The sequence below is a fragment of the Anser cygnoides genome, chromosome 2 (assembly GCF_040182565.1).
Source record: "Anser cygnoides isolate HZ-2024a breed goose chromosome 2, Taihu_goose_T2T_genome, whole genome shotgun sequence".
In the NCBI taxonomy this organism is placed as follows: domain Eukaryota; kingdom Metazoa; phylum Chordata; class Aves; order Anseriformes; family Anatidae; genus Anser; species Anser cygnoides.
In genome coordinates, this window is record NC_089874.1 from 158,674,566 (window position 1) to 158,818,744 (window position 144,179).

Below are 144,179 nucleotides of genomic sequence, written 5' to 3' on the forward strand. Positions count from 1 at the left end.
GGGTTTGTACATTGTGATTCTTGTGTGTATGTATGAATATATATACATATCTATATATCTATCAATCTATAGATATTATATTAATACAATCATATATAAATCTGGACCTATATCATTTTATATATATACACATAGCACTAGATATGTGTGTGTGTGCATATACATATATACACATTATATATACACTATATGCACATATATGCACACACATACATATTGTATAATCATAAACATCTGTTGGTTGTCAAGGGACTTTTCTTTAACAAAATAGGTTCCATCAGTGGATTTTACTTCTGTAGTGCAATTTTACAGGAAGTTAACATTTCCACATTCAATATAAAAGAAACAATATACATTTGAAAACGTGCCATAGGATTTTTAATGAAAAAATTAGAAAAGTGCATTATTTTACAACACTACAGTAAATGATTCTTTTTTTTTTTTCTCTGTAAAGACATTGTAAAATATATACAGGGTTGCTTAGTGCATTCATTACAAAAGAAAGATGCAATCCCTTGCATAAATTACATATTGTACAGGGGTTCGCTGTCTACTTGGACTTGTAAACATTTGTGTGATACAGTTTTCATTCTTTATATAAGCTGCAATACATCTTATTTTCATTTGACTGTTGTTGCATTCTAACTCCAGTACGGCATTCTAAGGCCATGTGTGAAGGCATCCTCTCCCGTTATGGAGAAGGCCAGAAAAAGAAATGAAAACACAAAAACGTCTTTAATTTGGTTCTCTGTAATCAAGTTATCACTGATTTAACAAATCACATCTTGATGCTTATGACCTGCTCTTTCTCCTTTGCTAGGACCAGCTCAACAACTGTATTGAAGTTAGAGGTCTGAAATGAGCAGAGAAAACTGCTTCCAGGAGGTAAATTCTCAGTGCAGTCCACAGCCAAGCAGCCAAAGTGCTCCTCTTTCTAGAAGACCACGCTCCTAATGATCTGTGTGCTGCACAGAAAATGTATCAACCAGGACAGAAATTTGGAGTGTTTTGCTCTATCTCAGGCTGTTGAGGGCCTTTAGAATGCCGTCAATATACCATCGGTAAGTCCGCATATGCACATTCAAAGAAGTACAAAAATGCACCAAAAAGTGTCAAGAGATCCAAAAGAGACATAGCATCAACACACACTCACAAACACACACATACACACACGCTTCTGTCTGAGCAGGAAGGCTCAGTCTCCAAAGTAGGAATCACAATTTAATTTCAACATGTATGTGTGTTTGGAAGAAATCCAAGAATTTCCATATAAACTCCTTAGGTCCCAAATTGAACACTTTTGTCCCTGTTTCTCATAGATGAACAGTTTGTTGAAGAAATTGCACCTTGAAGAGACAGTATCCACATTCTTTTGGCCTACTGGAAACAACTTTTAAGCCCCCCTCCCATTCCCCATTGACCTATCCAGCTCCAAATAATTTCCTTTGCCATTATATCACTAGGATCAGAAGTTTTAGTCAATACTCCTCAATGGCAACAAACAGCCACACAAATCTTAACAAGTCAAGGGAAGAGGAAAAAGAAAACATTTTTTTCCTTCCACAGTTCACTCCTGACCTTGCAGAAAAGTAACAGCTGGATTATTGGTTGTATAGCATATTATAAGAAATTTACATTCTGTAAAAGAAATACAGATTAGGTTTGCATTGTAAAAAATGATACAGTCTCTCATCGTTTCTGCTTATTAGCTTGTTAAAAAGGTTAGTAGTAGACAGGACTCTTTCTGGAACGTATACTAGTTCTTTTTTCATACAGGGTTCAACCCAAGAGTACTGACACCCAAACTAACTTTGGGTGGACTAACCAAATTTGTTAATAGTAAAGACTAAAAGAGAGGTTCCCAGAGTGGTACCGAGGAAATGACTTAATAAAGCCTACTGCTAGAGCAGCCGAGTCTCAACCCTCTTGTAACTTGGACATTTGGATCTCCATCTTGTTATGCAGTCAGCGTACATATCCTCCAGTATCTGCATAATATTCCTGCACTGACAACTTACACAGAAATTATATGACACAATGTAAATGCAGCTGAACAGTCAAAAAGGAGGTAAACTGGCAAGAGGAGATCACTGAGTTGTGTTGAGCATACCAGCAAGTGGTGACCACACCAGACTCTGTAGCTCTAATCTTCATAGGAGAATAGAAACAGCACAGTATCAACAATGAAATTTCCCACTGCTGCCTCTGACTGCAGTATGGAAGTGAAAAGATATGCTAAGAAGGAGCAGTGTGATAACCATCTTTGCTAGAAAATATATGTGACAGGAATTCTACAACGAAAAGAGTAGGCACATGGAAAGAGATGTCACTAAAAAACAACTGGGGCTGAGATGCCGAAGAATGTGAAAGGAGTGTCCAGTGAAAACAAAAAAGAAATCACAACTAACTGGGCATTTTTAAAAGGATCTCACATATATGTCTTCAATCCTCTGTTCCCTTAGCGAATCCTTTGGCAAAACTGCAGCTTCCCAGGGCAACCAGAAGAACGTTCCAGTAGCCCTGATCACAATGAATAGCTGTAAGCTGCCCAACAGACCCATTTGGATGACTTGCAAAGAGAAGATATGAGATGTGCCCACGTCACTGTTCAGAAAGGGCTCTCGGAAGAACAAATCAGAGAGATTAAAGAAGTGTACTAAATCCCTTAGAGGAAACACTAGAAGAAATGGCTACGGAGCTATCTGAAAGCTCTGCCACCAACACAACAGAAACTCTGGCTTCTTAGTGACGTTGAGAAGATTTGATTTCATTTCCACTAACAGGTGTAGTGCCTCAAGAGAAGTCACATTATACCTATACAAATGACTGCTCTGAGTCATTTATTGAAATCCAAGCTCAAACGAGGAGGAAAAAAAAAAATGATTAAAAGATGCCTCCTCCTATTTTTCAAAGTACAGATTGCTTGAGTGTTATTTTTCCCCCCGTTTACAGAATGTTGCAACACATTTTTCTAAGTTGAACACAAAACAATGAAACCCACCATGCACTAGTTTCATGGTCCTAGACAGACCCTTGCTTATAAATCTTTGCAACTCACCTGTGAAGGGGGTAAGCAGTATTATTCATATTTTATAAAAGAAAGGCAGATGGCCCTAGTCTTGGTTTCCAAGAAGAATGCTGCTCTGAGCTCTTGCCCAGTGTGTAAGCTAGAAATGAATCCTGTCCTTCTTCACCCTCACCCAGCGAACAGGCAGAAATCGACTCTGTTACTCTGCTTTCTGTAACCTTGCTCAGACAGGGGTTGGGAGAAGGATATGCCATAGCATCAGCTCCCTCATCAATCCAGCTTGCGATGGAGAAGCTCAGCTGTACCTTCTCCATTCCGCTGGTGGTCCAGACGTGTTTGCACATACATCCAGAAACCCATCCCTGTGCTCTTCCCTGCCTTGCTGCCAACTTTGGGCTCTCTCTTCAAAGCATAATCCTTCCCAGACAGCACAGCCGAGACCCTTTGGCCGTGCTCCAAAGGGTACCAGAACCATGCTCCATCCTGAAATACAGCCCCTTACAGCCCACCTGGGTCATGCCATCTCTCTAAGACACACCACTGGTTCTTTTCTCTACAAGACAAAAATCAAGCTCAAAGACATTTAAGCACCTATTTAGTTCAGTGGGAACTGAGGGCCTAACTCCATATATTAGATCTGAGCTAAAATCCTTTTCCCAGATACTTCCAGTCAACATGCCAAGATGATGTTTGTCAGTAGGACAACGTGGCATGACCTCCGTGTCAGCAGTGCCACTACTAAGCAGGCCTTTTGGAAATCATTTTGTAGACTTCAGATTTCAGACTCTGGGAGGCCAAAATCCTTTACACACTGTACTTCAGCTAATCTAATTAAATAGTGTTATCAAATTAATTAGCGTCTTAACAATAATTATGATTAAGGAGCTGCATACCAGTGCTGTAGGGAGAGAAAGAGAGCAGTAAGGAATTACCATTATTTCTCTAAAGGTCAATTTTGATTATGTTTGGACACGAAGGAACTGTCCAAACACAGTCAACACAAAAAGGCTTCTTTGCTGTACCATGACCTCCCAAACCCAGCTGGAGCAGCTTAGCATTTCCCACACATTTCTACAAAACAGCTCTGGGATATAATATCACAGATGGGCAAGGAGACCCCAGTCCAAGCCTTTCTGAGCAGTACAGATTTGCCACAGGCAATAGGGAGGATGGTGCAATTGATCTCTTCCAGGAACAGGAGAGGGAAGAGGCTCTAGAAGACACAATTTTCACTGCTCCCTGTTCAACATCAACATCAGTAATGTGGTCTCACTAATGACAATCCACTCCACCATGACCCTGTTATGCTTCATCCTTCCCACATCTCCTGCGACTCCTGCCTGGGAGGATGATGGCAGATGGATAGCAAACAGGCTACACCCAGAAGACCCATGGCTTGTCCTTAATTTGAAACCACACCACAGACCTTACCAATGATCTACAGACAATGAGTAAACCACTGTGTCTCTTTGCATGCTCAAATCATCTGTGCTTTCTGCTAGTGCCCAGGCCTTCCCCCAGACAAATTCCCAAATTCTCCTCCCAGGCCAGTACGTTGCATCCCAGTTAGGGTACAAGTAGATTTCACCCATGCAGGTTTGTGCGCTTTACGTTTCCTATTTGATTCCCCACATATTGTTTTTAATCAATCTGTAGATTTCTTTTGTCAGTAGTAATTAGAGTGGAACATTTCCTTCCCCAGGGTGCAGTTCTGTAGCATAATGCTTTTCATTAATACATGATAGGGGAAAGTACAGAATGTGGTGATCTTGGGTTTGAGCATACGTTTACGAAATGGCAAGCTAATGAGTTAATGTCTGGGTAGAGAACGGGGAGGGCGTATGGAGAAAGCCGGAGGGCCACTGTCTGTGCAATGGATCTTTCTTCTAGCCTCAAGTGTAGTGCTCTGGATAGAGCAATTACTGCAAGCTGTTCCACAGACCAGATAAACGATGAATCAAAGCCAGGCTAGTGGTATCAGAACTCATGCATGAGGAAGATGCATTATAGAGCATAGTTTCAATTATTATATTTGCTAGCTTCACTTGTGAATTAGCCAGCTATGATAAATGTTATCATGCTGCTGTTTGCTCTGCATTTCTCAAAGTGAACTAAAACATGACAGAGCTTGGAACTGTGAATATTAATTACCAATAAAATTGCAGAATTAATCTCTCTTTTCTCTCTTTTTTCTTTTCTTTCCTTCTGATGTGTTGTATTAATATATGGCACCAATCCTTACATGGTCAGAAAGTAAGGTGAGGGAAGGCTCTGGGATATTTCTTAATTGCAATATTCACAAAAGGAGAGAAAATTGAAGGCTGAAGGCCCCAGAGATAATATTTCCAGCCTAAAATTAGCAGGCAGCTTTGGTTGCCTGGATTCCATAAAGGAAAACACAGTCACAGAAGTTATACATGTTGACTGCTGTCTTCAGGTCTTTCTACTCTCACCATTAAGTTTAGGAAAAATTGTTCACAGCAAGCACTAGTTGAAGATACATATATCATATCTTAAGAGTTAAATAAAGGCTCACATTCTAATTTCAGTGGTGTGTAAATCTGGACTCATTGTATTGCACCCAAATCAGCTAGGTTACCATACTGGAAAAGTGCATGAGAAAAAATTACCCCTAAGCACTTTGATTTCTCTGTAGTTTACCAATTCACGGCAATATAAAGCCACCAACTTCAGAGGATAGTCCAGCAAAGGTCAGGTCAGCAGCTACAACATCCACCAAGGACATGAGCAAACCCAACCATCATGCATTTACCATGTCTGCAATTTCCAGTGTGCACAAGGAGTAACTTTGTGGAGCTCCCAGTGTAAAGAAGATGCAAATGCTGAAAGCTCCTTAATTTAAAGCTTCGTGTTGGACTTTCCCCCAAAGGAATACCGCTGTGTACATGTACATGACTTGGAAATTTGTGCAAAGAACAATACTGTTTGACTGAGAATCAATCAGAAGGGTTGCAGAAGCCCCTTAGGGGAAAAGCAAAAACTGAGAACAATCACTGAAAATTTTCCAAAGAAATTAAAGACTTAGGGCCAGTCTGAATAAGTTTAGCTTTTGTACAGCTTCTGCTAGCTTCAGAGAAGGTTCTGCCACTACAGACTCTAGAGTAGCAAAGAGTCTGCTTACATCCCACTGAGCCCTTCTTGCGCTTAGGAGCACCAGTATAACAAAATAGCATCACTAGCAAAATATATCACAGGGATCAGCACTGCTCACGATGGGCTGGCTGAATAATATCTTGGTTTCAACAAAGACAGCAGCAAAAACTTAACTGGAGAATCAAGAGCACCATGAATCTCATCAGCAGTAACCACTGAAATACTGTCAGTGCAGGACTGCACAACACCTTTAAATCAAATATATCTCCAAGGGGTGTGCAGGAGTGAAGACACCTCCACAGAGCCCAATTTCATTGTCCTGAACACTTCTCTGTGATCACCCAAAGCAGCACATCAGCTCTCCAGTTCCTGACACGCTCAGATATGGGTAACAGGTGTGGTGAGGTGTCAATAAGATAATTGTTGACAGTTATCAACAGTTATCAGTTGTTGATAACTTGATAATGCTCAGGCTAATAAGGCTAAGCATAAACCATATCTGAGCAGAGAGCATCTCCCAGACTAATTCTACCCAGATAAAAGCTCTACAGTCTTCAGTATCACCTCACTGTGATTTCAACTGGAAATAACATTAAGTACTCTTCCTGTTGAGAACATTTTATTTTTTTTGCCTTGCTACTACTTGGGTGAAAGTTCTTCTGCCATGTTCATTATCTACATCTTAAATAATTGCAAACTGCATTTTGGCAAAGGCTCCCATCAGTTTTCATGGCTATAATTCAGTCTCTGAGCTCAGATTAACTAGCGTAAGAGTCCCAGAGTGCCTTCCATCTGTAATCAATTTCTCTGTGTCCAATGTCATTATTCTATTTATTTTGGTGCATCATTATGATGTCTAATCCTTTTCATACGGTTTATCTTGCTGAAGTTCCCAAAATAAAGTTTGATATTAAAGTTAGATGACAGGCAGGCTGGTTAGAAAGGCAATATTTCTTTTTGAATTCTGTGAGCATTATGCACTTCTAGTTGATGAAAGTAGTAGTGGTGTGATTCTCATTGTAATTTGTGCAATATTCCAGTCAATAATAGTGTCTTGTTGAAATATGCATTAAAAAGTCCATAACATTACTGTAATGGACACACTCCAACACGTCTCTCTGGTCTGGCTTCCTCATAAAGATTTTAAATGACTGTCTTAATTGGATCCTAATATTAACAGGAATATTACATAAAGCTAAATGAGGACATAAACTTCAACAGAAAGCTACTTCCACCCAAGCCCCTGCCCTCTGGTCGGCACACACCAAATCATTCCGGAACATTTCCCTTCTCCATCCTGGTTCCACTGACCGCTTTTTTTAAAGCTTTTAGCAACAAATGAGTCCTTTTTCCACATCAAAAACCTTCATATTTGTCAGAGAAAACATGAAATTACCTTGCTCAAGTTGAATTTGCAATAATCTTGATTATTTCCCTGGCATTTCTTCGATCAAAGCATAGGAAGCTAATGAAACCACCTACATTACAGTAGACATTACAGTAGATTAACTTAGTCACTTCCCTCTTTTTATTTTTTTAAATGTTGCTCATGTTGACCTAATAAGCTATTACAGAGGAGTCCAAACTGAGGTCTGTTGCTGAGGATCACTGTCCATCTTCTCCATTCATTAACAACCAGGAATTTATTTGGAATCCTTCATCCAGACATCATTATGTAACATCCAGACACCCCTTCCAAAGATGTCCCCTTCATTCTTGTAAAGCACAAATATGTACAAAGTTCTGGCAAAGCAGCCCCAGTTAGATCAGTGGTGATTTTCCTTATGCAGTAATGAAGAGCAAGAAGAGTTGTGCCTGTATGGCTCTATTGTTTCCTCTTTCATTTCCATATCACAGCATGCTCAGTCAAAGCTGTTTTGGTGCTTCACTGATCAAACTGATTTTTTCCTTTGATGATAATATGAAATATGATAGGATAATGGGGTTGTTATATAATCAAAGTCGACAGCAGGGAGCTAAATTTGTGTTGTTTTGATGAACAGCACATTAGTGTGACATAAATAGATTAATCTGATTTATTATTATTATTTCGAATGCTTAATAATAGGGGAAATGAGACTCTGGGGAATGAGAGTGCATCACAAAGTGATAGCAAAAGTCTCTGTGCTATGGAAACATAGGTTAGGTGTCTTGGATATTAGAATGTATTGTCATAAGTGGCACCACTACTACCTGCTTCAATCTCAATATTTCAAGAAAATAGCTGTATTTCGAAAGAGTCAGTAGAAAGCAAGAAAAGCCATTCTTAAAGAACTAATATCTTAAGTAGAATAAAATAGTAATGTACCAAAGAAAATATGCCGTGAAAAGTGGCATTGTAAGAAGAAAGTTGGTAGGGCAATAAGTAGCCAGAGATGGAGCAGATAAAAATCAGCTCAACTTTCACCTGCTGATTTTACATGTTTTAGTGAAAAGCTGAGGTTAACCTTGGAGAAAAGCTACTCTTTCAAGATACTGAACGTTCCAGTTACAAACAGCTCAAGTCAATATTCGTGCATCAGTCAAGAACCACAAAAACAACAAGAGAGAAGCATTTTCAGCATATTTTGCTTGGTTTACTGATATGTGCGCACAAGAGTTCTTGTATTTGTGGCTGCTCACAAACAAAAGTCCTGCAGGAGCTCATACAAGCATATGGAGGCCTGCAAAGGAAAAGGAAATGTCTTGCCAATTTAAAATCTTATGTGCACCAAAAATATAGATGGGACAGAATGTGAGTTCTACAGGCAGATGGTAAAAATAAATTAAATTAAAAATATTTCTAAATCCTAAGGAAGGCAGATATATTTTCCAAAATGCTTTCCAACATACAAAGTCCCTACATCCTTTAGACTCAGAAGTATCACTACAAACATTTACTCTGGCTCCATCATATCAACACATGTAGATTTCTTCAACCAAATCCATAAACTTTGACTAAGCTAAACTAGAGTTTTTAGAAAGCCATTGAGTTTTAATGCAAAGATTAAGTGGCAGACAACCTATGACCCCCTAGGTAAGTTGCTCCCCCAGTTAAAATACCCCCTGTGCTAAAATTTACCCTTTGTTTAACTTCATTTATGGTTCCAGAGGGGTAATTAAGTAACAAATCAACTAGAACATGTAACAGCTTTTAATTTCTGGAGTTCATCAAGATTTATAGAACATTCAAAATTATTTTATATGCAGCAGAAATAGAATTTTCCTCTTTTCTTAAAAAAAAAAAAAGCTAACCAATGCTTTTTAAAATGCAACTTTGTTTTTCACAAAACTGTTCAAAGTTTTGACTCAAAGTCCTGTTACAAAAGTTCATTTTTAACAGGCAGATAGAATTTCACCCTCCTGAAATCTGCAAAATCCCAGATTTTTTCTGCTTTACCCCCAGTGTCAAATATACTCAGCACTTGTACATGATACAGACATGTACATATTTTTTCTTATCTCCTTAGCAGGGAAAAAACCCTACAATTATTTGCAGTCCTGGGATGCCATCAGCAATAGCACTATGAAAGTGAATTTTGACACCACGGTGAACCCTATGGGCCACCCTCCAGAAATCAGTTTCTAGGTAGCTTTCACAGGGGTTGTTTAATACCTCCTGAAACTGCTTTTCTATGTATGCTTGCTTCAACAGTTTTGCCATCAGCATTTGCCTTAGGATATGGTAACAGCAGCACATCATTAATGCACCCAGCTTGCTCTCCAACTATGCTGAAGGATGTTATACCCACATATTAGGCTGGAAAAGTCCATCTCATCTATCCTCATTAAGAATTACAAGTTAATTTTTCACTCATTTTAACGGAGTTTTGCATGCCACAGCAATTTAAAATCCAAAAAGTTGTTGCATAGGGAAGTCAAAGTTATGGATCCTTGCTTTTCATTTACTCGTTGAAATAAAAATATCAAAACTAGGGAGAACATGAAGATATTTGATATAGCTAGTAATTTAAAGTCAGGGAGAACAGAGAAGGAAGGACATTCCTTCTTTCTCCCTATTAATGCTCTTAATAGATGCCTCTTTGATAGTATATCAACGTCCATCAGCACACAGAGCTTAGAGCTGGGGTTTATGTGAAAACAGACCATCTACTCAAAAATATACATTAAAAAAGGAGGATTATTGCTTTTACAATGAAAGCACAAAATGGTAGAATCAGCAGGAAGTGACTAGTGCCAAATAAAGATAGGTTTTGTATGGTGAATTAACATGGAAGGCAATTTAAAAGATAGGATTAAATCAGAGACAATGGTGCAGGTTTATAAAACTCCCAGTCCTACCCCCGTAAAATCAAAGATAAATCTCCCAAAGCACTAAATCTCATGTAATCATTGCAAATTCCTATTGTCTTAAAAGGGAGCTGGATTAGGCCTCTAATTTGGTTCTGTAAAGTCTGTTTGGTCCGGATGAACAACCGAGCAAAGGACAATTTCCAAGGAACAACTCTACAACTTGGTCTCAACATTGTCTACTACAGCTTGCCAATGCAATCACTCCCAATGTTACCCTCTAAACACTGGAGTAAAACTGCTTTTGACCATTACTGCGAAATGCATTTTGCCTTTCTGCCTAGCAAAAAAGCAATATCATCTAATCTCACAAGTTCCCAGTGAGCCAAACACAAGATACTGTCCCTTGAATTCTTCCTGAGACCAACAAAGGCTTTCCATTATTTACAAATCAAAAGCATTTAGAGACAATCATCTTTATTTTTTTTTATTTAAAACAAGGAATGCCCTGTCACTATTATATAAGAAAAAATATACATCCACCTATTTATACCCATCCTAATCCAAGCATTCAAAAAAAAATATAATTCCTATTCATGCAGATAATTGCTGCACAATAAAATAATAATAAAATAATAATAATATTTTTATAAATAAAATAAAAACAACAAAATACACTCTCTAGTTCCAACAATTCTCCCAATTGCTCTTAAAAAAAAATTCCACTTGCAAGTTGTTGGAACAGTTTCAAATGATGAAAGTAAATATAGTTAAATCAACAGGATTACTTGCTTTTGATTATTAATTCCATTGCTAGTTTTTCTTGTGTTTTTATTATGCATACCAGTTTTACAAAGTGCATGCTTTATTTTATTTTTTTTAAATTTTGAACTGGCAAGCTAAAATGATCCATCGTTTCCTGCCTTTTTGTAATGTTAATACAATCTAAAACCTAGCATTAAAAAAAGTTATCATGATACACCTGGTATATTGACTGCTTATGGCGCATGCTTGTCTTGGCAAAAAAGGAAACAAATTGGCTCCCCTCCCCACCTCCCCGTTCTTTTTGGAAGCAATCTAAAAAGTTAAAAGCAGGCTGGAACACAATTGCCTCAAGGGAAAAAAAAATAATACCTGATGCTTTAATTTTGTCACATGGCACTAGTTGTGGAATTGCACGCGCACACACCCACCCACACGCACCCAACACGCACGCAAGCACGCACGCTGCAACCTGCTCGTGAGGAAAATAGTTTATTAGGTCAGGAGTGCCAGTGGCACATGAAGGCTCCCAGCTGTGTGTGCAACTTTGGATTTGGTACCAACTTCACGTCACCTTGAATCCTCTGACATCCACCGAGGGGGTAATGTAAGGCATACTTTGCTGGAACAGTAATAATCCATGCTTCATGCTCAAGAGCTGAGTCTCAGAGGAGGACTGGCTTTCTCTACTCCCTTCGGCCTCGCTCCGTCTCACTCAAGGAAAACAACAAAACAAACAAAAAAAAACACAACAAAACAAAACAACAGAGAAGAACTGGGGAAAACAAGGAAAGCAAAAGAAGACAAATCACTTTAAATGGACTTTCGCCTTCTCATCAGCCTGTGGTTATCTGTAAAGCTGTGCAACCCAGGTGAGATGGAGCTGACAGGAGATGGGAAAAGGCTGTTTTTTAATGTGCTTGGCGAGATCTCCTCTATCTTGTAAGAGATGGAGTGAAAGTACTGGGGGTTCAGCTTCGAGCTGAACGAATTTTGGTGGGACACCACCCGGCTGGTGTACTCGTGGGACCTGTAACACATGCAGGAGCAAACTGACTGAAGGTCTGTTACTTCGGCCTTGTACCGCGGCCGACCATGCTGGGAGTCCTCTTGGATGTGGATAATCATGCTGTTGCGGTTCCCTGCCAGGGACGCCCGTTCCTCGGCATCCCGCCTCTCGTCCTCGCTGTTCATGGTTAAGAACCTGAGAACAACCAGATTTAGAAATGCCCCAATGACTGTCAACCCCACTAGAATGTACATAAAGCTAAAAGCCACGTAGAGAGGCTTCTTTTGAAGGGCCCCTTTGGTCTGCAGGGCCACATAGTCTCCAAAACCTATCGTAGTCAATGTTATAAAGCAGTAATAGTAAGCATGGAAAAAGCTCCATTCCTCATACTGGGAAAAGGCTGCTGCTCCAATGCAGAGTGTCCCCATGCAGGAGAAGAAACCCACAGTGACCATGTTTTCCATGGAGACCTCAGTGCTCCTCATCCCACAGCACTTTTTGATGCGTTTCAAGAGGTACTTGACGAAGGTGTTCATGCGCTCGCCCAAGCTCTGGAACATGACGAGTGTCAGTGGGATCCCCAGGACAGCGTAGAACATGCAAAAGGCCTTCCCTGCATCCGTTCCTGGGGCAGCATGTCCGTAACCTGGCAGGGGGAACGAAAAGACAGGAGAGTCAGCAAGGCAGGTGGTTACCACAGCTCCCTTTCCACACAGGCCACGTGAATCGCGGTGATTCCCAAGTTGCGGCCAGATCCAAGGCTCCAATAGCTACAAGGACATCGCAGTCACAGGATCTTCCAATCTCCTTGCTCACATCCTGTATTTGAAGGAAATATGACAAAACAACTGAGTTGTACACACAGGACTGAGAAAAACAAAAGAACGAGCAATCCATATTACTTCAAATAGCCGCAAACTCCTAAACATTGCTTTCATTTGCTGAAGAAATTTCATGTCCATCCTGCATCACTTGAGGTAGTGGAAACTTTAGAAATAGGTGGCCTCCTCCACAACATTTTTGAGAGGAGTTGGTGTAGCCCTGTCCCAAAACCAGAGTACACCAATGGCATCTAAATTCTGTGTCTGCTGGCAACAAGGAGTTAACAACGTCCACAGAAACACTGATGAATGGAAGTCTTTTTAAAATTGTCTTTTTTACAGAATAAACCTTTCCTATAGGCACCCTTCTGAAGGCCACTCACTGCTGAAACACCATGGGATTTTAGGGGTTTAATACCTGCTGTAACTTTAATAGCTGAAGAGTAAAGAACTTACCAGCTTCTCTTACAGTTTTACAGCTTTTTCAGCCAGTCTGGGAAAGACACTTTTGCCACGGTGCTAAACTAATCCAGGACAAAGGATGTAGCATGTTTCATAGCATAGCTTACAGAAGTAAAATCACAGCTAAACCTTCATTCTAAATCAAACAAGTGTAGGGGTTTCTATTTCAAAACGTTAATTTCAATTTTTCACATGACACTGCTTTAGAAATCTACATTTCTTACAGCTAAGATTGCAAGCGACAGTACCAAAGTCTCCAAAATAGGATGTCTGCAAGTCACCCGGCCATGATATGCATTCACCGTGTGGGTAGCACTATCTAGGCTCCCCTTAAAGTCGATGAATAGAAATCTTCACTTCCCAAGTGCAGTACACCTCATCTACACCTAGATATCTAAAACAGGTCACTAAGTTATTCTCAGGAGCCACATATTTCTCTGCAGTGATTATAACAGAAATCTCAGGACTGACCTCAGTTCAAGATTCATATGCATAAATCTAGGTATCTACGTGTGTGCTAGGTGTCCAAGCTCCCTTTATAGTCAACAAAGATTTAATGAAAACAGGCAGTAGTGAGTTATTTAACTGCCATTCCAGCATCTGTCTACCTTATGTTGAGCTGAAATGACAGTACTGACTGCTCCATTGACTATTTACTAGGTCCCCGTTAGACTGACGAGGTATCTGCTGACTACAGAAGAATTTAGACATCTACTGCACAGGTAGACAACTACATGGAAACAGCCAAATGTGGGCACCTTAGTCACGAGTAGAGCTTCACCTTCAGTGACCAGCATCAATTCAAGGTGCCTGCATTGTAGACACTGAAGGCTTAAATCCAGGTAGAGGCATCTAACTTCGTTTGAGACCCCTGAGTTCGCAGGATATTTATATAGGGCTAGTGAAGGAAACGCAGGACATACAGCAGTCCCACGCCACTATAGATCAGAAGCTGGAGGCCAGACTTCACCTGAGATACTGCTGTGCCAGACCAGGTGAGCTTGACCACTCTGTGAAGACCATTCCCCTCATGCTGCCCCAGCTCTGCACATCACTGCTAGGCTCAGGTTATGGACCTGCTGATCTGAAGCTGCCAAATCCTTTTTTTGCACCCCCTTGACACTACCTACCTCCCCGACCTCCTGCGGCAACAGATTCCAGAAGTGCACTCTCTTCTGTGTAAGAAAGTATTTTTAATTTTAAGCAGATCTCCTTGTTTCAGCTAGTGCTCCATTGCCCCAGGGCCTGACGACTTCAGCTAACCCCAGCTGTATCCCTGACCTCAGTTTTCGCCTGTCTGAAGATGAGGTGCAGAGACCAGAACTCCACAAAACCCTCAGGACATGGGCACACCACAAAGTCCGCAGTTTTGCTAGAACACCAGACAACCTTCACAAAGAAAAGCAACAACAAGACAAAGAAAATAAGATGAATGAACCAGCAAGAATGCCCTCCAAAAAACTCTACTTACTTCCTAAGCTCAGATGCTAGTTGTTGGCAAATGGATAGGATGTAAGCACTGGTTTGAAAAGGAAATACATAAATCAAAAAAGAAAGTTATTTTCAGCTTACAAAATAAATACATTCACCTGTTCTATTGAGGAAGGTACCCTGTTTATTACAAAAAAAAAAAAAAAAAAAGCAGTTTCCAAATAACCTGCAAGGGGAAGTGTCTTCCATAGACTGATGCTGGATTTGTTCCACCTGACTGTCCCTCAATAAAGGCTATAATTGCCTCTCATTACTAAGATCAGCTTTTGAACTACAGGGGTGTTAATTAAACCAGGGACATCTTCCCATTTTATAGCTTTAGTTACAGCTGATAAAGAGAAGGAAAGTTTCAGAAAATGTGATTTTCCAGATGGTTACAGAGATGGCAGTTGGTGGAAACAGCTTTCACTTTGGGTTCTAAAGAAAAGGGCTGGGGTGAAAAAAGACTTCTTTTGATATCATTATATCCCTCTTACTAAAGATATCCACAGAGACAGTTTAGGGAGATTATAAAACATTAATATTATATGCTTAGACACTATCTCACAATTGAATTTCTAAGATTCGTCACAGACTTTGTAATTAACTCAAACTCAGTTCTCATGAGATAGGACTATACTCATATCCCTGTTTTACAGATAGCAAAGCACAGACACAGGCAGGCTATAATTTTTCTCTAATTCACATAAGTAGACAAAAAATCCAGAAATTCAGATTTCTATTCTGCCCTGTGTCATACTCAGTTACCACAATATCAGGTACATGCCTTTTACCATATTTTGACCATGAAGCTGGGGAATAGAAAGAACTTTATTCATAAAGCTGGAATAAGACCTTGCAAATAGATTCCTGTATAGGGAACCAGACAAATACATCTCTCCAGTGCAATGCAGCTTTATGGAGTAGTCACCTTAGTCATTGCCTTCAGCAATCTAAAATGAAGGGTTTCAAAATACACAAAAGACAGAGTAAATTCTCCTTTAATTTAGCCATACAAAATCTGTCCAGTAATACACAGAACAATATATGAAAAGCAAGCTCCACCAGTGCATGCTCTCTGAAATTCAGTAAATCTCGAATTTAAAACAAAACACTGTCTTCTTAACATCAGAAAGGACCTCTGGGAAAAATGAGAAGGTCAATAATTGCCAGAGGAAGAGGGGCACAGAGAACTATTAAGCCTGGAAAATAGCCCTCCACAGTGCATAAGGTCAGCCTCCAAGTAGTTGGGTTTTACTTGTGTCAAGGAAAGGCAGAAGCAAAAGTAACTCCTTTGGTAGCAGACTTCAGCCTCCAAAATTCAGCCTAACTTCCTCCACACAAATGCCACTGCCCTTTGCCAGAGTATAAAAAGAAGGCTCCATATGAACCGTAACAAATGCAAGACTTAAAGAGAAGTACAGAGGTTAAACATGACATTGGTATTTCTCACTCTTTGGTGACTAAGAAGAAAGACCAAAGAGAAGTCCTTTAAAAGTAGGTAAAGAAAATGCATCCCCTAGCAAGCCAAGAGGTTGAGATAACAGGAAGAAATATATATGTAGAGCTTTAAATTGAGTCACCCCTAGGTAAACACTACCTATACTACTCTAGTACACTACCCAGTTTGCTCAGGTCCCACGATACACTGCTATGACCACAGCAGGCAGATTTGTCCAGTATTCAATGAGATATCATTTGAATGGTCAATGACAGTCTAAATAACTTTCACCTTGATTGGAAATGATGTCATGAATAGTCTCGTTCTCTTTTAATATCTCTCTCGGTTCCTTTGACTTTCAAGACAGAACTCATCTGGTTTGGCATGAAGGATAGTTTGGCATGAAGAAATGTCATGCCTCAGAGTGTTATTCCAATTCTGGAGTACAGAGCACCAGTCCACCAGTTATAGGAGAGCTGTGCTACAGACATCTAACAGAACTGCAGGAAGTTGTAGGCAAGAGAGTCGAAGGGTCAGAGCATGGAGGCTCTGCCTTCTTTTCCAGACCTTGAATGTTGCGAGTATATGTGACATTTCCCCCCAGTATTCAAGTACCCAGCTTCATCTTCAGGTGCTCAGGGACTTCCTAAGCCAGATACGGTTTCACTGGTTTTAGTAATGCATAATGGATTTCTCTCCCATGAGCTTGGGCATTCCCCCTTGAACCCGTATAAACTTTCAGCACCTGCAGCACCCTGTAGCAAGAAGGTCCATAGATTAACCATATCTTCTTTAAAAAATCACCATCACTTCTTTATTTTGAACTTCTCTCCCACTACTATCACTTGAAGCCCCATCTCCTCTATGGAAGAGACCAGGAACAGTCATTCCCCACTAACCTTTGTGCCACTCATGATTTTATGGACATTCTCAACACAAATGCCATGCCTTGCTAGCTTGTGCTCAGGCACTAAGCAAATATCTCTGGCACTGTACAGCCTCATGTGGGCTGACCAGCTTGCTAAGATCTACATCAGTGATCTTTGCACCACGCTCAGCTGCAGGGTATAGACAGGCCCCTAAAGTCTGTCTTGTCCTCCAACACAAATTCTCTTAAATAATACTTTTCTTCTAGAGCAAAAAGGGTCTGCATAAACAACGCCACGCTATTGCAGTGATCCGGACTAACTAGAATAAGGGAATATATAACAAAGATAAAGCATTACTGGGAAAAATCCTGAATATTTTCGGTGTGTTGCATTTACACAGTATCCATGTCTAAGACTGCAAAGCGATTCCTATGGTGGAAAATTAACTGGGAAAAGGGATGGATTCCAGTACCAACCCATGATTATCCACACTGTTAAATCAGCACAGTTCCCATCATGGCTTTAGCCTGGACCAACCATCACTGTCCAGGCAATGCCCATACCTGGTCTACCCATGGAGGTTAACTCTAAGCAGGGACCACCGCAGCCAAGTACCACTCTGAGGCTGTAGGGGTGTTCAGCTCTTCCTGGCATTCTCCATGCCATCAGGTCTATATGTCTTAAATCTTGAAGCAACACTGTGTTCTTCGTGAGGGACATTTTATTTCTTTTAGGAGTAGATTTCTCCGTTCGTTCATCTACACATCATTCATCCCCATGACAGACATTTGGGCCTGGTTGTCTTTGTCAACAGCCTCCAGAAAGAAATGAACTACTGCATCGTCATGACTCAATCCTTTCTTACTCATGCTGGCAGCAACTCTGGACGTGAGATAACAAAAAGAGGATAATGGCACCTGTTCCTCAGATGGGCAAGCACAATTCAGATGAAAACATCTTCCTGATGTCACACGTTCACTTCGTAAGTTCGTCTACATCAGGGAAACTACCGCAGAAAAGAGTCTGGCTCTTTACTGGATTTGGTGCTTGTGCTTTCAGTGGGGAGAAGAAGCAAGACTGTCTTCATGCTACGGTAGGGATTGGGGAGATAATTCATCTAACTAACTGGTACCTACCGGTATTTCATTTTCTAGGACAAAAACATTCTCCTGCAAGGAAATTGAGAGCAAATCACTGATGCTGGTGTACCTGGATGAAAGTTGCTGTGTTACAAACACCATCCTCCTGGCACATAATCACCGCTGTCTGCTCCCTCTTCTTTCTCCCACATGTCTGGGCTCTCCCTGAATCCTGCTGCATTTCTCCCTAAACATCTCCGGGATCCCCTTTCTCTCCCTTTTCAGTCAATGTCACTGCAGCACATCACCTACATAATCTCTTTTACTTTTGCACGGCATTCCCCTTCCATCCTGCCTAAAAGACCGTCTCTGAAGTTAGGTCAAAGCGTAATGCATGGCTCCCTACAGGTACACAGGCCAGCATGGGATGATATCATCCTATGCTGCAAAGATATGGACATCGTGTGGGAGGAGATAGGACGTGCTAGCCCCAGCTGCAACCTAAAATCTGAAATCCCTCGACAAGGCTGGCACAGCCTTTCACCTCGGCTCACCTCTGTTGTGTTATGACTGCTTCCACATCCTGACTGCAGAGCTAAGGCCATGCCACCTTGGAAGTTACACATACTATTTTACAGTGCATCAAGTCCTACAGAAGATCTATTCTGGGTATCCAAGGACTCAGTAGGTTTCTCTTGTTTTATTCTCCCCATCACAAGCACAGAGGTCTTTTCTTGTCAATCTTGGAAGCAAACTTTCAAAATGTTCAGGGAAGACAGCTTCAAAAGCAGGTCTGAGTGGATAGGCAGGCACACAACACGCACATGCAGTATCCAGCAAGGGAATGAGGAGGAGGAGAAATGTTTTTGCTGTGTGATCTGGTGCCTGGCAGGTCAGGGGGCAGCTGAAGCTGTTCTTTTTGTGGGTGGGAGGCCAGCCCTGACCCATGTACATCATGAGTCAGGACAGACAACTGCCTCAACATCCCTGAACTCTTGCAGATGTGATGGAGCAATAACTGAGGCCATCAGCTGCGACAGCTTTCTGTATAGTCCTTCTGTGGGTGTAGCTTAGGAGGCAACGTGTTTCTCAGACTACCTTAAATTATAGTGGTCCAAAAGCTGCAATTTAGTTGTGTGAAACACAGCCATGCACTGCCATGCTCACTTTGGATTCAGGGTAGGACTTGGGACTTCAGGGTTGGTGGGGTTGAGCTGGGGTTCACACGCTTTGCAGTCAGGCATGCCTTGTAAGAAGGTACCCCTGTTGAAAGTCATTCTCTTGGATTCTTAGGCAAATAATGCGTTCCAGTCTCAGTAAAGCTCTCAGTAAGGTCACATCCCTGGGACATGTTGGAGAACTGTGTGTCAGAGGTTCTCAGACTCCTTAGACTGGGGCTTCCTCCTCCTTTCTTGCCTGGACTCAACCACCAACATGTATATGGGATGACCTCTCCTCTGCCCTGCTGGATGCCTACCTGGGGCAAGGGGGGGAAAAAATCTATACACATTATTGGGGCAAAGTAGTTGGAAGTGCTGGTAATTCAGTTTTGTGCCCATCCGAGGTGGGTGACCAGGCCATTCCCACTGTCCCCACAGCTGGAGATTTCTGAGGGCTTCTTCGCTTACCCTGGGAAAGCTTTTGTACTCCTCCCAAACCTCATACCCCAAAAGAAGACAGCTCCACCCTCTTCAGAGCTTCTGCCTGCTGGGGAAGCACAGATTTGGTCACAACATTTGGCCCTCTCAAATACCCACTGTGAGAACAGACAAGCCGACAAGTTTAAACCAAGCCATAGGAAACTTTTATTTTTCTAAATAGTTCTGGTATAATTCTCATTGCTTGATAATGATGAGCTACCTATATCTACTTGTCTGCCCATCTGTCTTTCTTTCCCAATAGCTTTGAAGCTGCTCATCAATTTCCACCACTTACAAGAAGCTGTAATGTGAACTTGATAGTAATCTGTTCTGTTGGGCATGCCATCTGGCCTATCTGTGAATACACACAAAAGGCCCAAAAACCCAACACGCACATATGCAAACTCAGCTGCAATGTGATGAGCTCCTTGTCTGGCCAGTTACAGGAAAGAAGAAGGAGCCGGGGATCCTGTAAAGTGTTGTGAAAAGTAGGGGCACTGGAGAGATCTGGAGAAATTGGATGTCTCCACCATCTTATAAGATACCTTGTGATGGGATCGATACCTATCTGCCTGCAAGGATAAGGATATAGATAAGGGTTCAAAAAAATCAGGGAATTATATTAGAGTTCACAAGAAACCAGGCTTCACTAGTTCTGGTGCTCAGGAAAAGATAAAACTTGAAAAATGTTGCTTAAAAAAAATGACAAAGTGTTTGAGAGTTCTGCATTTGTTTGGGTTTGATGTTCTTCTTTTTCTTCTGCATGTAAAACTTTTCCTTTTGTATGTGTGTATAAAATTTATACTTTAAAGGGTTTCACTACAAAAAGTTCAGTGAATGAAAGTGGATATTTTCAATCAGCTACACAAAGCCAACAACAATCTTCCTGCTCATCTGTATGCTGTAGACACAGAAGACCTCATCATCTGAAACCTCCTCATGTTGAACTTGGACAATGTCTACTTTTACTACTTAGACAAGAGCAGAGTAGACTGGCACAGATTTGGCAGTGATTTGTGCCATGCTTCTGGTACACCGTTTCCCATCTCCTTCCAAAACCAACAGCAACTCTGTTCTAGATTTCCATCTTGTCAACAGTGGACAGTTCTTCAGACTGCAGCTAAACCTGGCCGGTTTTCTGAGGAAATCAATAGCAGTACATATTGGCAGCCACGCAGACCAGGAGGAGAGCATTCGTGCATCACAGGGACTCAGAAAGACCGATCAGCCAGTACACTGGATTCTCCTAACAGCAAGAAAAACAAACCTCCAAAGCCAAGGACAGGAAGGTTGACAGTGACTCTTTGGGTTCATATGTCTTGGGAGCTTTGTGGTGAGTACCAACTGATCAGGCACTCTAGAGTTTGCACAACACCAGCTCAGCATAAAACTTTTGTATCTGGACCAGAGTGTGTTTTATATCCATTTGGTGCTGAGATACGTGACTGCACAAAGCCCCGTAGCATTTCTGAGTCAACATTTTCCCACTCAACTCATGCTCTCTAATTCTGACTTCCCCTGCATGCCTTTTCTCCACATCCTTCTCTCCATTTTGTTCTCTGAAACAGTCTGAGCATTGACCTGAGGCTCACATCACATCTAGTCCCAAGACAAATCATGCCCAGAACAAGATCTCAATCCGAACAGAATCGTAGCAACGACTAGGAAGAGACTTATCAGGTCATGTTATCCATTCCCGAGGGCCAGCATATGATTGTTCCCTACAATATGTTCTCCAGGGCTTTGTCCAGTTTTGTTTAAATGATTGAAATAACAGGGTTTCTGCTCTCTCCCTTAGGAAATTATTCCCCTGTCTAACAGATCCAGCTATTAAGGTTGTTTTTTTTTTTTTTTTGATATACAGCCTGTATGTTTCTATGCCATCTTTTATCACAGCATTCTTTTATCGCCCTCATTCCAACACACCCCATTTCTTCCCGTCATTATTCACTCCTTTACGCTTCTTGGAGACAGTCACGGCTTCATCCCTTAGCCAATACTAGCTATAAACAGAGCTGTTTGGGGCAAGACAGACAACAGATGTTTTACAACATATACCTGGGTTCACATTTTGAACATCTCTTTAGAAGCAGCTCCTTATGTGGTCATTTTACACTTCTTTGAGATCCTTCCTGTTCTCCAGAAACTTTCAAGATCTCAGTGCCAGAGTTGTGTGCAGTCCTGATAGACATAGGACCACAGTAGCACATTTATCAGTTCCCTGGATTGCCAAATGTCCTCTTTGGGCTTGTAAGACTGGCCACTGTCACTGTAACATAATGAGCACCCAACATTGCAAACGTTTCCTGCTGCTGTCATTTCTTTAATCCCAAACCTTCCTTCTATTGCACATATGTGAGTGCAATACATACCATTTTTCCTTAGTCTCCTGTATAAATGACCTTATCGAGCAATTTTAATTGTTTTCTGTAATGGTGATTTTGGTTGTTCCCAGTTTGTTGGCAATGGTCTGTGAACTCTCCATGAGGGGAGATGGACAAAGGACTCACCACCTGCAGGTTTGGCAGGATGATCCAAACAGCACACGGGGTCTGGGAAAAAATACATCAGGAAGAAGCACAGGGGGTTATGTCTTAAGAACAGGCCAAAAATGAACAGGTTTCTTCTTCATTTTGTTCTGATGACAGAAAAAGGAGCACGAGAAATTTCTGATTTCTCTCTGTTTAGAGGATTAGTACCTTTCAACCTAAAAACATACCAAGTCTGAGCCTTCATGGGGTTAAAAGAGAAGTCTCCTTTCAGACCTGCTGAATGCCTGAGACCTCTCTCGGTCTGACATCGCCAGGGCTTCAGAAGCTGGATCTCAGCAAAAATATGCTGCTATATAAATGCTTCCCAAGGCCAGAAAGCAGCAGAGCAGCTCAAAACATCAGACACAAATCATCCCTGCCACAGTAATCACCTCCCCGGTACCTGTGATGTCATTATCCACTGCAGCCCACGGAGCTCTGTTTGCAGATCAGCGTGACATCAGTAGCTGTCAGAGCTGGTCTGGTAAAACACAGCGCATCCTGCGAGAGACACGGGGTGGCTCTTAGAGAAGCTGTTCGGCTGTGATTTCACTGCAGCAATTGCATTTTGTCTCTACGACTCTCTTCTCCTCTGTGCAATGAAGAGATGTAGAAGAGCACAGGCAGCCTGCCATGAGTTTGCCTGCCTGCTTTTTTTTTTTTCTGTTTTTTTGTTTGTTTTTGTTTTTATTTTGTGCCATGGCTGCTGCAGGTTGTTCCCACATGGGAGAATAACGGGATATTTTTCAAGCTTTTAGAAAATATTAATAGGCACATGGTACTTTGAGCAGACTGTCCTTTCTGCTATGAAAGAAAGCAGGGGTTCGCCCATGCAAAAGGGCAGCTAAAGGAAGGGTTAGGGATTCCCACCGTGCTCAACTTTGGTCTCCCCCTTGAAAAACATGACAACAAATCTGTTAGGAGACACTACTTCTACTAACATGGATAATGTGATGTAAGCTCTGATCTGGACAAAGTTATACAGATACAAAAGCATTTCTTCCAGGGTAGTTTCTATCCTGGCATAACAGTTGAGCTTGGTGGAACCACCAATTCTTCCCTCTTTGCTTTTCATTTTCTGTCCCTTTGTTCCTGGCCATGGTAAGGAACCAGCCGGATGGACACAAGCTTCCCTGCTTCTAGACCTTTGGAATGACAGAATTCTTTACATCACTTACAGCATTTATTGTACCCTTCTCTGAAAAAAAATAGCTCTCAAACACGTATTCTGACTCTGGCTGGCCGCACTTTTGGCCAAGGCTATTTTCCCTGCAGACACTCTAATTTTCCAGCAGCTTTAGTAGCTGAAAGTTGACTTCAGTGATCTGACAGCCAAAGCAAGTGAAGTCCATCATAATTTCGCCCATTACATCACATACAAAATAAGCAGTGATTCGACTGGATTTATAAACAGATTTCATCAAAGGGATACATGCATTTTTTTTAATGAAAAAAAAAAACAACAAACAAAAAAACACATTTTGTTCAAATGCTTTGGTTTGAGCTTATTGTAACCTATGTAAGGTTATTTGATTTTTTTTCTTATTCCCAAAACAGACTTCTGTTTGAGAATACAAGTAAAAAGAGATGTCTCAATTTTCTTCTACAAATTTTAAGTGTGTTCTTTTGACCAACTTTGAAAAGCTGCAATAACTCAGCCAAAACACTTCTGTGAAGGAAAAAGTAATTCTTATTGACAAAGTATTTTTGGAATATGATACCAAAAAAGTTAATGGTAATATACCTCCCAACTCTACCATCCTATTCTGTTTTCCACTGACCCAGTATTAACTTTGAGGTACATTTATCCTTGCACTTTGAAGATAGAAGGGCTGAGCTAAAACATGAAGGTCAAACTTCTGCAGCATTGTTTGGGTTTGCCTACATGAAGATCTTCTAGATTGCAGTATCAGGGTAATTACTCTGCTGCAGCTATACTGGTCTAACCTAACTTTCTAGGTTGGCACTTTTATATGAAGTCACCTCATCTTTTTTTTTCTTTTATTCTTTCTTTTTTTTTTTCTTTTTTTTTTTTTTTTCCTAATAGCAACATTTATCTCAACTAAGCAAGCACATACCAGGAGTGTAGACTGCTGGACCAAGATGAAAACAGAGCCATTTCTCATGGGATTCTGTCCCAGCCAGCAGAAACTAAGAGCAGTCAGGTGTTTTAGAAACTTGAGACCAAGAGATACCAAACCCAGAACTTGATTTCACATACAAAGAAAATCTCCTTCCTAAACAGATGGAGCTCCACCTCAATTAGGAGTGTTGACTCCAATAATCAAGCTGTAAGGCTGTCCCTAAACTCATTGCTCTTACAGATAAAAGTCTCCCTATTTCCAATCCAAATTTGTTTGTGGTTTGTTCTTGTAAAAATAAAGCCATTAACTTGAACAGCTCTCCTCCTAGCTTGTCTTCCCTACTCCCATAGATCAACAGCAGACATATCCCAACAGACTTTTTTCCCCCTAGAATGAGTAAACCAGCCTCTGCTAGTCTGTTGCATTAGACGGTTTCCCCTTCATAGCATTCTCAGTCTATTCAGCTTTAATTCAATTTTCCTGTACACCAAGAACCCGAATTTAGACACAGAAACACAGAAATTCTGTGCTCTGTTTGTGCAGACTTTGATTAGTATTTCATATAATTTTAGATAGATCTTGGAGATAGCACGGACATGAACTATGAAATTTGAAAATTGAAAAGTACTGAATCCTGAGCCTATCTGTCTTTGCATCTCAATACTAAAAAATCCATGAGATCTTATTTTGTCTCACAAAATAATATGAATAATATGATGAAAATAGACTGATCTTTCTTGGTGACCATGAAGTCACAGCACTGTAACTCGAGTACATGTGAGTTTTTTGTTTAACTAAAAACAAGCATTTGAGCTAAGCTCCATGTTAGCATTAAACAGAAGGATGCTAAGAAGAAACTTCCCATATACTGCAAGCAAGTCTCCAACAAACGACCCATGAAAAGCAGGATGGGGTTCATGTGCACTACGGAGTCCTGAAGCTGACAGGCATATAGCAATTAGTTATTCTAAAAGTGGCTCAGTTTAACCTCCTCAACACATTTCCAGTTCCCAGCAAACCTTTTTGCTGAGCTCAGTATTAGATCTTTCACCTCCCCTTTCATTTCTTTATTGTTTACAGACATCTACCTTTTCCATGTCAGCCCTGATAAGCACACTGAGCAGCAAGATTACAGGAGGCAGTAGACTGAGACACCATTTAATGCACCTGACTAAGCATGATCGGAGCAATCCATCACCTCAGTTTTCTACTCGCAGCCAACAGGAATAGTCAAACTGAGTGGCAAAAAATGCAAAGCCACTTCCATAAACTTCTTCAAATCTGTACCCCTCACCACTTCTCTTTTGCTGGGTTGAAAACAGTTTCCTACTACATTATTCTAGTATCATAACTATCTTTTATTTTATTTCATCCCTGAACTCCTGCATGCAATGTAGCTCAAGAAATTAGATTGACAAAGTACTTCATGTGATATTTCTGAGCAGTCACAGCCACCATTTGAATAGCTTTTATACCTGGGAACCTCCATTGTGGTCCAAGAACCCAGAGTGGCAGGGGCTATAAATGACACGGAATAACATGAGATGGTCCCTGACCCTTCACAATCCTCCTCCGACACTGGGAACTACTCTCTGCACCTCCAGTATGGGAATACCAGAAAGGAGAGGGCCTGGTCATGAAGAATACAGATCAGACCAAGAGTTTGACACCCCCCACAAAAAAGGCCATGTAATTAAACTGTTTATTAATTTAATTTAACTGTTATTAAACTGCTCAGCAAGTGAAAAATAAAAATAAAAAACATTAGGGGGATATTTTAAAACTGTTTTGGACAAAACTCTGGGTAGCATCCTCCAGTACCACTCCTGTGGGCATTTAAGTTTGGTTTCAGCTTCAGACCCAAGTTTTGGAGCTTGCAGAATTTACGGAGCAGCCCTACTGAAGGTTCACTAGAGTTCCTGTCTCTAAGACATAATGACTCCTCGTTGCACCAGCCATCCCATGCATGCCTTGCATTTTCAGTGCAGTACCAACTCCCATTCCTGTTTGTGAGTGGAGTTACAGACACACGCTCAAGTTTGGGCTCTCAGTAAGGATCTGAGCACGATTTTGTGGAAGTCGAGTTTCCCCAGCTGCACATTTCCTGGAATCAATATACATAATCAATATCTATTTTTTTATTTGCTTGCTTGGTTGCTTGTAAGTCTTGGAAGTAGCAATTGCACTTCCAGACTTGGGACCTCATTTGTTGCTGGGTCTCATTTGCTTTGCAAAACCGCAAGCAGTGTGATGGAGCTGTTGTCACCAGCCTCGAGTGCTCGCACTGAGGCTGAAGCTGTTTCTGGGTCCTGATGATCTCCTGACTCCTGGCTGTGTTGCAGCAGCAGAATTATAAACCTGGCGGTGTTTTATTTATCTTTGCAGAGGACCAGCTCTCAGCTTGAAAGAACCTGTCTCTGGGAGAAGACTCCACTAAGTATCGGCACATCTGATAGATAATGAAGTTGCTTTTCTTGCTACGCAGATAGGTGGTACATGGCCTAATGACAGAGAAGCTGAAAATACCCTTCAAAAGAAAAAAAAAATCTTTGGCTGCACTGCATCTCAGATACTTCTGTATTCACTGTCCTATTTTTCCCATCATATTCTTTCGACTTCTTTTCCACACCCTCTCCCTTCTTGTTGGCTGTATCCATCCTTCTTCTCAGTTAAGCCATTCTCTTGCCTTTCCTATACTTGTTTTCACTTGTTGTTGTCCCTTTCTTTTTCTTTCTCCTGTTTCCCTCCTCTCTCTTGCCCACTCTCCTCTCTTTCATTCCCATCTACCCCTTCCTCATTCTCATTTCTTGACTACTTCAAGCACCTGCTTGCTTAGGCAATGCTCAATAGTTAAGAGAACTTCATAGCCTATGCCGCCCTGCACAATAGTTGTTCTACGACCATTATTGCCAACTATAAGCCATCAGCCTTATCTTTGCAGGCAGGATTAATTCTGGCATGATGTATTATAAAATTAGCCATCCTTGGCAAAGCTACTGCCCTTTAGTTCTCACAAGAACACAATTAAATGGCATTTGCACAGTCAAGCTAGAGCAAAGCTAAGAGGAGACAGACATCATGAAGTTATTAGATTAGGAAGTTAAAACAACCACATCTCAGTTAGCTCAAGCGTTCGAACACATTATATAACATTTCAGAGGTAATACAGGCAAAATGAAGCTGCTTTTGGGCACTTCCCTCCCTCCCTAGCGAGCCGTGGAGAAACTCACGTAATAACAGCGAATGAAACTCGGAGGAAAATCACTACCAGATACCCAGACTTTGGGTTTGCTTAGAAGACAACTTCTACTGCACCAGCAGAAAGGTTAACTCCATGGGGACTCCAGAGCATGCACACAGCTTGCGGTCTTTGCTAATTAAACACATTCGCACACATCATAACAAGAGCTGCTCCCTCACCCCAGGGCTGGACCCCCAGCTCATGTAAGTCAGCAGAATGCCCCAGAGGAGCTACTTTGATTTACGTTGGCTAAAAATCCAGTCCCTGATCCTCTGTGCACGCAAGAGTGTGCTAGCATAACTGGTGAATATCTGGGCTTAAAGAAGCCTCGCTCACACAGATTTTCACTGTTTGAATAGGCACTTGTATATTCATCAATAGCAACTCAAGCTTCATCTTTTCTCCAAATCAGCTTTTTATCCATGGATAGTGCCCTGGAGCTGGTGTCCACAAGCTCCAGCCTGCTGGGGTGATCTCCCCCGCCACCCATTATATGATTTACAGGAAAGAAAATAAAGCAAATTTGCCAAGCATGCCCTACTTTGTCATCACAGAGGTCCCTCAGATCACTGAGTTTGACATGATTTTAGATGAAGTTTATGGAACAGAACAGTTCAACCCACCAGTTTTCACACAACCTGCAGCATGGTTTGCTCCTCTAAGCTGGAAAAATTAAACATTTGTCCAGCCCTCCCCAGATAAGCACCAATACTCCACTAGGAAACCAGGAATCCTACTGCAGTTGTCCTTCAGACAAAAGGAGTTACGAGATGGGTAAAGATGATTTTCTTTAAGGGTAAAATCTGTAGTCCCTTGGAGTTTGTGAAGGCCAAGTGTCCCAGGCATCCAAATCATTACAGAGTGATAACGCTCTCCGCAAACCGGATTCAACCTCTGATGACCCTCACAAGTTTTACGCATGAATCCTGTTCAGCACAGCTCTCCACCCACCCACAGCCAAAGGAGCAAAGCCCAGGAGCAGACCAGCTTAATTTACTGCTGTTTAAAAACAGACGCTGGCCCTCTATTTATCTCCATCAAGAGAAAAAAAAACCAAGCTCCTCAAATGAAAAGCCCTGCAGGATTTTGCCTGCTTGAATGTGGAATGGAGATTTGACAATAAAAAAGACATTTCATTTGTCTTATTAGTGGCTGACTACCGTGGAAGGTGTTCAATCAATTAGACTGATCTCGGACTCCTGAATTATTGATAGAGAGAGCTGGATTACACTCCCAAATGCTTTTAGCTTAATTGCCCAACCCATCATTGCTTCATTTTCCTTTTCTTATGTATATAATTTTTTGTTGTTGTTTCAGATTTTACCTATAGCAGCTTGCCAGTGGCTGACCCTGTTATTTTGCTGCTGTTGCGAGTGCTGCTGGTGCTGGTGCAGGGAGCGAGTGCCAAAGCCGTGCCCAGGCAGTGCTTGTAGGGTGCAGGCAGACGACATCAGGGTGGTGCTGGCATCCCCCAGGGACCAAATGGGACTGGGGTGAAGAACAACATCTTCCTGCTATGAAGACGAAGTGTGAGGGGTTCAGAGGTGCCCCACTTCCACCCTCCCTTCTTATTCTCTACTTTTTATCGCTCTCAGTCCCTTTCCAGGTCCTTCCCTTCATATTCATGCTCCCCTTCGCTTCGTGTCCCTTTTCTTCCCTCCCCTGACACCCAGAAATGCAATGCAGCACAGATCTGGAGCTCTTCTTGGCCAGCGTACCACCTCCAGCAGCAGCTGAGCGGTGCCCAAGTGGCCCTTCTCACCCCACCTCTGGCCATAGCGGCTCCTCCCAAACACTTTTAGTTTTCCTCTCCCCACACAACACTTCCCAGCCTCTTCTCATTTCCCACTCATCAGCATTTCTCCCCTCTGACACCCTCTCCCCCATTTCCCAGACTGGACGCATCCCTCCCTCCTCCACTTGCAGCAGTGGGCAGTTTGGTGTAAAAATCAGCAGGATTAAGGAACACGAGCAAAACAGTCAAAGAGGGCTGACAGAGATAACGAGCGTCATCGTGTACAGGGGCTTTGAGTAATCCAGTGTGCACGCAAGCCCCGAACTGCACTGACCTCGATTGTTTAACTCTCACTGACGTACCGGGACATTAGCAAAGACAGATTCACTGTATTTGAGTGCGCTCCGTATTTTATGGACTAAGAACATCTTAAATGCCTTTAAAGTGTGGTTCCCTGCGACTCTCTTGCAGGCTAACCTAAAGCAGAGAGACAAGCACAAGTGGATTTATAAGGACATGGGAGCTGTTTCTTAGTGAGAGAGGAGAGAGAAAGAAGGGGAAAAAGCAAAATGAGATGGGGAAGGGTATGAAAGAAAGTTGAAATGGGGAGGGGAAAAAAAAGAGAGAGCAAAATGAAATGGGAAAGGGTCTGAAAAACAGTTGAAATAAGCAGAGAGAAGAGTTGTAAAGGAAAAAGGAGGATACAAAAAAGCAGAAAGAGAGAAGAAGAGAAAGTGAGAAGAAAAGAAAAAGATGAGGAAAAACTTGCTTGTGGAAAATGACAGACAGACAATGTTTGGGAGGACTGGAACTGCTGGTGCCAGCTTTGAAACAGGTTATTTCTGTGATAACAGGAGCATGATACAATCAGCGTTCTGGCTAGAGCACAGTACCGGGGGATATGATCAGAGAGAAATAAAAGCTGTAACGGCAAAACTGCAGTGCAGGTGAATTACACGACAGCTTGCAAGGATTTAAAAAAAATAAACAATGGTTATTGCAGGATCCATCTGAATATTTTCTTATTTTCTGGGAAGTTGTTACAGAACTCTGCTGTTGGATTCAGACAAGAGGAGAGATCTCTGGGAAATTATTAGACAGATAAATAATACTGGGAAATGTGTCATTTTGCAATTTTCTAGATGGCAGTGGAGGATTACTGTTACCAGCAATACTTGTGCTCTGCCCTTCCTGGATGTAATAGGAAATAGATTTTTTTCCCCCTTGAAATAACATCAGAGCCAGCAAGAGGCAATTCTATTTTAGACTTGGTTGAGATGAACAGTGAGGACACTATAGAAAAGTGTTTGATCGAGTGTTGACTAGTAGTGTTTAAATTACAAAGAAGTATAAGCAACAGCAGGTAGCCAAGTCGTTAATTTCCAAAAGGCAATGGTGAAAAATTAAAGGGATTAGGGAGTGAGTCACTTGATATGAAGAGCACAGGGATTATAAAAAAGAAGCTTGAAATTTCTCCATGACAAGTGCACAAATACCAGGATTAGATTACAATAATGCTTATTGCTATCAATCTCGCCACGTGTTGCAAGATTACGTTAATACTCGGTGCAAGGGAAGGGTTGACAGGAGCATTTAAGAGGAATGGGAAAAGGACAAGCCAACAAATCCATGTCTGCTAAATTGCCACGTGGAGGGATGAGAACTGCCTAATTAACATTAAACAGGAAAGGGGTTGGGGAATGTATAAGGAAAAAAGGCAGCTAGGGTAAAAGGGAGGAACATTGCTTTGGTTTTCAGCAAAAAGGAGGTTACTTGATCCTCAGGCAATAGAGATCAGGAATGGGGATAGAGAACAGGTAACAACAACTCCCCACATCCTCAAATGTAGAAACTGAATATCCCTGTATCAGAATTCTTGTAACTAAATAGAGAAAGATTTAAGAAAGAGAGAAGGAAAGAAAGAGAAGGAAAGAAAATAATTAATTAATTGCAGGTCTGTTTCTTATTGCACTCCAGCTGGATAATAAGCCCCACATAGGGAATCGCTAGTGGAAATGAGCAAACTAAAGGATTAAACAGAAGTGCCAACACATTGTGTGGAGAGGCAGGTAACTGGCCCAGGAAGAGTTAATGGCCATCTTTTGTCACGGTGGTTAAAGAAATGTCTGTGTGGCAGCTTATGAGCAAGACAAGTCTTTAGTATGACAATGGGTAAGCGAACAAACGTCAGAGGCAGGAGCAGATGATGCAGGGGCAGCGATCCACGGATCTCAGCAGGCTGCAGGAACCAGGCTGGCCGGGCGACTGGCAAACTCCAAATCCAAAGCTTTGGGGGGGTGGATGCTCCTCGAGGTGGGTCTCCTCTTTGTGAGTATTTTCATCACTGGGACAGAAGCGGGATGCTAAATATGAGAAATGTCAGCTAGCAAGTCACAAACACATCTGCATCCATACCACCAAAATCTACAGTGGGAGCACTGGGAAGGTTTGCACCAAGTGCCCCAGACAACAGAAGAGGCAAGTGCCTTTCCTCTTGAAGCCCTTCCTGCTGCCAGACACAGCCTGAAGACTGCGAAAGAGCTGAAATGCGAGAAAAATGAGATGCTAGAAGGGTTTGCATCTCCCCAAACACAGGGCGCAGACCTGCCCCGCTCACCCATACCACTCCAGCCCCTTTCCTGCTCTCACGCTGCCCGAGCGAGGAGGCATAGCAGCATGTCCCTCTCCTGTCCTGCTGTCACAAAGTGGATCCAGAGCTGCCTTTCAACAGGCCAGAGCCAGCAGAGACAAACTGTATGGAAATAAGATGTTTTGCTCACACCAAGGCACCCCAGAGAATGATTTCATTCACAATAAATCTCCTTTCGTAACAGTGGCTATAGCGAGGGGCTAGGCTATTCGGCTATTCTCCCTCGCATTTAATTCCACTGATTGAAGTTATTCCCAATTTACGATGTTTAACTGCAGAACTGGGTCCAAATTTCCTGTTGCTGCTCCACTGCATCCTCCCGTTTAAATTTTTCACTGCCTGTGTCTGTCACGGCGCTAAGAAACGTCCTGAGAGGTCCAGTCTTGCACTGAACTTTCCTTGGCCATCACTCTGGGGCAGCTGCTGAGACCCTCTCCCACTCTCCAGGACGAGGTGCTACTGCACAGCCCCGGTGAGTTGGAGCTGCCGAAGCCATCGGGCTGGTCCCAGCCCAAGGCCACTCATGGATAAAGCCACGGGTCCACCCTGTGGCAGAACCACAAGATCTGGGCTGGCCTCAGTCCTTTGTGGCCTCCTTCCAGCCCAGGGGCTGGCAGGACGTTGGTGCATGCCCAGGTCTCATATCCCTGTGTGTTCCCGAGTCTATGCCTGGGACTTATTAGCTAGAGAGCAGAGGTGCTAATTGCCAAGTCCAGCTCCAAGGTTGAGAGCCCAGAAATGCATTTGAGGTGTTCAGACATAAATTCAGTGGGGGCACATCTGTGAGATTCAAGGCATTTGAAATTATTTTGGGATAGTATATTAAAATAGTGAATACAAGCACGTTTGGGTAACTTTTTTTTTTTTTTTGAGTGACCTTTAAAGAAAATGGACTGCTTTCCCCATAGTATCATTCAGAAGTATGGTTCCTTCTTTGCAGGTTTGGGGTTGAAGCATTTTGTATAACGTGCAAACCCACGCACAAACATCTCTGAAAGAAGGTGAAACCTTTAACATACAAACTGAGACTCTGATCTTGTCCCATGTCTCCAGGAGAGGCCAGTGACAGCTCCTCCTGCAACTAACAAAACCAGCTACGATGCAGCTTGGTGTCACCACATGGCAGTACAGCTCCTGACACTGCCAGACCTCCTTATGGATGCAGTATTAGCACCCCAAAACCTCTGTATTTGCTCACTTAGCCTCAGCATCCACAAAGACACAGCCTCACTGAGAGGCAAACTCATCAGCATTGTGCTCAAAATGTCAGTGCAGCCATGCAGGAGCAGTTTTCTTCCACAGAGCTACTGCCAAGCATTTTCCGACACATTTCTTCATATTACTTAAGCTATTATGACCATGACCCAAGGCATTTCCTGGGGACCAAAGAACAGCTGAAAGTACCAGGCACACAGACCATTAACCCCAGACTGTTGTTACCTGCCAGCTTGAGCATCACAGACTACAAGTCCCCCTGCATCCCCCGTCTGGGTCTCCTGCTGCTACCGCAGCATAGACAAAAACTACAAAAGCTCCTTTTGCACAGGCAAACCAGAGAAAATGAGAAAGGAAAAGAAATAAAAGGAGCTTCCTTTGGTCATTGTAAGGGAAAAGAGGAATGCTGGATAGATTGGGACAGAGGAAAAGGCTGCAAGGAGGCATCAGGAATCTGGGGAAGGTCCAGGTTTCCCTTCAAAAGCTCTCATCTCCCTTCTCACACACTTGTGCATCGCACTTCTGGGATGCTGGGGAAAGCAGGTTTGGGCCGTGAGAGTACAGAGAGAAGCCAGGGGATGGGGAGCCTCCTGGAACTGCTCTGTGCTGTGCTCCTACAGCTCGGCAGTCCCCGTGCTGCAGTGCCTGAGCCGAGTATGCCGAAGTCCCAAGGGCTGAGATGAGATCTCTACTGCCAGCCCTGGATTTTACACTCACCCCAAAACCAGGAGAGTGGAAATATTAGGCAGGCGAATCTATTACCTGCACTGCTCAATGAGGCTTTTTTGATATCCCCTGTCCCCCAAAGAGAGATGCTCAGTATACACTGGGGTGTTGAGATACCTTCATTTCCATTTCCAATTCCCTTTTATTCAGCAGCCAGCTCTCAGCAGCCATCCACACACGTTCCCATCTCTCCACACGCAAAGAGCCTTCCTCCCCAGCCCCTTCTCCACAAAATGCCTCCCACTGACCCCCAACCATCCTCTCTGACCTTTGTTCTCACACCTTGGGCAGGAGATTAGCTTTTCAGATTAGCCCTCCAGCTCCTCCATCACTTCAACCAACCTTGCCCCTACTTGTGCTGGAGCACCTAGTGTCACCAGAAAACACTGCTTTCAGCCCCCTTTTCAACAGAGACATGGTTTATTGTCCCCTAAGTAGCCCTTCACAGTTCCCCTTCTCAATCAGCACTGGGTAATGGTTTCCGAGGGACCATAATACTTAGCAGCACAGTAATTGAATGATATTATTAACAGCAGCAGCATCTGTGTTGTCTGTTTAATTAACTGGAGAGCAAATGAGGCCCTAAGAGTCATTAGTCTGATCCTTTATTGTTTTCCTAATGATCTGCAGCTTCTCTTATTTGATTATTGGCTAAGAATCCCCTTTACCAAAAAATGCACTTTTAATAAAATAATAACAAAACAACTCTCTATACTCCTGACTGACACATATTAGTTCTCTCAAGCTGCAGATTAGACAACTGTAAACTTCTACTCTAAATCCTCCAAATACACCATCTCCGCTACTCCTTGAGCAGCTGAAGGGCAATAGAAGACATCTCAAGGAAAGAAAGAACAAAGCTGCAATAAACGTCGTAATGGCGCACTGTTTGCAAGTGACAAAAGCCAGGCTCACCCTGCTGTCACTCATGGGAGCTCTGGAGGAGGCAAGACCACACTTGAAGACTGCAGGATGCCAAGGAAGAGGTACACTAACCCAGCACTGCTGATCATAGCATTTCATTCCACTTCTGTACAGAAAAAGGGATGGGGACCAAGTGATGAAGACTTCCTCCCCATCCTCAGTTGGGCTGAACCTATGGGAAGGAGTCATCACTGCCTCCACACCCATTTAGCAGCCGTCCTGGTCGGGTGTTTGGGCTGAGGTTCCTTGCTTGACAGCTGGTTATTGGCTTCTCGGCAAGGGGCATATGGAAATTTCCATGAAGATGATCCGAACTGCAGTTATTTAGCTTATCAAGAAGCACAGGCAATTGGCATTAACCAATTTAGAAAAAAAAAAAAAATGCCATCTCAGACAGGAAGGGGGTCTTGCTGTTTGCAGCCTAGGATATTTGCTCCTGGTAAGTCTGTAAGTTAAGCAGCAAAAGGTACTTACAGATATAGTCACATACAGACCTGGGGACATACCACTGTGTGTTACACATTCTCTCCCACAGCCGATCCTGGAAGTCCTACAATTGCACAGCATTTCTTTAGCCTAATTAAGCTGGTTTCTTTAGCCTAATTTAGCTGGTTAAGCCCCCAGCGCAACATCTATCAACCGTCACACTGCAGCAGGCACCTGGGCTGCCAACTGCATGCGTGGCAAACCCTGTCCTCACCCTAACATCACTCTAACGCCCTTGGACAATTGTGGACTTGGTGGCCCTGCTTCTCCAGGTCCTAATCTGGAGATCACTGTGCTCAAATACAGGCCTTAGGTAAGAGAGATGCCACCTCCTTCCTTGTCATCAGTCAATACTAAAGGCAGACTGAGATGAAGGGCATGGATCTATAGCTCTATGTAGGTTTAGTAATTTTTCACTGTGATCTGTGGGTCTGATTATCAATGGGATCTCTGAATAGTAAGTCCTTCCTGGCTGCTCTTTCCTAACTCCCAAATGCTCCTCACTGCATAACACTGTCGGTACCAAGAGGTCAAAGCATATGGATGTGACACATTAGGACCAAGTGATACACCAAGTGACAAGACAAGGGAAAATGGGCTCAAGTTTTGCCAGGGGAGGTTTAGGTTGGATATGAGGAGAAATTTCTATACTGAAAGGGTTGTGCAGCACTGGAATAGGCTGCCCAGGGCAGTGGTTGAGTCACCATCCCTGGAGGTCTTCAAGAGACGTGGAGATGTAGAACTCAGTAGCACGGTTTAGTGATGGACTTGTCAGTGCTAGGATAAAGGTTGGACCAGATGATCTTAGAGGGCTTTTCCAACCTGAATGATTCTATGATTCTATGAATCTAAGACCAAGGAAGAGGATTTGAGGGGAACTACAGAAGGAGAGCTGCCTGTATCTCCATGATCTCAGTGCAAAATCCTCATGGAGTGATTGACTACTTATCTGAATTGTCATTAAGGAGAAAAATAAACCCATTTTTTCCTGTGAGAGCCTCATTCAGTTCAGTTGTATGTTTCATCAAACAACTTCTCCTTGCACATACTAAATAAATACAGAATGAAGAATGAGCACAAGTGGATCCTGTGGCTAAAAAGTCTTAGAAGGGTTCTATTTTTTGGACATTTCTTTTTTGGCTCTTGAGACTGACACTTCACTAGACCAACTTCTTAGCTACAGACTGGCTCCCAGACAACTACAGATGTCTCTGTTTCTGACTTCTTCACCTGGAAATGTTGCTGCACTTCTAACTGGATGAGGGATTTATTTGTAATCCCCAATTTGCTGCTGTTCCCTCCCTCCCTGGATCCTGGTGCAACAGTTGTTGGCTGCTTCCTGCTCACTGCATAGATGAAAAATAAATGAATGAATACGTGAACTTTGTGGCTTCCCGTAAATTTAGAATAGAGCAGCTCCTTCACACTGGGTATAACAGCAGGTACAAAAAGAAGTCAAGAAAGTTGCTGTTCCCTGGATAACATTACCAGCATGATTGCTGAAAGGACCTCAGACATCATAGAATCATAGAATCCTTTTGGGTCTGGAGAACCGTTTATAAATTCAAATATTTTTTAAAAGGCATTTAAAAATGTCTCAGAAGTTGTGCTGATATCTGACAAGTACAATCTTTCTCATGATTCAGCTGGAGATTACCCCCCTCCAAGAAACAGCAGCAGCATTTTGGTACAGAAGGTTCCAGTACTGATTGGAAACGGGAAAAAAAAGGATATATGTGGTATGCTTCAGAGAAGAAACTAAATGATAAGAAATAAGAAGATTTTTCAGCTCAGCTGCTAACCAACTAAGTGACTACAAAGAGTCTTAGCCTTTCAAGTTTGCTTTTTACTGCCTCTGTAAACTGGGAGTAGTGGCGTCTGTCCATCAGTAAGTGAAAATGGCTGTGGGATTCCTGAACAGCAAGCACTGGGCACAAAAATGTTTCCAATAAACCCCACTGATCTGTGATTTTTTTCTTGTAAGAGTCAGCCTTGGGATAACTGCTTGGGAAGCCATCCCACTGGCTCCTCCCAGGCTCCCTTGTCCATGTTATTTACAGGTAAAATAGACATGAGACCTCATAAAAGAGCTTCACATGTGTTCATATGCCAATAGACCTGCTCCTACACCATTCCTGTCTCCAGATGCCCATTCGCCTTTACCCCTTTTGTGGTTTACCCAGTTACAAAATGCCAGCCAACTACCACACAACTCCACAGGAGATTATTCTCTAAACTAATACATCAGACTGCAAATCTGTACTGTACTCAACCTGGATTTTAACCTTCCATAATTTCTCCCCATTACTGCTAAGTGCTATGCCCTTTGACTAAGCCAAATCATTTCCCTCTTTCTTTGGTTTTTACACCCATTAAATTTTTGTAGCTAGGTAGCAAAAGCCCTTTTACTCATCCCTTGGACAACCTCTCCAGATTTAACCCTCCACTAGTATTTCACCCTGCCTTCCCACTGTTTTTCTGTGCATTTCCTCGTAGCACATATCTTTTTGGTTTCAGGGTTACAAAGTCTGAACATCTGCCCTTACGGAAGGTATGAGAAAGGGGACTCCCCCTTCTCAGCAGGATACACCACCTTCAGCCTCTTCCTTTTCCTTCCCAGTGGCCGTACTGGTGATTGCTTTTTCCCTCTGTGCTTGTGCTTGGAGGGAGTGTTGCACATACCATGGCATGATGCCATCTACTTATCTCCTAGCACCTACAGAATATCTGGAGGTCATGCCCAGAGTCCAGTGGGATTCACACACCAGCTGCAATCTCCAAGCTTGTCTACTTAACCTCTTTCCAGTTGCACTGGCATGCTGCAGCTTTAAAGACTGAAACATCTGAAGGAAACGAGAAGGGAATAAATAGGGAAGGATCCCAGCTCTGTGGGAGGCCCCTAGAAAGGTGCATTCGAAGGAAGCCCCAGCTTTCTACCAAATAATAGAGCAGGTGGCAACGTCACACGCTGCAGGAGCCCATCCAGTGCCAACAGGCAATGCAGGGAACTAGAAATCTTGGCTCCCGATCTCTGCTCTCCACGTGAAGCCACTGAGCAAAACTACATAATCCACTTAAGCATAAGTCTCATTTTCTGATCTCTAGATGTAACGAGGTGGCAGGATCAACGGCCTCTTTGACCATGTCTAAAAGGTGCATGGGGAAGAGCTGCCAGTCTTGGTTTCACAGGGCGTTTCTTGCTGCATTTTTTGAAAGTGGCCATAATTAAAACAAGGAGAAAGCAATCCCCACCAAGAGAAATCCATCAGGCGATGCAAACACTATACTGGAATCTGCAGGACCTTACCCAGCCAGAGGTTGAATTTCAGATAATTGATTTCCTGAAAACTTGGTCTTTGCCAGAACTGCTGTCTATTGCACTGGCTTTTGCAGTGAAACAGCTTACTCAGCTTATTCAGCAGATCTTTTCTGGTGTGACTGTGGGAGGGGTACCAGTGGGAAATAACTGCCCTGCTGATGTGCAGCAGGACTGAGCACATGCATACACAGTCCTCCTCTCACCTCAACGGTGGCTGTGCCATGGGGTGTCCCTTGCCGTTTCTCAACACCACCAGAGCTCCGGCTGTGACGTTAGGGACAGTGGTCCTCGCATTGTCTTGTGTTTCAGCTGGAGAGCCAGGTCACACTCATCTTTGCTCCTGGAGATATGGGACAAGGCTGTCATGGCATGTGGAGCTCCTGGCAGTCAGATCTTCACCGGTCCATCCAAGAGAGGAGCTCCAACTCAAGAGAGGGCAAGATCTGACTTAGGGTAGAGAAAGGACAGCCTACGGCATGCTGTGGCTGATGCTGATGGGCTAGTGACTCCCGGGACACGAGTTTGGTTAGTTTCCTGTTTTCTTTGTCCTGCCAGGCAGAAATGACTGGAAAGGCATACTGGGCATATTTTAATGGGTGATTACATGATCAGTTTTTGCTTTAGCTTGCTGGAGACCTCGGTGCAGCTCTCCTCAGCTGCTCCCCATGGCCAGCCAAGGGAAGACATCAGGAGCGTTAAGGTGGAGAAGGTGTGGGTACAGCTAGGCTCCTACCTCCCGTACCACCTCCTATACAGCATGCCCAAGTGTGTGACAGGCAGAAGCAAGAATGACAGCCTTACAGCTACACATAGCTATATAAATATGGATGCACACACATAAATATATATATACATAGCTACAGACACTGTACAAGCCAGCCTTACCACCAGCATCCCTCTCTCAACCGAGACCTGACCATTTCTGCAATGAGCTCAAAGTCTTTAGAGAAACATTTTGCTCCCCATATGGCCACTCCTGTACTGCGGCAGCTCTGAAGCAGAAACCAGGCCGTGCTGGGGACAGCACCAGTAGCAAACGAAGGTGGCTGCGAGCCTGCAGCAGAGTCAGGAGAAGAACCTGGATCCAACAGCTAAATCATGCCTATCTTTCTGCTCAGCCACAGCATAATTGTCTCCTAAGCTGGTTAGCCTGCTTTTTGTCCATGTCCTGACTCCGTAAGATCATTTCTTGCATAAAGCAATGTGTCCCATCTATTCAGTTTGCATTCAGATTGCCTCGTTTCTGGTGTTCTTAAGGCTGCTCTCAGCAAGGATCGCTGATCTCGTTCAGATTTACCAAATCGCTTTGTAATGATGAGCACTGTGCTTGGTAACCTTGCAGCCATCAGCTGGAACAGACTCAGGTCTTTAATCTGTGCCTATATGTGTCGTAAATATTCTTATAAACCAAATGTAACAAACCTCATTGCCCAGCACTAGCCACAGGGCTGATGGTTCAAAGAAGAGCTCTCTTTATGTAAAAATACTTCCAAAGTGGGTAATTGAATATCAAGGTAAAATATTTACCTGGCAAGGATGTCTTCTTTCTCGATCTATGCAGAAAACATTTTTTGCTCTGAAATTCATAACCAGATACGTTGTCACCGCCCTCAAAATTAGTCAGCTGCAACTCTAAAAAGCCAGCCTCACACTTCCAGCAACAAGCTGCTTTGCATGATCATCAGAAGAGGTAAGAGGAGGTAACAGGCTGATTTCAACACCTACCGTGACAGGAGAATAACATTTAATTTCCCTAGCCCCTGATGAGCCCAACTTCTTCCCCTGTCACATAATCTGCAATAAATAACCCATCAATCCTTTCACCAGGTGGCCTGCTACAGAGCTGTTTGGTGTAACATATGCACTTGACTGTCCCCATTGCATCATTTGACAGTAGTCCACATTTAAGACGCCTTTTTGGTTTAAATCTCACTCAGAAGAAAAGACACATGTATTAAAAAAGACACACATACATCAGCCACCATCACCAGTGACTTGCCCCTCTGCAGCAAACTGAAACAACTTCTCCTGGATAAGCCCATTTCATCTCATTTGTCTCTCTGTGGTCCCTTCTTGCTAACTATTGCACTACTGCCTCCACTGGGTTAACTGTCAGGGTATTAGACTGATTAGCTTCTGTGTACCCTTGAGTCAAAATAAGTCTAATTTGGGGACTTCAGGAGTTGAGAGGAACGTTACCATCATGTATTCACTGTAAAAAGGGAGAAGCTGGATTTCCGTGCTGCAGAAGCGTGGAAAGTACCACTTTATTATAACTTGCACTTAGCCATCTACACGTAGCAGCACCTTCAGTGGATCACTTTTCTCATGCTGCATTAAAGATGGGTTTGAGCAACCTGGTCTAGTGGGAGATGTACCTGCCCACGGAAGGGGAGCTGGAACTAGATGGTCTTTAAGGTCCCTTCCAACCCAAACCATTCGGTGATTCTGTGGAGAAAATATAGACCTGGACTGCAGTGAGGCCTTGGGCAAAACCTTGGGTGCTCCTGTCCTTCAGGTATGTGCTCACACTCACTGGCTGGATGGACTCGGGGTGGAGAACAATTCCTGCATGTGCTCCAAGTGTTCACGTTTCCCTGCAAACATCAGATGCCCCTCGAGCCCTTACAGGACAAAGCAACAAGTCTGGGGAGGACTGGGGAGAGGTGCTCCTTCCCTTGTTGTCAGAATGGGCATAAACTGGAAATAGGCACCCTGTAAAGGAGTACTTTAGTGAAGCACAACGTACCAAGCAGGAGAAATGCTTCACCGAGACAGATCTATTGCCTCCGAACACTCCCTAAGAGCAAAGGAGCCAGCTCCAGTAGCAGCTGTTCACACCAATATGTTTTCCACCTTTACCTCGCGTAACCTCTGGATTCTCGCTGAATCTTGCCGGGGCTTTGAGAGGAGAGAGGACGTCAGGGCCAGGACCAGTACATTGTGCTCTAAATGATTGATCAGAGACTTCCAGCTTGCTTAAAGTAGTAATTTGATGATAAAAATCCTAACAATATCCTGCTCCCTTCAACCTCAGTACGCTATAATCTTATTTAACACAATGAAAAAAAAAAGAAAAGAAATCTTGTAGTGAGCAGGCACCAGAGGGAATGTGGGCTAGAAAAGGATATTACAGTATCACTTCAGAGAGCGCCATAAATAAATCTTTACCCGAGATAGGTAGGCAGATTGGTGCAGCTCCACACAAAATTGCACTGCTCTACAAGACAGTGACTCATCAAATTCTCCACTTCTGATAATCAGCCCAACCAGGATTTCATTACAGCAAGGAAGAGAAGCCAGGGACAGGAACCATCTATGAGCCTGGCCAGAAAACATCTCACTGTCAAAGTGGGGAGTGGGGACACTTGGGTACAGTTCCTGCCCCCCTTGTTCGTTTTCGGACCAACAATGTGAAGACTCGCCAAAGGACAGTTTTGGAGCCAAGGGGCTCAGAGCTGGGCTCCCCAGTACAAGAAAGACAGGGGCATACTGGAGTGAGTCCAGCAAAGGGCCATGAAAATCATTAAGAGAGGGCATAATCCGTCATATGAGGAGAGGCTAAGAGAGCTGGGCCTGTTCAGCCTAGAGAAGAGAAGACTCAGAGGGAGATCTTATCCATGTGTACAAACATCTGATGGAGGGTGCAAAGAAAACGAAGCCAGCCTCTTCTTAATGATGCCCATTGACAGGGTAATGGGCACAAAGTGGCATACAGGAAATGCCATTTAAACTTAAGACACTTTTTTTACTGCAGGGTGGTCAAGCACTGGTATAGGTTGCCCAGAGAGGTTGTAGCATCTCCATCTTTGGAAATATTTGAACCTTGACTGGACATGACCCTGACCAACCTGCTTATGCTTAGAATGATAGAATGGTTTAGGTTGGAAGGGACCTTAAAGCCCATCCAGTTCCAACCCCCCTGCCATGGGCAGGGACACCTCCCACCAGCCCAGGTTGCCCAAAGCCCCATCCAGCCTGGCCTTGAGCACCTCCAGGGATGGGGCATCCACAGCTTCTCTGGGGAGCCTGTGCCAGTGCCTCACCACCCTCTCTAAGTGAAGAATTTCCTCCTAACACTAAATTAAATCTCCCCTCTTTTAGTTTAAGACCATTCCCCCTTGTCTTATCACTCCACTCCCTGACAAAGAGTCCCTCCCCAGCTCTCCTGTATCCCCTTTTAGGCACTGGCAGGCCGCTGTAAGATCTCCCCAGAGCCTTCTCTTCTCCAGGCTGAACAACCCCCACTCCCTCAGCCTGCCTTCATAGCAGAGGTGCTCCAGCCCTCTGAGCATCCTCATGGCCCTCCTCTGGACTCACTCCACCAGGTCTGTGTCTTATATTGGGGGCCCCAGAGCTGAACGCAGGGCTCTAGGTGGGGCCTCACAAGAGCAGAGCAGAGGGGGACAATCACCTCCCTCGACCTGCTGGCCATGCTGCTTTTGATGCAGCCCAGGACACGGTTGGCTTTCTGGGCTGCAAGTGCACATTGCCAGCTCACGTTGAGCTTTTCATCCACCAACACCCCCAGGTCCTTCTCCTCAAGGCTGCTCTCAGCCCATTCTCCGCCCAGCCTGCACTTGTACTTGGGAGTGCCCCGGCCCAGACGCAGGACCAGCATGGGGGTTGGACTAGACAATCTCCAAACCACGCAGCTCGGTGACTCTGTGAGTCTCACCCCAGTTTGCTGGCTGATCAAGGATATTATTATCACCTGCACCGTGGATTTGGCTGCTTAAAAGCAGACACACAAATACCTGATAGGCCTTACTAAGCTTAAAATTCATCATATTTACCCAGGTGCCCGTAAGCTTGTGACATAAAGTCTAGCCATGCCCCAGAAAAAACTCTCTAACTGCAAGGTCTCTTGTGTTCAGAGCTCATTTTATTTTTCTTAAAGAACAAAAATTCAATTTATCAGCAAAAGACCTTCCCCTTGGCCTAGGGTCTCCAAGGAAGACACCCTATTCCCGATATAGATATGCACTAGAGGCTGTCTGGCAAAGTCCCCATCTCAGACCACTCTCTCTCTGCTGGATTACAAACTGGCAAGGAATCCAGGAATCCATATGAGCACTTTCCATAGTCACCGGTGTAACCAGGCATTGCGCAGGTGCACATACGCAAAGCAACGCTCTCGGTGTGTCACAGACTACTCTGGTTTTCTATCTTAGTTATAAGATGCCCCATGCAGATGGCTGACGTGCACAACCAGGAGGATTCAAGACTCCCAAGAGAACCTGGATGTCCTCAATTTACTGCCAACTGAAGTCTATTCCCTCCTGTACACTAACCAACAGATCTTTTCAGCTCTTTGAGTAGGAACTTATCAGATGACTTTTATGTAGTCTTCTTTTTCTTCTGGCTAATTATGTCCATCATCTCCTTGTAGAACTTGAACTGATGCCTCTGCTCCATGAACTACCTTACATTGCTCCTAAACTCAGGTTTGGTCAGGAGTGCAACAGGCAAAACCAAGCCTTTAATTCTCATCCTTTGCAGACACGTCCATCCAATTCCACTGAACACATTATTTCCTGAAAATAGATAATTCCACCTCTGCATAGCCCAGGCCAAGTGAGCATTCTGCAGGTCAAAGGCCTGTTATTATTTTGTTTTCCTATTTCCATTACCTTCTCCTTGCTTAGAACAAAGAGACACCGAAGCCAGTTGGAGGCTTTTTGTTGACTTTTAAGGGCTAGGCCTCCTTTTCACGATAAACTCCAATCTCCAACTATTCACCTCCTCAAGCTGACAGCAGAATCTAATCATCCTTTCCCATTTGTCTTTTCCATTACTTCCCCCAAGCTGGGAACTTTCTGCAATGAGCCTTCCAATACATACAGCAGGCTCAAATCCAGAATTGTGGAAGAATTTGAACAGTGGTGAGTGAGTTTGGTATTATTTCTGCTTCCCCTGAAATTTTCCTTGAATGCAGCATTCTGTACTTGCCAACTCGAACCAATGTGTGGGGCATTTTATTGCAATCAAACAATAAACCAGAAATTGAGCTGGAATAAGTACATCAAGTGCTGCAGAATTCATGCAGGTATGCCACCCCATGCCAGCTGAAGATATGGCTTAGAAGATTTATGGATGCCGTTAAAAATAACTGATCTACTCCACACATGGGGAAAATGATACCCCTGTGCTGAGTTGGGAAGTCGTTACGATAACACTGATGATTACAGGAACATTATGATTTTACCCCTCAACCATCTTATCTGGACACCTCCAAATGATTACCACTGATTTTTATTAAAAAGATCTCCTATGCACCGTTTCCTTCTTTTTTTCCTCCAAGATGGTAGGTCTTCTCAAAAATGAGAAGGAAAATTCAACTAGACAGAAGTATGCAGTACAAAACTGCCACTCTGTGCCCTGGCCCATGCTCTGCAGCAGAAGAATAGGGAAATTCATACCCAGGGAAGGAAAGTTATGCACAGCAGCACATATCACTTGCTCCCAAATTAGGTAGTTGATTTCAAAGAAGCAGCATTTATATGTGCAGAGCAGCTACTTAAGGCTGTTCACAGAAGCTTTATGGTTGTCTCCAAGCTCCAGAGAGCTCAACCCATGATGAGTAAAGCACCTGGATTCCAGGTGGGAGGATGCTAATCTAAGACTAAATTTAATACATTACAGCTCTCTATAATGTTTGCAGAACAGTTTCTCTGTAAGAGAGCTTGTACAGAATAGACATTAGAGGACTGGATAGGAAGAATTTATCAGTATATGTTTGCTTCATACAGTTCTAGACTCCCATGCCTTACTTAAGCCACGACTCCCACAAACAGGGTAACTGTCTCTTCCATCCTACTGGGCCATTTTGAGTCTTGCATGACACTCAGATAAATTATTATTTCCAGTCAAATTATCCCATTAAATTTTCATAGTTAGAAGTCCTCCTCATAGTCTTCCTCATAGGCAGGGTGAGAGCAGAAAGACAGCAGACCCAGGTGGAGAACCCACATGAGTCCCTTTAACCATGGTGATAAGCATTTTTTTAGTATTTTTTACCAGTTTCCCACATTGTATTAATCAAAGACCACCAGATCCATGCAAGCACTAGAACCCAAATTCAACTAACAGTGGACAGAAAGGTCAGAAGTTTCCCCATTTGGCTCTTAGTTTAAATGTTTGCTTCCCTTGCTCACCTTGCCTTTGAAGGTCTGGGTCATCAGCTCCTCACACGAAGGACTTTTTCTTCACATCACCCTGAAACATGCTTAACTTTCAGCACGGACATAACGGGAAGCTCAAACTCTTATTTCTGGGTCTGTAAGGAGGCAATATCCTCCCTGTCTATACGTCCTTCATGCAAGAATGAACTATATAGTGACACAGAGCAAGAGTTCAGATCTAATGCTGCATTCCCATGTAGAGATCTCACTGCTGCCTGTGAGACAGCCTTGAAAACAGGATAAAACCAAGATGAGCCACTCATGGTACCTCTCCATTCCTAGTGAAATACATTTCTGAATGGAACAGAGGTTTTCTGTTGTTAGTTCCATGCCTTCTTACTTCTGGTTTACCAAAAATAAGTCGGTGTACCAACTACTGCACCAGGTGGTCAGGAGATCCTACGGGAGCAGTATGAATAAAAGTGACAGGAACTGCTGAGTATAATCCTGTTTTCCTGAAGTCTGTCTGAGCTGGGACTGATGGTTCACAACCTTGGGCACATCAGTGGGGAATGTCATGAAATGATGCCCCATGCAGCGGGGCAGCTGGCACATTGGTGTGAACAGGCATTTTGAACATGCAGTGACCACATCATCTCCAGGGCCACACGCCTTGACAGCTTTTCTGCACTTTCAGCCCTGATGACGTCCATTAAACTCTCCTCTCTTAGTCTTTCCTTGTCAGAGTTCTAAGGAAACAGGCTGTGCTTTTTTCATCTGGACGGGCAGGAGGAAAGAATAGGGCAGTAAGGACGGATAGTACTAGCCAAAAGCACTCCGTTCCTGACAGTGAGGGCATTTGCACGTGTTGCACGAGTGTGACTGCCCGTGTCCCTCCACCCCAGCACAGTGCATGTCCCCTCTCGGAGTCCAAGCACTTCCAGGCAGGCACCACCAGCCAGATGCCTCCTGGCATCCCTCCACCAGCTCCACACACCGCCTCCAGGACAGGCAATGCACAGGCTTCAGTGGCCCCAAAGCAGCTTTATTCCCAATTAACAAATACAATTGCAGGGCAATGTGGTTCAATACCTTCCCTGGCTTTCTGATTCTGTTTAACATTCTGCAGTTTCGAGTTGGTTTTCAGGCCTGTTCAAAGGCCAGGGGTATGATGAAAGTCATTGCCCAAGGTGTTCCTTCGGATGCTCTCTGACGGGTATAAAATCACTGCTTCTTGGCTAGTTCCTGTGGCTGCCCCAGAAACCCCCTGAAGGCAAAGCAACATGGATTGAAAGGTGCAGGATCAAAATGCCCCATTTCCTGGTGACCTGCTACCTGTGGATCGCTGACATGGCCATTAAGGACTATGAAGTCAGTACATGCCTAAGGAAGGGTCTGAGCCACCCATCCACACACGTGCATTAAATCTGCAGATGAAAACCATCTTGATGTGATTAAGGTTGAACAGCAGTGACTGTTTTTGACCCAGACCTTTCTTTTTTCTAAGGTTTTCAGATTAAGCAGAACGTATCCAAAGGGGATTTATTAAAAGGAGAAACCAATGCCTTCTAAAAAAGTATTGTAGGGACATTAGAAAGTCCTTATTATTGCTAAAGTTCAGCACTAACGAAATTATTTGTTGGAAAGAAAAGATTATGTTTGATTCATTTTAGAAATTACCCATGATTAAGGATTACTGTTTCTGGATCATTGTTATTATCAATTGGCATAGCAGCCCTGAAGCAAGGCTTATTCCCCACAGCTCACCCCTGAAAGACCTGCCCTGCCCATAGCACATGTGGGTGCTGATGCTGAACATGATGCAATGAACTGCAACAGACAGGCAGGAGGGGAGAAGGCAGCCTCGATGAAAGGAAGGTCAAGCTTTACACCAGGGCTGGGATCCAGGGATGCCATAGTCAGTTGCTGGCATTGAATTTCTTCCTGGTACGGCCAAGGCATTTTCTGTGCTCTCCGGTGACAACTAAAGGATGTGGCACTTCCCTGCCTTCATGAGCAAAGGGGAGATGTGATCCCTGTGTCACATTTCATCAGTGTCCTAATCGTTTGTTTAGCAACAGACTAGAGCATCCTTTGCACAAGGGGCCCTTCCTCCTTCCTTGCCCTGTTTGCTACCTTTTCAGCTAACAGCAACAGCAGCAGCACTGCAGGGAACGGAGGTGAGGCAGGAGGAGAGCAGATGACCTCTGAGCAGCAGCTGAAGAAGCCCAGTTTGCTAATGCCGAAGCAGCAAACAGCTACGGACAAAACAGACATATCAGATACCTCTGGTGGTCACATCTTAACACGCACATCAAGTGGCTTCAGAAAAAAAGGAAAATAATGACAAGGCATGCTCATTTCCCCAAGCAATCCATCCCTATCTCTGTCACAGGGGGCCGATGGCTTGCTCACAGGGTCAGTCCTCCCCATCAGCAAGCATCCTGCAGCTGCTTATAGACTGGTGTCCCTCCCGTGCAAGGGTGTGTGCGCACAGTGGCAGTGTCCCAGCCTGTGCCAGGAAACACCAGCACACACAGGAGCATCAGGTCACTGGCAGTTTCTCAAAGCACTCTTCAGTTTTGGATGGGTTTCACTTTGTACCTCTTCAGGAAAATTGAGCCGGTGCTTTGGTGCCCAAGTGCTGGGTTGAACCAAGCTGCCCATGTTTCATTATGGGGGTTCAAACGAGCTCAAAAAATGAGCCTGAGCCTGAATCAAGGCTGCTAGGTCTCTCCCAGCTGCAGTCATACACAGGCAAACCCCCCAACCCCTGCCCAATTAATTTCAGGTTGGTCCAAGACATCACACATTGGGTCCATGCAACTTCTAGAGAGCCTGAACTAGAGCCCAAAACAGCCCTCAAAATCTGAGCCATTTGCCCTTTGGAAGGAGGCAACCCATGCTGCGATGGCTGCCGGGCACAAGGGATTTTGCATATAGCAGCTCTCGTGAACAAGGTGACATTTCGAGAATGACATCCCTTCCCATTCCCAGTTCTACATCAGTTCACATCTTGAGTATTTACAGCCCATGAAATTTTCTTTCCTTTAACAATACTAGATCCTTCCCTAAAATATATACATACAGATTCCTGTATTCTTATATATATAAGCATACATTACAAAAATATACAGCTACCTCCAAGAAATGCTGTCCCCACCCAAGCCCACAAACTGAAACCTGCTGCCATGTAGCCTCTGAACACTTCTCCCCTCCAAAACCAACTGCCTTTAACTTTCTTTGTACTTCTCTGTGCTCACTGCTTCATGAAAAGGATTAAAAGACAAAAAGCAGCACAGGGGAGTGGCAGGTGAGCTGTTCCCTGGGAGTATTAACCCTGTTAAATACGTCAATCCTAACTCATTCATCTTCTTTCCATACGGATTAAACCCCATCGCTTTCCCTTCTCTACCATTCAGAAGAACCACACACTGCTCATCACTCTTTTTTTCCCCCTATTTGCGCTATCATTCCCCTTCTCAACAAAAGGGCGACCAGGACTGAATACAGCAGGTGGGAAAGATGAAGCACTGGTTCATCAGATTATTATTAGCCACATCATTATTATTAGCCACAGTTTCCTCCACCCGTTCTTTAACTCAGCCAAGTGGTCCTTTCACCGCTGCAAGTCCCCACTGCGTCCCGAGTAAATCCCTTCTTTCAGCTGTTGACAATGATGCCCTGAGGTCTGGAGGGTTAAAATGAGCACAGAAACCATCACTGCGTACAAGGCATTTAAATCAGTCCTTTTGAGCAGCATCGCCTTGTGCTTAGCTATATTGAAATTCACGCCGGCAGTTTTTGAGGTTTATTAGGCCTTTACAGAGTTGCTTTTATTCCTCAGTAGTCTTCACTAACCTGATTCGGGGCGGACCTTGTTATTAACCTCTTCCCATGCTGAGAACTGAACTCTTAACCCTCCTCTTTCCGTCTCTCCTCTTAAACACAGCTGAAGCTATGCCTCTGCTTCCCTTCTCCCTCTACACTCACCAAATCCCATTAATAGCTTCTTGTGCAGCGCTTTTTCAAAAACATCTTTAAAATCTGAATTAACTGTATTTACCAGTCCTCCGTTATCTGCTGTGCTGTTAATCTTTCTAAAGAAATTGAGGGGTTATTAATGTTAGACACAACTTACTATCTGTATTCAAGTGCTGCAGTGTTCAAAGACATCAGCAAAGATTAGGTGGCATCGTGCTAAGCTCAGTCTACACCAAGGCAAAGTCCTCACCCCTGTTTGTTCACAATCTTAGTCAACACAGAAAAGCCAGCAAAAGGAACAATTGTTTCCTCTACTATAGAAAACACAAACGAAAGCATGCAGAATTTTACCCTTAAAACCCATGGAGTTTTGTTGCTTTTAACTCACACTTACCCTGGTGTTTTATTGCCTGTTTTTAAATTAATTTCTCAGTTATTCTTACAGCAGCTGGAATAAGACTGAGAAGTCTATAATTCTTTGGATCACCCATAGTTCCTATTAAATAGATGGATACATTGGCGTCTCTCCAGTCCTCCCTAGTCAAATTATTCATCATAAATAGTATTTATTATGAATAAAGCCCCATTTTGGTTAGCAGAATGTTTGGGAACCATCCTGATTTTCTTTAAATGTATTGATTGTTTATAAGCACTTGGCAAATAGATTTTAAGTTATTTGCAAACAATTTTCATTGACTGTTCACTTTTAAGGGTCAGTTCCTGGTTGGTACTCCATGTCCATGATCTTTTATAACTCATCTATAAGAGAAGTCACACACTGCACTGGAAAATCATTGATCAATGATAAAATGGTTCACCATTGATAAAACATTGAATATTACTGTACTTTGGAGACTGGAAGATGCTTTCACACATCTTTTGGGGCTCTCAGTATACTTACGAAGAGAATGAAGTGAACTGAACAAAGTTAAATGACCTCAAGTGCTCAGTCACAAAACAACAAAACTGCATTTTAATTGCACGATTCTTCCATTTCTTCAGATGCTTATGGTGATAAACAGCGTGGCTATGAACCTCCAATATAAAGCTCTTTCAAGACATCTAGATTTTCCCCACTACCTGTATCAAGACATCTCTTTCGGGAGCTGCTCCTTAGGAAGAAGACCTTGTGCCCAGCCAACTTCAGCAGGGTACAACAGAGATGTGCCCATGATGTGCTCCTGATGAGACCGGAGCCTGACAATCTCCATTTTTTCCACTACCATCTTGACTTTGCTTTGCATTGCCCTCTCCTCACTACTTCTTCTGTGGGCAAAGCATGAGCAAAGAAGGAAAAATGCTACGAAATGGGACCCTGGATTACCTGCGACCCCAGAGTCAGGACTGTCTTTTAGTTGCTTTGATATGATGCCCTTACAGGGAGACTTTATGTCAGAAATCCTATGGCTTACAGGCAAAAAGCTTTGCTTGTGGGAATAGTTTGGTGGTACTCAGAAATTTAAACCCAGGAGAGGAAAGGGATTCCCTCCCACACATCTCTTCTCACTCTGTCACCCGAACCCTTCCCAATTCAACATGAACACAGCTTTCGAGTGAAGATTGATGCAAACAAGTAATTGAACTTCTCTGCAGTCAGTTTATTGCCCATGATTAGAATCATAGAATCATAGAAAAATTAAGGTTGGAAAAGACCTTCGTGATCATCTAGTCCAACCAGCCCCTTACCACCAATGTTACCCACTAAACCATGTTCCTAAGCACCACGTCCAACCTTGCCTTGAACACCCCCAGGGGCGGTGACTCCACCACTTCCCTGGGCAACCCATCCCAATGCCTGACCGCTCTTTGTGAGAAGAAATGTCTCCTAATTGTTTTCATTGTTGAAGAGTAGTGCTCTTTGTTCAATTCTTTGTTTTAATTGTTGAAGGGTAGGGGCATGATGTTTCCATTTTTCCAATCACCAGGGACATCGCCCAACTGCCAGGACTTTTCAGCTATGATGGAGAGAGGCTTGGCAACTCCATCAGCCAATTCCCTCAGGACTCTGGGATTCTTGTCATCAGGCCCCATAGACCTGTACCTGTTTAGATTCATCAGATGGTGTCGAACCTGCTCTTCACTTACAGTGGGTGGGACTTTGCTCCCCCAGCCTCCATCTACGGGTTCAGGGAAATGAAAGACTTGGGAAGCTTGTTTACCAGTGCAGACGGAGGCAAAGAAGTTGCTGAGTACCTCAGCCTTCTCCACATCTGTCATTACCTATTATTCAGCTAGAGAAACTCACTGCACGTATAAGAAATCAGCGACCTATAATTGCTTACACACCACTATTTTCACCCCTCAGTCTATGTTAATGAATGTTAAAGGTGCATGGTGGCCCTCGGGGACTCCTCCTGCCATCCCAACACAGCAGCCCGAAGGGAGCTGGATCGTCTCTTGTGCTCTTCCTCGAGGCTCTGTGCAGAAGGGCTGCCGCTTCTTGCACAAGGGCTCGCGGATGGGAAAGAAACACTCACACAACCCCTGAGAATCGGCAAGAGTTCTTTATTGCCAGGTGTTTGGTGGCTCCAAGCTAATGCCTGGGATGGAGCCTGAGCGACAACGAGTAGGGAGCTCGTCAGGCCCTGCTGCATAGCTGTCGGCGTTCTCTGATGGCACAGAGCAGAGACCTGCCGGGGTAGTCCCAGGTCTGATGTGGCTGAGGTGGGTCCACTTCCATGGGTTCCTCCGCCTCTTCTTGTGGACCCAGCTCCATGGGCTCCACAGTGTTAGGCAGGAGGACAAGCCAGTCCTTGCCTGGGACTGCCCACACGGGATGCCTCCCATCAGGTATGTTCTCCGGCCAGGGTGCTGAACCAGGGGGTCGCCCAATTCCACGTGTAGGTCCCATGCCGCTGTCCATTTCATTTCCAGGCATGGATTCAACGCTGCCGTTTGTTTTATGGCGACGGCTGGGTCCCACACTGCGTTCTGGCCGATAGGCACGCCTCTGCTCCCCACGGCTCTCTGCCTCACGCTCCCGCCTTCGCTCCACACCACCACTGCACCACTGGTTAGGCCCAGGCCCCCTGCTGCTGGATGTCTGAGGGGCCGGCCTGTTCCCCGCATCACTGCGGTGCCAGTGATATCTCCGATACGTGTCTGTTGGCCGGGCACCAGAAAACCCCCGGGCACTGGTGTCTTTTGTGCCGGAGGTGCTGTCCCTCTGCCCACGACACATCTTCCTCTTGTCAGCTGCCATCCTTCTCGGTGCTTCCTCAGACCGCTTCGCTGTCCTCACACCGAGGAGGGCTGCCGCTCGCCTTGCTCCTTTCTCTGGCCTTCTTCCTGCCGCGTGCGCTGGCTCTCAGAGGACCGAGTCGCTGAGCAAGTGGCGGGCCAGCTGCAGGGGGGCCTGTTTTATAGGGCCCGCAGCAAAGGCGGGGCGGTGGTGGCCACTGTGACCTCAGCGAGGCTCTGTGATGGAGTGGCCCGTGAGAGGCCAAAGGCGGCTACGTTGGGAGAGGCCTGGAAGATGCCCTCACGTGGACAAGGAGGAGGGTTGGGGATTTTTGCCCTTTTCTGGGGCTGGCTCCCCCCCAGGCCATTTGGCTTGCCAGAGAGAAAGGCTGTCCCATGCAATCCCGCCTCAACCCATTTTTTCTCCAGATCTCCAAAGGTTAGAATCTTTCATTAACAAAAGAAAATCCCACCGACGAAACCAAACCAGACCAATTCAAAAGGCTAAAGCAGTCAAAACTGAAGTATCCATTGTGACTGTTAATACCTTGCAAAAGTTTTTACTGCACATTTGGTAAAATTCTGCAACAGACACATGGTGTGGGGGGAATAGAAATTACATTCAGAGTCTGAGTCTGGAAATTTGTGCCTGAACAGGGAAAAGCAAGGGATGTGTTTAATCAACAGGCTCCAGCACTCTCTTCTTATAAAAAAGACAGCACTTAAACTTGATAACTCCTTACAAATAACAAATGAGGAATAAAGATAGGACATCAGTATTCCTCAAGAGAAGAAACATGAAATGGAGTTAGAATTAAACATTTCCTTTACACACACACATGCACTGTGTATTGTACAGTACAACGTGAGTGCACGTCTAGTGATTTCCCTACCTGCACTCCCAGTTGGATTACTGGTGTCTTATCTCTGTGCCCTGCAGTACACCCTTCTATAAATCATATGCTTGATTCACTGGGGGGGTTAGGAGCTTCAGCTGAGAGCAGGGTCCTCTGGTGGGAGTCGTTAGATGTTCCTCAATCTCTCAGTAACACAACAGCATTGAAATGAGTAAGAGGAAGGAGATTGAAGCACTAAAAGGGGGAAACATTTTTAAAAAAGGTTTTAGCAAAGCCAGAAACAGCAGTCAGGGTGTGTCTGATCAGCAGCCTTGTGTCCTCAGCAGGAGAGATCAAGCAAGCAAGGTTGGTCTTGTGTCCTAGCCTGCCAAGGCAACAAGAGCCACCGTGAAACACCCAACTGGATTTTATTTTAAATGGGAGCAAAAGGGGCAGGATAATGAGGAACTAAACTATTCTCTCCCTCCAGCTGGACATCAGAGTGGGACTGAACTCGTCCTGGAGAGCACCCCCACCTTGATCAGCCAAGAAACAAGCCACCAGCACCTTTCTGGGGCTCTCCCCAGCCTTGGGGACCAGGAGCCAGACTTTTTCACTGTGGTTTTCTATAAAGAGCTCATCCACCTGTCCTGCCACAGCTCCCAGGCAGCGCCAAACACTTTCCCAAGCTGATACCAGTCCTGTCACCAGTGGGTGTGGAGGAATAAAGGCATCCACCGACTAGGGCTTCTGGACAAAGGTGTTGGCCCACCTCCTTCATAACAGGCTTCACCAAACTGGATGTGTTCTTGTTTGCCCAGCAGAACCAACACAGCAAGATGTCCTGCCCATCCGGACCCCCTATGGCATGACAGGTTTAATCTTAGGCAAAATGATGAAAATTAAATTGATCCTCAACTGAGTTTTTATCAAGGGTAACAAGCAGGAAAGGTACATATGCTCCACAAACAGAGCACATTTCCAGCAGAGCCAGTAAGAAACTCAGGTTCAGAAGGTTACTGCATCATATCCATAGGGACTTTCCTAACTTAAAGCTCCAGCCAAGTGCTTGCATACTGTGCTGAAAGACGTTATTCCATAAGAACAGAGCACCTCACTTTCACCTTGACAGTCTAGTATTTAGAGTCACTGCAACTAGCTTGTAACTAGGAAGAAGGATATGAATCAACTGTTTATTAACCCAAGCAGGAAATGAATCTGAAACGATGCATCACTTGGAAGCCCACAAAGCTTTATGAGAAGCCCAATCACCTTCACATGAATGAGGCCAGAAGGAGGGGTCCCCACCTCGATGGAAAAAGACCTATGGTTTCTGGCAGCCTTGCTACTAAACTACAAGTCAGCAGTAGGAATACTGTACCTCACATTCGTTTTAATACAGGAACTCACCAATAAATCGGGGAGCATATTACAACCATCAATTTATAGTCTTAGCAAGTTTTATGTGCGCAGAATGGGAAAAAAAAATCAGTTGGTGACTTTATCTTAGGAAAAGTGATGTTGTGCAGCTTCCCTCAGTACTTCCTGATGGCAAGGCACAAAAGCTGAAAGGAGATGGGGGGAAAAGTGATATGGGAGAAGGGGAAATGCTTGGGCTTGTTTCCATGCTGTCCGCTGCCCCGCTAAATCCAAAAATCTTTCAGGCTCTGATTTATTACCGCTTTATGTACCCAAGTTTTCCCCTGACTTCAAGCAGTAAAATCTTTGAGGTCTGCAGTCACACAGTTTGATGGAAGCCATGCAATCTATGTTTTTATTAGCCGAAACCCAATCAGCATGTGTTAGGAGACTTTTTTTAGCTGGATCTCTCACATCTATCTGGTTGGTGTACTCTGCAAGTAGATACTCCAGCTTTCACAAGACAAACAGATGCCTGATCACTACCAGGGCTGGAGACTGCTAAGAAGACCCCAGATAGCTTGGGCTGTATCCTTCACATCCATTTACTCCTCTGCCAAGAATTATGGCCAAAAACTCCAGTGCTAGTGCCTTGCACACCAGCTAGAGACTAAAAATTATCAGGTAGAGGTGGTCTGGGGAGAATATGGGGAGAATATCTATGGGGAGAATAAAGAGCTCCCTAGGGACTAACCTCTGAAAACCCTCCTGAGACTTTTTTTATCAGGAAATCTTTAAATGGGAAATCTAAGTAGGTTTGTATGGAGCCAACTCTCCCCATCTCTCTCTCTGCTTTCCTATAAGCAAGTTTAAATCAGATTAGGCTTAAAATGAGTGACACGCCATTGTCGGTGGGGTGACCGCTCATGCAAGAGGGTGGGTTGTTATAAAAGTGAAATAGCACTCAGCCCTTCACTGGAGGATTTCCAACATTTCATAAACACGGGGCAATCAGACCTTCTGACATCGGTGAGACAGTTAGCTATCAGCTCTGGACAGGGAGGAGAGTGCTTACACAACTTTCATGGCAAGTCAGAATCACAACTCACAGGAGGACACAGCTAATTTTTAGCCTGGTCCTCCAACTCCCAGAGGGCAGGGTCCCTCTACTTGAAGGCTGAGATGGTGGGACTGAGATGGTGGGGGATTTCCCAGTTTTTTCATCAACCAGGTCACCCATAGCTTATAATAATATATAATGAGGTACCAGATTTTAGATTTCTATCCTCAGAACAACTTTTGAACACTTTAGGTTAGTTAGTATTTGTCTGGTCGAGCAGAGCTGGTGAGTCTTGCCTTCCTTCAGATAGAACTTTCCTTCAGATAGAGGGAAGCAGGACTGGCAAATTTATAAAGAAGAAAAAAAAAATCAGTGAAGAAAAAGAAATGATGCAATAATGAAGCTACAATGCCACTGCTGTGCCAAAGAGACCCCTGCGTGACATGGAACAGGAGATATTTAGGACCCTTAGGATTATACGTGGTCTTGCTGTTTCCAGTAAAGGTGGTGGTGGTCAAACTGCCCATGTGCAGTGGGTCCAGCACAGACTCCAGTTAACACACTGCATCCTGCCTACCCTCTAGCGAGGCCTTGGCACTGCATTTTCAAGGAAAACAGATCAGACATCCTGCTGTATTCGGGGTGACACTGAATGAGACACGGAGAGCGGCAGGTCTTAGAGCAACGCTGCAGGGAGAGCAGGCTCAGCATCTACTGCCTGGCAATGACATCACGGGCTCAGAGGATTGAGGTCAACGTTTTGCAGCCTGACACGGGCTCGAGATGTTAGCCTGTGAATTTTTCATGGCCTATCTGCACCTCTATCAGCAACGCTTCGCTGGCCTGGCCTGTATTAACCTCTTGATCTAGACGGGATTTTTGCCTTTACCGTTACCCTTCCTCCCATCAAAGCTCATTTCCTATTTTTCTGCCACACTACATGGTGCCAGAAGTTCAGAGCTCTCCGTGCGACATCAGTGGGCTTGCGGATATTATTTAACCCCAGCTGGGTCACCCGCAATGTTGCGTGGCATTTCAGTGGCACATGAGGTGAGTCAGAAATTGTGATGCTATTTTGGGTACGCTGCAAAGCTCCCAGCCAGCCCACTTGGGACGGAGGTTGAGAGTTTGCAGCTTCACCCCCTGGCTAAGGACACTGCCAGTACCCAAACCTGTGGTGCTGCCAGGTTCCCTTATTGCAAGAAACTCCCTCTGTCAAAGCAAATACATGAGAGCGAAGCGCAGTGAAATTTCACTTCCCAGAGCTACTACACCAACACCAGCCCACACACCCTTGTCACATAATTTGGTTCACGTTTTCAAGACGACCTCTAGGAACTCAGATAACCTCTACTAAATATTTGTCTTACAAGCATATTGGTGTGGTTGTACGGCCATGGTTGGAAGGTTGCATTTCCTTCTCTGAGGCTGGTGATGTCTACCTTTGCAAGGGCTGGTGGTGTGAAATACACTCTTTTTACCACTCTGGAATAGCCAGTATCTTTGTTTTGATGTGGTCCAACTCTAACCCAAGAAAGGACAGGACAGGCTGTGGCTCTTAACTAGCATGCAGGCTGAATGGTCTAAGACACCACTCAAATTTCAGAAATGAACCCAGGTGAGCCACAGCTTTCAGTAAATTGAAGCATTAGTTTTAAAAGAATCACAGGCTCACAAAATGATTGAGCTTGGAAGGGAACACTAGGAGTCATCTGGTCCAACCCCTCTGCTCAGCCTGTATACCTACAGCAGCTTGCCCAGGACCGTGTCCATACAACTGCTGAATATCTCCAAGAAGGGAGACTCCAGAACCTCCCAGAGCAACCTGTGCCAGTGCCCAGTCAGCACACAGAAGTGTTTCCTGATGTTCATGCAGAACCTCATGTCTCAGTTTGTGCCCATTGCCTCCTGTCCTGGGACTGGGCACCACCAAACAGAGCTGTGTCCTCTTTGCACCCTTCCTTCAGGTGCTGATATACCTTGATACAATCTCCCTGAGCCTTCTCTTCTCTTTTAGCCTTCTGGGCTTTCTTTCTCTTTTTAGCCTTCTGGGGCTAAAAAGCTCCAGGTCTCTCAGCCTTTCCTCACAGGGGAGATGCTGCAGTCCCTTCATCATCTTCATAGGTTTCACTGGGCTCTCTCCAGCACCTCCACGTCTCTCTTGTACTCAGGAGCCCAGAAACGGACACTGATCAGCCCCAAGAGATTACCCAGCAGAACCAAATGAGTAACCAGCCCTTGAGAAACCACCATCATTCCCACCGTAAACTATTCCTGAATCTTCCCATCCCCTCATCTCCTAGGTGCATCCCATGGCTTACAAGCTTTGCAGAACAATTTGGTATTTAAATCAGAGGACTACGAAAATCTGTCACCCCTATCCTTCAGTTTGGAGAGAAGGTGAAGTTTCCGAGGCAGATTCAGGCATGCTTGTGCTTTGTGTTTACTGGTTGGTTACAGTCACTTTCATTTTACTGTCTGAAACCTTGGCTTCGTTGTGGGTACCAATTCTTTCACAGACGCATCTTTTAAATAAAAGGGCACCCAAGGCATTGGCAAGGCTATAATTCTGTCACCTGACATTTAAATCACAATCAGTCTTTCCATCTCTTTCCTTGTTAAGCAAAACAAAACAGAAGAGAGAATTCCTCAGGTTCTCCAGGTGTCTAACCTAGGTGGGAGAAGGAAAAATCACGGATGACCTTGCTTTTATGAATATCAGCTAACATTTTCCCTCCAGTCCTGGCAAGCTTCCATCTACCCAAGGAGGCAGTGATACGACTCTAATATTGAACCTCTCCATGCCACTTCTGGAGCCACATGCAAGGCTGAACATATGGACTGGATTCTGTTTTCACACTTGCACATGAGGATTAACCTCACCAAGGTCACAGAGAGCCTGAGCTCCAGCCATAGGCTGACTGCACACAGCACTGCTCAGTGCAGTGTCTAAATCCTCAGGAAGAATTACAGCCCAGTGGGACCCTTGATCTCCTTCTGGAGAGGTAATCCCTTCCCAGTGCCATTTTAACATAAGAGGAGGTGAGGCATCTGCAAGCTTCGGTCACAGGCCAGTCTATTCATTTCTGCACTTGATTTGGTGCAAGTTTTGCTGTGGATGAGGCTATAGCTGTTTTAGAGTCCTTTCATTTTGTCATGTCAGAGGAATGTAAAAGAATTCAGACCCAGAGCTGTGTAATGAAATCCTACAGTCACAGGACAAAATTCTGTAAAGCTGCCTTGACTTTTGCTTTCACTTTTATCTGTCCAGAGGGCTGATAAAATGCTGCCGAAACAGATTTCCTCTGTGATTTACATCACCTTCTGTGCATGTGTAAATGATGGTACAGGATGAGAACCAGGTTAGCGTGCGCTGATTTAGAAAGAGTTCTCCCTCGACTGCACAAAAGATGGGAAGCTGCTCTCAAACCCTGCACTAATCAGCACCCCTCAGATTTATTAGGGTTGCTAAAGGGTCTCTAATTTTGGCTCACCTTCCATTTCACATTTCCCTCTTTCCTGGAATCACAAAGCCTCCAAGAATATTACCTATCTCTCACCTCACATCTGCTTTCCCATAATTCATACTTAGTTCTGCTTTCCTGTAACCCCCAGTAGTTCAAGGTTGAATTCTGTAATAACTATTTTCTAGTTTAAACAATTCTGACACCTTAGTGATGGTCTCAGGTCAGTTATATCTGAATGAAAACATTCTCAGGCATGTTAATAGTGAGGATCTCTGGGAAAGACAGAGAGAAAGCTTTTTAAAGGACTAGCAGTGTGGGACTATGCTAATGGTCTGATACCACAAGACCTCTCTGAATTCTTGTTAAATCCATGCAAAGACATCTTATGACTGCAAAAATATCTTCTGAGCAACCAACTGCCTGTAGCAAGCAACAAAAAAGCAATACCTGACAAATCCCCCAAAGTTTCATTCACGCCAGTATCCTGCAGTTCTGATCTTTATTCAGACATCTGAATTTAGCGGCAAGACTGGTTGTTCTAGCAGCAAGACCGGTTGTTCTCTGGATACCTGGTACCCTGAGCTGGTGGAAGGGGATGGGGAGCAGGATGTGGCCCTCGCTATCCATGAGGAAATGGCTGGCAACCTGCTACAGCACTTGGATGTACGCAAGTCGATGGGGCCAGATGGGATCCACCCGAGGGTACTGAGCGAACTGGCGGAGGAGCTGGCCAAGCCGCTTTCCATTATTTATCGGCAGTCCTGGCTATCAGGGGAGGTCCCAGTCGACTGGCGGCTAGCAAACGTGACGCCCATCTACAAGAAGGGTCGGAGGGTAGACTATAGGGGAACTATAGGCCTGTTAGCTTGACCTCAGTGCCAGGGAAGCTCATGGAGCAGATTATCTTGAGGGTCATCACGCGGCACTTGCAGGGCAACCAGGCGATCAAGCCCAGTCAGCATGGGTTTATGAAAGGTAGGTCCTGCTTGACGAACCTGATCTCCTTCTATGACCAAGTGACGCGCTCGGTGGATGAGGGGAAGGCTGTGGATGTGATCTACGTGACTTCAGTAAGGCTTTTGACACCGTTTCCCACAACATTCTCCTCAAGAAACTGGCTGCTCGTGGCTTGGACTGGCGTACGCTTTGTTGGGTTAAAAACTGGCTGGATGGCCGGGCCCAGAGAGTTGTGGTGAATGGAGTCAAATCCAGTTGGAGGCTGGTTACTAGTGGAGTCCCCCAGGGCTCAGTGCTGGGGCCGGTCCTCTAACATGTTTATCGATGACCTGGATGAGGGGATCGAGTGCACCCTCAGTAAGTTTGCAGATGACACCAAGTTAGGTGCGTGTGTCGATCTGCTCGAGGGCAGGAAGGCTCTGCAGGAGGATCTGGATAGGCTGGAGCGATGGGCTGAGGTCAGCTGCATGAAGTTCAACAAGGCCAAGTGCCGGGTCCTGCACCTGGGGCCTAACAACCCCAAGCAGCGCTACAGGCTGGGAGATGAGTGGTTGGAAAGCTGCCTGGCGGAGAAGGACCTGGGAGTACTGGTTGATAGGCAGCTGAATATGAGCCAGCAGTGTGCTCGGGTGGCCAAGAAGGCCAACAGCATCCTGGCTTGCATAAGAAGCAGTGTGGCCAGCAGGTCTAGGGAGGTGATTGTCCCCCTGTACTCAGCTCTGGTGAGGCCGCACCTCGAGTACCGTGTTCAGTTTTGGGCCCCTCGCTACAAGAAGGACATGGAGGTGCTTGAGAGAGTCCAGAGAAGGGCGACCAAGCTGGTGAGAAGTCTGGAGAAAGGGAGCTGGGGTTGTTTAGCCTGGATAAGAGGAGGCTCAGGGGCGACCTCATCGCTCTCTATAGGTACCTTAAAGGAGGCTGTAGAGAGGTGGGGGTTGGTCTGTTCTCCCACGTGCCTGGTGACAGGACGAGGGGGAATGGGCGAAAGTTGCGCCAGGGGAGGTTTAGGTTGGATGTTAGGAAGAACTTCTTTACTGAAAGGGTTGTTAGGCATTGGAATGGGCTGCCCAGGGAAGTGGTTGAGTCACCATCCCTGGAGGTCTTTAAAAGACATTTAGATGTAGCCCTTAGTGATATGGTTTAGTGTAGGACTTGTTAGTGTTAGGACAGAGGTTGGACTAGATGATCTTGGAGGTCTCTTCCAACCTAGACGATTCTGTGATTCTGTGATCTGATACCTTTGGTTTTGCCATAGAGCCCAAAAGAGGCAAACCTTTTAAAAAGATTTTTGGTATTTCTTTCTTAATTAAAAAAAAAAAAAAAAAAGTAAATAAATCCCAGGGGAAAAAAGAATATACATATATATATATATATATATATACACACACACAACCATACTGAGCCCTGGCAACATATGTAATCCATATGTATCCATCCCCTGATGTAGGGGAGGTTCAGGTTGGATATCAGGAAAAGGATCTTTACCGAGGGTTGTTGGGTATTAGAATGGGCTTCCCAGGGCAGTGGTCACGGCACTGAACCTGATGGAGTTCAAGAAGCATTTGGGCAACTCTCTCAGGCACATGGTCTGATTTTTGGGTGGTTCTGTGTGGACCCAGCTGTTGGACTCAATGATCCTTCTGGGTCCCTTCCAACTCCAGATACTCCATGATTCCATGATATCGTTTTGTAAAACAAAACAAATTCTCCTGCTCACAAAGCACAGGCAAAAATAAGTCAGCCAAAGACACTCAGCATGAAGATCCCCTTCCATGGAAGCATTTTTGGACATTTCCCTAAAGATGTCACAGGATTGCTGAGCCTCAGGGGTAAAGCCTTTGTCCATCTCCGGAAGATCCCCAACACCCATCTTCTAGCCATGGACTCTTGGCTGACGAGGATATTTTAGCCAAGTCTAGCAACAAGAACACAGGGCTAAAGGCATTTTTCAAAGTCACTTTAAGAGGTGTTTACCATGCAGATATCCAGGGCAATTAATTCCAAGTAACCAACATAAGATCTGTCCCTTAGAATCTCCAAATACAATCCTTACAGGGATGGACAAATTAGGTACCTTTGCTTGTAAGGAGGCTGAGAAATTGGCCTGGGAGTCAAAACACGGTAGAGTTTGAGTATTTATTTATTCAGGAGTAAAATTCAGAAGTAAAACCCACAAGGTTTTACTCTGACAAATCTCCACAGTCTGCTCTGAAATTAGTATGTCATCTTTATACTACTAAGGAACACGATCTCTAGCTATTAAAAACAGCTATTAAAAAATGGGAGTTCAATTACTCCAAGTGCTTTTGGAGCTGAAAAGAGCCTGAAATAGTTTATTTACTTGCAGAAGATAACTCCAGCAGGGAAAATGGCCCCTTTCTCAGCACAAACTCCATTCTGGATTGGGTCAGAGCCGGTCCTAGGTTTGCAGAGCCAACACGTGGGGAAAGCATGCATCAAGAGAATTTCTTTAGAGAAGACCTTGTTTTCCATCAGAAAAAGACTGAATTCAGCCTCAAGCCTTCTCTCAGAGCTCAATTAAACCTTCACAGCCTGGAGCAGCCAAAGTGCTCTATTCGCCTGTGAGTGTAGCTGTGACAGCATCCTTAAAATCTTTCCAGAATACCTGGAAGGATCATATGTGCTCCTAATCCCTCTTTTGTACCAGCAGCCAGAGGGCTAAGACAGCGGAAGACCCATCATACAGGTCATCTAACATTGGTTTGAAAAAGCTGATATGGACAAACCTGACTGTGTGGGTTTCTCTGCTCAGAAGCCCAGCAGGAGCTTTGAAGAAGTGAATGATGTGGGATGGAAGGAAAGGTGGGGGAGATGAGTACAGAGCAGGCTTGCTACTCTGACCCTACCCAAAGGACGGAGGTGGTAGGGTCAACAACGAGTGCTGCCAACCATGGCCAAGCCCCAACCTCAGCCATGCTCCAGAGAAACCCAAGTCACCCCTTGGCAGGACAGCAGCCTGGGATCACCAGGCCTTGGGAAGCAGGTGACAAGACCACTTTGCTGCCAAAGCCACCGTCTAATTTGCCCAGAGTCAACCATTCACTGCAAATTGTCATCATTATTTCCCCCTTTCACCCTGATGATACAGACTCAGCAACGATGCACTTCACACATCTCATCACGACAGTTTCCCTGTATAGTCAGTGGAGGGAGATCAGCATCTTCAAAGAGCAATTAATCCCCCCTCGAAGCCAAAACAACCTCTGAACATGCCCATCACTGCTTACAGCCATGTAGCACTGCCAGAGAAAAAGGAGCCGGGGACAGGATGGCAAAACCACTTAAAAGGAGTAAACGCCATTAATGTGCAATTGAAATGGTTGGCAGCGACCGAACATGAGAGGCATTCTCGCATGGTAATTGGCCTTGGCTGCAACTTACAGTATTACACCCATCCTGTCTTGCTAATAGAGACTTTGCCGATGCATATTTGATAGCTTCATTGTGTAATACGTAACAATATGCTAGGCCAATAATTCAAGGGTTGATAAACCCAGCTAAGCGGGACCTCGGAGTGAATTGTTTTGAACATTAGCTAATTTGCCACTAGCCAATTCATCCAGCAGAAAATGAATTATTGCGCACAACAGCGTTTCATCACTTGGGCTAACAATTAGCAATTTCAGAGGTATTTCTTCCCTCCCACAGATCTGCACCAATGTTAACTAAATAATCCTCACCAAGGATTGAGGAAAGAAGGCAATGAGTAGGAACTGTTACAGCTAGAGGAGGAAACTGAGGAAGCAGATTTAAGCCACTTGCTCAGAATGACCCAATAAAACAAAGGAGAGAAGGAAAAAACAGAGCCTCTACCCCAAATTTACCCATTACATCAGGCTTTCAAAGATAGATATGCACCTGTTTGAAAAGGCTTTTTTCCCTCTTCTCAAAAGGTCATCTTCATCCATGGGGTAGAAAAGGACTCCCATGGAGGTTTGAGTTTGTCTGTCCCACTCAATGCTTCCTGAAAGAAAGATAAAGCCAGGACAACACCAGTGTGGCTACATCAGTGGCTCTGATTTCTCACTTGGCTTCCAGGAGAAACCTCGTTATTCCAGCTTTTCAACACTAGTTTAATTTGGCTGTGGGTACAGGCTGCTCTTGTTGCATGCAGGAGAACATTTCCTGAATCACAGAGCAGCTTTAGTGAGCCCCCAGGCCCCTTCACTACTGCTATAGTCCCAGGAGAGGACTCCATGAGATGCAATCATAAGGCCTGGGACACTACTTGACCTAGGCACATGATGCCAAGAAATAAAGACAATAAATCAGTAACAAATTATTCACATTTCTATATTTCAAGCCGTGATGTCAGCACAAAGTACTTCTAGGACTACTGGTCCCACGTGTGTGACTGGCTCATTCAGGCTTTCCCTCCTTCCTCCTGTTCAGAAGTGAGTCCCACACTCTCAGGTGTTGCAGGAACCCAAATCCTTCTAAGAACATCATACACACAAATCCACCCTCCTCCTCACTGGATAACTGTCAACAGACAGTATTCAACAGATATTACAGCAGATGGAAGTCTGAAAGAACAACAAATGAGGGCTAAATGAGGGTTATGTGGATTTCAGTTGGAGAGCTTCATCCTGTTACCAAGTTGCGAGAGCTTGGAGGTAGTTCTAAAGGAGACCCACGATGCACCAGAGATGAGAAATGCTGAGAGTGTGGGGTGGAAGTTAGACTGTGACTGCTGCTCCTAATTGAAAAAAGAGATGGCAAGTATTGCTTCAATTTTAAATATTTCATAATTTTCACCTAACACTTTAGCAGCACCTTGAGTAGAAGAAAAAAAAAATCTTTTTGTTTGTCTTTGCTAGGATTCACAATTTTGTTTCCTCTTCCCACCAAATATCACTTTGCTGATACTAAAAATGGTTTCTTACGATTATGATAAAGTAGTGGCACTTCTGAATAGTCAAATCAAGGGAAAAAAAGAGGAATGAATCTGTTGATGAAAAGTTGAATGATTCAGACAAGAGAATTGATTATTTGAGTCAATTCCATCAGAATGTGGATGTCATTGTTGTTCTTCAGTTTCACTTTCTTTTATTGAAATCTCACTGTCTGGAAAGTAAAAATGAAAAATCATTACCTTAACAAAACATCAACAGAGACCTAATCCTGCATCATTCCTGTGGAATTCTTTGGTCATCTTGAACCTGTATTTGACTATATATTTAAAATAAATACATCAGTGTACATTTTCTAGTGACTTATGATATTAAAACCTTCTTGAGATAAAACACAGAATGTCCAAAAAAAAGTCTATTTTCCACAATGTTTTGTGCTCTCTTATAATCTTCCAAATGAAAAGTAAAGCAGCATTTACTTTGATTCTGAGTTTTATTAAATGTCTACTAACCAGATTGTAATAAGATTTGTATTTACTTACCAACACATTCAATGAGGTTTGCTTTTTTAATTTTATAGGCATTTCATAGTCAGTAAGCAGGTCAAATTTAACAAGTTACCAGCTAACAAACAGCACATTTTGAATGCAAAATTTTATTATGAATGACATCTGCACATACTGAAAAGGTTTTACATGGTACTGATGTCCCTTTAATCTAGCACACCATTATTGCTCATGGCATTCAGAGGTCAGAAGCATTCAGGGTATTACATTAGGCACCAGACATTTGATTTTTGTTTACGCATTCCTGCCTTAAAACCTGTTAATTCATTATCATTTACCAAAACTTTTGAAATTATACTAATTATACTTTAAAGAAGAAAAACAAAGGCTTTCCAATTCTGTCCCCTCCGAGTTTCACGGTTACGGAGAAAAGGGAAGGCTTGTTGGCAAGAAATGCCAGACTAGCAAATGTTAGGTTTGGCCTGCTCTGGCAGATATTTCACTGTAGCAGGTGCCAAAGCCTCTCTGATGTCCACTCTTATTATTCCGTTAACCAGTGGCTGCAGTGATCCTATGGTACAGATCCTTCAGGGAGCTGTACTGACATCAAATATAGTCACTGCAGAACATGCTCCAGTCTTCATCATTCAAGAAAATCCTAAATAAATCCCACTGACTAGAAAAACATAACACCTAAAACTGTACCTAATCCTCTCTCTTGCAGAAAGAGAACCTCCTGACGACAGCTTAGAGGTTTACCTTGGATGATGCCTACAGCATGGAGTGGTCTCTACCAAAAAACATCTTGCCCTGTAACAGATAAAATGGGAACCCCCAGGAGTTTTTCACTGGCAGGATTACTGAGGGTTTGAGCTCAGATTTCCCGTTGGCTTCCACCCTTCACCAAGTGTGGAGTAAAAATATTTGCTAACAAGTGAAGAAACTCCTCACAAGACAAGGAGAAACCACCTCAAACTCTACTCCCTGCCCAGTACATGCAGTTAAGCGTCTTGAATCATGCTGGCTGATTTGTAGCCTATGCTCAAGCACGACAGATACAGTGAAACAGCATAAAATGAGGAGGGAAATGCCAGCAAATGATCCTTAGTAAGTAAGGATCCCATTGTAAAAAATCTAGCCCAAGTGCCAAAAAGAAATCCAATAGAGTCTGTGCATGTCCCCGCTGAATACGTAATAAATTTCAAAGGGTGAATGAATGTGTATCTGGAGTGCCAGGCAAAACAAATACAAGCTGAGAAAGGATGGTCAAAAAGCCACCAACCTGACATGGGAACTCACTGCAAGCAGATTGACATCCCCGTAACTCCCCAAATGCACTTCACCTTCATTTCACTTATTCACTGGGTCTTGGCCAAGGCCTCACTGACAATGCAAAGATTTCTGCGTTCTCCTCCTTCATCTCGGAAAGGCTAATGGGATCATCCAAATGTCACCTTAATGTTAACCGACCACTGTAACACAAGCTTGGGAGATAAGTACTGCCAAAGCATTAGCATCTCCTTCTACAATCCCTTACATGAAACTCATGTAATTTAAAGACACCCTAAAAAATATCATTTTAATGCTGATATCTTCCCTCTCCACTGTGCTTGGCCGCACAGTCCCCACACTGCAGTCTACCTCATGCTGCTGTTCTCCGTGGCTCATTTTTCTTTATCGCCATAAGCCACCGTTGTGGGGAGGAAAGGAAGAGGAGTGGGATGGAAGGAGGAATGGATCCAAAATTCCCCAGCAAAATGGAACGAAAAACACAAGCTTAATCAAGCACATCCCCCAGACCTGCAGAAGTCCTAAGGACTCAGCCAGGAACGAGCGTTACCTAGAGACATGGGACTGAGCTCCCAAAAAAGTGGGAGTTCAGTTTGGCCAGGAACCCAGAGTCAACAGGATTATCCAATATGAGGACGCCCAAACACTGCAAGAGGCAAAACCCAAGTGCAACCACATCCCTCAAAGGACTAAGTGCAAGCATCCCTTCTGCCTCTGTACCCTCTCTTGTACTGGAACAGGCAGCCTAAATGAGAAGTGTTTGCACACTCTCATCCATCTGTGCATCTCTTTTAACCTGAAGCATCTCCTAAAAAGCAAAAGCCAAAAAATACAGCAGTTAAATTCTTTAAAACAAAATTTGGAGGGTTTTCTATTATTTTCTTTGCTTTTTTTTTTTTTTAAATCTTATCTCAGAATCCATAACTGGCTTAATGACTGGCCGATCAGTTTGGGAGGGTACTCCCAAGGGCCTGGGGGCTGGAGATCTTTTGCATTGCAGATGGTGACGGGAGCCTTATTCAACAAACAAAATCCATCCGTAAAGAAGGGAAATGGGGGGGGGGGGGGGAGGGGAGGGTCATTTTTGCTGAAGATCAGAAATGCTTCACTTATCTACGGCTTGTGGGGAGGAAGAGGGGAGAAGAAAAAGAAAAGAGGTTAAAAATAAGGAAAAAAAGCTTGTAAACCCTGCCGAGCCTGGCGGGGAGCAGGCGCGCCTCTGGGGGGAGCTCGGGAACCACAGTTCGCCCCCCCACGGGGCTGTTTCCATTTCGCTTTCTGTGCTGATAAATCAGGAGGGGGGGGGGAAGCAGCCGTCTCTCCCCTTTATCTGTCGTTTGAAAAATAAGCATCCTCTTCCCCTGGATGTTCAGTCTGGAGAGGCAGGTATCTGTTTTACAGCAGTTTGTTGGCTAGCTGAGAACAAACAGAATGACAGGGGCTGAGCAAAAGAGTATCGTGCCCTGAAACGTTAATCCCAATAATCATAGACTCATAGAATCATACAGGTTGGAAAAAGCCCTCCAAGATCATCTGGTCCAACCATCCCCCTACCACCAATGTCACCCACTAAACCATGTCCCTAAGCACCACGTCCAGCCTTGCCTTGAACACCCCCAGGGACGGTGATTCCACCACCTCCCTGGGTGGTGTCTCTTTGGGATGCTACCAGTTGTAGGGACACGGTTTAGTGGGTAATATTGGTGGCTGGGGGACGGTTGGACCAGATCTTGGAGGTCTTCTCCAACCTTAATGATTTTATGATTCTATGCATAGAGGATCATGCCCACAAGGGCCGGATCCCTGACCAAGCCATCCCAGGCACAACCGCGAGTACCAGCAGGGATGCTTGCTGAGGTTGCTTCACCCACTCCCCGGAGCCAAGTTTTCCAGCAGTTCCTGCACAATCTATCAGAGCCTCAGGCATTTTGATTGGCTTCTGAAATAATTAATCTCAGTGCGTGCCACTCTGGTCAGCCAGCTCCCATCTGCAGCCATTGCAGAGGCAGCACTTGCATGCTGCAGGGTTGGAGCAGGAAGGAGTTGTGATGCTTTCGTGAAGATCACAGCAGGGCTTGACCACAAAGCCTACCAGGGCTCTGTCAAACATCCCATCTCTCCGTGGGAAAAGTGAACCTATGACCCTGCTCTCCTCATCCCTCTCACAAGTCCGCCTTCGGGCTGTGACAGTCCTTGATGTTAGTTACACTTAGCCTGGGAAAAGGCATTTCCCCAGCAGAGGGAAATATGAAGGCAGACTGTTAGGATGTTCCTCCTTCTTTTCAACCTAAGCCATAGATGTGGTTTTCAGAAGTCTCAGCTTCAATGCAGTACTTACAGACTCTTGCATTAACACCTTCATCAGGGAAGGCAAAATTAAAAACCAAAATCTCTGATGAAATATAATTGAAGTGAACGTTCTGATGAAAAAAACACAAGGGGGGGAAAGCTCACCTCTGATTGCTTCTCTACAGTACTCCCAGGCCCAGAAAGAGAGGATAAATATTTGTACAAGATAAGGAAATCCAAAGACAGGCATAAGGAATTATGCCAGCATTGGAAAGAACTGATGAAGAAAGGGAGATTAAAACAGTCAAATAAACATTCAATTTGACCAAAAGTGATCTATAGTGAGGACTTAACAGCAGTAAGTAAACACTGGAAGGATGTAAACACTTTATTTGAGGCAGCAAAACTAGCAAGAATTGAAGGAAATTATGAAACACAAAATGAAGAAGGCTAAAAATTAGGAGCTCGTGCCAAACACGGGGCCTGTACGTCAGTGGAAGTGTCTTTCGAGGAAAGTGATCTTTCCTGGAAAAAAAAGAAAGATTTTATTTAATACAGACGTAGTCTCTCAGCATCGTCTGTCATCTAGGAGGATTCAGCAGAAATCAGTCGAGGAACTGCAGGCTCCAGTGTGCAGCCTCGCACTAACTGCTTAACATAGCATGTTTGCAAATCGTAACACCACTGTTACAACTGATACTGCACAAATTTTTAGCAGCTCTACACTACGAGAGGAAAAAAACATCGCTCCAGCTACAAAAGGAAGCAACTCTGCTCTGTCCCTCAGTGAGAGCTCTCAGGTTGAAGATCTCCCATCCTTTTTTTTTCTAATATTTATCCAGATGCATTCCCAGCCCTATTGCTCTTGCCCCTAGAAGTGCACGTGCTGGAAACAGTCACGAGGGGCCTGAAAATCAGGACTAGTTAGCAAGCAGCTTTGCAGAAAAAGCTCTGGGCATCCTGGTGCAGAACAAGTTGAGCAGGACTCAGTGGTGTGTCCCTGAAGCAATGGGGGCCAACCATACCAGGTTGCATGACAAAGAGCATAACAAGCAGGTCAAGAGAGATTATTCCCCTCTATTTGGCACAGAGAGCCGTACACCTGGAGGGGCACCGTGAAATGAGAAGCAATGGTCACAAATTGCAGAGAGAGAAATTGCAGTTTGGTATTAGGGAAAAAAAAAAAAAAAAACACCTCCCAGCACATGCTGGAGTAGAAGCAGAGAAGAGGTGCAATCTCCCACTGGCTTGGAGATGATCAAAACTCAACAGGACGAGGCTCTGACCTAACCCAGGACCAGGCCTGCTTGAGGGGAGGCGTGGACTGAAGACCATCAGAGGTCCCTTCCAACCTAAGCCTTTCTGTGGTTTTATGGAAGGAGTTAACTGAACCAAACCTGGAAGCGGGATTGGGATCGAGAGCCTCCAGAAGCACCAGATGGATTCAGAGCTGCATCAGAAACAGCTCACAGAAGTCAGTTCTCTTTCATCCCCTCCCCGTAACGCTGTTCAAGACCTAAACCAGCCCAGACATCCACCCAAAATCCCAAAGATACAAGTGGAAGTCTAATGCCCCATTTACATGCTCCCCTTTGGGGGGTCTCTCTGAGCACACCCCAACCTAGAGGTTCTAGTAGGGAATCCACATGACCCTCCAGAAAGAGGGAAAAGACATGCATATGTGGACATTTCTTCCTCCCCACTGCACAACAGGTACTGGTTCATCAGCTTCTCACCCCAGTGACTTTACATATGAATGTGGGAACTTAGAATAAAAGGTGGAAGTCTGCAGTCACCACTGTGTCAATGTAAGGAGCAGCCCCTTTTGTCCCAACATGGCACATCCATAAGTTAACTCTTCCTACTTTGTTTAGAGGATCAGGTTTTTTATATTCTTAACACCATAGGGTCACTATGGTGGGGAATGAACTGCTTCCTAAAAGGGCTCACATACCGCCATGTGCTGACTGCAGAATATTGCTGGAGATGGCAGTCAGGAGTGAGACAGCACTGCTTGATTTCCAGAACCCAGCTGAGTTCACATGTCTGGTCGTTGGAAAAAGAAATGTTGACTTGAAAATCGAGCAAACCGAGTCTAGAAGTCATTGAGGGGGGATAAACAGGGAGTCCCAAGAGGCCTTTTGTAGAAGCACTTCACCATGGATAACCACACTTTGGAATGAGGCATTTTTCCAACCCCGTCTTTTTTTTTTTGTGTTGATTTTAGGTTTTTACCACAAAGAAGCAGCTTCTTACAGTTTTTTTGTCAGTTCGATAAGAACCGGCTTTTGCTAAGTGCCCTCATCCTTACCTCACCGGGGACGTTTCTGAAGTCCTTATTGCTTGAAAGCCAGCTAAGAGTAAATGACTCTGTATCGTAGCCCAGTCCCAGCCCATCAGAGAGAAGAAGTGTCAGGCTTGTTCAGGTTGGCTGAGTCACAGCACCATTGCTTTCGTCTTTGTGATGAATGTCGGGGATAAAAGGAAAAGCACTACAGTTACATTATTCCTGCTCACAGGATATTGGAAAATGCATTAGATGGCTTTGAATTGGCTGAAGCACGATGCTGGGCTCCCTGAGGTTTTTTGTAATGAAATTTCTACATGGGCAGCCCAGGGAATGGTTTGGGGGAGCACTCATCGGTTGCCTCCCCCAACGTCCAGGATCCCTGTGGCTGCATCCACAGCTTTTAAAACACCGCAGGGTTTCCTCAGGCTCCTCTTGCAGTTGCCTGGATCACAAGTGTCCAAGAAAGCTGACCTCCTCGAGCAGCTGTAATGCTGTGGCAGACATTTAGGTTTCCCTCTGGGGCTGCCTAGCAGCAACAACTCTTCCAGAGCATTGGCAGCAGCCAGTCTCTGAACTGCAACACCAAAATCAAGCAAAGATGCAAGGACAGACCCGTCCCCATCACTTGCCGAACAAGTTGTTCGCTCTTCTCTCTTCCTCTCTGCTTCCTCAAGTTTTACTCAGGATGCAGCTCTCAGGGTGCACTTCTGGGATTCCCATCTCATTTGTAAGGACATATCAAGGAGCCCCCGCTCACCTCAGGAACAGAAGTGACTCTACTGGGATTGTGCTCAACTTTGGTGCTGTAGAGAGAGTTGCTGCTTCTCCTGGGAGACATACAGGAGACCCAATGTCCACAGACCAGCTGGATTCCCTTGCAGCAATTAGGACAGATACTGAATATACAGTAATTTTCTGGATTTTTTTATTAAAAGTGTCAATTCAACCCCTGGCCCTTTGCTTGGGAATATGCCACTTTCGGCACACAACGTTTCTTGGGAGTAGGATGAAATTTGAGGCTGAAAAGCATCATCATTAGAGTCAGGGAGGATCTGAAAGGATCACAAAGGATCTGAATCCTGGCCTCCCGCCACCTGGTTTCCAATAACACAATTTCTTCCCCTCTCCCTTGGACCTGTTCTTCTCTGTCTATCCTACTGAGCCATTAGTAGAGCGATAACAAGTCCCGAACAAGTCCCACCCAGTTCCAAAGGACTATCTTTACTACCAGACTAGTTTACCCGCCTCTTGAATGCTTGCTCTGGAGTAATGACAAGCACGAAGAAGCACAAAGACCATCCCAATAAAAGAGATTGATTTGAAAATCTGGGGAAACCCTCTCTGCCACAGCACTGTTACCAAACTGCTGTGGTCTTTACTCATAAATAAAGCCACGGGACAAGAAAAAACATCATCTTATGCAAGGATTAAATGCTGTCAGTTCCCACTGAAACCTGAAGCCCAGGTTCTTCTGGGAATATTATAAATGTCTCGGGCTAGTCGCCAGTTTTGTAGGCTATTGAGTAGTTCAAAAAAGCATTAATTGGCACTTTTTTATTTTATCCACCATTGTTCACCTACAAGCCACAGTTCTGACAACAGCTGCCTTCTCTATAACCCTTTGGCATCTGATCCTGGGTAGAAACCCTATGAACTAGAAATAACATGGGGAAGAAACAAAAAGGGAGCAAATGAGAGGTATAGCTTTAGATATAGTCAAAAAAGCAGAACAATGCAATGGTAGTGAGTGCAGCAAGAAAAGACAAGTAGGGGACAATGTGACTGCCTAGAAACCTGCAGAGCATGAGGTTATCTGTTTTTTACAAGAGTGGGATTGGATCTGTGATGTGCTTGAACCAAACGTCCATGCTCCCCTGCACAATCCCCCCAGCTAAGGTGAGCCAGGAGACTCTCTGCCTTCTGCACCCTGCGCAGTGGTGCTACAGCCCTCTTGCTGAATTTGGGGCTGCTCTGTCAGTGAAGGAGCCCGCAGCACTGGCTATGTTAATAACAAGGACATTTAGCTCACGCCAATTTATCTGTCACTCTGCGAACCACAGATTCTTTCCTTTTCCATTTGTCCCCTAGGATGATTCTTGCGCTGTTTTATTCCCACCATTCCCAGCCATCTTTGTGAGTATGCTGTACTATGAGTTATAGAAATACTGTTAATTAAATGAGATTTAGAGCCAGTTTGTAAGACAGCAGGCATTTCCCTGATATAGGAGAGCTACCACCATGCTCTCATACAGAAGACCACCACCACCACTTAGCATGCGATGGGGCATTTCTGATTCTACCTGGTACCAAACAGCTCCGCTATTACAAACTACGCTATTACAGCTGCTTCAGCACAGCTCAGAGCACCTTGTAGGATAAGCAGTAACACAGCTCAGCGATAACTTGAGGTGATAATTAAGGTTGCCGCTCTTTCCTAAGTGTCTGGATTTTTACGGGCTGCCTACCTTAATTCTGCCAGCCCATTAAAAACTCTTTGGGGAGAATGAGTACGGATTCATACAAGAAAAAAAAATAAAAAAATAAACAAGAATTTGGAGAACAGTAACAGGTGCATACACAAATGTAAATAATGCATTAGTTTATTGGATTTGCGCTGCGGTTTTGAAACCCCAAGCAAGCACCTATATTATATACTGTGCAAACATAATATGATAAGGATTCTTTTTCAGCATAGACTGCACAAGGAGGGGAAGAGGGAGACACTTGTTACACCTATTGCACTTGTAGGAAACTGAGACACAGTAAGATTAAAGTGTAGAAGCAGGAAGGCCCCTGGGCACCCACAACAGAGGTGCAGTAATGCCTATGCTGTAGGTGTCTAGTTCGCAGAGTAAAATTCAAAACCTTGTCTCAGGGACTTGGAAAATGGGGCTGTGATGACTGTTACAGTGTTTTATTCAAATAAAAAATCCAGAATCAGTGCAGGGAACTAAAACCAAGGTCAAAGACTTCCTCCTCATCTGATCACCATGCAGCAGCATCGCATGCTCCCTCCCTTGTACTCTCCCTCACTGAATCCTTTTCTGTCAAATGGCTCAGCTTTAACAGCACGAGTAGAAGAAAGTGTTCACTCCCTACCTCCTCTTGCTTCACGGTAACCTCTATTTGTGATCTCAAGCATGCCTAAATGTGTGTTAGGTGTTGAGATGTTAACAGAGGGGCGGTTCTGCCCACATGCAAAACTGGAACTGTTTAACTGGAAGAGTTCAAAAATAAAAGAAAAACAAAGCAGAACAAAAGACAACAGCAGAGGCACCAGAAAAGCAGAGGTTTCAGTACTTGGAACAGGGCACCTGAGCATGAAAAAGAGCAAGCCTGAGACATGAAGACACATCAGCTATATCTCAAACCACAAGCATCTGCAAGACCATGTTGATTTGGCCTTATGACAAATGGGAACTGAGAAAGGGAACCAGCTGGGACACCCTCGTATTTCTAGGGTCGTACGCCCTGGCTCTGGTCCCATGTTCCTGCAGAGCTGTCACCTTTTTCTGACCTATCTAATCCCCCAGGCTTGGATGCACATTGGATTTGATGGTTCTGATCCATCCACAGCACCTCTGCATCTAGGAGAAAACCAAGCACGCACCTTTCCCATGTCCTTCAAGACTCCTGTATCTAATCAATTCTCACAACAGTCTCTTTTTCTCTCTCCCCTTTGCATTTCCATTCCAGCTGGCCACTCGCCACAGAAGAAAAAAGCAGCACAAGCAGCACACTGAAGAAGCTCAGAGCCTGTGACAAAGCAGCACAGAAGTTAACACAGCCCTGAGATGCCAGTCAGTTCTGCCATCTCCAGACAAAAGCAACAAGAAAGCAAATCACCAAGGTATTTCCATTCCACTTCTGAATTTGCCCTGGGCACTACTGACTTTTCACAGACTTGCAGAGATTGCTCTCTCCCTTATCAGCACCAGGACTCATCTTTCCGAGCTAGGCTGCCCAGCATGCGTTTTTCAACAATAACACCACTAAAGCAATTAACATTTCCTTTTAAGTTGTCGAGTCAAGGTAAAAGCACTCAGCCTGCAGAGTGCCGCTTTCATCAGAAAGGGCCGTTGTGCTTTTCAAGAGGCACAGAAGGATCACTAAACAACTAAATACACCCAGGCACAGAGACAGATTTGTAAGAAATAACTCGCACAGCGAGGTTTGGAAGGCAGCACATAAACAAGACCAGATTGAGGGGCCTGGCAATGGACATCCTAAGAACAGATGAAGGAGGGCAGCAGCAAGCCATGGATTTTCCACCTAGGAATTGAGGAGGAAATTGTAACCTCCAGGCAGCACGAAATAACCTTCTAATGCTGGGCTGCTAAATTCACTGCACGTCCTGAAGCCTTTTGCCTGCAGAAAAACAGAGCCAGGGTATAGGAAAGGCTAAGTGTTGTCCTTCCACATCCCAGACAATACCCGTGCTCCTGATACATCTGGCACACGGGACCAGCACATCCACCCTATGATGGGGGATGCACCATGGTCCTAACACAAGAGAGCACCGTGCCATCCAGCTGGCATGCCGAAAAGATGCCACGTGCCAGGGAAAACTGGTCATGGGGCTGGATAAATGTGTCTCATGCAAGGGGATAGGGGTAGGATGAGAGCCCATGGCAGCTGGCATCCCACTTGTGAAGGACAGGCCATGCAGGGGGGAGAGCAAGAAGAGATGCACTTGTGTGAGCCTCTGGCTGCACACGTAGGGTTGACAGGCCATCGGCGTGTCTCAGCGCCAGCCCAGAAGGACCCCAACCAAAAATGAGAAACACGCCATCTGGACGGAAGGTGCTAAGGCAGGTGGCATCGTATGGGGAAGAGATGAAGAGCTTGGCACAAGCCCCGGCAGGGGGGCTGGGCGAGGGGGTGGCTTTGAGTGATGTGAAAACCTGGCTGCCAGAAGTTGGACTGAGATCCACCAACTCATTCCGCACAGCTCCCCAAACAGACACACTTCCTTTTCTTAGAAGCACAGATGCCTATATATATTTAAATCACTGCTCTAGTCAGGGGTTGTACTAGCTGTAATTTGGAAAACGGGGGGGGGGGGGGGGGGGGGGGAGGGGAGGGGGGAAGGCACTGAAGATTCCAATATGTAATTTTCTCTTTTTTGGCTTATTAGATTATACCCTTGTTTAAGAACTAACTGTTCTTTTACTTGGTGTCCTTTTGGCAACCATCTCTACCTAGCAATACGTGGGTGTGTGCACTCCCCCAAGTTCGCTTGTACTTGCATAGCAAGTTCAAATGAAATACAGCTCAGAAATTGTACTCCCGCAGTCCAGGAGCAGGAGTATTTAGAGCAATTAATCACTAAAATGAAGAAAAGGCAATGACTGGCACCGTAGAGGAAGAGAAAAAAAAACGTTAACTCAGAGCACTACTGAAACGTGCTCAAAATACACAATCGGGAGTGGAAGCGGCACGCCTGCCGCGGCGTTGCAATGACGGCAGAGGAGCATCACGACAGCCTGGAGTTGTGCTCACAGTCAAAATTCTTCTTCAGTGTGACGTTGTGATGTGGCTGGGAGAGGGGATTTGGCGGTTCCTTTTCTCCTGAGGTGATTTTGCTCTCCTCAATCACACGCATAACAGAAAAAACGTTTAGTACTCCCTGAGTGTGGTTTAACCGAGAGAACAGCTCCGGGGAGGTTGGAAGGGCTCGGCCCCACTTTTCAGACTGAAAACAGAAGCATTGGGGTATGTGCCACACACTTGCAACAGCAGCTTCCCTCCCTGGAGGTGTGTTTTCAAGACCCCAAACTGGAAGGTATCCACAAATCCTGCTGAAGTCATAAAGCAGTATTTGGGCTCGGAGAGTTAGGATTGCAATTTATTGATCGATGATCTGGCTTCGGTGCCATGAACTTTATGTCTAGCATTTTTACCCTGATGTTGTCTAATCCTGCTGAGGTAGGACTTTCCATAGCCAAGTACCTCCACAGATCAGAACAGTGGGAACAATTCAACTCTCTCACCAGTGCTTTAACCCCAAAGTTTGCTGAAAACTGTTGGTAGCCATTCAAAAGAGCTGTGCTACTAACAAGGCTGATGTTAAACCTAAGGCAGAGAGCACACAAAACCTGTGGGTTTGGGCAAGGCTGTGCTAGCATGCTTTAGCCCTGCTTATATTGCAGCTCTGTAAGCAGCATAAACCTCTTACGTTGTCCCGGACTATATTACACTGTTAGCTGTGCGGTGCAAATAGCCAGGGAACAGTTGTGGTAGTGCTTATCTCCGGAGGCTTAAAAAATCAAATGTGTAGCTTCAGACTCTTTCAGAATGGAAAACGCATCCTGCATCTAGATCCTTGTGACCAAGCAAAGCATAAAGAAAGCCCTCAGCCAAGTCTGATCCCCACTGGCACCCCAGGGCAGGTCAATCAAGTTGTAGTTGTCCACTGGGCCTGTTCAGCCTGGAGAAGAGGAGGCTGAGGGGAGACCTCATCACAGTCTATAACTTCCTCGTAAGGGGGTGTCGAGAGGCAGGAGACCTTTTCTCCATTAACACCAGTGACAGGACCTGCGGGAACGGGGTTAAGCTGAGGCAGGGGAAATTTAGGCTTGACATCAGGAGGGGGTTCTTCACAGAGAGGGTGGTTGCACACTGGAACAGGCTCCCCAGGGAAGTGGTCACTGCACCGAGCCTGTCTGAATTTAAGAAGAGATTGGACTGTGCACTTAGTCACATGGTCTGAACTTTTGGGTAGACCTGTGCGGTGTCAAGAGTTGGACTTGATGATCCTTAAGGGTCCCTTCCAACTCAGGATATTCTATGATTCTATGATTCTATGATTCTAAATGACACTCACACAAGCTGTGATGCTCTGTAGATGCGAGCCACCGCATTCAGGTGGGATATCCTCACCTATCTCAAAAAAAACATCAAAGGAAATCAATGTCAAGTGTTAATTGGAGCACCTCAATACCCCCAAGAACTTCACCCTTCCCTCTCTGCTGGCTTTTCCTTTTCCCAAAGCATCTTCAAGCTTTTCATGACCACACAGCCCCGCTCCATCTTTCCCAGCTCCCATTTCTCACCTCATCACCCACTTCCCCATCTGCAATGCCATTTGTGCCAGCTGTGACTAGCATTTTTTGGCTTCTCCAAAAAATGTCTCCAGGCATTGTTCCTCACAGCCTCTTGGACACAAAAGCTGTCCCCAAATTAATCCATGAGGCCAGTATTTTTCCTGGGATAAGCTCTTCAGGTAGGCAGTGATGGTGACAACTGACAGCTATTAGGAGAACTTGGCTTTATACACTGACCTCTTGAACAAAAGAAATCCAATATCTGGTAGTAAAGACACCTGGAAAACCACATAACTGTTATTACTATCACGGTATCTTCTCCTTTCATCCTATTACTTGTTGCCATCATTCACATCTTGTTTCAAAACGACAAAATTTCCCTAGGGCAATTACTTACTCCCATATTTTGCAGGTATTCACCACACTCCTGTGAATATCAACAGCAGTTTGCACCACATGAGTCAGCATGCAAAAAAAAAAAAAAGAAAAAGAAAAAAAAAAAAAAGCAGTTTCAACTTCTATATACAAGCAGACCAGCACCAACTGCAGCTTTCATTAATACTTCAGGTGGTGACTTGCTCCCTTGGGGATAACAGGATAGAAAAATCCTCCATGGAAAGTTTGTGTGCATGTAGCTGAGGAGGCAGATCGCCAGAGGACTCAGAGTTACCAAGCACCTGTATCCTTTCTTTAAGTTGTCCTGAAAGGCGTATTTTTCACACGTTCCTCAATGACTTCGCACCCCAACCAACCTGTTTTCCAAACCCGTATTTGGCAGGTATGAGCTTACTTGGCTTGAAAACGAGCCTCCTAAGTGCAAAAGCTACTTTTGAAAATGGAGCTTTAGTTCTGTGGTCTTCTAGACACTTTTTCAAAATCACCCTGAATTTCACGCTGGTACAGAGCCCGGTGCAGCAGGGCTTGAGTCCAAGGACAGGACCAATCATCATGACTAGCTCTAAGTTTCAGTGAGTGGCAAATTAGAAGAAAATGAACATCAAATCCAACTGCAGATATAGCGGTGCTGTTGTCACTGCCAAGTGACAGCACACAGCAACTCACCTTCTTGCTCAGTGGGTCCTATAATCTGTGCACAGCACCGCACCAGCAGCTCCCCAATTAGTAGGGCTAAAGCTAGCAGGGGTATAGCTGCAGTAGGTTGTGATTTTGGAGTGGATGCACCCTGGCATCTCAAAGGTTTCAGAAGATAACACACGGGCACAAAAGTTAGGGTTGCACACAAAGACAGGCACCTTTGTCTGGGTTCCCCATATCCATGGCCTCCAGTCTTTTTGGATGAACCCTCAATGATGCCATGTGTGGTGTCTCTCACCTCTCCCGTCCTATGCTGGACCCAAATCCATCGCACCACTGTTCCCCTACTGTCACCTGAAACTAGTGGTTCTTGTTACTTTGGCGGACCAAAGCAAGGCCATTGCTGCTTGCCACGGGAACAGTTCTGATGGTGAAGAGGTGCCACAGCTCAAGCCCTGCTCAAACAGGAGATGGGTGAGGCAGAGGTGGGACCATTCATGCAGCAGGTTAGGAGCTGCTGCCTACTCAGCTGGTACGTACACCTGCTAGTGTTTTCATGGTTGTGGTCACCAGCCAAACTGCAACATCAGGCCCCTGACTCCAATTCCTACTGCACTGGGACTGAAGGAGAACCGTCAGCCAGAGCAGCACCACGTCCACCTCCTCAATGCTGCCACCTCTCCATCGGGCCCTTGTGCCCAGCATGACCTCCAGACACTTGGAGGAGATAAGCCAGAGCCTTGTGACTACGCTCACCTCTGTTCATTCCAAACACATGCCCAGTCCCTCTTACACTGACCATTACCTCCTCCTCCCCAAATCTGGGGAACATCCTCAATGAAGTTTCCCAAACTGATGCTTTGTAGTTCCAGTGGACTGGTATCTTTTAACTAACACATTTCATCCACAGGCCTCCAACCAACTCTAAAGGAAAGGCTTTTCTGATCTCAAAATCCATGTACTGCCTTTCAGCTGTATATATAGAGCAAGTCCATGTTGGCACATGTGCTCCACCACTTTGCCCCCTGCTAAGACAGGTATTTGGGATTAGTAAGTGGACCGAGTCATTAATTCATTCTCCCTGCTCCCCACCTCGCTTTTTTATTTGTTTTAACTCCAAAAAAGGATGAAACTGGAAATTTTCCTAACTACCTGAGTGCCCAGCTCTGAGCTTGCTGGGGCTCTTCCTAGGGTGCGCTGAGGTTAATAAAGTTTGCACAGTGACACGAAGATTGGAGGACGGTTTGCAGCTGAATAGGGATCTCTGTTCAAGCAATGGTTGATCCTTCATTAGATCAGCCCACGGGTGAAATGAAAGTGTGGTAACATTAGTGAACACCCTAGTAGAAGCAAAGAAAAGACTGCAGACCCACAGATGAGTCACGAAATCTGTCTGTTCCCCTGCTCTAATTACATTGCTCATCCACGAAAAGCCTCTTTTGGAGCCATTAGGTCAGAATCTGTTCTCCCCCAGCTGTAAATCCCTCATAACCGAGTGAAGTCAATCGATTCATATTGGTGTAAGCAAAACCAAGCACCGTGCACCCGCACAGCCTTTGATCTTTCTGTCTCTCGCTGAGCACAAGCTCGCAGAACGCCATTAAAGAGACAGGAAACCCCGGCCCCCAGGTCTCGCTCATGCTGCAGGCACTCCGAGAAGCAAGGCTGACACCAAGCACTGCAGTTGGGAGGTGAAGGGGAAGCCAGAGGAGAGACAAAAGCCTTCAGCCTCCCCTTGAAGATGAAAGGCTGTGGACGTCCCAAAGGGCCTACGGACGCTTGTTGGTTGGAGCATGTCACATCAAAAGGTTATATATTTTAAAAAAATGTCTTTCTACCTACCTATATATGTATATTCAAATTTCGGGTAATTCTACTATTCTAAACAGAAAAAGAAATAGTGAAACACAGCTCCTGTGGGCTCTCGAGCAGTCTCAGTCACCATGCTCACGCATGAGTGATGTCCCTCCGGGGGCTGTACTGGGACCCTGTACTATTTAACTGTACTATTTAACACCTTTGTCAGTAACACGGGCAGTGGGACTGAGTGCATCCTTGTTAAAGTTTGCCGATGATATGCTGGAGGGGAGGGATGCCATCCATAGGGACCTTGACAGGCTTGAGAGGTAGGCCCGGGTGAACAACAAGGCCACATGCAAGGCCTTGCAGACGTATTGGGGCAATCCCAAGCACAAACACAGGCTGGGCGGAGAACAGATTGAGAGCAGCCCTGAGGAGAAGGGCCTGGGGGTACTGGTGGATGAAAACTGAACGTGAGCTGGCAATGTTCACTTGAGGCCTGGAAATGCAATCATATTCTGGCTGCATCAAAAGCAGTGTGGCCAGCAGGGTGAGGGAGGTGATTGTCCCTCTCCACTCTCCTATTGTGAGACCCAACCTGGAGCCCTGCATTCAGCTCTGGGGCCCCCACCACAATAAGGACATGGAAGTATTAGAGGGAGTCCAGAGGAGGGCCACAAAGAGAGTCAAGGGCATGGAGCACCTCTCCTATGAGGACAGGCTGAGGGAGTTGGGGTTGCTCAGCCTGGAAAAGAGAAAGCTCTGGGGAGATCTTACAGCGGCCTTTCAGTACCTAAAGCAGGCCTACAGGAAAGCTGGGGAGGGACTCTTTGTCAGGGATAGGACAAGGAGTAATGGCTTTAAACTAAAAGAGGGGAGATTTAATTTAGTGTTTGGAGGAAATTCTTCACTCAGAGAGGGTGGTGAGGCACTGGCACAGGCTGCCCAGAGAAGCTGTGGATGCCCCATCCCTGCAGGTGCTCAAGGCCAGGCTGGATGGGGCTTTGGGCAACCTGGGCTGGTGGGAGGTGTCCCTGCCCATGGCAGGGGGCTGGAATTAGATGATCTTTAAAGTCCCATCCAACCCAAATCATTCTGTGATGCTAAGCACACCTTTTCTAGTATACAGAACTAAAATGCTAGGATACTGCAGACCAACAAAGCCAGACATTTCTGTTTCAGGAAATCACCTGAATGAATGGTCCAAGCAATGGTCCATTTTGTCCTAACAGACGTTTTCAGCTTCTTCCTCTTCTTCAAAGTCTCTACCAATGTGCTGTGCAGGAAAACGTGCCAGCTTCTCCTTGGCAAAGAGCTCTGCACTGTGAATGGAAGCAGAAGTCACCAAAGGACATAGGATGTTCCCCCAATATTATGTACATTAGGCAAGCAACCAAAGAATGGTCCTGGGTCATAAGAGCACGATTTCTTCCTTTCAAATCTAACATCACATCTACTGAAACTGTTAATGACATGGTCTTCTGATTGGGAAGATCATTAACCACCTGCTTAGTCCACAGTCCTTGCTCTTACTTCCTAGATCAAAAGGGGCATCAGGTTCTCAAAGAGAAGAGGGAACGCCTTCAGCAGCCAAGAGTAGCTTGGCTTGAACAAATTCGATAGGGAAGCCTGCAAGAATAGCTTGAATATTACTGGGTGTGTTGGAAGATGTGAAGAGTAAAAGGAGAAGGTGATGAGACATAGACTGGAAAGCATAAGGACATTCCTCTGTCTAGGACACTCTCCAAGCAGAAGCACAACTGAATAATATAAAGCTTTCAGAATGCAGAAAGCTAAAAGGCTGTCCCCGTCTTGGACGTCCTGAAACTAATATTTGTTCTTGAAAAGTCATTTTTTCAGTCAATGGAGATGACTCAGGAAACGAGAGCTTTTGAGGAGTTGTTTCTAATAACATTGAAACAGCCATGAATATGTATCCATTTTGGATATATATTTACACTTGTTCTGTTCAGTTAATGTTCTTTCAGGGGAGAAAGGGGAAAACCTGTTACAAACATCAATCTCTGTCAGGCCTCCTGCCCAAGACCCTGCATTTAATATAGCAGCTCTAAGTTCTGAAATGAGGTCCCCTGGGTTATACATTTTCCACAGCTCTGAAATCTGTGTAGTGTGATGGAGACAACGACAGAGATATCTGTAATGGCTAATAAGGAACTGTATTGATTTTGTTGGTTATATGATGTTTATTTACTTTCTTAAGCCCTGTTTGAGAACATTTTCTATTTTTTTTCAGGCTGCTGCAACATTTTCCATTTGCTACAGGAGCTAATATTGACGCTGCATTGTGTGTGTGTGTGAATTTGTTGGATGAGTAGGAGGGGATACTTCCTTCAAAATACAGGCTCTCAAGACCAGATTCTGAACACGTTCATCTCTGTTTAAAGCCAATAACTCCACTGAAACAACCTGGTTCCACAGGATTTACAAAGAGCAACTGTGATCAGAATCTGTCCCAGTCTGTCAGGACCCACCATTTTTGTCTGTTGGGAAAGACGTAGGTGGTCTCTCCCACTCCCTGTTGATGGAAGGGGGTGGGAACACAATACCACATGGGAATAAAAAAGCAGCTTTATGGTGAACTGATACATGAACAGGAATTAACAAGGTGGTGGGAAGGGAATGAATCAGCCAGTCCCGGTGAAGACAAAGAAAATTTTCAGACACTGGATCTCACCCACTCAGCCACAGCACCTTTTCTTGGTCCCTGTGATATCTCATCTCTTCCTCTCATAAAAACATACTACGGCAGTATCAAGAAAACCTATAAAAATGACACTTCCAGAAGCAAATCAATTGGTTCTACACTCAACCGGTGATGTTACAGTCAGTCCATGCATGCCAAGCCAGTCCCAGACCTCCAGAATCATTTGTGTGGAAATGAAGCCTGTGCCAATACCGAAGTCTAGAAATTATGGAACCCAACCAACGTTTGGGCATCTGCACTTCCAGGTTTAGGGATAAATTCACCCAAGCCATGGAACATGATGAACTATATGGTCGTGATTCTGGGATTATTTCAAGAACAGCATGTATCTATCTAACTATTACAGTATAAAGACCCAAACTTAAGGCCATGGAAGGGAAAGCAAGTTGTGAAATACTTAAAAAAAATAATGGAAGCTTGTACAAAGGCTTAGAGGGTTCTTCCGGAAAAAAAGTACATTTGGGCTTAAAATCTGTGTAGTAAATTATCTGTTCTCCCCTTGGTACAGGCAAGTAATTCCTCTCACTTTAATGGACAATTTTATGGCTGCTAATAACATTTGTAGCTAAGATAATGACAAGGATAATCAAATCCCATGCTTGAGGGCATAAACTGATTGCTGCGGGGGTTAGCAACGAAATCACCATCGCCATATATTGCACAGGTGTATTATGGGATAGGTTTCTTTCCTCCAAAGTAGAAACGCATTGGTGTCTGCCAAGATAACAGATTGGATGATTGTCTGTGTTATGGAAATTGCTGGTTTGTATGCATGGGATCTAGGGAAAGAGGAGAAACCTCTTTGTTTCAACATGACAATTTGTAACCCAAAACGCAAAATGAGCAGGAGCTGCAAGATGCATTTTGATGCATGTTCTAGCAAAACAGTTCTCTTAAAGACAAGTTCAGCCTTGACTGCAATGAAGCCCACTGCCAGATAGCAAATGTTGCTGTGCATTTAGCGTGGTACTCAGCAACACCCATAGAGTATACAAGCCCAGCAGCTGAGGACTAGAAGGAACCTCATTCAACTATTTGACTTCTTTCAGGATGCTTAGACCTCAGTCCATCATTTGGGGGTTGTTCAAATTATCACTAGCTCCTGTATAGCAGTTATCAGCTTCCCACTCCTAGAACACATGGCTTGGAGGGACTTCAACAGGTAACCTAGTTCATTCAGCGGAGAGGAAGGCTGAAGTACACCAAGCCCACGCCTGCTGGACAGCTAACCTCTTCAGAAAAATATCCGACCACTGGCACGTGGGAGGCTCCCTGCAGATGATGTGACAGCTGTTTTCACTGCTGGCAGTGAGTCTACATCTGCCATGCTGTACTGCAAACACTGTGGGAAGATATGTGGAGAAACTTATCGCTGTCCTCTTTACAACAACAATATAAATATTTGAAGGCTGTCACTGTTCCTCCCTTCATTTTCCAGACTAAACAATCTCTATTCATTTCACACTGAAGACAGGCCATTCTCTTAGCATTTTGGTTGCTTCCCCTCCTGACACTGATTTTTCTGTCCCTTTCTCAAAACTCTGCACCCAAAACTGGACCCAATTTTCAAGCTGATGCCATGCCAATTCTAACGAAACAGAATAGCTGCTTCTGTAACTTGCATCCAACACATGCCTGATTTGGACATCTCACACCAAAGACCTGTATTTAGAATACAATCCACTTTATCACCGTGTTCTGGTTGCAGTACATGCATCTAGTCAGTTCACATCATTTTTCTCTGGGTGCATTTGATTCTTCCTTCTGCAGTGTAATACTTTGCACTTGTCTTTATTGAATTTCATCATATTGATTTCAGACCATCTCTCCAATTCATCAAAATCATTTTGTATTCTGCTCCTGCCCTCCCGAGTGCTAGCCACCCCTCTCACAGTTAATAATACGTGTACTCTCTGTTCTCTCAGCCAAGCCATTAATGGGAAAACTGAATAGTACCAACCACCAGACAGACCCTCGTAAGACCATACATGTTATGGCCATCCAATCTGACAAAAAACTACTAATAATTATTGTAGATTTTTTTTTATTCCTGTTGTGAAATTATCCAGTGGCAGATTTAGCAAAGGCCAACCAGGCTTGTGTTTTCTGCCCTATTTACCCACACCTGCGCAGAGTGTGCTCTTGTCAGACATGGGATAAGTGCTGCCACACTGCAACCTCTAGTCCACAGTGTGTATGCTTCCAGACCTTGCACCCCCCTGTACTAATTCAGTCCAGCCCATGTTTTTCTACTGTACTTATGAGAACTCAATGTTATTATAGTGCTATTATAATGTTATTTTATATATATATGCAATAAAAGTCAAGATCTACTGCATTCCCATTATCAACTAAACCAGCTACTCTATTGAAAAACAAACAAACAAGGAAACAAATAAAAACAATTCAGATAACTTTGACATAAGTTACTCAAGAAAAAACTGTGCTGGTTCCAGCTTGTCCCTTGTTATCCCCTAGGTACTTTCACACTGATTGTTTACCGGCTTGGTCAAATATCTTTCTGAGTATCAAATTTAGGTTGACTGAGCATTAACTCCCCATGTTGTCTCCTGTCCCTTTTTCAGAGATAGGCAGTGTGTTTGCTTTTCCCTGCAACAGCCACCAGTAGAACTGTTCAAACAGCAGCCATAAAAAAACTGGTGACAGAGCTGACAGTGAGCAGTTGCTGCTAAGAGAAGAGACGTTGATTCTTATCCAGATATTCAGCTGGAGACAAAATTGTAGGATGCGCCAATAATCCCCTAGGGAAGCAGGAACCTTTAGCAAAAAAAGGACAGGATAAACTTACATAGATCCCAAGCAAGATCTGAGACAAACTTCAAACAGCCTGTGTGCGTACAGAACCAGAGAAAATCAGGCAGGAGGAGACTAGTCAATGCTTTGCCGCGAGGTAGGACAGCATGCATAGGTCATTCTTGACAGATGCTTGTCTATCCTGTTCTTCAGGACCTAGCAAAAAAGAGCCCACACCCTCCCCAGGCAATGTATTTCAGTGTTTCACTAGTATCACTGCTAAAAAGATTTTCCCTCTGTAGCTAATCTAACTCTTCCTTGATGCTGTTTAATAGCTTTTTCTTATTCACTGTACCAAACTCAAGCTCTTCAGGAACAGGCTGTGGCTTTGGTCAGATCTGAAAAGCCCAGGCTGGATTCTTTCCAAAGAGATCACGGAAATATTTTTTAACTGCTTAGCACCCGACCTGCAAGCCAGGTTTCAACTAGTCATCCAAATCAGGACCACAAATGTTCGAGAGCCGGCAACTTTCCTCGTGATACCTATTGCTAAATACTCAGAGCCAAGCTTGCATGCCATGCTTCTATCTCTTCGGTATCACCAGCCTTTACTGTGGTTCATCTTGAGGAAAGAAAAAAACTGTTGAAATAAAAATACATAAATAAATAAATAAGCCAGAACTTACTCATCTTCCTAGCTTTGGAAGCAGCAATACAGAGGTAAACCACCGTCAAAGCCACGATTAAAAAATCAACACCAAATACCAAAGTGCCAGCAGCTGGTCTGCCTACGTTGTAAGGGCACTGACATCAAGCTTCATGCAGCAGAAGCGATGCAGGAAGACTGCGAGGCTTTGTGGAAAATTATCTCTGGTGCCAGTCCAACAGTTAAAGCAGAGCCGAATGCAGCCCATACAGATTAGGTTATCGCTTAATAGGATAGGACTGGTACAAAGGCTTCTAAATGAAAATATAATTGGGGGTGGATATTTGGGAAGAAAACAAAAATAAAGCCATGCTGAATCATATCAAGTGCTTCTCAAGTGTTAAAACAAACCACTTGGATGTGCAGTACATTCATGAACTGACTTGTAACACTGCTAATTTGCTTCTGTTGGCCTACATGAGTAGGTATCAGCTTATGTTGTTTCCTCTGACTGGCAGAGTGCACTCATTAAGGCAAACACATTGCTACTAAAGCCCTAATTGTTTTGAAAAGTGCCCTTTAAATAACAGGCCTTTTACTACTAGGCAGGATGTGTTTTAAGAGCAAATCATGAGCTTAAGCCTTTGCTGCCAAAAGACTGGATGCTCATTTATTTGTTTGTCAGGCAAAAATACCAAAAAATAATGCAAAACCCGACTGCACCAGTACAGACTGAACAGCTATCATCTGTGGGGCATTGAGCAACCTGGTCTGGTGGGACATGTGCCTGCCCACGGCAGCAGGGGTGGAATTAGATGGTCTTTAAGATCTTTTCCAACGCAAACCATTCTGTGATTCCATGATCTACATCCTCGTCTTGGGATATTCATTGCCACATGAAGTAGCAAAGGTGGTGAGAAACTCTGAAGGAGAGAGCTTGAGAAGATCACTGATTCTTAATATGTCAGTTAGAAGATCAACTGAAGAATTCAGTTAAATCTTTGGGATTTCCAGGTGCTTCCAATGATCAAGATCTAGTGTCACTGTTTTAACTATCAGTTGACTAGAATTAGTTTTATCTCATTTCTAACACACCTAAGTAATATTGCAGAAAAGACTGCAAAGATAGGTCATATTTGGTGTCCAGCAGCAAACCAGCAATAGATCAGGCACTTTTATGGAGGACATGGGGGAGTTATGGTGTGTAAATGCCTTACAAAGCTCAGACAGCCTCTCAATCCCCAAACACTGGTTGCCAGACTTCCATTTTTGCTGTTTTTCTCTTTAGGAGTCTAAGGCAATTCAGATTTTTTGACAGCCTCGTACACGTAACAATTCTGAATAATACTGAACAGGCATCCCTCTGCTGTTTCTAGTCCTCAGCAGAAAACACTAGATGCTTTATCATGAAAGGTACTCTTCTACAACTCCTGGTCTACCTCTGGAAACCCCAAAAAATTAACAAAGAACAGAACAACTGTGGAGGAGTGCTGAGACTTTTAGTCGCCTCTGCAGGTACAAGGTGCAAGATTATAATCAATCACCTTTATTACATCAAGAGTTTTAAAACATTTCTGATGCAGTGCCTTATACAATATAGCTGGGACACAGAGGCTTATAGAGAGGGCTCCTTGTGCTTCCTGCTGCTCAGTTCATATTATCGCAGGTCCCCTCACTTCCGGAACAGAGCCAATGTAAGTACGAAACTCCAGATTTTTAAAAATTATTGCTGCCAGTAGCTCTGTTTTCACTGAGTGGAGCCAGACCTGTTTCACCATATAGTCCAGACTATTAACAGCTAACAGCAACTGCTCATTAGTTCAAGTAATAGAGGCCTAGACCTCTGAAACAGGAGTATTTGACACCTTCTCCTACTGTGTCTGGTCCTGAAAAGATCCAGATGGGTGCGGGATGTAGGAAAGTGAAAACTCAAAACTCCAGGTGGTCACAGGTGTGTTACAACAGTTAATGTCTGATACAGTTCCCATAGCAATGGCCCGTGGTGGTTTAAACATAGGAGCAGGACATCCTCTCTACAGGACATCAAAAGAAAAGGTGGTGGAAGAAATAAAATATTCCATCTGCACTCAAATGTCTCCATAATGAGTTAATGGTAGCATACATCGGGAACTGCTGACAGTGCCAATTGCCATGGGAGCAGATCCCTTTTATTCCTACCTTTCCTTCAGCACATCAAGAATATCCCTAAATTGGGAGACTACGAATGTTTGCTTGCAGCTGATCTCCTGCACTACACAATTAGAGAGCTGCTGTAGGTCTCATTCATCAGCCCGTGTCCTAAAGCTCTCTGAAATTTTCCTGTTGGAGATGGCTCAAACAGTTAGCAAAGGGAGTGACCCCCTTGTGTGACAGCAGAGCAAGGAGACAATCAACTTCCCATCAGATACCTTTTAACCCCACTATTTGCCTGCTTTTCTCTGAAGCTCTTCTTTCTTGCTGGTGCAGGGAATTGAAAGGACAAGACAGCCTATTCCCTCCTAAGCGTCCTAACAAGTAACAAATACACGAGTCCTTAATAGAGATATGTCTTTCACTGACATGCCTGAATCATTTCTGTAATGAAAGCAGGTAAAAAGGATACTGAACCCCTTAACCAACTGACTCAACTGACTACTGCATAAGCCTCTTGTAGCAATTGGCCAGACATTAAAAAAAGGTCAGTTAACTCCTAAAAAAAAATTCAAAAAATGGAAAGATTTTCCCCCTGAAACAGTAAAGAAGTAGGCATTGAACTTTCAAAAAGAAACAAAAACAAAAGCAAAAACGAAAAGTCTCAGTGGATCAGAAGAGGTTGTTAATGTCAGGCAGCAATGAAAGAAAACAAAGTTAAAAAAAGTAAACCAACACCATCAAAACAAATAAAAAGAATAAAATCCATGAACATTCTTCCTTGAGATTTCTATTTCTTGAAAGTTAAGGTAAAGGTATTCAGGAGGTGTATGGTTGAGCCTTCCACTTTCAGTTAAATAAACTAAAAATCAGTAGAAATGTCAAATTCAGCACTCCACAAAATGTTTGCTTCGTTATTAAAAGAAAAATCTGAAAATTGTTATTACAGATATTTGGGGGGAAATGGTTTCCTACAGAATACAGCTCCCTGCACTGTAGAATTGATGTCTTATAATGGCCTGATCCAAATCTACTCTGAGTCCAAATAGTCTCTCCATTATTTACAGCAGACTTTGGATCAGGCCTTAATTTCCGTGTTGATTTTTGTTTGTTTGTTTTTCCTAAACTCCCTAATCCATAGATTCCCTTATCTGACTTTAAACAAAGAAACTGCCACAGGTGCATTTTCAACATCAACATTAGCTGGAAGGAGTCAAGCCACAGACACCTAGTAGGACGTAGGTAACCCATTGGAAGGCCACTATCCATACCTTTTAGCTTAGAGTCATTGGATCCCATGGATGCATTCAGAGAAGGCAACAGTTTAAAATTAATTTGCACTACACCACGTATGCACATATGCATCTACATATACGAAATTTCTGAAGTAGTCCATGGCTTTATTCAAAAACATCCCCAAACCAAAAGGAGATGACCATGCCAGCCACACGCAGCAAACATCTGTTGCAAGCCCGCAGTAAGCTGTAGTTCAACTCAGAAGCAGCAAGGTCTCTTACTGATTAGTTCTGCATCATCAGCAAGTGTCCTTGCTAGCATCTGTTACAGGGGAGGGGGATATTTCATGCAGCCACTATCCGAATCCCGTCAAGGATTGTCAGGAAAAATGCAAAGGAACCAGGTACCTAAAAAGTCTAAAAGGTCTTTGGCAAATAATTACCCAGAACTGTAAATGTTCCTTTACATAGTAAAGCTCCAGGTTCTGCTTTTATTGCACGTCAGAAGACCTGAGCTGCAGGAGTTTGCTAATATCACCTGGAATTCATTATGGAGCTGTGCCTTTGGTTCATCTTCACTGTTTAATCTGGCTATAAAGTAATGCCATGTGGTCTGAAAGAGAGAAGTGAGCTGCTAGGCAATTAGAAATAGTTCTCAACCTGAATCTTCAGAAAGTCATTTTATCTTCTTTTCTCTAAATTGAGGATAATTTTTACACAGAGGTGTTGTGAAGATGAATCACCTAATGTCAGAACAGCATTCTGAATATAAAGTGCTGTGTAACTCCAGCTCGAAGCCATGAGCATCATTTTCAGCATTCATGAAGGAATGTGCTCCAGCACCAAAGGAACTAAGCACCTCAGTTCAGGCTGCATTCAAGAGAAGATGACAGCATTCTGGTCCTTGCTTTGAGCCAGACCAACAGGGTCTGCCCCAAAACACATGTTGTGGAAAAGGAAAGCTTTCCATTAATCTGTTGTCCCATAGATTAAGCCTCATAGTTCTGATGCTGCTGCCAGAGAAAGCAAAGGGATTCCACTTCTTTTTAGTGAAGCAGGCTCAAGCCCAAAGCTAGCAGATAAATTTCTTCCCTTATTCTTCATCTAGAACACCTCCTCTCCCTCCCAATTTGGCCCTGAAAATTTCTGCTTGCCATCCTGAATCAGGGGGGATCATTTCCTTCTTCAGCTAATTTCTATCCCTAAAGACTCACTGACATCTCTAACTTACCGCCTTGTCAGGGTGCAAACAAAGATGTTTCTATGCTGACACCTGCAAAGGCACATAAACGATTTTACCGTATAGAAAAATAATCAATAAGCAAAGAATATATAGTGGAGAAAATGAAATGTAAAAGATCCCCGTTTTTCCTTTTCCAGAAAAAAACAACCAGTGTAGGAACTACAAGAGTTTGAGATGTGGAAAAAGAAAACTGTAGAACATACGGCTGATAAAGACTTCAAGAGGTCAGCCAGTCCATCTTCCACCCCAAAGGCAAAAGCAGCTATAAGTTAACCATTCCTGACAGATGTTTGTCTAAACTCTTTTCAAAACCCTCCAATGATGGAGATGCCACAGCCTCCTTAGGCAATCTCTTCCAGCACACACCTACCCTGACAGCTGGAAAGAGTTTGCTAGTGCCTAATCTAAATCTCACTTGCTTCAGTTCAAGAAAGAAGTGAAGAATAATAGTCAGCAAGAAAAGAAAGGGCACAAAATATTAAAAAATAAAAAAAAAAAAAAAACCAATACCAATTTCTCAACCCAGGTTATGCTAAGGACATCTGCTGACACCATCAGCCGTCAGAGTGGCTAGAGGTTTCTCGATGCTTCCCCATAACTGTTTTCAGACTATTACTAGGCATTCGCCCTGCCAGTAAGCCATACAGCTGGAAGTTGCACTTCAGCATCAGTCTGAGCTGTACTTTTGCCTTTCTTATCAGTGATTTTTAAAAAGCTTTTTTTAATGTGCCTCTGGCAGGAATGCGAGGTATCACTGCAAAACCAGTTTTCAAGAACTCAGGAACTGTTTCTGTGAGCAAGCAAGCAAAGAAGCCATACCAAGTCCCCTCTGTCTTAGCACAGCATTATTTGGATATTATTTTTTGTTTTGTTTTCTTTTGTTAATTCTCCACGAGACAAATCATATAGTATGAAAATATAATGCAGGATATGTTAAATATTCAGGGAGCAAACTCTACATAAACTTCATCTTCATGTGGCTCACAGAAGCTGACCTCCTCTTTGTCCAGGAGATGCCACAAGCAGATATTACAAGTTCTGATCATCCAGTAATCTCCACTGAAACTTCAGGTGGTGTGAATCAGAATAGATCCGTTGCTTCTGTGGATCTACAAGCCCTCGTATCACCAGAAAATCTTGCTCTCTACTTTCACCTGAGCTTATTAATAATAAAGTGGCTTTAATCTACTCTGTCTTGGTTGTTTTCTGGTTTGGTTTGTGGTTTTTTGTTTGTTTGTTTGTTTGTTTGTTTTCAATGAGGTATGACCTTCATGGCCCCAGCAACTCACAAGTGCAGCAGTTAACTGAACGAAATATTGGTCTCTTTGTTCTCTTTCTCCTTCTATGTCTTGTTGTCTTCCTTTCTTTTCTTTCTTTCCACTGCAAGTTGTCCATCTGACATGATTCCCTACTCACAGCTTTTCAATGGACTGCTTTTAAATATTGCCATCTATCAAAAACCAAAAGCAGACTCAAACCACAAGAGGCTGGCCTTAAAGAAGGAGCACGACTGACAAAACAATTCACACGTAACATCGTATCTTTTTCTAACCCAAATTAGAAACATCGCAACACTATCAGCTTGGCGAGTATTTTATACCCATTTTACAGAAGGGTAAAGTGATGTAGAGAAAGGATAAGGAGACAAAATAACTATTCTGATCTGGATTTAAGCATGTGCGTGCTTAGTTCATTAACACACGTTCAAATTCGCTGTGAGGCCACCATGTGCCAAAAGTAAGCCATCCCCTCCTCTGGATATAAACAGCTCCTGAATCTTTAGATATCAGTAGCCAAGCAGCTGTCAGTAGGTGCTTTCTCCATTCATCATTACAGACGTTGCACCACGTTCTCCAAAAATCTTTTGTCTCTGTTCACCAGGATACTTCATTCACTACTTACAGTAGGTTTGAGACTGAAAACAAAGGCCTAAAAGCTAGAAAAAGAGACTAGCAATTCACAGCACACACACTGTTTCAATTTTGTTCTCCTTACAGTCACTTCCTAGGAAAAAAAAATAAATAAATAAAAATCCTCAATCTGTTTGTTGTTTCAGTTCATTTTAGGGTGACATAAACAGCTTTCAGTTCTTTACATTCTACACAAGCCTCCAGAAATATTCAGTGTTTACTAGAGCTCAGTGGTGTTAAATCAAGTATGACTATCACCCTTTAAGGCCTAAATGATAGAGCGATAGCCATACCAACAACACATTTTGACAGTGTCGACACCTGCTAACACAGAAGCAGTTTAGCCACTCCTATAAACCTGTAGAAAAGGGCACCAAAACTTAGTAGGAACCCTAGGAGCTACTTTTTATTTTCAAAAGTTGGTGTTTTCATTCATCGTAGCCAGCCTCTTGATACTCAGTGGCATATTCTGCAGTGTTTCTCAGAAAAGACAAATAGCTGGATGGAGAACTGGATTAAATCACTCTCTGTCATCGTTTTGGCTGTGTAACTGTAAATGGATAGGAAATTATACTAGCTAACTCTGAAGTGAGAACGATCCCGAAATAAACTCAGCAACTGGCAACAGCCAAGAACAGCCTATTAGTTCGTTCTGATCACCTAAAAACTTTCACAGGATTCAAGCAGGACCCAAACTTCATGAAAGCGTGATATTTCCCTTCTGCTAGTGGATTTTAAGAGCAGAGCCATAAAAATGTGTAGCACCTGCAGTTCTTTCAAAAAAATACGAGAAAAAAAAAAAAAAAAGAAAAAACAGCATTGCACCTGGGGAGTAGGAAAAAAAAATGTTGCCACAGGTGGAAAATAAATAAATAAATAGATAGACAAATAAATAAATAAATAAATAATGGTTCCATTTACTCAATCAGCCTTGGCTTCTTTGTTTAGCAGTCGGACTGACAAGCGAGCAACAACCTCCCGCCCCCTACCCCAGGCGAAACGCTGAAGGTTCGAGGAAACGTGAGAGTTGGCCAACGCTCAGTGCTTCGCCTCGCGCGGGAGGCTTTCAGCTTTCTGTAGCCAACCCAACCTGGCCTTCAGCGCCCGGATCCCACCCGAACGAAGCCTCTCTCTGCGGAGGCTGCCCGCTGGGGAGGCCGGGGAGGAGGCGTGGAGGCTGCCGGAGCTGTCCCTTCAGCACCACGTCCAGCCGGGAGGATGAAGAGCCCGAAGGATGAAGAGCCCGGAGGAAGAAGAGATCGATCATATGTGGGCCATAGTCCATGGCCCACGAGAACCTTCCCGCATTAAATTAAAGCCGCCGGAGTTTCACGCAGGACGGTGAGGAGGGAATCGCTTCAGGCACGTTGCAATATCAAGGAGAGCAATTAGGTTAGACATAAATTAGTCTGCTATCATATGCATATCGCTAGACTTTGTGGTCCACTGATTCCTCTTGCACTCCTCCGAGGAGAAGTTCGTGGAGACAGATTTACCACTCTGGAATAGGCGACAGAGGGTTTTATTCACTCTGTTTTAAAAATCACCCTGAGATGGTTATTTAGAGGCACTTTTACAAGAGCACTTACTGCCTACAGCACGCTCACTAATGCATACACGGCATGTGCTTCTCGAAGTGTGTCTGGAAAGATTCAGAGGGAGAAGGAAATGTATGTGAGAGCACACACACAGTTAGATTAAAAATAAGAACCACCAAAAAAAAAAAAAAGATTAAGATGAACATTTAAGATCACTGTCCAGGGCAAGAAACAGAGAAGAAATCTTTTCTTATTTTCCTGAGAACTTTAAGACAAAAAGTCATGCTTTTCTCTTGTGAACCAATTTTTTTTAGGTTAAATTAAAAAATAAAGAAATACCATCCATGCTCACTTTTGCAGACTACCCGTAGATCAGATAACATCCTGAAGCTACTTCAGCACTGAAGAAATACACAAAACAGAAAAAAGTTTGGCAAGATACTGATAGTAACTATTAATAAACTTTTGCTAGAGGGATCACGTATCCTCCTGGAGCAGAGCTTCCCCAATGAACAATTGTCAAAGAATGTCCTTCAGCACCATACTTTATTATCCCTTTCCCTTCCTGTGGTTCCCCATTGCTATACATGCTTTAAATTTACACAATTCTGACACCCCAAAGCACCTCAGCCTACAGAAACATACACTACTATCCTCTGCACGCTGATGGGCTCCAAGCTTCCTAAATGAATCTCAGCTCTTTGCATGAGAAAATGCTACAGCCTCCCAAGCAAGTTGTACTTGTTTCCAGGTAAAATACAGTCAAACCAGCAAAATACTGTAAAAACAGCCTTTTCTACCTGTCACCAACTGAGCTTAAGAACACAGAAAGTATTGCAGCCACCACTCAGGCAGGAGTATGGGGCACCGTGAGTATACAGGCATGTGCGTGGAAGCCCTGTTGTAAACCAGAAGGGCACGATAGTCTAGTGTTCACTTAGCCCAAATAAATGACAAGACACAGATCGAGGAAGAGAGAATCTGTAAGCAAAGGAGGAGAGTTCGGACACCGTAATGAACAGAAGCAAATCGAAGTCATCTGCTAAAGTCACATTCTACTTTATATTCTATAGCCTACTTACATATGTTTATTTATGTATGTATATAATAACAGAAAAGGAGATTGCGACTTAAAATCTAATCTTTGAAAGGGCAAATAGGCTTCATGCTGTCAAATAGTCTTTCGAATGGACACGTTAATGCACCAGCTACAACATAGTCAAATACAAATGTAAGTAAACACAGCTCAAAGGACAGCGGACGGCGTACGCTGCTGAAAACTGCCACTATCTTCAGGTGGCAATGTGGTAATTGGTTGTAACAAGCCCTAACTGGTAAAAAAAAAGATCAAGTCTTCATGTATTAGCACGAGAGCTAGTTCTTTCGTGTTCGATACAACACACTGCCAAGCAGCCTCCGAGCTAGAGAGGTCTTTTCAGATCTCCCCAGATATTAGAGGGGAACATCTAGAAGTGCAGAGAGAAGGACGAGTCAACAGCCTCAGCAAATCCACCCTACTGAAAGCAAAACAAGGAAGAACACCACCTGCTAACCAAGCCAAAGCCCGAGCCGCAGCAGTTTTGCGTGCACACGGCAGCCTCTAGTTACCGTGGTATTTATTTTTATGGCAGGGAAGCAAACTTTATGCGAAATGCTCCGTTTGAGCTGAGCGAAGCAGAGAAGTACGAAATGACAGCCTGTGGCTGCGTCCGCTGACGGTCCCTCTGCTGTCCTGGGGAATGGCATGCCCGGGGAGCTAGGCAACACCGGCACGACAGCGGGCATTGTTCTGCCTGCTGGACTGTATGCCCACAAAGAGGAGATGCACTCTGTGACCTGTTGACACATCAGACGGTCCAGCTGCAAAGAAAACTTCGGGAACACGTTGGGAGGCCCTGCGACAGGACCGCAGCTGTGGGAACCCCACCACAGCCCTCGCCGATGCCAAGACAAAGTTTGGGAAAGCTGGGCTGCGCTCAGCCACGGCTGCAAACAGGGGGTTCCAGGCTGAGCCCGTTCACACACCCTCCTCATTTTGTCCTCATCCAGCTGCCTTTTGCCCAAGTTTTCCCCGTGTCTCTGAAGTGCAGGTGCACACACAGTTCCCAGGAGAAGCGTGGCAACAGGGCCTCGCTCCTCCTGCAGGGAACCCCCCGAGAGGTGCCATCCCACCCCTTCCCCACCTCCTCCTCACCACCCGAGCCACAGGACGGTGGTAGCCACTTGGTAGTCCCCAGTCCCCCACCAGCACAGCCCCACTCCTCTCCAGTCCCACCCAGGGGACAACAGGAATGTGTCTCCAGGGGAAAGAGATGCGGGACACCTCCGAGTCCAACAAGTTGCCCGCGGAGAGCCACGAATTACATAACACGGGAGGGAAGCCAAAAAACTCATCCAGCACTTAACACTTCGCATGCCACAGCCCCCTTGCCCCTCTCCCTTTCTTCCAAGCCGGGAGGGGGGGGGGGGCTTTTGTCCCGACCCCGAAGGGCCTCCCCAAAACGAAGCCACTCACCGATGGTCGTGATGACCGTGATGGCAAAGTAGAAGGAGCCGGCGAATTTCCACTGGACGCCGGCCCGGTGCGGCTCAGACTGCATGATCACCAACTCCAGCTGCCGGTAGTCCTCGCTGGTGATGTTGTACTTTCCTTTGAGCCGGATCTCCTCGGCTTTGAGTTTCTCCTCCTCCCGCATCTCGTTGTCGGACTCCAGCGCGTCGAAGACGGCGGCCCCGACCAGCAGGTAGGTGAACGTGCAGATGATGAGGGACAGGGTCCGCACGTTCTGCCGCTTCATGGCCGCCAGCAAGGGGCGAGTGAGGGGACCATGTCCCCCCCTGGCCGCCCGGGGATCCGACAGGCCGCAGCAGCCGCAGCAGCAGCAGCAGCAGCCGGGGGACAGCTGCCGGGGGAGGCGACGGCGCCCACCGCCACCGCTGCTGGGGGGCAGCTTGTGCTCGGGCTCCTGGCCGGAGGAGAGGCACAGGAGGCTGCTGGAGCGCCGGGACCAGGTGCCTTGGAGCCGGGAAACTCTGCGCAGGACCTGCCCAAACCAAGCCGTCCCAGTGCGCAGGGCCATCCAGGGCAACCCCCCCCCCCCCACCCCGCTCCTCCCCAGCACCGAGGCCAGGGGTTAGGGGGGGGCCCCCGCCGAGAGAAGGAAGGAGGGAGCCGGGACGGGGTCCTGCGGTGCCTTGAGGGTCCCCCCCCTCCGCCAAATTGCCCCGGGGAGGGTCCCCCTCAGCCCGGGCAGAGCTCGGCGGGGAGGCTGGGGCCGGCCCCGTCCCAAGTTTCTTCGGGGATGGAGGGGCCGAGGAGCGGGTGGGCTCCGGGGGCTGCTTGAGGAGGAAGGCGGGAGGGGAGGGGGGGATGGGGGGGGGAATCTCCGGCCGGGCGGCTCGGGACGGGCTGGGGGCGCTTTTATTCCTTCGGCCGCCGTGCGAGGCGGGCGGCGGGGAGCCGGCTTGCTGCAGGTGTCCGCGGTGCGGAGTCCGGGGAGGCGAAAAAAGAAGCGGCGGCGGCGGCGGCGGTGGTAGCGGTGGTGGTGGTATCAGGCGACGGGCGGGGAGTTGGGGGCAGCATCCCCGGGCGGGAGGCGGGGGCGGCGGGGAGCCAGCGCCCCGCAGGAGCCGAGCCGAGCCGAGCGGGAGGAGCGGCCCCGGAGCCGCCCCGGGCGGGCGGGGAGAGAGAGAAGAGGCCGGGAGGGCGGCGGGGAGGCGGCCGCCGCTGGAGCACCTGCCCGGGCTGGGACGGAGCCTTGCTCCCACCCCCCGGGAGCAGACACACACACACACACAAAATAAATAAAAATAAAGATGTGGGAGAAAAATAATAATAATAATAAAAAAAAAAAGGCTACTTTCGCGGCTGCTCCCCCTGGGCTGGTTTATTTAGGATGGGTTTTAGAACAAAGCCGTTAAGAAAAAGAGCAAGCGTCCTCCTCCTCCTCCTCCTCCTTCTCCCAAGCTCTTGACATCATCTCGGGGAAAATGAAGCCCGCGCCCCTCTGCCATCGCCCGCGCGCGCGTGTGTGTGTGTGTGCTCGGCGTGTGTGTGTGTGTGAGCGTGTGTGAGTGTGAGCGTGCCCGTGTGTGTGTGTGTGAGTGTGCCCGGGTGTGTGTCCGTGGCCGCCCCGCCGCCGGCTCGGGAGGCGGGAGCTCGCCCCGGCCCGCCGCGGGGAGCGGCTTAACCCCGTCGGCGCCGCCCTGTCAGGGAGAGGCCGCGGGGCTCCCCCGCCGCCGTTCGCTGCCCGCCTCCCCCCGGCATGGCCACGCCTTGGCCGCCACAAGCGGGGACGGGCGGTGGTGGCCGTGGTGATGGTGGTGGGGAGGTGACGGCCGGGACGGGCGGGCCGCCCCTCACGCCGGCCGTGCTCCGCGCCTCACGGCTATGGGCGCTGCAGCAGCTGTGGGGACATAGCCCCACAGGCACGCCGCAGCCCCGACCGCCACGGCTATACACACAGCCCCAGACGCTTACAGCCCCAAATAGCTCAGCTGCACACGCACAGCCTCAGGCACCGCAGTAATACACAGCCCCGAAGACACACGGCCCCAAACACCACAGCCCCAAACACCGCAGCTACACATGCACAGTGCCAGACACCACAGCGATACGCACAGCCCTGAATGCCACAGCTCCAGGCACCACAGCTACGCGCACACAGCCCTGAATACCACAGTCCCAAATAACACAGCCCCAGGCACCACAGCAATAACACACACAGCCCCAAATACCAAAACCTCGAACACCACAGCCCCAAATACCACAGCTACACACACAAAGCCCCAAACACCACAGCCCCAAAATACCGCAGTTACACAGTCCCAAATACCACAGCCCCAAATACCACAGCCACATATGCACATCCCCAGACACCACAGCTACACACAGACGGCCCCAGGCACCACAGCTACAATCAAACAGCACAGCCCCAAACACCACAGCCCCAAACACCACAGCTGCACATGCACGGTCCCAAACTCTACAACCCTAAATATCAGACACACAGCCCCAGGCACCTCAGCCCCAGACACCCCAGCTACACGCACAGCCCCGAATACCACAGCCCCAAACACCACAGCCCCAGGCACCACAGCCACATATGCACAGCCCCAAACACCGAAGCTACACACACACAGCCCCAAAACACCCCGGCCCCAAACACCCCAGCAGGCCTCCAGGCAGGGCGCCTCCTGGCAGCCTGCCCAGCTCCTCTCCCCCATGTCACCATCAGCTTTCCAGCAGTAGGTGCCACCAGGGGAAGCCTAGGGCCACTTCTGTATATGCTTCAAGACAAGGCTGTCCTTCTGGTGTCACTTTGCCCATGGTGACTGTAGGCCCCTAGATGGTAACTTCTGCCCTCCAGCTGGGATTTGCAGTCTTAGCCAATGAAGGCTGAGTTGCTCCTGACTGCTTTCGAGTATCATTTTAGGTCTTTCTGAAATCCTGGGACACCTGGGCTTGTTACTTATCCTCCCTCCCTTAAAGCATCTCTGTCTCGGTCCTAACTACGCGTTCTTTAAGGGCTTTGGGAACCTTTCCTTTAGCGTGCAACGGGAACCCAGTGCTTTGAAAATGGATCAAATCTGCATGCTGAGAAGTAAGTCTCTGAGACAGAAGCCCTCTAAAAGGAGCACCTCAGGCTGAGCAGCCAAAACAGGTCACAGAGCCCTTCGTGAAACCATTGGACACAGTGAGGAGTGAGGGATTCATTTTGTTAATTCAGCAAACGAAATTTTCATCCTCCAGGGCAAAGCCTGGATCGCGTCACCTGAGCATTACCAAAATCATTACAAGCGCCATGCAGAGTGGGAAGGTCTCACCTGATGAAAGACGCTTGTGCTAACAGCAACAGAGGGAAGGAGAAAAGAGGAAATATCTGCTTTCGATCAACTCCTTCTTAAAAATAGAAGTCTGATTACCGTTGCCCATTTCTGATTCCCCAAGGGAGAGCAGGAGAAGAAGAAGGATCTATAAATAGTTTGCAACACAGAGAATCCTATAGCAAAGTCGCTGGGAAAGATCAATAGCATGATTCAAGGAGGGCTCCAAATTACATCTCAGGGGATGGAGGTGCTGAATGGAATTGATAAATGAGTTGCAAATGCTGTGTGTGTTGTGTGTATCTAATTAACGGAGGGTGACTGGGATCAATAGCAACGAAGGAGCTGGTCTAAAAATAGCACTCATGAAGGGATTGCAACCTGCGGGCAACAGCTTGGATGGAAATGTCCCCCAGAGTAATTAACCTTTAGCTGGGAAATGGTGACTAGAGGGGGGTTGAGGTGGAGCCTGTGGGCAGCTGGGAAGGGACGAGGTCTCCGGGAGGCTTTGGGTCACAGAGCAGCGTGACAGTCATGGAGGGTACAGGCACAGCCACGGGGTTGCAGCCTTCCTCCTCTCGGGCTGCAGGGTCAAGCTGCAGATTGGCGTAGTGCGTAGTGGAGAAATATCCGAGTATTAGCATTTTGGTGGGGTTGTGGAGCAGGAAATATTTGTAGCTCTGTGTACTTGCAAACATTTCAGCTCTGCTTAGAGAGAAGTCGCAGTCACATCTATTTACATCTACAACAATTTAGGATTTTCTCCTTGTTTTCTGACCTTGTTGCTGAGAAAATATCCAACCTCTCTGAGGACCAGCCCCCGGCACTGCTCATCCGGCCTCCCCAAGCAAAACTCCGCATTTGGACCACGGTGCAAATACCATCCAAAGTGTCCCTCAAGCATTCCGTCTGCAGCGGAGCAGTCAGGCAAACTTCAGGGAGAAGGAGTGACGTTGGACAGGATGATCGATGGCTCAGCTCGCGGGCTCTGCTGGAGTGCCAAGCGGAGCTGGCATCGCCCGGGTGAGAGGCAGACACATACACCCTGGAACAGAAAGTTCACTGTCAGCCTGAGTGCGGGACTGGGACCCAGGGGTGTGCAGCATGGCTGAAAGAAAAGGAAGCCGTAAAGATGAAGAATCTAGAAAATATCTCTTGGCAAAGCTGGCATGGAAAGGATTAGAGCGATGAGGGATGAGCGAAGAGCTTTTCTCTCTTTAATATAAATGGAGGTGGCTAAAAAATCCCAGCCAAAATTTTTCTTTGTAAGGAAAAAAAAATAATCTTTGTGGAGAACTGCCTGACTGGGGATGTGGCCAGTTGTAACACAACTACTGAAGGAGCAAGACCTGATTATTCACCAAAAGGATGCCTAACTCAACGTGGCAACGTGTATCTTAGCTCCTCTCAGACTAGTCTGACTTGAGGGAGAACAAACAGGTTGGAAGACAGCCCCGAGCTATGCAGTGGTTGCACTGGCTGCTGTGAGCTCTGCTAACCCAATGTTTCACCTACTCCCTTGAGAAGAAGCTAGCGGGTGTGAGAAGTCTCCCACCTTCAAGGTAAGATGGTGTGGGTGCTGTGGTGTTAGAGCTGCTCTCCTCTTTCACCTTGAGTTTGCTCTGCAGCGAAGGCAAGAGCAAGCTGCAAGGGAACTCGCATCGGAGTTGCTTTTTGTGGACTTTTTGTGGACTGCTCTCCAGTTTCTACTGTTGACCTGTGAGAGATGCTGAGACAGGGAGAGATCTAGTGGCTCCCTCTGCAAGAACGGGCTGAGAGTTGCCAATCCACGAGCCATCTTCCACTTGAACCACTGGAATCACAACAAACCAGATATGAGGGAAAAAAAAAAAAAAAAAAAAAAAAAAGCCCCGAACCAGAAAAATGACTGAAAAACATGATCAAAACTGAAGGAAAAAAAAAAAAAAAAAAAAAAAAAAAAGAGCTAACCTATTTATTTTTCTCCACAGGTTGTCAAGAAGTTATTTTCTTTCTCTTGAAATGGCGGCACGAAGATGGTCAGAACAGTGGTTCTCCTTCAGGGCCAGGGCTCATTTAGCCCAGGAGTCTCTCTCCCACAGTGACACGTAGGGAGGAATGAAAACAGAACAAGTATATGTGATTCTTTTTCACCTCCTTCAATGCTCTCCCAACCTCAAGGCTATTTTCATTCAGGAGATTTTTGGAGCCTCACTTAGCTGCTCAGTTTAGTGACCCATAATGGATCTTTCTTCCAAGCACTTGTTCTTTCTTTTCCTGAATCCAGCTAAAATTCTTGCATGCTCAGCATCCGCTGAGAAGGAGTTTGACAGATCTGTCATTCAGACTGGGAAGAGCATTTGCTTTTGTTTGTTCAAACCAGCCTTCCTTCAATGGTCCCCAGCCCCTGTGCTGCAACAGAGTCTACTATACAATTTCTCCATGCCACTTACAGCTTGGTAGAGGTTTTGAAGTTCAAGCGAGGTAGCCCCAATTTAGCCACCATCCCCATGCAAGGGTGTAACATGACAGCTCTTTGTAGCTTCTCCACCTGTCTGCCATGGCAAGATGTTCTGTGCCTTATTCTTTGCCTGCAAGCAAGCAAGGCAGAGGTGTAGCCCTGTTTCACCCCAGAAAGTGTCTCTTGCCCTGCGGGGGATTTCTTTAAATTACTGCAGTACAGGTACTGGAGGAGGCATTGTCCTCTACAGCTCTGCATGCCCTAAGGAAGCTTAGATAATCAGGCAGGAGATACACATCAACACCTGATGGGTGCTGAAATTTGCTGTGAATGTTCTTTTGAGTGGCAATAGGCAGTTATTCGTGGAAGGTGGGCACACACAAGGAGGGGTTGTTGTCACACATTTTACCTGAGAGGAGGGCTTCAGACCTATAGGAAATCCAACATCCATGCAGGGTGGGGATGCGTAAGGAAAACTTTGCAATTTCAGCGATGAAGAATAGCTCACCAGAGGTCCTCAGTAAAAATTCTTCCCTGCAAGTTTAAGAAACTAGTTCAGGAAATGCTCCAACCGTGAGAGCGGCTGTCCTTCACAGTGCAGCTGCAGCACCGAGGTAAACATTGCGATTTTAAGAACTGGGAAGTGGCTCAGTTTAAAAATGCGATGCTTGCCTCAAAGCCTATCATAGCCAGAATCTTTCTATCTGGTGGCCTTTGGATCAGGTTATTATCGGGAATGCAGGGATTATCACGGCAAATATTAGAGGCTGGATTGTAAGAGCCATGCTTCCTTTTACCCTCACAAGCTCTCCTCTGGTTCGTTGCTTGCACCAGCTGCGTGCGTTTGCACAGTCACTGAAGTGTTCGTGGACCATGGACTTATTTGGCTGACTGCAGGAGGAAGCCGAGCTTGGGTTACCAGGTGAACGCACCTGTGTCCTTAGAGCAGCAGTTCAGGAAAATGATGGAGGAGGGAACCTTCCCTGTGCAGCTCTCGTTTTATTCTTTGTACCTTTTTCCCATTGATGTTCAAAAGGAGTGCAGCCTCTATCGGGTACACTCAGGCAGGTCTCGGATCATTCAGCAGTGTTCCCTTCCTCGAGCAGTGTTTATGCAGAAGGAGACAGAACAGGGGACTGGTGCTTTAATTCTTCTCTTCATCCCTCTGTGCCTGCAACATGACAACCCTCTCGAAAGTAATCAGCGGTGACAGAAAACATGCACGAAGAGTTTCATTGACTTAGGGAGAGGGTGCTCGTGTGAAGCAAGTTCACACGTGGGAGAAAAAAAGAACAGGATCAGACCTACGCTTCGTATTTTTCCCACACTTACTTCTTTTTACAGTGAATTCACTAATGCTAAATCAACCTAGGTGGCAGGAGTGTGAGCATCTGGTCCAACCTAAATAGTCTCTTCTGTTCTATTTTTATATTCATGTATCATTTTTATTCTGCAGAGCTCGTGCATGGCGGAAAGGGTGAGTCTGCTTCTCAGTACACAAGCCAAAGGTCTCTTCCAGCACTGCTGTGAAGGATTTGGAAGATGTTTCACTCAAACACAGAATTTATATATAGGCACAAAGCTTTCATTAAACATGAGCAGCTAAGCGGACAGCATCACTCACTGACAGTAATGTATGCCAGTCTTGTAGGCACACTGTAAGAGAAACAGGCTGCCTCGGAGAAATTAATACGGCAAAGGTGTTGATTATTGATCATTTGTTGCAGAATTGACTCCGTTTCCTGAGCCAATGTGACTTCCAGAGCTATTTGTAGCTTCCTGAACGCTCGCAGTGTGACTGGCACTTTTGCATTTGCTGCAGCTGATGCCTCAATATAGTATTTGATGCATACTTTAGATGACTGCCTTGCATACTGAAACTGCCGCTGAACAAGAACGAGTCTTTGAGGACAGCCCTGGAAAACTATAAAAAAAAAAAAGAAAAAAAAAAAGATCCCTGTACTGGTATGAGCTTGTCCATCACCACCAGCGACGCCTGAGCTGCGAAGAGCCAGAATGCTAGGAGAGACAGCAGCCTTCCTGTGGCAATGGCTACTATAATTTGATGCAGAAACTTCTGAATGAACTTGTGGAAGTGAGCACTGTGTTAAAGTCACAGCTGAAGGAGATGTAAATTGCTTAGGGGGCTTTCTGGCTGATGAAATAAGCTGCAACTATTACTATACCACCACAAAAGGAAAACTGGGACTCATTATCAGAAATAGTTGTTGTGGAATAGTCTTGTCCAGGAGAAAATACCCAATACTGCCTAAAATGTTTAAAATAAGGGTGAATAAAATGCTGATTTACCTTACTGGCTTCTCTGTGTTGACTGCTTGAGCTGCAGGATCTAACTCTTATCTCCTTTGAATAAATGGTAGATGTGTATACATCCTTTTTATTTAGAAGAGATTGAGTGGGCTCTTCCACACATCGTTCTATTTTTTTTTTCCTATTTTGAAGTCACATGAATACACTCACACTTCTGATACCTCCATACTTTTCAGAGTGCATTTTTTTCTAGTATTTTTTCAAGCCTCTTCCCATCATTTAGGACCTGACCACCACCTAGTAAACAAAAAGTGTTTTCCAGCCAACATTTTTCTCCTGCATATCCCATCTTTTTAGGCAGGGAACAGATAGACTTACTAAAAGAGAAAGCCTGTGGCAGGTAAGGTGTCCAGCTGCAGCTCTAGCCTTAGAGTTAACCTAGATCTTTCACAAAAGAAGATGGACATCCTTTGGGGTGCCCCTGCTGCCTCCACTATTGCATCTCTTGCAAACCTGTCTCAGTGGTCCAAGGCTTGAATATTCCTGTGTAATCCCTGAATACTCTGACTGTAGACACAATTTCAGAGTCCACCTAGGACAGACCAGGGCCAAGCAAGCCAATTTGCCACTGAACATGTGGAAAAACAGCATCCTTCCTCTTCTCCACTAACATGTTGGAAGTGTCAGCTTTATCTCACCAAACTCAGGCACTAGCTGGACCAACTAGTAATTAAGAATTTGGTGCTAAACATCGTTATTATTATATCTAAAGTGCTGAAATGGAACTAAGAGCATAGCAGTAGCCTAAACCTCTGCTAATTCAATTACATTTAGCTGTGCCAGAGTCTCTTACAGCTATTTTCCTAAATAAATTCCAACCTGCATATACACACAAGGCTAAACTGCTTCTTTGAAAGGAAGATTATAGTTTTACTTGTAGAGATCAAGCGGGATATATAGTATAGTGAAAACCTTCCCTGGGAAACTCAGAAAGTCAGGGCAAAGGCAGTACCATCTCATGGAGGGAATTTCCCACCACCTCATATTAGCGCTTATTTAGAAACTGGAGGAGGGAGGGAAAATGAACCTTTAATAACTGCCCAGCTCTAAAATCAATTTCAGTGCTCAAGACAGCTTGTAAATACATGATATGCTTTAAAAAAGGATTGATGCTGAGGAAAAGTGAGGGGCACATTTTCCTGCTGTTGAAGTCAAATAAGGCTTTTAAATAGCTTCCTTTTTCAAGGGTGTGTAAGTAGCTACAGTGTTAAGAGCCTTCCTCTGGCTGAAGACAAGGGACTGGATTCTCATCTCTGTTACACACATTTAAATCAGGAGTAACCCACTGAGAATTGACCCAAAGTACATTTGTTTTAAGAAAAAAAAAAATGGGATAAAGGCTTGTATAAAAAAATCCTAACAAGGACATAAATTACGAAGATTTACACTTTTGGGCCAGGAGCTGAGAGTCGTTTTAAAACCACAATTGATTGATGAAGCCTCACAACATCCCTGTGATTCAGTATTACAGTCAGGGTGCAGACGGTTGCTCTGAAGCACGTCATGGTTATAGGATTACAAGCCTAACAAAGGCAGAGCATGAACCAAATTCAGGTTGCCATATCCTAACTATCAAACAGCAGTGCTTTGGGACATCATTTCTTCCTTGTGGTTGCTTAATGCAGACCAGTCTGGCTGCACGAATAAGGCTGCAATAATAACTAAAGACTTCTGCAGTTTCTCCTCTTTTGGCTACCAAAAATAACGACTTAGCATTCTCACGGTGCTGGATGGTGTGACATCTCGTCACTCTGAGACCAATGGATCTGAGACCAATGGATTGCTTAGCAATCCACGCCCCAGCCAGCTCGCTGAGCTGAGGGTTATAAAAGGATGCATAGAGTAGGCTTGGAGATGCTGGCATCAGGATCAGTAAGTCCATTTTGAGGGACCAGCCAAGACTGATGGCTCACAATCTGCATGTGCAAGACACAAAACTAGTGGCAGGGATAGGCTGTGCAGAGTGAGTGAAGAGTACAGTAGTGTTGGTGGTCTGTAGGGTTTGTCAAGCAGGGAATCTAACCTAGATGGGGAAAAAAAAACAGAAGGGAAAGAAGGTGTGGGAGAGTGAGGAAGGCAGAGGATGGAGAAATGGTGCAGCTGCATACTGAAGCTGAGGGAGAGGGGCCGGGAGGGAGATGGTTGGTGCAATGAGCTATTTGGCACTGGACAGGCAAAAAATTGCTGTCAGAACTGCAGAAAATGTTTGTCAATGTCCACTTCAGCTGTGTCTGCAGCTTTTCCAGCTGTCTGGAGACTCTGGCTGAATACTCTTGGCATTTTTTCTTGAAGGCAACAAAGTAAAGGAGGAAACAGCTAGCACCCGAATTTCAGTTTTCCCAGAGGGCCAGATAGTCAAGCGGTGTTCAAAATCTGGGGGATTCTTGGGAAAGGCACATGATGTTCACTGAAGTTAGCACTGTACTGGCAGGGTAGAGTGGGCTCTCAGATACAAATTGTGTTTCCAAGAGGCATCGTGCCTTGAAGATTTCTGAGCACACATCTTGCTAAGGCTTCTTTCTTGCATGGATGTCACACCACAGAGACTTTTGCTTGTGCTTCTGTGTCAAGCTGATTGTTAGAGGGGAAAAAAAAGAGCCAGAATTCCTGCAACTCCTTGGTTTTCTGATCCCAGCCTCCCCAGGCACAGCTGGAGACTCCTTGTGTGTGCTGAGATAGCTGGGGGCCATTAGCCCTAATGCATCTCCCAAACAACCCTTCCCTCCTTTCTCCTGAGCAGACAGCTCAGGACACATTGTTCAGGAGGGAAATTTGCAGCTTAAATAGACTTTCTCCATGATTAAATTTATGTCTACAGTAGATGCATTTCCCTCCTGCTAAAGTACAGTAGCAAAGCATCTTTGCATATATACAGAGACTCCTGCCTACAAAGCAGAGCTTTGCACAAGCTTAGTAGCTTTTCCCCGTTAGCAAAACCAGCTGTCTGGCTACAGCTCTCAGCTTTATAATCGTGCCATTTTTAGGACTCTGTGCCAGCATGGGTAGGCAGTCGGGGTTCACACCTCCTCACACCCCCGGGCAATGTCACCAGGCCAGCAAAAGTTCGTGGTTAGCTCCGGCTGGGCAGCGAGGCTGGAGCTGGCGTGTGCTCTAGGGGCTGCTGAGCTCTTGCTCGCTGAACCTGGACTAAAGCCACATGAAATAACAGCCACGAGTCACAGGACAAAAGCCTAGGAGGAAATGGCAAACTGTGTTTCTGGCCTGCTGAATCAGCGACAGAGGTGAGGAAGGAGGAGACTGGGTCTTTTTTGATTTTCCCTGAAGATCATGTCTGGGCAAGGGTAATAATTTTTGGCAGATTGAAAAGTCCCGTTGGGAAAATTAGGAAGTCCTGAAAAGGCCAGTTTGGGGTAGATTGAACAGTCAGGAAGCTGAGCCCTGAATATGAAAGTGCTTGATAGCTTCATAAGACCACTTTCTATCAATCTCATCCTCTTAGTAACTGTACAAACAGCAGGGCACATGATTGAATGTGTTTCATATAAATATAGTGAAATAAACTGCACTCCATTTCCTGCTGCAGGCTTCCTTCAACTGTAAATGTCAGGTGTACAAGATAAAAGAGGGGCTGAGATCTGCTCCAGACCGTGGCATCTCCTGCATTTCAAATGCACGCAGAGCTGCATTTCCACAGGCTACAGAAGACTGAATTCATCGCACTTTCCAGCACGCTGCTAAGTAAAACAGAAGACTGATATACTACTAATAGTCGAGGCTTCTTATAGCAGCCTCATCTGTTATCACATCCTCCGCCATCGTCCAACTTGTACTCCCACCTCGCAGTTACTCTGGCCCTCGTGCTCTGTTTATCTTGTTCTTCCTCTCCTGACTCCGTACCTGTTTCCATGCCTCTCACGTTCACTTCAGTTCGCCTGCTGTCCCCCATGTGCCACCAGCTCATGCCAGTCCTCCCTAAAAATCACTTCTGCCATGATGCAAGCCCAAAGCTCCTGACACCCCCCATGGGATGCTGCCCTAGGTCTGCGTTCCTGGCTCTGCACAGGGTGGCAAAGAGGAACCTATAAGCTGATGCCATACCCAAAGCTCACATAGGGGAGATACTTGGTTCTCTGAGTGTTTTGAGATCTAGTAAATCAAAAGCTTGGGTTTGGTGGAAATGGCTGGTTTCACTGGGAGTCTGCGTGAGTGGAGCCTGAGACTGAATGAAAAGACGTTTAGAATTTAGTGCAAAGCATTTATTATGACGGTATCATTAAATCAGCCCTAGAAAACTTGTGTCCTTAAGGAACGGGATGGGAACTCCAGGGTGACCTGGAGCTGAGTCTGAGGGGCCTGAGGAGAGAGGGACAATTTAATCCTATACAAGATCACTATTAACTGGAATGCTGTCCTGATGCTTTAGAGCAAAGGAGAAGGGATGATTACAGAGGGAGAGCAGCAGCCACAAAACAGCACTTTTATTTTTCAAAATCTTCCCATATCCTAGCAGAGCAAATGACAAGAGAAGTTAAAACAGCACTTTTCAATTTTCTATCCTTTATTTTCACACGATTCTTCTCTGGAACTGCAATTAGAATATTTATTTCACCGCCTTGTGCTTTTTCAACACAGAACATCAAATGGTTTGGTAGCAGTTAGAAAAACATGTCTCTTATCTCCATATAAATATGAGTGCATCCCTCTGCAGGACTAGACCTAGGTATTTGCGATGCTCATAGCCACCATTACTCTATTACCTAAATGACTTGCATTAATGGATTTCTCCTTGCATGACTCGAGTGAGGAGAAATTCAATGCTGTATTACTATCCACATCTTACAGACAGAGAACTGCATCTTAGAGAAATTACAGCATTGACCGGGGGCACGGAGGAAATCGGTGCAGATCAGAAATGTCAATCAGAAGCAATGCAGAAACAAAGGCTACAAATAGGACCCAAATCTGTCTCCCCATCTACCTATGGGGATCAGATTTCCCGGGGACACACAAATGAGATTTCAAACCACTGTTTGCTGATCTCAGAGCCACACTGTCTGAAATCTGTAGCTGACAGAAACTGGAGGAAATGCACAGTTGCAAAGCTGCCAACGATGTCAATTTACACCTGCTGAGAATTTGGCCTAATCCATTCGCTGCATCCAATTACACAGACGATAAACCACGGAAATTGTCAGATATTATATATCTTTAATATAAGATCAAAGAAGGCTTCTAGCCTATAAGATCTTAGGGAATTTCTCTCTACTGAATTGGTAAGAAAAAAATTATGTGAGACAAAGATTCTTTTTTTACAGTATTGCTACTAAAGTTACTAGAAATGGGGAATTTCCAATGTGAAGAAACTTGTTCTCAGGAGAAATTACTTACGAAGAAACTTCCCCTGTGGCTCTGTATTCCCATCAGTTATCATTCAGGTTCTCCTGATGCTATTTAACAGCAGCTTTCCCAGGCCCATGTAAAGTCTGGCTGGGGAAAGACAGTAGGGAAAATCACCAGCCCCAAAGGTGATTTTGACTTCCCAGCTTTTGGGCAAAGGTGTTGACATAGCAAACTGCAATTATTCAGGTCATCGATTTTCTCCTTGATAAAGACAAAAAGGATTTCCAAAAAAAAGCTTGGAAAACCTAGCTCCAACATAGTGTCCATAAAGCAGGAGTTGATCAACCTTCACACATAGCCAGCCTTCCCATAGCACCACGTCCACCCAAGTGCAAAATGAGCACCAATTGGTGAGCGACTCAAGTCAGTAAATATTCTCACATTCCCTTCTCAAAACTATACACCAGGATTTTGGCCCCCAAGTGATAAAATCCTCGTCGATTCCAGCAATGCCACAAGTTCACGTAGGGACGTTACATGATTCATAGTCCACACACCCAGTCAACGGCTAAAGCAAAAGCAGAAGACAACCTCTGCAGCAGGAGGTGCTTTGGTGCTGGAATGGTTTGCAAATTGCAGTGCTTTGGTAATTCTGCTCCGCTTCTGGTATTGAAGTAATTGTGTAATCCCATTTTTCTTTCTGTCTTAGAAACCTGTTTTTTGTTAACATCGCTGTTAGCCTGTTGTAGCTGTTAGTCTCTTGCAATAAAAGTATGGTTTTATTTTAAGGGGGGTGGGGAGGTGGGGAAGAGTCTGTGTGCCTGTTTTTCTTCCTATGGGAATCTGATCAAATTTGGCTTTACAAATGCAGAAATAATTCCACTCTTAAGAGAATCCAGAGACATTATTGTGTGTGTGATATCCAAAGCTTTGATTCAGAGCTGCAGGAAACAGAGGCTCCATTTTCCAGCACTGAGACTCTTCCTCCCTAACTAAAGAAACACATGAAATCTTTTCACAAAACTTCTCATCTTGTCCCTGCCTGAAGGCTTTTCCAGCCTTCCCTGGCTCCAGGTCATGTCCTTCTAGTGTCTTGTCAGCTTTCAGATTGTCTCACCTTTTCATTCCTATTTTCCTTTTCACTTGCTCATTATCTCTCTCCTTCATTCTCAGCAATCTAGTCCTTGGTTTAAGTAAATGTCAAATTTCCTCTCTAATGGCACAAAATGATATTTTAACATTTATGCTCTTGTTTTGCCTCAGCTTATAATTAAAATGATCAAATTAGCTATTTCATTAGAGTCAATGGACATACTGCTAACAGAACCCCCCTTTTAGAATAATTTAACATCAGCATACAATACAATGAAGGTGTCCAGCACTTAACATATGCCAACATCGTTTGGGAAAGAAACAGGTTAGCTCTCAACCTAACTGAAATGATTTGGTACAATTGAGCTCTGAAATTAAGTTTTACACCAATTGCTGTGGTTTAAGTACCTTGGAGCAAGTATTCCAGTGCCTCCACTCAACAATATCACACATCTTGTTGTTTCTGTTCCAGACACCTGCATTCAGCGCAACAGCCATCTGCTATGAATCGAGATTGCTTTAACCCACCTTCATACCCTCCTGGTCCTAGTGATGGCCCTTCGTCCTTCTGCTCATGGTGTTGCTTAAAAGAGACTCAAGATTATCAATAGCCATCCCGCTGGCCACGAATAGCCAGCAAGCAGCACTGCTCTGCCCATGACCCTCTTCTTCTCCATGAGACCAATCGCCTGCCTCTAATAGGACAGCTGGATAGCCCAGTTCGTATAAAATTACTGTATTGACTCAGTGCCTCGGAGAGGTCCATGAGGGTTATGGGCAGGCACTAAAAACAGCTGTGCTGTAATGAGAATGGGTCTGGCTAGCGACACACATGCTGAAAATTTCCTTGAATGGCTAGGTTAGCACACACAGGAGAATAAGGGTTTTGGTATTTAACTGTTGTGTTTTTCTTTGCCTTTTCAAAAATGAACCGCTTGATACTGATATATTCTTTGCCTTTTCAGAAACGAACCACTCAGTTCTGATATTAGTAATGGAACCAAGCTTGTCATCCTTTTTTGATTTGATATCCTTTTATATCTAAGAGTGCCCCACAACGAGTAAAGCTAGGTTTACACAGACAAATCCAAAGATCATTGACCATACTGGGGTCTTGTTGTTCCCACTGTTGGATAGGGTTGCTGGGACAGAGAGCTGAGAAACCCCCTTGAAAGCCAAACATGGCGTTGACACTGCCTTCAGGGGATGGAAAACCACCACCCACATGCCCTAACCCCATCCTTAAGCCACATTAGCAAACCTTGTACCTCGGGGCTCCGGCATCAGAAGCACAGTGTGCAATAGTCAGGCGCTCTGTGCCACTGGTAATATTAAAGGCCACGATACTGAAACTGTATATCCCCAATGTCTATGCTGATCTGATCTGAAAAATCCTCCTTGGCAATTACAGCCATTTCAGTGACTAGTGTAAACCACTGGGAATTTACCCTGCCATTACACTGCATATACCTGTGGAGCTGATTTACTTCCCACAGAACGAACGCACTGCAGCTCCAATGGGTCGTGGTAGGATTTTTTCCTTTCCTGCCATGTTCTATATGGGACTCTTTTAATGCCATGAAAATACTGGAAAATTGCAGAGAGTCACACCTATTTGTGACAGGTTATGTGAGCACTGCACACACACACACACAAAAGAGGCATTCAGGGGGAGGTCTGGGTGTTTTGGAAGGGACAAGCAGAGCCCTGCTGTAATGAGAAACATATTCATTAAATATGTTTCTATTTAATTTCTTTACTTTTATGTTTTCCTGTGTTCTATCTCAATGACATCTGTGCTCATGAATTTTGCCACTAGAAGCAAGGGTAACATCACAATTATTTACTTTCTGAGTAGCTCACCTTTGGGCAGAACCTTCTGCAGACAAGTATTGTTTCCAGTGTTTCAGATTTGCCCTTACTAAAGCTGAAGACTGCATTAAGTACCTAAAAGTTGCTTAAAGGGATGATGGTGCCAGGTTCTTTTTGGAGAAGCACAGTGAAAAGGCAGGAATCGATGGACTCAGGTTGCAGTGAAGCAAATTTCAGCTATTTGCAGGAAAACATTTTTCACCATGGGGATGACTAAGCAGTGGGACAAGTTACACAGAGGGGCTGTGGAATCTCCATCCTTAGAGATATTAAACTCACCTGGACAAGACCTCAAGCAACCTGACACAACTTTAAACTGAGCCCTTTGAGCAGAAGGTGGAACTAGAGACCTCCAGAGGGCCTTTCCAATCCGTAGTAATCTTTGATTCTCAAATATATTTGTAAGACAATTTTATTGTCCGGTGTCCTGAGGCAAAGAGCAATACTCTCCATTTTACACAGCCTGAAAGGTGGACCTGGAGGATTCTAGACTTAAGCTCACAAGTTTCTTCGGCTTCTGAGTTGAAGAGCTATCAGATTCTTGGTGAATGACAGCCTTTGGAAGGGAACATGTAATGCACTTCAAAAAGCTTAAAAGAACAGCAAAATATAACTGAATCAGTCAGCAAGCAGACTCAGGATTTGTTTTTACAGCTGTTTTTCCGGAAGGCTTTACTCTGAGATTTGCTGCCATCCAGCAAAGGAAAAGAAACAGTCCATGTAACATATGTGTAGCCAAAGCCTCCTGACCTTTGTCAATCATACATTCAGAGAAAAAAGTTCACGATAGATGGAGACACAGTGGCAGAAATCGTTCAGCACATAATTTCAAGCATAGCCTATTCATGAACAGTTTGTGAACAGAAGTAAAAAAAGGCAACATTTATCAGAGGAATTACTGATGGAAAATTACTCTCCCAGCTCTGACTGCCTGTTCCCTATACTCCATTAATGTTACCTTACCTCACAGCTTGAAGGAAGGAAGGCTAATATATCAGCCAGGCAACTATATTAACTGTCACTCAACAAATGAGCAAATCACGGTATTTGCAAACTCTGCAAGCTGATCGTTGTAAGCAAGCTTCAGGAACATGCAAGTTGACTTCACTCTCGTGTAACCCTTGACATATCTGCACTATTGAACTTAGAAGTTTGATTTTGCATCACTTTCGTTACAGTGGGCACATTTTCCTAAATTTTTTTAAATAAGTTAAATTCTTTTAATTTAACTGAAATCTGCACACGTACCTGTAGTTGTGTTGTTAGACCATTAAGGCCCATAGAATAAGTAACTTCAGACCAAAACTATAAACAAGTTTGCTTTTGTATTTCAGATGTGTCTGTAGCATATAAACCATGATTTCATGAGGACTCTAAGTGCTAAAAATGCTCTTACTCACTCCTCCCCAAAACTTATTTTAGAGTGCCAAGGAGCACGAAGTTTTACTCTAGGACACAGAGGGTGCACTGTGATCTAAGAGCTGGAAACAAAAAATGAAACTCGAGAAATTTTCCTCATTGAATAAACTGTCCAGACATACATCTACTTGTGAAATTGTTTAAATTGGATTTTCTCACAGCATCGCAGTTGTTTATGGGCTTGATTACATTATTGAACAGTGATAGGACTACCCACTATCTAAACATCAGTCTCAGTCTCCTTGAAGACATCTCAAGTTGAGCTCCAAAAATTGTGGTAAAATAAGTATACAATCTATTGGCCTGTGTATTCACAGTGTGAGAAAGTATCCAGAAGGGCTTCCAGTGCAGTTGGGGTTATGATTTTGAACTCAAACAGAAATAAATAGTACTCTGAGACCCTACCTGGTCCTCCTGAACTGCATTTCTTACCAGTGGACCATCACCACCCTCTGTTAGTTTCTTCTGTTCCACGTTCAGCTCCTCTTTCTCACAGCCCGATCCCTGCACAAGGCCACTTCTTTTCACATGGCAACAGCTTTTCCAGGTGGGAAAAGTTTCCTATAGCTCATTTTGCCATCCCTGGCATTGGCTCGACGTGGATTCCTAGAAAAGAGAAAGAATGGGGTCAGCGTGTGCTGGCATTTCCCCAGTGTCTGCAAACTATCATCTAGGAATTTCTGACCCAGGTGTTGTGTCTTTGTATTTAACAGTTCTTAGCAGATATTTTCTTCTCTGAATCTGCCCAGTCATCTCCTGAACCCACGTAAACTTTTAGCGTCTACAGCATCCCATGGGAGGAAATTTCGCAGCTTAATTATACCCTGTACAAGGGACTGTACCTTCCTATTTGCTCTGGACCTGCGACCTGCCACCTGCTAATTTTGCTGTTATCCCCTTGACCTTGCATTGAAAGAGGACATGAAGAAAACTCTCCTCCTTCCTTTTCTCCACACCGCTCAGGTTTTAAAGGCCTCTTTAAAATTCCTCCTCTGCTGTTCCCTTTCGCAAGAGAAGAGTCTCGGTCTTTTAATCATCCCTCATGCAGTTATCCCCTGTTGTGTCACCCTGTTTGTGCCTTTTTCAGTCCTACTATACCTTTCAGACACAGACAGGACACAACTCCTTACATTCACCAGGATGAGGGCACGGTGTGGAATTGCACAAGTATGATGAAGTTCTCTCTTGTGCTGTCAACATCTTTTCCAATATCCGATTTGTATTTTTGACCCCTACTGAGCACTGTAGTTATGTTTTAACGTGAAGCATTTATTCTAGCCTCATAACCTTGCTTCTAAGTGATAATAAACAACTGTTCTGCCCTTGCTCAAACATCTCAGTCTCCACAGGCTAAGCATCTCCTGTCTAAGCCCCAGAAAGGTTCAGGAATGAAAAGTTCCTTAATTTAGCTCAACTAATCTTGACCCAGTGATTATTCCTGCATGCTGATCCTACAAAAGCTGGTACTTTATTTGATACTTCTGTACCTAATGGAACATTTTTTTTGCATAGAAAAGATCTGAGAGTCTCCGGAGGGGCTTAATCCTACTGGCATGCTGTACTGGAAAGGATGAAGCACCACCTGCAAAACCCACACCAAAGTGTTCACCTGTGTAAATCAGAAACTTTCACAATTGCTTTCTATTGAACAAGTATATAAATAAGGTTATTACACACCTTCCCACACACAGACATGCACTTCTGAGAAGTGCAATTGCAAGATCTGAAATGAAATGAAATGTGGATTAGTGATTCAGTCTCTGGAAAAATATGCATGGTTCATAATAGACAGAGCGCAGGCCAGCACCATCAGCGAATTTATTAGGAAAGCAGCAGATGTGCAAGTTAAGCACCCAGCCAGAAGCACGGCTGGGTCAATTTCGCTTCTCGGACGGTGTCCTCGCCCACTGGTGGCAGTGAGAATAAGAACATAGATGAAAATTCAAAAGTGTAGGGGTGTTGAGAGAAGAATGTGACCTCGACCCAGCCATAAGACCATGCAGACTGAGTGAGCAGGATGGAGCCCTGGGTCTGTTTGCTCTGAGCTACATCTCCTGTCATTTTCTTCAGCTGCTGTGTTCGGTTCGCTGTGCTGTCTTTGTGAAATGCTGTTAAAAAGAGTGTGTGGTATAAGCAGTGATGGATTCACTGAGCCACAAGGCAGGGTGACCACCTGAGAGCCCCTCCAGTTGCATGATGCCTGTTAATGTGGCATTATTCTAGTAGTCTTCTTTAGATGGGTGCCACCACCTTCCTCACAGCTTCTCTGAGCCATGAAGTGTATGGAAAATAATATTTATATCATATTATAAGGACAGAATCCCTGAAAGCTTTCAACTTAGGCTTATATTCAGGCAGACTTCTCAATGTTTTGCAAAGCTGTAGTACGTATAAGACTCATCTACCCTGAGTCCTATGCATAAAACAGAGTGAAGGTTGACCCGAGACTAATCTAAAATTGATAGACCAGAAGTGAAGCAAGAAATCTGTCTGATCTCCCGGAATGCCTTTATGTCCCATTCTTCGAATCCAGTTTATGGTGGAGCTTACAGAGCTCATGATATAGCAGCCCTTCTGCATACAACTTAGCCTAAAAGGTTGGCCACAGACCATGACAAGTGTGGCCATTCTGCAGATGGCTACAGCCTAGGCTGTGATGATTGATGCTGGCACTGGTAATGATCAGAAAACAGGCAAAGCCAATTCTCCAAATGTACATTTGCTAAGTTGAGGGATGCTTTTAGTCCGGGTATTTTTGCAATACTTTCTTTAGATCATGATTAGTGATATCAGCGGGAGGACTGTCAAGTGGTGTCAGAGAGGTTGCAGACCAGCTTTCCAGTCCTTTCAACAGGGAGGCTTATCTTCTTTCAGAACATCTCAGATCCACACATTTTTTCAAAATGCTAGGCATTTCTGTCTACATCTGCTGAATGGAGAAATTAATTTGGTGAGTTCGGAGGATACTGGGGGAAAGTAGGTGTCTGACAAACAACTGAGCTGTCAAAGATTTTGCTGAGGACTTCAGCAACTTGCAGCTGCCAAAGGCCTGTTATTTATCTAATTTAGTGACAACAGTGTTATGTTGTTTTCTTTCTTCAGGCATCAGGCTGAAAGATATCATAATGTACTTGGACTGTGGACCTATGAAAGACAGCAAAAACTTGATTTGCTCCTCATGTCTTCCCCAAAACTATTGACAAGAGTCTTCCACTTGCCTTAAAAGCAAATAGTTCTGCTGGATATAAATACTAACTTAGCTGGTTTATTTTGCACCTCTAAGGCTCCTTCACAGATCGTACTGGACAATGTGTCTTTGGGATTTCCAATATGATCTTACAAGTAAAAGTACTTCAGAAATTCTGGATTCTGTGAACTGAGTTTAGCTGGATACTATCCAATCAGTCAGAAGAAATTGAAGTCCTGGAAAGTCCAAGCAAATATCTCATCCAGCTGTTCAGAGTGCTTACTGAAGGCTGGAAGTCTGCATTCATTTCTCTTTTAAGTCTGAGAAGAAGGGCACTAGAGCCCACATCTGCTATCCATAAAAGCACCTTTATGGCTTCTAAGCTTTGGGCAAGGTGAGGAAGCAGCTCCGTCCATCGCCTCTGTTGAAGTTGTTCCACTTTACAGGGCAAACAAAAGGGGAAAAAAAAAAAAGGAAAAGGAACAAGATTCACTCAGCAAAGAGACAAGAATGAAAATGAATTACCAATTGAGTGATGAGTGTACTCTGCTGGGAGGAAAGAGTTCGAGGCTCTAGCTCCTCTTAGAAGACTGTTTTATATATTTGTGTGATGGACACTTTATCTCACATCCCAAGACTTTCACCACTCTAACACCAAACCAGTTACCTGCCAGTCAGACTATCAGATTAGTAAACCCACTTTTTTTGGATACTACCTCTGGTTTCCATAGAAACTGTTTCAAGCCTAATCCTCTCTCAATTAGAACTTTTTATAATTTCTCCACCCTTATGAGATCATTTGTGGTTCCCATGGTAATCACTAAAAATTTGTTATCTCTCAAGTACTGCTTCTTAATCAGAGGCTTCACCAATAACAATGTCCTGCTGGAGCAGTAAAAGGCACAAGAAGGTTCTACTACTCTTTGAGAGCATAGCGTGTCCTTGATTCATCATGCCATGGACCACAAATCCATACTGAGCATCCTAATGCTGTCATCAAGGTTTTGGTCACTGTGGCTTTCATTATATTCATGGAGCACTCCACAATGTCTCCATTTTATTGATTGCAAAATTAAGGCACACAGATTTACACTGATTTTGCCAAAGATGTTTCCATAGGTCAATTTATGTCAACAAAGCATGTAGGGAAATTCAGATCTCTTACTGATTTTTCTTGTCCAGGTTCTTTTTCACTGTATCACAGTTATCACAGTACTATACACCTTCATACAAAACAGGTATCAATGGCCCAAAGGCCCCTTGTACTGTATTGCATGTTCAGGTGGTTAAAACACCACATACTGTGAAAACAAATTTTTATACGTGCACATGCACATACACTACATTGACATAATATTTTATACACTTTCCTTCAAGCCTAGATTGTCATCTACTACCTTGTGCATCCCTGTGTGTTCATCTCTTCTGCTCTCTCTGCACTATAAAGAAACCCACTGAGACTTAGAACATTTTTAGGATGAATCTTACTGTGTCTTTCAAATGTGGATTTTTTTTCTCAAAGTGACCTTAATCCAAGGTCTGGGATGGTGGGATATGGTCCTGAACATGACTAAATGAATATCATTATGCACTGAAATTTATGTGTGTGTTGGGACCTCGCCTCTAAAAAAGGGGAATGTCATGTGCAGCACTGCAAAAGAGGTTCACTGATGGAGAAAATAATAGATAGTTAACATAACCTACATGCATAATTGCTCCATTTGTTCACCAGGAAAGGTTATCTCCCATGCCCATAGCAACCCAGAGTCCATAATCTGTTCATATCCCAATCTAGGACCTGCCTCTTAAGCTTCATAAGAGGGTAAATTTTCAAGCTGGGATTCTAGCTGTGTACCAGAAAGCTTCTACAGCATTTTTTTTCTCTCCATGTTGGCTAAAGTCAGAGATTTCTGACTATATCAGTCAGAGGGTATTGAGGTGATCTCATTTTATATAGCTGGTAGGCTTTAGGACCTGCTTAATATCATTAGTACTAAGTAGGGTGTCATTTTATTTCATAGTCATATATAACATTTAATACAACAGCATCCTAGAGTTGTAAAGACATTTTAGAATCTAATAGAAAGTTTCATAGATTTTATTGAAAATAGGAAAGCATCTTGGAAACATTTGACATTTCTGTGTGTCGAAAAGGTTAAATGAATACCTGATAATTATGTAACCAAACACTGGCATTCATTTGATATCCAGGTAAAGGTATTTGGAACCTATAGCAGATCAAAGAGCAGCAAAAACGTTTCCTTAGTATGTTGAAAAGCCAATGTGCTGCCACGCTCTTCAAGGGCTTTGCGAACAAGGCATCAGAAGGAAACAAATTGCCACAGATGCTTGTTAGCAGCTTTATTAGACACAGACAGTAACCCCAGCTTTGAGAGAAAATAAGAATAATAAATGAAGCAGCATTACTTCAGTACTGCTCCAGAAGCTCGGTAACTCATCACAAAGAAAAATTATTTTTTCACAAAACATTGAATCTGCAAGTCATTTTCAGCTGAGTCCAATGTCTCCCCACAAACAAAATGGAAAAGAGCACACCTCTTAAAAAGAGGAATTAAATGCCATAAGATCTCTCAAGCATTTTAAAGGCTTCCAAGGTTACGGTATCAGAAAGAAAAGAGTTTTAATGCATTTATTGGTATTCTGCCCCTTGGAGACGGGCAAGTGCTCTTACATGCTGTATGTTTGTGCATGTATATTTTTCACAGACAATGATATGAAACCAGAAGTACCTTGGCCATGGCTCTATGGAAAGCTTGGCATGGATCAAGCGTTTGCACCCAATTTTCACATCTCAGGTACAGCTCTTGGAAAATTCCTGTTAAAATGGACTGTTTATACAAAGGGAGCTGTTGGATGCACACCTTTGTGCAACGTGCCTAGCTTACTTCCAACAGCACAGCGGTCCTGCTTCCATCCCCCTCTGCATTACTTTTTTCCACTTCACCCAACCTCAGCTTTACCCCCCCTGAAATTACTGCCCACCCTGATGCAAACAGTAAAAGAAGAAAAAAAAAAAAAAAAAAAAAAGTAAGAGGCAGCTGGAGATCATGAAAAGAACCTTTTAATTAACATCTCAAATTCCAATTGTGTGTTAGTTTCTTAAATTGCCTGTGTTTAACAGAGTAAGCACTTTCTGGTCCCCTAGCAAGGTTTGGAAATAAGAGCTGGCAGAGGTGAATAGGTAGTAGAATATACACCTCATTGACATGGAAAAGGATATTGCAGCTATTGTTTACCTAGAGGTAAGTTTCTCCAAGGCTGAATTAACAAAACAACGGCACTCTGATTAGATTACCCTGTTTGTTTTGCACTGAGCTCACCTGTGAATTCTGAGCTTTTTCCATGGGAAGAGGTAGGTACCACAATACCTGCCTGATACCCAGGATACCAGGCACCTGGGTCCAGGACCCAGCACTCAGTGCTTACTCCCTGTAGCAATGCTTAGGGAACCTGGATCCCACTGCATGCTTTTCTCATCCTTCCTTCACCCAACAAAAGTTAGCACAAGGGTTCATCCATCTTCTCAGAGTCGGAAGTATGGAAGTCCATCTACCTTCCCTGAAGAAACAGCATAGGTCCATCCTCCGAAAGACATTAGCAAAGGTTTCTTCCCAATTTAGAGCAATTCTGTAGCACTCACACTTGTTATTTCTATCTTATTTAACAGGGGTGCTCGGATCAGTGTCCCCCACAAAGCAAGAAGTATCTTGCCCATGTCTCTCATTTCCCAAAAATGGTGCTGTAACTCAAAGCTTCAGAAGAGGGTTGGGGAGGTGGTCTCCTTGTGTCAAAAGAAGAAAGGAGCAAAACCTTCACTGACCCACAGGGCAGAAGCACAAGAAGGCTGCAGTCTGCTCTTGGCAGCACTTCCTAGGGAAAGGGGAGGCCTGGGTTCCTCTCACTGCTTCTGTGGTTGTTAAATGTACGGTGTGTGACCAGCCCTTGGAGGAAGATCAGAAAGCAGGTCTTCTGTTTCCTACATGAGTCAAGAAAAGTGGACCTTTATCTGGATCCCAGAGGGCTTCAGTGCAGATTCCAGCAGCAGAGACCATGAGCACAGTAGAACTTCAAGAACATGGAAAACATTGATGTCAAACCACGAGGATGCTCAGAGGGCTGGAGCACCTCTCCTACGAAGACAGGCTGAGGGAATTGGGGTTGTTCAGCCTGGAGAAGAGAAGGCTCTGAGGAGACCTTACTGTGGGCTGCCAGTGCCTAAAGGGGTGCCTACAGGAAAGCTGGGGAGGGACTCTTTGTCAGGGGGTGTAGTGATAGGGCAAGGGGGAATGGCTTTAAACTAAAACAAGTTAGGTTTGGATTAGATATAAGGAGGAAATTCTTCACTCAGAGGGTGGTGAGGCCCTGGCACAGGCTGCCCAGAGAAGCTGTGGATGCCCCATCCCTGGAGGTGCTCAAGGCCAGGCTGGAGGAGCCTTGGGCAACCTGGGCTGGTGGGAGGTGTCCCTGCCCATGGCACGGGGTTGGAATTAGATGATCTTTAAGGTCCCTTCCAACCCAAACCATTCTGTGATTCTCTGATTCTATGAAATAAGCAGACACTGACAGATGAGTGTTTCTAGTGTATGTCAAGTACAGGGTTTTAAGCTCACGATTTTGGGCTTGTGCATTTTGATTCTTGCTTTTCATCTTTATATTCTTACTGAAAGAGTTAACTCCTGATCTTTCCACTCTCCAATAATATCTTCTGAAGTCAGTGGGTCTGCTGAGAAAGCAGATAACCTTTCATCCAGATCAACATCTAAGCTGGGTCACCATGCAACACCCATGTAAAAGGAAAGGTTCCAACCACCCGTCTGAAATCGTCTCAGGCTTCATAAGTCCTGTGAATTTCCCTGGTAGAAAACCCCTCTTCACAAGCTGCACTGTCTCAGCTGCAGCTGGTGCTAAAATCCCAGTATCACAAAGCCTGGGGTTTAATTCTAGGCCCAAGAATAAATAAAGTATGCATATACCTCTGTATAGCATGAGCGATTCTGCTCAGAATTGCGCAGGTGACTTTATTTACATCTGTGTCAGTGAGGTCAGAATCTCATACAAAATGTTCAGCTTTTTGTGTTGGCTTGCAAAAATGCTCACACTCTAACTAAATCTGTCTTATAAATCACCTTGACAGTTCTCATAATTCAACATAATAGGGTTCTTTGCAGAAAGAATTGTCTCTCAACTGCTGCAAGGGGATGGACAAGATAACCTAAGAGGGTTTTATGTCTATGAAAAATTCAGTTCTTGACCCTTTTCTTATTCCTCTGCAACTCCACCCATTCAGGAGCTGTTATATCCTGAGCATTAAGGAGATTTCTCTCCATTAGGTCCCCAGATCTCTTTGCTAGTCAGTATGCTGCAGCATCTTCCTAGTTAGCATATTCTGTCTTTATATTCTTTGCTCTGAGACTCATTATTCTACAGCTATCTACACCAAACTGAATTTGTCATCTTTTTGCCTAATTACTTAAATGATCTAAGACCTTTTGTGTCTAACTTCATTGTTCTTCATTATTTACCTTACCTCACCATTTGCTGTCACCCAGAAATCTTGCTTTCAATACTACCCAAGTCGTGTCTATAAATAATAAAGCATTTAAAGAACCATGGTATAACACTCTTAGTGAAATGCCTTCTCAGTTGAGACATGGAAAATGAACACTGTTTCTGTATGTTTTACACATCTCACTCTGATGCCTTCCTGTCACTCTCTGCTACCTGCAGCCCCCAGATGCAAGAGGCCCATATGGATGCTGCCGACACAAACATTAATTTATGAACTGACTATCTCAGAGATATAAATGAAGAGAGGGAATATTTTGTACCTAACAGGACTCCCTAGGTTGGAAAATAATCTGATGGGTACATTGATGGCTGTGAGACTCAGCAATTATGCAGATACTTTCTGCCTACACCATTGGCAGGGAACAGAGATGTGGTGACTTTCTTCAGAACTACAATTTCCCACGTAGCTGGAGAGAACCTCCTTCTCCTCACTCATATGGTATATTTTGGGATAAAGCCATGCTGGTCAGGTCAAGCTCTTCTTCATTTTTGGGTAATGTCTTTGTGTAAAGCTTCTGAGGGATGCTTTTGATTGCACCAAGAGCCAGAAAGAAATAAAAGCTTTTCCAAAAACTTAATCAATATTACTGGTCTGGACTGCACTAATTGGACTATATTTAGCCACTTACCACCACCAGATCAGTACAGAATCACTGCCCTGATCTTTAAGGGTATAAAGAAACTAGCACAAACTTGGACAAACTCAGTAAGCCACAATAAAAGCTGATCAAATAAAACATCTGCCGTTACATCCTGGCTTCCTAGCTTCCCCTCTTACCCTGCCCTATGGACATTCAATATGGAAAAATCCTTAACATGTTCATTCCCAATTTCATGCTCCAAAAATATCTTTTCACATGTGGGTCAGTGGGTAGACGAGTCAGTCTGTACAGCTACATCTGAAGAACTGAGTGCCCAGTTCTGGATGCTGGTCTCCAGGCTGTTTGCAAAAATAGTTCACTCCAAGCCAGAGTTTACCCAGGTGGGTGACAGAGGAGGAGCGCTAGATCATGTCTTCTCTTGCTTTACTTTCTGCCTTCCCTTCAGAGCAAAAGAAGGTAGTTATGGGCAAGCTGAGAGCTCAGCTCATTTCCTTGTTAACTCTGTTTGGCTGCTTCTGCCCTAGGAAGCAAGAAAATGCGATGAGCAACCCATTGCTGGAAACTCCTCCTGCTTCAGGTTATAGTTCACGAGACAGCTGGATCTTCTCCTTGACCTGTAGACCGGTATCTAGTCTCATAAAGACCTAATGAATCGCAGACTATTCATCTTAAGTGGAAAACATCGTTTCTGTATGGAAACAAGATCCATCAGGCCATAAGGCACCTGAATTTGAACACAGAAGGCATACCTTGATGATGTCTTTTCAAGAGAACCTGATTTACAGTCTTGAACATACTGCAGCTAGTTCCAGCTCCCTACAACATCAAGACTGACCTATTAAAAATTTTCCAGTTCCTTTTGTAGTACAATTTTTAGTGTTTCCCAGAGCCAAGTGGAAACTATCACCTTCCTACTAGAGTAGCTGAGATGGACATGCTGGATTTGTCTTCATTACAGTTTTAGTTTAGATCAGAGTTTGTTTTGGAAGTGAATTTCTCAGTTATACTTGTTGCACTTTCCTTCATAGCATGGGATGGCACATGAAATTGATTTCATTTTGGATTAAACTGAGCCAAAATATGTTCTCTGGGAATGCATCTAAGGCACTTGAGCCACTAATGAGCACTCGAGCCATAAGATCAGGATAAGCTCCACACTTAGACTGTGTGGATGTTAGGTCCTTAGGTCAGGTGCTCATTATTTTATTGCTATGCCAGCAATTTAGAGGTGATTTCTTATTGCATTTCCCACGAAAGCACAACTTCTTACAACTCTGAGGTGGTTGTCACCTTCAGCAGGTTTTCGTATTGACATGTAAAGAAAGATCAGAGAGGACACATCAGTGCAAGGTCTGTGAAGAGTCTTGTGAACTTTGTGAAAGACATACAAGAAGAATTGGGGAAAAGGCTTTCTACTGAGGGAAAAAATAAAAATAAAAATAAGTTGTAGGGAAATCAGAGAGACACTGAAGGAATTAAGAAAATTTTGGACCCATGAAGGAGCCTGAAAGTGAGGAAAACAGAAGCTACGGAAAATATCAGGTGGCAGGTAGGTGAACAAAAGTGAAGTCCTCTTTTAGCAGCCAGAGAAGAGGATGCATTTTAAGGCAACTTATGTTCCTTTCAATGGACAAAGCAAGTCATTTTTACTTTCAAATGCACTGCCTTGTTCTGGGAGTGGACAGAACACCCCTCCTGTTTCAAAAGACAAGAAGCATATAGTATGTCTAACTTAGCCAAACTAATTATTTTTGAATGCCTGTTATAAGGATGGAAAAGAGCCACAACACACACACATGCATGTATCAGAGTAACTCACCACAAATTCTGGCCACTGTGGCCCTCAGCCTTAGTTCTCTTGTTCTTTGCTCTACTCAAACTGAGCATCATATTTATATCAGGTTGTAAGGCCTTCCAGGATAGAAGTCATATCACAACTACAATTGTCTTCCCCTGAAACACCTCGGCACATTTTTTGCAACTTTATAAATAAAATAGTCTTCATCTGTACCTGTGAAAGCCAAGATCAGGCAACAACTGCAGTAGGGAAGTGTCGATGTTGGAGGCACATCCTTCTCGTGTGGTGACCAATAAGTGAGGTCTTTCACCTTGCTCAGCGATCCGCTTCAGTCTTGATTCCTCTGCAAGCTTCCAGGTATATGGTGCCGCCGGTGAAGGGTGCCTTCAAGCAATATGCATCAGCAGATACTTTCCATTCCTTCCTTGACACACTGCACAAACTCATCAAAGCCGTGACAATCACGTCATTATTAGTAGCGATATTAGAATGACGAACATTATTTTAAGTTACTGATTAATCTGTTTAAGTTGCTGGAATTGCAATGCCTAGAAATGGACAGCACTGAGTCATCAAGCTTGTTACAGGCATTTTATAACTTCTTCCATGGGTATTTTTAGGGCGAGGTGTGGGGATACTGAAGAGACTGGCAGACCCCAGCATCCCCACGCAGCATCACATTCACTGTTTCCCTCCCAATGCCCCTAATGGAAAAGGGAAGCAGGAGCAAAGCCCTACCCCTTTCTCTCCCCCCTCCCCTTCGCCGTTAAGGCTGGAAGAACACACAGCGGAGACATGCTGTATCCCATTAAGGGTTGTAGCGGTAAACAGGCTCTTCAGCAACACCAGGAACTGTCATGATCTCAAGTGCAGGAGCTAACAAACAGCCGAGAAGTTTCTGGATGAGCAGTTCGGAGAGGAAGCAACAGAGGCTACAGATTTGGTCAGGCTTCCCTCCGTCTGTCACCACGGATTGCTCCTCCGAGGCTCTTGCTACATTGCCAACACTGCTAGTTGAGAGTCCAGCTCCTAAATATGCAGACAGATGATCACGGAGAGACCAGGAGAGCACAAGGCACATATATCAGGAGACCATGGAATTTGCTGGTTGTGTATCTGCATCCTCAATCTCAGCAAATTACAGGACTGCCCGTTCTTTGCTGGTCTTTAGGAAGTATCGCTGTGGAGGGACTGTCCTTTCCTCTTTGTCTGGCTCTTGGAGAGGAATGTCCAGCTATTTCTTGTGCTGGAGGAGTAGATGGCCACCTCCAATGGGACAGCTACAAACACATCTCAGTTGTGCTTTTGCACTGAAGCCAATTTCCTCTGCCATTTCTTCAGTTTTTGCTTTTCCTGACAGTTGAAGAAGAGAGGACTGACTCCATGCTTTTCTCCTTCTGCAACTCATACAGGGGTCAGAAGCTAAATTAATTTAACAGGTTTGGGAGGAAAGAGGATGTAGGGCCTTGAGGCATGGTTCTTCACCAGTTTCTTACGGTGTGCCACTCTAGCTTCTTGAATTCTAGGCAATGCCCATCCTGAAAGCAAATGGGCAAGTACTTATGCAAAGAGTGACACACGCAGGCTTTGCCCCTGTTGATCAGACATATCCAAGCTATTTTAGCCAGCCTGAGAGACCAGAGCATCAGCAGAATTTGAGACTAGGAAGTCCAGAGTCACAATATAAACTGATACTTGAATTAGATTGTCATATTCAGTGTCATTCTGACACCTGTTAGACAGATATTTTAATGGTAGGCAAACCCATTTGAGGTTATGTGAGTACAGGTCTCCCATTACTTTCTAGAATGAATTTCTAGAATAATCTTCCAAATATTTAAACGCTTCCTTTTTTTTTTTCCTTGTTTTTTTTTCTTTTTTTTCTTTTTATTACATGGATTTGTGTGGGGGTGATTCTTCTATTAGAGAAATATTATTCCTTGTGAAAAATATCGGCTTAGATATCACTGATCATTTTGCTCTTGATCCTTGCACAACAAAAATTTCCACTGGTATCTCTCTGCTGCTGGTTAACTTGATACTTGCACAGGTTTGCATTTTTTTTCTTCTTCTCATTCTATCAGAGGAGTTGGAATGGGCCTGAAATCCCTAGTAGCTCGAGTTAATTTGGGAAGAAATAGTGTCAAAATTTCCACCCAGAAATGATGCTAAACAAATGTTGAAGGCAACTGTAATTTCTCCCTCTAAATATTTCATTATGGCAGATTCCCAGGACATGTTACTGCTCAATCCCTACAGTACAGGACTACTCAGTTATTTGAGGCAAAATTCATCTTGCCTGACTTTACCTGTCGGTAGCATAGAAGTCTGGACCTGAGCCTTTAACCACTTGTGCAGAGCTAGTGGTGTTCCCATGGAAAGCTCGGGGCTCGGGATAGATCTGACCAAAGGTAGGGTGAAATGAAGCATGTCTGGGGCTCCACTGACCAGACTGACTGGCTCTGCACTATCTATAAAGGAAGTGCAGCTTTCTTAGGTAGACGTGGATATGAGTACATTGTAGATAAACACATTTAAGCATATGTATTTTAGATAGCTGTACGCCCAGTCCTGCCCACAGGGAGGTATAGTAAAGGAGTAGAGCACACAGGGTGGGTGGCATCTTAGCAAACTGCAGCATGCAGACTCCAATGTATCCCTACTGAGTATGTGCAAACAGATATTTCAGCAGCTCATAAGTAAGATTAATGGGCATGAATTTTAATAGGAGAGGCAGAAGGCAATCTCTGGCACAAAGGAGATGTCATGTCTGCTCTGGAACATGTGAATGCTTGACTTCCCCACAAGTCTTGGGACCTGGGCAGAAGAAGCAGTTTTTCCATTTCCTTGCTGCATCTTTCAGCCAAATAATTTTTTGCTGAAATTAAGGCACATTATTTTTTGAAATAATATATTAAAAATACAATCTGAACAAAAACTGTTCAAAACAAAACAATTCAAAATGAAACCAAATAAAAAAAAGAGGGGGAGGGGGAAGAAGGAAAGAAAAAAAAGAAAAGAAAAACCAAGTAGCTCAGTAACAGTCAGCCAGAATACTTTAACCAAAATAGTTGAACTTATTCCATGATTTCATGAAAGTCTGGTAGAACTTTTGAAAAGAGAGGTCAGATAGAAGTGAAAGTGTTATGCAACTTTAGAGGCTGCACGGTCAGCTCTGACTGTGCTTGTTCCCAAATAAAGACCTAGCTAAGATTTAAAGCCTAGCATTAAAACTACTTTCATTTACTCCTTCATTTTGAGAGCGGCTTTTCCATAGACAAGAGGTTAATAATAAGATACTGAAAGGCATGCAGAAGGTGATTGCATAGCTTAGATTAAAGTGAGATTCACTGGTACACAATCATTTGCTCCTGTAATTGCATTCAAGTATATCTATATGTGATTGCCCAGGTCTTCCTCTGAAGCACCTTCAAAATGTTCTTTCACTACCTGTGGTGAAGGTACCTATGAAAAGAATGGGACTTCATATTTTAAAATGCAGTTTACTGAGCATGCTGCTAACAAGGCAGATGTAATACTGTTTTATTATGTGCTCAATGGGATGAAGATCATCATGGGTTATGATAACTAGGGAGTTTTCTTAGGCTGAAAGAACATAGTTTAAAAAAAAAAAAAAAGGTTTTACTACGGTAAAGCCAGCTTTTAGAAAATTTGTGGGAGATCTTACTTACAATTGAACCCACTTAGGAAACACTTCAGTTTTATTTAGCCCTGAAACAGCTTTTCGTTTCAGGATGGGTAGGCAGTTGCTCTTTTCCAGATCCAGGCATTTGACCACTTCTGTGGAATTTGCTTTTTTAGCCCCTGCCGAAACTTCTTTCCAGGTTTAGCTGTTCCCTGATATGCCTTCATTCAGGACTTTCTGAGTTCTCACTCCTACTCTTACCAGGGGATGTGTACACATCAGCTGGTGTCAGTAGACCTTGCATGGAGACCTTTGACGTGTGTGTACAGGAGCTTGGGGGGGGGGGGGGGGGGGGGGATGTATAGAAAAGGTATCCAAAGATGTGGGTGAAGATCATAGTAAACTTTCCCTGCCAGAGGAAAAGAAGGGGTCAGCTCCTTTTCTTTGAATCACTGCTTCATTGACCACGAATTTCATCACCTCCATGTCTTCAGTTTAGCCCCATTCACCGCCTCACTGACCTTGATGCTGAAAATGTTGGTAAGCATTTCTGAGCCACAAGACAAGAGGTCCTAACTAGTGTCCTGTACACGACCCTTTGCTAAAGGCATCGCTGGGATCAAAATACGTAGGACTGCAGGGATCCTGATCCCTCCCTGATGCTCTGTGTGGCATTTAGTTGCACAGATTCATCCTTCTTCATCGTACATGAATACAGATATTCCTGATTCAGTTGGCTTTCCTCAGAAATTGCATGTTTTATGTCATTCATTTCAGGGATATTGTTCTTTTAATAGAATCAGTCAAGAGTTTGCTGTCAGAAGTGGTCAAGGACCCCTTGCAAGATGTGGGTGAGGTCCTGCCTTTTCAGATGGCTCTGTGATCTGGAAAGCTATAGAGGGAGCAAAAAACTGCAGATGACATGGAATTATTTATTCAATAGCAGAGGGTTAAATGAATGGGCAACAGCAAGCAAAATACAGCCTGAATAGATAAAAGGTAACAGATGATGGAGGTGAATCTCCACTTTAAAAAGTTTAGCCTGAAGTCTGTCTTTGACTCTGTCAAAGACATTTTCAGAGCTTCGCAGAGCCAGAAGTATCTTTTTACCTTTAACATTTTTCTTTTAGCTAAAATTTTACTGCTACTGTGTTATTATTTTATCGCAATTGCATTTTTCTCTTTCCCTCTCTCTCCCATTCTCTCTCTCGCAGACACATACACAAAATCAATAGAAGGAAATATTGAAAATGCCCTATTTTCCCTTTTCTATTATAAAAAGACTTTTGAGGCAGCCAGAGGTTGTGGGTTTTACAAACAAGTGACATTGCTAATTGGACCTAAACAAATAGGAACGTGAAGCACGACAAAAGGTTGAAAATTATAACAACATTTAGGGCTGTCTGAGCCCTGATTTTTCAATTCTAAACCCTTTTTTGAACCTCTCATGGCCAGTGAAACTAGTTAATGGGACTAGAAAATGAAAAGCCATTTTTCTGTTTTGTATTTTAATAATTTAAGGCCACCTCCAACAACCAAAACAAATATATTTATCATCACACACAAAGCCTTTAGGCGTGAACTCTAAAGAGGCACATTAGTGTGAATGCATCTGGCACATTGTCACTTCCCAGTTTAGCTTAACTCTTGCTTCTCCTTTTTATCCTAACATTGTATCTCAAGAGATGCTTTCTATTGCTGTGTCTTTTCAGAAAAAAAGATAAAAAAGTAAAAAGTAAGATAAAATATACATTGATGCAGAAGTCTCTTGGTAAAATTCAATAGTCTGGCTATGCAGAAGATCAGGCTCAACAATTATAATGGATGCACTTGATCTAAGACCTATGAAATAACCATACCCTCTCAGTACTCAGAAGTCTATTTGTATGTGGGCAGGATGTTTTCATTTACTGTAAAGCAAAAAATGATACAGATGCATAACACAATTCCCCTTGAAGGAATTTTCTCAGATTAAGTGAATGTAATACATGAAGGATTAGACCAGCAGCCGTGCTATAGACAACGGGACTGCAAGCTTTAAGCCGGAAGGAGTGAGAAGATGCAGCAATGCACAAGTCTCCCTGTGTTTGATATCTCTTCAGAAGTCATATTTCATGGTGGAATTATATTATGGGGATCAGCCTGGGGCAATGTTTCTTTAGCGTCATTACATCCAACAGCCCACTGCAGCTCATGAAGCAAGACAAGTAAGCAGTAAACTGGAAAAATGACCACCCTGCATGTTAGTAAACAGTTTTGGAAAGGTGGATTGCTGAGGATTCATAAACCCATTTTTGCAGATGGGAAAATAAAGGCAGAGCATCTGGGACAAGGTCATGCAGTAAGCCTGTGCCCAAGGCAGGGAGAGATGTCAGCACTTTTCGGCTCCCCCGAGCCATGCTTTGACTGGTGAACCAAGCCCTCCCATTCAGCAAGAAGTGAAATGTTCCCGTCTCAAGAATGAGGGGAGTTTGCCTTGGTACATCACACACACGGGAGGTTAATCAGGGTAAAATCAGCCACAAGCCAAGAGAGGTTTGGTTGTAACTGCAGTCTTACGAACGTCCAAAATACAAGCTGATCTGCAGGGCAAAGCGATCATGCCAAGCACATGCCTTTTTTTAATCCAATAGGTGTTTGTGAACGAAGTCAGCACAGTGCAGTCAGGGAGCCAGAACGTGCCTAGGAGGACTGATTTTGCTGTCTTTAACCATAATTTCTGTAGTCAGTTCCCTTGGCTTCAGTGGCATCAGCCATTATTTACCTTACTGTGAAAGCAGAAGCAACACAGAGGTTTTCTGTTTCCCACCGGGGCTCTTTCCTGGACACCATCTTGCAGCCAGGCAGAACAATAAATCTCTTCTCCCAAAAGCGCTCTTCTCAGGGCTGGAAATCCTGAGATGCTGAAGGTCAGGAGGTGTAAGGTACATTGGCACAACTCTATATCTCCAGCTTGCATTATTCTGGGTGCGGGCCAATGCTATCAGTCTCTTGCCAAAAAGGAATAGCTATTATGGCATTGATTTTCTGCCACAAGAAAAAAAAATATACAGGGAGAGTGACTTCTAGTTAAATGCAACAGTAGAAAGTGCTCCAACCTTTTACTGCAAAAAAGGCTGTGTCTTGCTCTGTGGTGGCTGAGACCTGCACTAAAACTCTTCCAATACCAGTTTTCCACACAAGAATTAGAAAGAATCTGTAGAAATAACTAGTATGCAAAGAACAGATTTTAGAAATAGTTACAGACTCATCTCAATTACCAGGGGCTCCCAGGGATAACAAAAATGGCTAGAAAGCCTGTAAATTGTGTTGCAATCCTAAAATTCAACAGTGGGTTCAGATCTGTAGTTAACATAGTCATAGATGGATAGAGTCATACCACAGCAGTGTTGTTTTTTTTTAAGTATATCTCTCTGCTGGGAGAGAGACATTTATTACAAAAATAAGTCCAGTCCAGGCTGTCCCAAACTTTGCACGTTTAAAATAAACAAAATAAAACAAAATAAATAGGGAGAGTAAAGATCAAACAGACACCAATTAATTCCTAGGTTTTGTTAAACTTCCAGATCGCTTGGTTTCTGAGGACATATTTTCTTACTGGATTTCCATTACTCCCACTTTGTTTTGGGTAAGAATGGATACAATCCAAGATTTTGTTTTTCTTTTGGCATTTATTTTTCTTCCCAGGCTTCACCAGAGCACAAGTGAAGGAAAAATAAGAAGGAGATGGAAAGGCAGAGACTTGTGAATTGTCAGTACGATGGAGGAGGTATCTAACCAGTTCCAAATCTTAAATAATCACCTATTTCAATTCAGTCTGAGCCATTGAGGAAGTGAAGGGTCACATTTTATTCTTATTTCCACAGATTCAAAGTCAGAGATAGCTTAAGCTCACATTCTTCAAGCTGAAAATGAACCTGAATTCCTTGTAACCAAAAGCAGACTAATCTGTTAAAAAAGAGAGAGAAAATTCATTTCAAAATTCAGAGTGATTTCTGCTGCTTGGCCATGTGCCACAGGACCAGGAGAAGATGAACACCAGCATGAGATTCCTATCAACCCCAGTTTAGGAGGGTGGCAGAACTGGGAGTTCAGCCTCTGTGGTCCAACCAGTCCACACCAGCAGCTGCCAAGGTCCGCTGTGATTTCAGTTTTAGTTTTAGTCATGTGCACATTTTCCCTCAAAGACTGAAATTAGTTATATATTTGTTGCTGTTCCATCTGCTGGAGCAGAGGGTTTCCAGCATCACTGAGCTGGGCCAGCTGGGGACCACCAACCACGTCTCCACACGTTAAAACCCATCTACAGGGACCAAGGTGTAGGTGCTGAGCTCCTCCTAGCAGAGCAGTAAGAGCACGCTGCCAAATGCCAGCTTAACCCCAGCCTTCCCCGGGCCATACACTTCTTCCTAAGGCCACCACAGCTGCCGTGCTCTGGATCCAGATGGTTTGTAGAAGTGACACCAGGAGAAGGCTTGGCAAAGTTTTCCAACAGCGATGCTGTCTACTACTAAATCTCTGTAGGGTGTCTTTGCCTGGGTTAAACTCAGTAACGCTCTCAATTGCTGTATTTTCATACAGGTTCCCTCAGCCTCCCTGGTGGTACTGGCTGTATTAGCACTGGAAGTTGCATTTGGGTACCGAGGCAGAGGCTAACTCTTGTGAACAAGTGTCTGCAACTGAAGATACACCTTCAAACCTTCTCACGCATCTAATTTCAACCATACTTGTCTTTCCCAGAGAGCTTAAAAAAGGATGGAAGGAATCAGCGCCCCGACCCCAGCCCTTGAGCCCCCAGTCCCGTGCATGGGCAGGTCTCAGTGGGTGGAAGAGAGCCAGGAACTCCCCTCTGGGAGACAGAAATGGGGTGAGGCTGAGACCACCACTCAGCTCCGCACATGCCCTTCATCCGCAGAAGATGTGCTCAGCCCCAGCCATAAAGGTTGAGTCCCGAGCTCAGCCCGTGTGAATGACTCATGATTTTAGCTCTAGAGGCTTTTAATTCAATCTCAGGTGTGCTAACCACTGGACGTGATCACCCATACATGCAAAACTGGGCTGTATTAATCTAGTTACAGCATACAAAGGTAGAACAGAGTCACTTCTCAGTAATGAATCACAGTCATGTAGATTTAAACATGGGGGTTGAAAAGGAAATGAAAGTCAGGTTTCCTGTATGGCTCATTCTCCAGCCCAGCATAGAGTCATCCAGGGGAGAGATTTCGTTTCATTCATTAATAGCCAGGGCAGACAAAGCATCCCTTCCCATCGTACCCCTGCTTGGATGTAATAACTGCGCTAGGTGGTTCAGGATCAGTGTTGGAAGCTCCCTGGCTGCTGATCTGCAGAGCCTGCTGCACCGGGGTGTCTTGTGGCACACACATGAAGCATCTGCGACTGACCCCAGAAGTAATTAGGCATGAACCTAAGGGCTTTAGTGAACTAAAGGCTTATTACAAAAATAAGCAACTCTGAGAAGGAAGTTTGCAAACTGAACATCATGGGTCCAGCCTGGTCATCATAAAGAAGGGTCTTCAGGAGTCCCGATGCAGGAGGAGACAGAATACACCCAAGCAACTAGTTACATTTATAAGAACATTACAATTTAATACATTTCTTAGACCTCTGAATAATGAGCAACACGGTAATCTTATTAAAAAGTACTTTAAGGGCATGACCAGCTGCCTTCAGTGTCAAGCATGACAGCCTTTGGAAGTGCTTAGTCACACTTTAACTCCCGTTATTATTTTCCAAGCCTGTATTTGAGTCACACAGAAATGTGGCTTTTCATCACCTTGCACTACAAACCAGCACGTTTAACCATAACCATCCCACAAAAGCAGAAGGGCAGACAGTACATCTCTTTTCATTAGTGGAAAAGACACAGCACTGACTTAGTTTTCTCAAGGTTTAATAGTCTTTTTTTTTTGTCTTTTAAACATGTATTCCCAGGGCCAGCTTTTGCACTGATGTCCCTCTGATATGTTAGGTGGAGAACTATCTTTAAAAGGTTGCCTTTAATAACTGCCAGGGGACTCTGGATCTGGGCGAAAAATAAAGCAGAAAGATTTCCAGGGAGTAAATGCAGGGTGAAGGCACAAGAGACAGAAACTGTTCAACATGCCACTGATGGGTGACAATTTCTTGGGTAGATAGTGCCACTCAGTTTCATCCAAGGACTATTCTTCTAATCTTATGTGGTTGAAGGGGCCATCACATCTGGGAAATTATATTCCTAGAAAGGGGGAAGAAAATAGTGGATTAAGACACCCCAAGTGGAGTGTACAAATGGAAAGGGCTCATGTTGTATTCATAAGAAGCAGGCAAAACTTTGGTGTATCCATATGTTTTGGGTAAATCCCCTCTGCTCTGAAGGTTTTAGTTGCTTTAGCAAGTAAAGGGAAAGAAGAGGGGGAGAAAGAGATGGTAGGGGGACAGAGAGAAGGGGAGAGGGATGAGATAGAAATAGATGATATGAAAGGCTTCCCAGAAAACTAGACAAGGGGAAATGGAAAAGGAATGAACTACTGGAGTTTTGAAAAAAAAAAATATATATATATATAAAAATGTATATATATATATATATAAATAAATATGGCAGCAAGTTCTCAAAAATATCAAAAATAATAGCTTTCAAATTAGAGTTTTCACAGCTGCAGGCTACAGAGTTTATTGCTTGCAGTATGAAATCTAATGATGTGATGAAAAGAAATCTGAGATCTCTTCCACCCAGCCCTAGACAGACTGACAGCCCTAGAGATCAATGTCCATTATTAACTTGCTGACTTCATGCACAGCAAGGCAGAGCATGAACTTCTCTGGTTCTCGTCAAATTTGGTTTAATTGGATCACCTACAGGATGAGAGGATAATTTAGCATGCAGTTCCAGCCACATCTTCATTGCACCCCCGAGTCTAGAACAAAGGCTCTGATTAGGAGGAAGTGGACATCTAAGCAGTGAGATGCTATGAGACTATCTGTCCATGTCTTAAACCCCTCTAATCACACAGCAGAGGGCAAGTGATCCAGCCACTGTTGATCCAAACTGTCTCCAAGCCTGTGGCTTAAAAGTGACATGCCCATGTCACACTTTTTGAAGGAAGCCTAGCAAGACATCAAAGAGAAGGGGCCACGTGGGCTACACTCCTGCCTCCAAACCATCCTCCTTGGGGATTTAATCCAACCCTACTGAAAGCAATGGGAATTTTCCATGATTTCAGGTGCTGCAGTATCAAATGTGCATGGGCAGAGATGGGGTGGGGTCACAGACCACAGCGGATGCATTTCTCCCCCTGGTCATCACTCAGAAACCTCGTCCTCACAGAGGCGCATCCTCCACCAAAGTTTCCCCCTAGAAATATTAACAAAAAGGCCTTGGTTTTCTTAAACAAATTGGTCTTTAAAAAGAATTTGAGCCATCATATGAAATTTCACAGAATGCAGTTCGCTGAAGTTACTAGAAGAGCTATGAAGAGTTTCAACCACCGTTTACATGGGATAGGGCTATTTCATGGCTTAGAAACTGGTTTCTCAAAGGAGGAAGGATGCAGCTTTATAACCCCAGCAGTGAGAGACCCAGGGGCACATTTATCTCTTGGCTGAACCCAATCTATAGTTTTGGTCCCCAGCTGCCCCACAAATCTACAAGAGAAGGCTCTAGCTGGCTCCTGTGCATCAGTCAGTCCCTGCAGACCCCTAGTCCCATCTCTGCCGGCTGCTTGTTTGAACCTATTGAGCACCGTGTCAGAGTAATGAGGCAGGAGTTGTCCGAACTGCCGCTGACTCCCTTATCTCGCACAGCATCAGGAGTGAAAAAATGGCTGCTGGCTTCTTTATAGTCTGGCAGAAGCCTTGTCGATAACAATTCTTTACTTGGGTTTGCTGGAAATTACAGCTATCTCTGTTCAACTCCATTTCTCAGCCTCTTGCAATTCTACGGGAAATAGTTTTGAAACAGCTTCTCTGGCTTTAGGAGAAAAGAATAATGAAAAAAAAAAAAGCAAACTTGTCAGTGTTGAACATGCCTTTCTCTCTCAAGAAGCAATAAATGAGACTCTCTGGTTTCTTATCTCTCACTCTCCTGCGTTAATATTTAGGAGTCGGCACTAGCGAGATGGTCTCTGGTTCTCAGTTATGGCTTTGGATTTATTCTACTGATCCCAGCACACTTCTGGATGCCTGACAGCCACTACCTTACCCATGTCTCATCAGCGCCCTGTGAGACGGGGTAATCTCAAAGAAATGAGCAGCTGAAATCCTGCTTCTAACATGTTTCCAGTGAGCGGAAGGTGGCACGGAGTCGGCACGTCCTGTTCCCTGTGGTACCTTCCCCAGGTCCCACGCTGGGCCACACAATGCTCCAGACGCCTCTTGATCTCACGCAAGATGCAATAATTGCTTGAAATCCCTGCTGTAGCTGAGCCTGTGCTGGGCTCCTTCCCTGCTGCAAGCCAGTGTTACTGAAGAGTTTTCTATGTCACCGTTAGCAGAATTTTTTCCAATTTTATGATGCTCTTAAAAAAATAAATAAAATAACAGAGACCCTGCCTGTGAACTTCTGGTTTGTTTAGTGCAACACCAGTCTCAGCTGAAGCTCATACAAAGTCTCTTGGGTGCCAGAAACTCAGCCAGTGTGAATCTGTGCTCTTCCTTTGACTTCAGTGGACCCATGCCCTGCTGCACCAAGTGCAGCTCAGCTCTTGGTATTTAACATATTTCTCTGGATGTTGGGCTGGCCATCCCCTGAGAGGAGACTTTTCTTGCAAAATGTCATTTTCTTTGTGCTACAGGGAGAAATAACCTCTGGTCTCTGTTATTTTGATGGCATTCAAAACTATTCTGGGTACCTCCCAATGCAAAGGAAAAGAGACGGACTCACACCTTAAAAGCTTTGGGTAGGCAGTAAAGAATACGTGTTTGCTGGCCACAAACAGCACATCAGTGTGGTGGCCTGGTTATTCCACAGAAGGGAACTGAAGGTGAGGGAATATGGCACACGTGTTCTGGGGTTAAGTGGTGTGAAGTACAGTGCTGCTTTTGTCCCGAGAGAAGACAAAAAGTCCTGCATCATCCCTCTCAGCCAACGGAGCAGCATGAGATGTTCTAGAGAAGATCAAGAAGCAGCAACAAACCAGGAGGAGCAGTCTGAGAGTGGAGTGCCTATGAAATGTCCACCTAGAAATGTTAATGCCATCCATAAGATCCAGGGGAGTCAATGACCTGGCTTACTTCATATCAGGGATGAATTTCTGTGAAGAAAGACAGTGGGACAATGAGTTCTGGTGAGATGGCCAGGAAAGCCAGGAGTCTTGGGGAAGAGCTGTGAATGAGGAGCATGGAACGCATTAAAAAAGCTACTTGGAGGGGCATTGCATTGCAAAGGTTCTTCAACTGGGGAGAAGCACCCAAGCGGTGCCAACAAGAGCAGAAGGCCTCTGGAAGAGGGCAAGGAAACAGCGATGGGGAAGAAATTCAGCACAGAAAGCACAAGACATTTGTTCAGCGAGAAAATTTCAGCCAATGCTTAAGAAACAATGAGGAAACACCTCCAGGAGAACATATGGTCTGGAAAACAACAGCTCCCCCAAATCAAATAGCTTCCCTAAAGACCGTGAGTGAAAGGACTCAACAAAAGGTTGAGCCTTGTATGAATAAGTTCACTGCGTGCTAAGCTCCCACCAGGAACACCAGGTACTTCCAAGGCTGTCAGACCTGCTCCTGTCCTCCAGCTAGCAGGCTGAACACAAAGCACTTGAATGTCATCTTAGCCCACGCAAAGACAAAAAGTGCCAAAGACCATTTACTGTCTGGGGACCTCTGAACATTAACCGCCTTTTAAGCCTGACACCGTCATTCTCTATAATTTTAAAACTAGTTGCTGCGTAGCAGAGAAAAGTTAAGCACTCTTTTATCCTCTCTTTCATCCTGAGCTTCTTCCTCAGACAGGAACAAGCACCTCGCGGATGAAGGGTCCCATCAGCTTCCAGGCATTGTCTTCTGGATTCCAGTTCTTTTCTTAACAGGGTTAAACTCAAACCATTATTAGCCAAACCGAATGCAACATGCACATGTTGCCAGACAAATTGAATTTGCTTTCATTGAGTTAATTAGGATAAGCTTCCATTCTCACATCAACTGTTTTGAATTCATATGCAGGCAGAGTCTCTTCTTCTGCTTCCTGCAATTGCCAGCGTGAGGCCAGCAGATTTTCAGACATAAGCCTTGTGGCTTTTCCGTGGCTGACTCTAACCAACCTCCTGATTTATACAAGGCTCTCTTTCTAGACTTTGATATTTAACACCTGCCAGAGAGGTCATCTCATTTATCATTGTCACATTCAGCCCTTAAAAAAAAAAAAAAAAAAAAAAAAAAAGAGAGGAAGGAAGACAGCAGAAAGCCACTGAAGGAGAAAACATCTTGCTTTTATCACCTTGTCCCAACTAAACGGATAGCTTTGACCCTCTTGTAGGCCAGCAGAGGTAAGGTCAGGAAATCAGAATCTAGTGGACTTGGTGGTGCTGTGGCTGCATGCAAATCAGAAAACAAAGCTTCTCTGTGCTCTTGTCCCCCATCTCAGTAGCAGGTTAGTCACACATACTTGTCCTTTAAAGTGCTTCATTACACGCTAATGCAAAGAGCCACATAATCTTTATTATTTTGTTATTATTATTATCCAAGAGTTTCTCTTTGTCAGGTGCGATGAGATCCCAAGGCCAGAGGCAAGGAGTTGTTGTTCAAAGAGGGCAGCTGAGCTGAATATAAACACCTTTCTTTTTCAAATTTTAAACGTCATATCAAATCTTCACCTTTTTTTCCTCCCCATTCTCCCCTACAGTGTCTGTAGACTTGAAGCTCAGTATTTTTTCAGCCGCACAAAAGGCTGCAGAATAAGGCCATATTCCCTCATCTACCTTCATCAACTTAGCCCACTTCATTTAAGATAGATGCAAACGCACAGGAGCCTAAAGCACTGCAAAAGCTGGATCTTAATCAGAGATATTTGGTTATACCAAGGCCCCAAGAACATCCTTACCTAGCGGCAACCGTTGTCTTTCAAATCCTCTTCCATGCGTTTTCCTTTGAATCCGTTAAGTCCATGCAGCTTCTTAATCAAATCACCAAAAATGTGTTGAGCAAAATAATCAGCTTGTGATTACATTTTAAGGGATAAATAGCACACGACCAGCATTAATCACTCACAACACCCTGGGTGGGTGGCTGATTCCCAAGGACTTTTGATAAAATCTAGAAAGTGCTATATTTTTCCTTGAACGCAGTAGCCTTCAACTGAATCAAACTGATCTTTTTTTTCTTGCATCTAATTTGTTTACACTGCAGATCTCAGAATAGAGTTGACAATGCTACTAATAACAACATTTTAAAGTTATTACCCTCACTGAAGTCCTATAGGATTTTATTACAGCTAATGCAATTCCCCCGGACTCTAATGATAAAAATGCACTTTTCAAATCATCTTACAGGCATATCATTACCATTTCTGTACTTATTGGTTTCCTTAAACACCAAAATATATGAAGAAGGAAAGAGAGAGAGATTGTTTTAGCAGTTACATTTCCCGTGAAATATTGTATTAACCATGCTCTAACATACCTGTAGCATTGATGGACTTCGATTTGGGGAGACAAAAAAAGGGAAGGGTCGAGGGTGGGGAGGAGGGTATTTCAGACTATTTACTGATCAGTAGTGGCCAAACACACTGCTTTTTAGTTCATATACTGCAGAAAATCCCAGCCCCCATTGCATTTTGTTGTGTTATGCTCACTGCTCGTCCCATTATGCAATGTAGTTTTAAGTGCACCCTACAGATTGTGACTGCTTTACTAATATTCTCATGCGAGCCAAAGTGTTCAGTTGTTGCAGCACAGTGGGTGGAGGGGGGGGGGATATAATCTTTAAAAATAGATCCTCAATTCTTTTCTTAGATCACAAAAAAAACCTCTTAAAAATAAAATAAAATAAAATCCAAGCTACCGCACACTCCCCCGTTAGTCTGAAAGTGATTTGTTGGCAAGAATAGAAGTTTGGTTTCCAAGGTACAGCGAAAGAGCATAGAGACGGCCTGAGGTATGGGATAAATATGCCATATTTCTCAGTTACACAAGGTGCTGTAGCTAAGGGGAGATGGGGGGGGGGGAGGACCAGGATGAAGCCGCTTGCCAAAAAAGCCCGAGAGCATTTGTACGTAGTGCCTTGTGTTCCAGAGCGGCATGCAGGTGTGACTCACCCTGCCGGGAGAGGTGCGCACGGCTGAGATGCTGCAAGGATAAGAGGTTTTTGGTGGCTTCCTCAGACAGAAATCCCCGTGCCAGCTGCCCCTCACACAGGGATGAACCTCCTCTGGCTTTCCTGCAGGAACCCAGCAGCATTTGCATGCTTGTGAACCTTCGGTTGGCCCAAAGGCTGCAGGAGTTTCAGGTAGCTCTGGTGCTCTTGCTGCAAAAAATAAAAATTTAAAAAAAAATCAGTGTTCAGGGACCTTCAGCCCTGGAATGTCCTTTCACAGGACATCTTCCCTCACTGCCTGCAGAAATGCAGCCGAAGACGCCAAGGGACAGCCCGTGGCAGGGAGAGCTGCCATGTCAACCTGGGGCTGGCGGGGATGGGGAAATTTTTGGTGTGGGTGATCGAAACTCAGTGCCCTGGGATGGCTGTGCACTACAGAGCCCCTTGCAGGAAAAAAGGGATTTAATCTCACTTTGTGGAGGCCAAACCTGATGGCCCCGAGGTTTCTTTTGCCTGGGGCAAAGCATTAGAGATTACAAGAGAAGGGTTTGGATCTGCAGCTGTTCCCCATACCGAGATGCTTTACAGTGTCACTTCCTCCTTGTGCCATTGCTCCAGCTGTCCCATGGTACCCAATTGCAAAGGGATGTTGTCACTCCAGATGGCAGGTGGAGGTAAAAAAAGGCTGTGAACAAGCCAGAAAGGATAGGTGAATAAAC

At 44.4% G+C, this 144,179-nt stretch overlaps 1 protein-coding gene and 1 long non-coding RNA gene across 2 annotated transcripts; one reads left to right on the plus strand and one right to left on the minus strand.

Annotated features, from left to right (window-relative positions):
• Window positions 1-361: 361 nt before the first annotated feature.
• On the minus strand, window positions 362-100,169 carry KCNK9 (potassium two pore domain channel subfamily K member 9). Its single transcript, XM_013193367.3, has 2 exons — window positions 98,630-100,169; window positions 362-12,789 (listed from the first exon to the last, which is right to left on the minus strand). The coding sequence occupies exons 1-2, from the start codon at window positions 99,192-99,194 to the stop codon at window positions 11,948-11,950; spliced, it is 1,407 nt and encodes a 468-aa protein (XP_013048821.2). The 5' UTR covers window positions 99,195-100,169; the 3' UTR covers window positions 362-11,947.
• On the plus strand, window positions 53,425-54,554 carry LOC125180308 (uncharacterized). The gene is made up of 2 exons (XR_007158663.2): window positions 53,425-53,563; window positions 54,451-54,554. It is a non-coding gene; the product is annotated as an uncharacterized lncRNA (long non-coding RNA).
• Window positions 100,170-144,179: the final 44,010 nt, after the last annotated feature.

Coding starts and splice junctions, on each gene's coding strand:
- KCNK9 (XM_013193367.3), bottom strand. CDS start 99,194: ATGGCCCTGCGCACTGGGACGGCTTGGTTTGGGCAGGTCCTGCGCAGA. Junction 12,790..98,629: donor CACGGTCATCACGACCATCG/GTGAGTGGCTTC, acceptor TCCCCCTGCCAG/GTTACGGACATGCTGCCCCA.